The sequence below is a fragment of the Petromyzon marinus genome, chromosome 16 (genome assembly GCF_048934315.1).
Source record: "Petromyzon marinus isolate PM22_M1 ecotype Great Lakes invasive population chromosome 16, UKy_Petmar_22M1.pri1.0, whole genome shotgun sequence".
NCBI classification, from domain to species: Eukaryota; Metazoa; Chordata; class Hyperoartia; order Petromyzontiformes; family Petromyzontidae; genus Petromyzon; species Petromyzon marinus.
The window spans coordinates 18,054,504-18,198,682 of record NC_133682.1 but is presented as its reverse complement, the minus strand read 5'-3'; the positions used below and the strand labels follow the sequence as shown (position 1 = coordinate 18,198,682).

General features: G+C 44.7%; 2 protein-coding genes across 2 annotated transcripts; both read left to right on the top strand.

Moving 5' to 3' along the window:
• Positions 1–46,963: 46,963 nt before the first annotated feature.
• On the top strand, positions 46,964–75,833 carry LOC142924707 (exosome complex exonuclease RRP44-like). The gene is made up of 6 exons (XM_076067362.1): positions 46,964–46,969; positions 58,173–58,328; positions 59,901–60,017; positions 69,488–69,643; positions 71,505–71,627; positions 73,617–75,833. The coding sequence occupies exons 1-6, from the start codon at positions 46,964–46,966 to the stop codon at positions 73,692–73,694; spliced, it is 636 nt and encodes a 211-aa protein (XP_075923477.1). The 3' UTR covers positions 73,695–75,833.
• Positions 75,834–79,157: 3,324 nt separating this feature from the next.
• Positions 79,158–132,168, top strand: LOC142924706 (exosome complex exonuclease RRP44-like). Its single transcript, XM_076067361.1, has 4 exons — positions 79,158–79,175; positions 125,823–125,978; positions 127,839–127,961; positions 129,951–132,168. The coding sequence occupies exons 1-4, from the start codon at positions 79,158–79,160 to the stop codon at positions 130,026–130,028; spliced, it is 375 nt and encodes a 124-aa protein (XP_075923476.1). The 3' UTR covers positions 130,029–132,168.
• Positions 132,169–144,179: the final 12,011 nt, after the last annotated feature.

Sequence of the window (144,179 nt, the reverse complement as noted above, 5' to 3'; positions counted from 1 at the left end):
ACTATTGTCATTGTAGTGCGTGGCGCTGCACTGATGTTGTAGGAGTGTTATAACAATTAGTGTTATAACAATTCTATACTTAAAGTTGCGCATTTTGATGTGACGTCACATTTCTCAAACCCCCCCTCCCCCTCGTCACACATCGTCACAAATGTCTGACCCCCCCCGAGGTGCATGACCACGTTACCGTGTTCATTCTGTGGTGAAGGGATGAGGAAAAGGAAGAGGGAAAAGCATCCAGTGTCGCCGCACGCAGGCAACGTGTTTATCACACAGTGGTCAAAATATAAAAATACACATGTAGTGGGTTCCACGGAGACTGGAGACGTCTTTAGAAGCAACACGGTTTATTTGTAACTATGAACAGAACTCCCCTTAACTCCCACTATCTAGAGAGGTACAGACTCCAGGCTAGCGTGCCCTCGCACTGATCAAACCTGGCTCTCAGCCCTCTGGCTATCTGTGCCCTAGGGGAGGCTAACTGACCCGACCCAGCCAAGGTGCGGGTCCTGACCACTGGTCCGCGCTCGGCCCCGACCCTTATAAGGATGTCGGGTCCCAGGGTCCTAGCTAGGCTGGTCTTCTGTTCTTCGTCTTCGGAGCACTGCCCCGAGCTGTCCCGGAGGTGCCCCTTTAATACACCTCTCGGGGGCTCTCCGCCCCTGGTACCGCCCCTCTCTAGAACCTTCCAGGGGGCTCTGGAAGAACCCCCCAACTCCTCACCTGGGGCCTGGCTCTCTCTGTCCTTCCCCAGCTCTGGGTGGCACCCTCTATGGGCTTGTGCCCGCAACTGCAGGTAAGTATACCGACGGTATAGGATGTGCATTTATTACGCTACATCTATGTGAGAGAGGTTGTGGACAGGAGTCTGCTCTGCGGGAAGCAAGCATTGCCATACGAATGAGATGAGCTCGCGTTCGATGCGGGCAGTCTTGAGGACGACCGTCGACAGGCACGCGTGGAGGCACGCCGTGGTCACAGCGCAGCGCCGACTCGTGTAGGTGGTGATGGCCCAGTTGTAGAGAGGAATGCCGGAGCTTCGAGCAGATGTAGCCGAATGTAGGAGAGAGCATCTTGAGGAGCGTTGCCCTCGACCCCCTCCGGGAGGCCGTATGGTTTACTTGGCACTCCCGTCCCTTAGAGTCCAGTCTGATGTAAGCCTCCTCAGGTTCCAGCAGACATGGCTTCGTAGATCTTCATTGCACCGCTCTGCTCGTCTAGCATAGTCTGAAGGGTCATATGGTGCTGCCTCCTGAATCTTCACCCTCCTGCAAACCTTACTCGACATCTCGTTGAGGACCCGAAGAAGGGCAGTATTCTCTTTGTTTTTTTTTTACAAAAGGGCTTGTAAGAGCTCTCGTTCCTCCCACCGGGATCTCTGGTGTCAACTTGAACGTGGGGGGGGGGGGGGGGGGAGACAAAGCTATGGCTTTTTTCCCAGGGGATCTGTCTTCCATGGAGCACAAAGATACAGGCGGAAGGTCCCCTTGGCCTAGCCATGAGGTCAGGCTCAAGTTGCTTACTGAGGACTCTAGCACCTAAGGAGGCTGTGGATCGCCCTAGGAAGCTCCAAAGTAGAAAACCAGCTTTCCAAGGCCCCCTATAAAGTGCCTGAGGCCAGGTAGAAAAATAAGAAAACTATCAAACAGGAAAGCGAGTGGTTATGTTGGGTCGAAAAAGGTAATGTTCTAATGTAGGGGTGGGAGCGGTCATTGCTGCTTACTCGGCCATGACGTCACTGCAACTCGTTTGATTAACACTTTTAAAATAAAAAATGACGACGCGTACTGAACATATTATTCCGAATCGGTTTTACCACCACTACTACCATGACACAGTGGCAAGGCTGGCACATCGCAGTGCAGCTGCTCGGCTGAATCATATGAATAAATATAATCAAATCTAGAAATATCCTTTATCTACCCAGGTGAGCCACATTGAGTCTCGAGACTCATTATTAGCTCCGTGCTGCATTAAGATGTTTGGACAATTTCAAGCATCAGGGTTCGGCACGTAGGAGGAAACCGGAGAAACGCGCAGATGTTGTGAAGCTGGCTTGGTGGTAGAAGTCAGTCCAGAACATTTGGCCCCACACCTATCACTGTAACGAATCAGTGTTCTACGTGGGCATTCTAAGCGAGGACTGATTGTATTAAAATCTACTTTGATCTACTAATCGTAATGTATCAATAATGTTAACGTGTAACATGCCCCACGGTTTTTCTTAATCTGGAAGGAGAGAACAACGGATGATCTGTGTGCTGATGATGTTGGTGATGATCTCGTAATGGCTGTTCACTTCGAGGAGTGGGAGAGTCTGATGGTGAACCTGGATCGTGCCAATAAGAGGTAGGGCCTTACCATTTGCCCTACCAAATAAATCAAAGCAGTACCTACCTTGATATTTTGTATGTCTTCAAGTACTCCACCCCCTCAACTCCGCATGATAGGTAGTTGTGGAAAGAGTGGAGGTATTCCCATATCTGGGCAGTTGTTTATGACCAGCTCCGATTTCAGAGCGGAGGTCTTACTCTGAATTAGTTCAGTGGCAGATCCTTTTTTTCAGCTGCTTAGCGCTGTATAAAAGTTACATGGCCTATCACTTCATACAAAGCTCTGGTTCTTTTCTGCCAAACTTGTCCTCTCCCTCCCAGCTATAACCTCCCGAAAGCAACATGTGACCTTTGTTTTGGCGTGACAAACACCAGTGAAAGCAAAACACCGAAAGTGTAATGACTACACGTAATGCAAGAATCTCAGTTGTATTTCTCAACGGGTATTGAATATGAAGTCCCAGGAGTGGTGAAGGTGCATCAGCCTGCAGACGCACAGGTGGCAGCGGTGGATTGGCCTGCAGACGTTGGGGTGGTGGTGGATTGGCATGCAGACGCTGGGTGGCAGCGGTGGATTGGCCTGCAGACGTTGGGGTGGTGGTGGATTGGCATGCAGACGCTGGGGTGGTGGCGGTAGATCGGCCTGCAGACGCAGGGGTGTCGGTGGTGGATCGGCCTGCAGATGTAGGGGTAGCGGCGGTGGATCTTCCAGCAGTAGCCGACCAGTGAAGTTCTCGAATACATTTACGCAATTTGCCGAACCTGGTGGCTTTGGCACAGGCGGTGGTGGTGGTGGATCTCCCAGCAAAAGCTGGGGAGGCAGTGGTGCATCTGCCAGCATGAGCTGGGTTGGGATGACAGCGTTGGATCTCCCGGCAGCAGCCGGGGTGGTGGTGGCGGTGTTGGAGATGCCAGCAGCAGCCGGGGTGGCAGCGCTGAATCTGCCAACATCAAGCGCCATAGCGGTGGGGGTGAATAATATGCTAGAAGCAGTCGGGGTGGGGGTGTCGATGCATCTCCCAACAGCATCCCTGGTGGTGGTGGCGGAACTGCATGTGGCTGCCAGGATGGCGTTGGAGGCAGTAGTGGTGTTGGTGGAGACCGTGGCCGTGGCTTTCTCCAGCTCCTTGAGCTATCGACGCATCATTTCCAACTGCAGATGGCGCTCCACATTCTCCCATTTGTATACTTGAGTGCAGGGAAACATTCGACAGTTTGATCAACATTAGCCCCTACACGAGCCTTCTAATCATCGCAACTCTTCAAACTATATTGCTTATATAATGTACATCATTTCAGTCACAGCAAAAATTACATATAACACATCGGGGCTGTGAAAATTACGGCTTCGTATTACCAATATCTTGCCTGTCCAGAGAAGCCCATGAACTAACATTGTACATACAAACTCATAGACTCAGAGGCCCATAGACTGAGTCACAAATAGCAGTGGATAGGGCCCGGAACGGTGTGGTGGTAGTGAAAATATGAACCCAACTGCGTCCTTTTCAATGGAACCAGGGACCCAAGTGTCATCATAGGCTTTCCCTCGCAATCGAGGATTGCCTTCCAGAGAAAATTTGGATTTTCTGTGGGTCCAAAGATGGCTGAAGAGACCAATCTGGGATCGACAGATTCTGCCGCAACTCTGGCACATGTGTCCAGAAATAGTGGTGGGTGGAACTGCATTAGTAAGTCGGGCTGCAGGCTGTTGTTTCCGCCATTCCCACTTTTTCTGTTTCTGCTGTTAAGTTTTAAAATGTTTGGCTTCTTGAAATAGACTCTGCCTCCATCTGAGGTGATCCTGAAAAAGATACTCCCTTGAGTTAGTGTCGATGGAGCACTTCTTCATGTTGGACTTGAGGACATCCTTGAAGCACTTTCTCTGACGAACTACATTCTCCCACTTTTGGTTAATCAAGTTTGATAGTTTTTCATTGAGGCATTGGCGGAAGAGGTCTTGCTTAATGGAGTCCTATAAAGCTTCAATGTTAATCTTCTGTAGACATCTCTTCCGATGAAGCCGTCACTTGGGAGCCACTTTTATGAGCATGGTTGAGCAGATGAGTCGATGATCAGGGATCCTGGGCATGGACAATGACGTAATCGATCAAGTGGCGGTGCTTAGATCACGGATGATGCTATGATGTTTTGTATGTTTTTCTGGCGTAACAGGGTGTTGATGATGATGACTCCATTTTCCGTGCATTTAGTCAAGGGAAGGATGCCGTTGGAATTGACTTTACCCACTCCATCTTTCCCGATGGTTCCATTACAGAGGTTTATGTTTCTTCCAACTCTGGCATGCATATCACCGAGCAGAATAAGTTTGTCTCCCACAGGAACAGTAGAAAGGACCTGATCAAGGTTGATGTAACATTCATAATCGGAGTGAAGAATCAGGGCATATATGCTGATGGCAGTAGAATATTGGCTCCCCACCAGTGTGAGACATAGAGTCATGAGGCGCTCACTCATCAAGTTCATTCTTGATGGAGAAACCAACTCTGTGCAGCCGCCGCTGTTCTTCCTGTCTGCCTTTACAGAAGAGGGTACAGCCAGCTCCTTGTTCCTTGAGCTGCCCCTCCTCTTCTCGTCGAGCATCATTGAGGGCAGCTACGTCAGTGTTGTGTCGTCTGAGTTTCTGGACCACGATTAAGGTGCAGCATTCTGGGCGTTCACTTTTAGTGTTGTCCATAAGGGTCCTGACATTCCAGTTCCCAAAGGTAATTATCTGACTTTTAGTTTTGTTTCCACCACAGTAATGGGGATCCTTCTGAACGTGGTTATCCAGTCGGGAAGGAGTGAGACAGACTATGTTTAGGGCCACTTTCCTAGCTCCTTCCCCACGTGGGGTGAGCAGAGTGGATCATTTGAAAGGACTTCTTAGTCGCAGGTACAGCTGCAGAAACACACTCTTGCTTCTGCTGAGTGTTAGACGACCTTCTTGTAGCTGCCACTAGAAGCTTCCAGACTTCACAATCATGCTCCCGTCGTCACTAGCTGGTCACCAAAAACATTGTATTGAATGGGCCAGAAGATGTTGTTCCTTTAATGAAACACGTCTGTGCATGATTTATTTTATTGTGGAGAAGCTAATAATTGTTTTTTTACCCTGTTATCTGGCAACAAAACTGACACCTTTTTTTTACAAGGAGTCATGTTTGCATTGACCACAATACCTGCGGTCGGAATGCAAACAAAAAACATAACTCTGATAATGTATGCACTGTCCTTGAAATTGATTGGTCCACACCCGAGACAGCTTTCCTTAGAGCCTAGTCTCACATGGTGTTGGACCAGATGACGCCAAAAAGCTGTTGTACAGTAGCTTCCACAGTTCTTGAGAGAATGGGACCATGAATCCAATGGCAAGGAGATCATTACGATTGGCGATAACGTTCTGCTGCAGTCTTGGTCCGCCTTCACAGCTGTTGAGATGTTAACATCTTCCTCCTCCTGCTCTGCCGTTGAGGACTTGTTAACCCATGGCTGGTGGCAGACATGCTTATTATAATGGCGGCCTATACTCGCCATGCGGCAGCATCGTTAAAGGGTATATGTCGCTTTTCAAGAGGAAAACCATTGGCATTTTCAGTCCTAACCACACCCTGGTGGTGCTGTCACTGCTTGGTCCACAACTGCTTATCCGCCAGGGTTGCCGCTACTTATTTTGCAGCTAACGTTCACAGAAGGTCGTTCCACTATCCACCACCTGTGGACGCGCAGGGTCCCTGATATACAATACCCTGGCGTCTACAAACTAAGCCGTGTCTGTGGCAGTAGTTACATTGGGGAAACTAACCGACATGTCTCTGACTGTGTTCATGAGCATAAGGAAGATTTGAAACACGGTAGGACCAACACGGTAGCCTTGGCTGATCATTGTTTTAATGCGGTTGGCTCACACGCCAATTGATTTCTCTAAGACGAAGGTACTTTGTAAGCCCACTGGCTATCAAAAAAATTCATTCATGAAGCCATCCACATATATAGACACAGTCACAATTTCAACCGAAAGGATGGGTACAAACTCAGCAATCATTGGAAGAACGTCATAAACCAGTTTAAGTCATAACTGGTGTTGTTCTCATCCTGCCACCTTCCGATGTTAGTTTTTATTATCCCCGTAGGTTCGGCTCTCCGATCTTACATTAACAGGTGAAACAAATTTCACACCAACATAGCCCCTTCCGCGTGCTGACCTCGACGTGGCGGCAGCTCTGCGATCTTACATTAACATGCCAATCTCTCACATTAACATAGCCACCTCCGCGCCCTCGTCATGGAGGCCGCTCTCCGATCTTACATTAATGTGCTAATTTCTCACATTAACATCACTAACCACGTCGTTTATGACCCTTGGGCTACACCCATTTTCAACCTTTAAAACAGTCTGCCTCAGCAGCTTTCCCCCTCTTTCTTCTTCTTGATGACGATCACTTGTGTTGTGATTAAAACGTCAGAGTTTTTTGTTTATTTTATTTTTATTAATTTGAACCTATCTACGTGACTTTACCGAAAGACCCAAATAATATGAATTCCTGCAGTCACGAAAGCTTTAAGTCAAGATTTATAGTAATGACTCTTCCTCAGATCTAATTAGATTAAATCATTACCAGATGTATTTGCACCATTCCTACAATGCAAGGCTCTCACGAAGGTGATATGTTTTACAGATGGGTTGAGTGTGCCATGGTTTCACATTAAGGGCAATGCTGCTCTGTGGTTTTAACCAATTGGATAATTGGAAAGTATTATTTAAAGTCTGGTAAATTTGGACTGTGGCACTGACGCAAATGGCCGGCTCTTTTTTGAATAACAACCACCATTAGTTTAACAAGCCTAACTGATAAAACCCAAGTGGAAGCCGGTATAATTATATTGCTTAAAACAAATGCTGCTGGGGAATGTTGGTGGGAAAAGCCATTAGGCTGATGTATTTAAACATCGTATTCTGATTTATGTGGAGACACAAAAAGCGAGTTATGCTTCTACAGTATTTGCTTGTGCAAAGCATGGACAATCATTGCCACAGAGACAGAATCAGCTCGGTGGCTAGGAGATGTTAACTACCTCACCTGGTATGGAGGAGGCCGAGGGTTTGATCCCGACCCTGATGCCTTTATAAGGAGTACCTTGGATATCGAGGTGGTTACATTTTTGGAAAGTGCAGCAAAAGCCAAAAGCGTGATATTCAATACTTAAGCTTGACCTAAATAATGAGCTTAAATACACGGCAACCAAAAATAGACACATCACAATAGAAATGTGCTGTACAGATTACCAAATTTACTACTATAATGAGCCAAGAATGTCTGTGTCCCGCGCGTGACGTCACTCCACGTCGAGCAGGCCCCCTCATTAATACTTATGAATAGACTAATCTCTCACAATACAAAGGCCACTGCCACAGCCATTGACATGCTAATCTCACAATACAAAGGCCACTGCCCCAGCCTCTGTGGTTGGACCATCTCTAGCTCCACCCACCTACCTTGATGCACTCATCTCAGGCCTATATAAGACCTTGTCTCAGCAACTTTCGGGTGACGTCACTCCACATGGGGGGGCGAGGTGCCTCCTACCCCCTCCTCAGCGTCAACTTAGAAACTCACTACAAAGGCAGAACCCTCGCGTCACGCGATCTCCCTAACGCTATTGAGACATCGAAGTAGAAAGGACGTCATGATGAACAAGGGATTATAACCTTTAAATGAAATAGGTCTGTCACCGCGGCCTTACAAATTGCACACAAATGGATGCAATGAATATCACTTTGCGGTCTGATTTACTGCAATAGATTTACTGCAATACACCCATCCTTGGACGGGCAAAAGGCTAGTAAACAAATAATCCCCTCGCCCGCTCCCCACCACAATATCACACAATGATATAGTACTTCCTTGTACAGTATACCCGCTAAAGACCAAAACTAATCCCCATGATAGGTAAATTGATATACATAGAGCTTGCCGGCGATAGGTCTAAACCACGAACTATGAACTCGTGATATTCAAGGGTCTCCCGTATTTGGAGTGTGCATGTTCTCCCCATGGTCACGTATCCTTTTCTCCAGGTCCTCCGGTTTTTTTCTCCACATCTAAAAACATGCGTTAAGATAATTACTGCTATAAATATTCACAAAAGCCACTACGTTGAGCAACCATATGTGGCCAGGCTGCTTCTGGAAAAGAGCTATATATCTCAGTGGGCCTTACCTGGTCAAATAAAAATAGGTCGCTTACAGGAGCTGAATGGATTGCCACATCACAGGGACGCAAGGAATCGCAGCATGGAGAGGGCTTCATCCAGCAGTGGATTGATCCTGGTTTATGTTTTGCAAATAGTAAACTTCAGCGTGCACTTCCAAATGAAGGTGTTTAAAGTGTCTGTTTATCTTATTTGGTTCTTTCGGTAAAGTCACGTAGAATGAGAATAAAATAATAAAATAAAAATAAGACAATAAAATTCTCACGACGTTTCGGCCACAACACAAGCGGCCTTCTTCAGGTGAAAGAACAGAACTGTCGGGACGACAGTGCTTCAATGAGTGCTGCTGAGATTCGTGGCGTCTTTTAAGCTCGGTGATAGGTGTGAATGACCTAGAAAGCAGGAGAATTTAGCATTGAAATAGCTACGGATTAGCTTGTGACAAAAAATAGCTGTGTTAAAGTCAAAGTTTACATATCAACAGAGGCATTTAGTATATGGATGCTAAAGGGCCTCCAACTACCCAACTATCATACAGTAAACCAATGTGAGAAAAAACTAAGTCTATATTACCTCAGTATAATAATTGTACTTGATATGTGCTTCAATAAGCTGAGCTATTAATCACAAAGCAACTGGGTATACACTACACTATATAAACAGGTCCCTGCAGGGTGGGCTGGTAGGAACATTGGAATTTTGTCTATTGCAGGCTGGTACACTCAGTTTACAACTTCGTTCCTTCCAGTATTAATACCATATAGTAAAACCAATGAAAACCCAAATATAAACTACCTCAATGTTATCAATAAACTCTATATACTCTCCAATCAGCTGAGCCACCAACAATAAGTCGTTATATATCACAATGCCATATTGCGAAAAATGGCGGTTTTTCTTCCCATCAACGACCAGCACCACGGACAACGAACGAGCTTCGTTCAGACGGACGACTCAATCCATGCTCGGGAACGGAAGAGGGAGAGAGACAGCCATAATGCGTTGTTATACTCCATGTTATAAACCATACCATTAACCGTGGTGTGAGAGGTATTAAGAGGCAATATCAGCGAAAAAGCTGCGGTCTGACGGTAACCGTAAAATACAATAAATTAAGAACCATTGGAAAGATGTTTTAAACCATTTCGGAACTTCATTAAATTTATTGGCTGGTTGGGGAGGCCATATTAAGTTTGCGAGGTCTGAAACTCCAGGCCAAACATAAATAAACTTCCGTTATCTCCGAAAAAGTAAGATGGATTGATGACCAAGCTGTGGAGGTCTGCATAAATTTATAAGATGTCCATTGTTTCACAAGAGATAGCATGAATCGGATAAGAAATACACTATTAATTCTTATACACTGGTCCATTCATACAATTAGTATATTAGTGGGCTACATTAGAGAAGATAAAGGGAGGAGAGGAGAAGAGGAGGGCCAGGGTGCCCGGAGCCCAGAGAGTGCCCAGAGGAGCCAGAGAGCCAGGGGCAACCCTGATGTTTATGTTGGCTGGATAGCATGTGCTCCCATGCATGTGAGGTTGCTCTCAACAGAAGTCGTTCCTTGCACGAGATTGGCTGAAACGCTGAGTAACCACTCAGAGGTATAGTGGTTAAGCAGTGGAGACGGTATAGTGGAAAAACAGTGGAGATTTCTGAAGCAAAGTTTAAGATTTGCAGTTGTCAAATTATATTGAGCCGATCCATATGGCAAGTGAAAGAAAGAAGACTTGAAGTGTGTTGCTAAAACAATATTGGAGGAAAGAGAGGATACATGTGTGCCTCTTGGAGAAGGAAAGGCATTGCTCAAAACTGTGCTGCAAGGTCACGTGCCATGAATCACATGAGTTTAAAAAAACGTGACTGTAAACCACAAGCTTGTGAATAATATTCATGGTGAAGACACCTCTATACGTTGGATGCTGCACTTTGTCTTTTCATGAATGTCATATTGTGCACTGGGTTATGCCTTATTAACATAAATTCTGAATTTAGCTATTCATGTATTTCTATTACAGTATCACATATTCTTTGGACCAAGTGTTAATTGCCTATTTGATGACTGGTACTCTGATTATTGTTTGCAAATAAGGGACTTGTTTTATTTAAAATGTGTCTGTGTGTGTAGTTGAACAGTGTAACAAATCCATGCGTTACATGTGTAGTGTTGCAGCGCCGACCTGGGCAAGGCCTATGATACAATCAGTAGGCCAGGGCTCTGGATTGTTATTCGTGTTTTCAGAGTTCCTTACCCTCTGCTCACAATGATTAAGGACCTTCACGATGGTGGGCAGGCCCGGGTAAAGTTGCGTGCCCGGGAGTCAGAGCAATTTCCTGTTTACAGTGGGGTGTGACAGGGATCTACAGTGAGGGAAAAAAGTATTTGACCCCCTGCTGATTTGTACGTTTGCCCACTGACAAATAAATCATCAGTCTATAATTTTAATGGTACGTTTATTTGAACAGTGAGAGACAGAATAACAACAACAAAATCCAGAAAACGCATGTCAAAAATGTTATAAATTGATTTGCATTTTAATGAGGGAAGTAAGTATTCGACCCCCTCTCAATAAGAAAGATTTCTGGCTCCCAGATGTATTTTATACAGGTAATGAGCTGAGATTTTGAGCACACTCTTAAAGGGAGTGCTCTTAATCTCAGCTTGTTACCTGTATAAAAACACCTGTCCACAGAAGCAATCAATCAATCAGATTCCAAACTCTCCACCATGGCCAAGACCAAAGAGCTCTCCAAGGATGTCAGGGACAAGATTGTAGACCTACACAAGGCTGGAATGGGCTACAAGACCATTGCCAAGCAGCTTGGTGCGAAGGTGACGACAGTTGGTGTGATTATTTGCAAATGGAAGAAACACAAAAGAACTGTCAATCTCCCTCGGCCTGGGGCTCCATGCAAGATCTCACCTCGTGGAGTTGCAATGATCATGAGAACGGTGAGGAATCAGCCCAAAACTACACGGGAGGAGCTTGTCAATGATCTCAAGGCAGCTGGGACCATAGTCACCAAGAAAACAATTGGTAACACACTACGCCGTGAAGGACTGAAATCCTGCAGCGCCCACAAGGTCCCCCTGCTCAAGAAAGCTCATATACATGCCCGTCTGAAGTTTGCCAATGAACATCTGAATGATTCAGAGGACAACTGGGTGAAAGTGTTGTGGTCAGATGAGACCAAAATGGAGCTCTTTGGCATCAACTCAACTTACCGTGTTTGGAGGAGGAGGAATGCTGCCTATGACCCCAAGAACACCATCCCCACCGTCAAACATGGAGGTGGAAACATTATGCTTTGGGGGTGTTTTTCTGCCAAGGGGACAGGACAACTTCACCGCATCAAAGGGACGATGGACGGGACCATGTACCCTCCTTCCCTCAGCCAGGGCATTGAAAATGGGTCGTGGATGGGTATTCCAGCATGACAATGACCCAAAACACACGGCCAAGGCAACAAAGGAGTGGCTCAAGAAGAAGCACATTAAGGTCCCGGAGTGGCCTAGCCAGTCTCCAGACCTTAATCCCATAGAAAATCTGTGGAGGGAGGTGAAGGTTCGAGTTGCCAAACGTCAGCCTCGAAACCTTAATGACTTGGAGAAGATCTGCAAAGAGGAGTGGGACAAAATCCCCCCTGAGATGTGTGTAAACCTGGTGGTCCAACTACAAGAAACGTCTGACCTCTGTGATTTCCAACAAGGCTTTTGCCACCAAGTACTAAGTCATGTTTTGCAGAGGGGTCAAATACTTATTTCCCTGATTAAAATGCAAATCAATTCATAACATTTTTTACATGCGTTTTTCTGGATTTTGTTGTTGTTATTCTCTCTCACTGTTCAAATAAACCTACCATTAAAATTATAAACTGATCATTTCTTCGTCAGTGGGCAAACGTACAAAATCAGCAGGGGATCAAATACTTTTTTCCATCACTTTATGTGAGGAGTCTGTGGGTGGCAACATCACGTACGGCTGGAAGTAGGACATTCCAGACTAAGAGGGTTCATGATGGCAATGTCAACGACACTGAACCAGCCAGCACAACTCACTGCCAATAACACATATCACATAATTCACTCTTAACTAATTGTTCAATCAATGAATTGAATCACTACAATTAAAACCAAAGAATCTCCCAGAACAAACACTTCGCACTCTCCTCCGTCAGCCACCTGCATCGACAATAGAAACGCATCAGTCTAGCAGTGGATAAAACCTGGCGTGGGAGGTATGGGGGGGGCGGCTTACACTTGCGGTGGACAGCAGGGGGGTGGCTGGATGCAGTAGCCATCGCAGATCAAGCGGTAGAACTTGTCATCGACTGCCATGCGCCAGGGTAATGGGCCTCTCCTACACCCACACACATCACACTGAGCGGCACACACGTCACACCGAGGAGCACGCACGTCAAACCAAGGAGCACGCACATCACACATTCAGCGGCACGCACGTCACACACACAGGTTGCACAGGTCTCCTTTATCAAGACAAACGTGGAGCAGATTACAACTACAACTCTACGCCTGTCACAATGCCCCCCTCTCCCCCCCCCCCCCAGTTTATGGGGGGCCGCGGGCCTCACTCCCCCCTTCGCGTCAGCCCCACCTAATAAATGGTCCGGTTGCATTGTGAATGCACCACACGAATGACGTGCAGTCCCGTGGCGCACTGTAACGGGCTCGTGATTTACCCACTAAAATTTAATGTAAAAAAATAAAAACGATCCCAAGACATTATTTAAAATAAAGTATGGCCATCGTGTGTCAGCATCACAGGCGAAAATTGCCATGTAAAAAAAACTTCACTGGGAATTACTCATTTGGGATTGCTCGCAGCAAACAGCACTTGACCTGCTTGCAGGTTAGGTGCTGAATAACCGTGTGTCACACAGAGAACAGTTGCCACTGAGGGTGCCCTTTTCAAATGCTTGAGATGAGATGTGATTATCGCGTGTAAATGTGCACACTAAAATAAAAAAATAATAATTATAAGCGAACTATTATCGTTTCAGGTGGCAGGGTGTTGCAGCGGTGATCTTTGACCCTCGCAACAAGAAGGGCCTTGGTTAATCATCCGACTGGCACTTTGCGGATGTATGGGTTATCCAGTTTGCTCACGTAGCTAGAAAACACACTATCACAATGTAACTGGGTATTGGCCAAGCATCCCAATGCTAAAGTTACCTGCAAATTACTTCACTGGGATGACACTCGGCAGCAGAGCCGGATGATGGCATTGCTGGGGCCCTATGCCATTGTCAAGTTTAAGAGGCCCCTTCTATGAATGCCTGTATATTTTTGTCAGCAGAATGAAAATAACTGCTTTGGAGAGTCTTTATTTCTCACCGATCTTTATTTTTTAAACAATTATGTTAAAACTCGAAACCTCGTATCCATTTCTTGTTTCGTATTTAGAGACCCCCCCCCCCCTCTCTTAATGCGAGGCCCTAAGCTGTAAGTGTAGCCGGTGTGAGCTCGCCTGTGATGAATAACACGAATAATTGTGCACTCTTATTTTCTATGGGTGGCCAGGAGAATGTATTATTATTTAAGTGAATGCAATGGTGATCAGGGGATTGGAACCAGAGCCCCACGTACACAGTAGAGTACAAGGGAACGCCCACAGTACAGATTTGAGCTGACCTCCGGATTGAGAAATTGAACTGTGTTGTGACGTGGAGGGTGTTTCTGAACGCTATTGTGACCGACCCGTCCCGACGGGAGGAGAGAGGACAGGGTGGACCGGCTGCATGAGCTTACTCTCCGGCACTGCACAGCACAACATCGCCTCCCTACTGCAAAAAACTCGGCAGGACCCTCCTGAAAATAAAAGTCTTCGGAATCAGTGAGGCCTGTCCTTGGGAGGACAGGCGTAGTCTTGGTCGTCACAAGCGAACATTTGTTTCTCTATATTAATTTGTATCCCCGGGTTACCATCGGGGCTGGGCGTTGCAAGCTTAGCTTCTGATATCTGATGAGACTGGTAGCCGTTTTTTAAAAGGTAATTTCGGCATCTGGAGCCCAAACATGCAACAACTTTATGCAACTTCTTGGTTCTTTCGGTAAAGTCACGTAGAATGGAAATAAAATAATAAAAATAAAACATAAAAAAAATTCTCACGACGTTTCGGCCACAACACAAGTAGCCTTCTTCAGGTGAAGGAACAGAACTGTCGGGACGACAGCGCTTCAATAACTGCTGCTAAGATTCGCAGCATCTTTTAGGCTAGGTGTGAGAGGTAAAGCGCCTTGACAAAGGAGTTTACATATCAAACAGGAGAATTTAGCATTGAAATAGCTGTGTTAAAGTGTTGGATCAGCAGGGTGTTAAATTCAGAAATTAGCATGTAACTGGGAGATTAGCACGATGTTAATGTGAGGGATTAGCATGTGACTGGTCACGGAAATAGCTATGTTAAAGTCAAAGTTTCCATCTCAACAGAGGCATTTTGTATAAGGACGCTAAAGGACGGCAACTACCCAACTATCATACAATAAACCGATGTGGAAAAAAAACTAAGTATAAACTACATCAATGTCATCAATAAACTCTATATGCTCTCCAATCAGCAGAGCACTTCATTGAACGCTGCTAAGATTCGCAGCGCCTTTTAGGCTAGGTGTGAGAGGTAAAGCGCCTTGACAAAGGAGTTTACATATTAAACAGGATAATTTAGCATTGAAATAGCTGTGTTAAAGTGTTGGATCAGCAGGGTGTTAAAGTCAGAAATTATCATGTAACTGGGAGATTAGCATGATGTTAATGTGAGGGATTAGCATGCGACTGGTCACGGAAATAGCTATGTTAAAGTCAAAGTTTCCATCTCAACAGAGGCATTTAGTATATGGACGCTAAAGGACTGCAACTACCCAACTATTATACAATTAACCGATGTGCAAAAACGAAGTATAAACTACATCAATTTTATAAATGTACTCAATATGTTCTTCAATACGTTGAGCTATAAACATACAGTAACTGGGTATACACTACACTATATAATGAATACCATATAGTAAACGAATTAATGAAACTAAAATATAAACTACATCAATGTTATAGTCTTAGTTTTTTCGGTAAAGTCACGTTGAAGAGAAACAACAAAATAATAAAATATATATAAAACAAAACAAAAAAAATTCTCACGACGTTTCGACCATAACTCAAACGGTCATCTTCAGGTGTGTTGGTTTGCATAAATTATTTTTTAAACGGCACATTTATTTATTTATAAAAAACGTTAGCGCCACGCGCAGCGATTTGGCAGTTTACCCAGGACTAGTTCATCTATATTCTGAAAAGAGGAGGGGGGAGACGAAATTTTTTATAATGTATGCTGTCTGAAAGCCACTGTAAGCGTGAACAATCAATTAAGAACTGAAATGGTTTATCAAATCTTTCCAATGATTGCTAAGATAGAATCCATCTTCTCGGTTGAAATTGTCTCTGTGCTTGTATATGTGGATAAATAAATAAATGAGCCGTTTAAAAAATAATTTATGCAAACCAACACACCTGAAGATGACCGTTTGAGTTATGGTCGAAACGTCGTGAGAATTTTTTTGTTTTATATATATTTTATTATTTTGTTGTTTCTCTTCAACGTGACTTTACCGAAAAAACTAAGAATATGAATTACTGCAGTCACGAAAGCTTTAAATCAAAATTTACATCAATGTTATCAATAAACTCTATATACTCTCCAATCAGCTGAGCCACCAACAATAAGTCGTTATATATCACAATGCCATATTGCGAAAAATGGCGGTTTTTCTTCCCATCAACGACCAGCACCACGGACAACGAACGAGCTTCGTTCAGACGGACGACTCAATCCATGCTCGGGAACGGAAGAGGGAGAGAGACAGCCATAATGCGTTGTTATACTCCATGTTATAAACCATACCATTAACCGTGGTGTGAGAGGTATTAAGAGGCAATATCAGCGAAAAAGCTGCGGTCTGACGGTAACCGTAAAATACAATAAATTAAGAACCATTGGAAAGATGTTTTAAACCATTTCGGAACTTCATTAAATTTATTGGCTGGTTGGGGAGGCCATATTAAGTTTGCGAGGTCTGAAACTCCAGGCCAAACATAAATAAACTTCCGTTATCTCCGAAAAAGTAAGATGGATTGATGACCAAGCTGTGGAGGTCTGCATAAATTTATAAGATGTCCATTGTTTCACAAGAGATAGCATGAATCGGATAAGAAATACACTATTAATTCTTATACACTGGTCCATTCATACAATTAGTATATTAGTGGGCTACATTAGAGAAGATAAAGGGAGGAGAGGAGAAGAGGAGGGCCAGGGTGCCCGGAGCCCAGAGAGTGCCCAGAGGAGCCAGAGAGCCAGGGGCAACCCTGATGTTTATGTTGGCTGGATAGCATGTGCTCCCATGCATGTGAGGTTGCTCTCAACAGAAGTCGTTCCTTGCACGAGATTGGCTGAAACGCTGAGTAACCACTCAGAGGTATAGTGGTTAAGCAGTGGAGACGGTATAGTGGAAAAACAGTGGAGATTTCTGAAGCAAAGTTTAAGATTTGCAGTTGTCAAATTATATTGAGCCGATCCATATGGCAAGTGAAAGAAAGAAGACTTGAAGTGTGTTGCTAAAACAATCTTGGAGGAAAGAGAGGATACATGTGTGCCTCTTGGAGAAGGAAAGGCATTGCTCAAAACTGTGCTGCAAGGTCACGTGCCATGAATCACATGAGTTTAAAAAAACGTGACTGTAAACCACAAGCTTGTGAATAATATTCATGGTGAAGACACCTCTATACGTTGGATGCTGCACTTTGTCTTTTCATGAATGTCATATTGTGCACTGGGTTATGCCTTATTAACATAAATTCTGAATTTAGCTATTCATGTATTTCTATTACAGTATCACATATTCTTTGGACCAAGTGTTAATTGCCTATTTGATGACTGGTACTCTGATTATTGTTTGCAAATAAGGGACTTGTTTTATTTAAAATGTGTCTGTGTGTGTAGTTGAACAGTGTAACAAATCCATGCGTTACATGTGTAGTGTTGCAGCGCCGACCTGGGCAAGGCCTATGATACAATCAGTAGGCCAGGGCTCTGGATTGTTATTCGTGTTTTCAGAGTTCCTTACCCTCTGCTCACAATGATTAAGGACCTTCACGATGGTGGGCAGGCCCGGGTAAAGTTGCGTGCCCGGGAGTCAGAGCAATTTCCTGTTTACAGTGGGGTGTGACAGGGATCTACAGTGAGGGAAAAAAGTATTTGACCCCCTGCTGATTTGTACGTTTGCCCACTGACAAATAAATCATCAGTCTATAATTTTAATGGTACGTTTATTTGAACAGTGAGAGACAGAATAACAACAACAAAATCCAGAAAACGCATGTCAAAAATGTTATAAATTGATTTGCATTTTAATGAGGGAAGTAAGTATTCGACCCCCTCTCAATAAGAAAGATTTCTGGCTCCCAGATGTATTTTATACAGGTAATGAGCTGAGATTTTGAGCACACTCTTAAAGGGAGTGCTCTTAATCTCAGCTTGTTACCTGTATAAAAAAACACCTGTCCACAGAAGCAATCAATCAATCAGATTCCAAACTCTCCACCATGGCCAAGACCAAAGAGCTCTCCAAGGATGTCAGGGACAAGATTGTAGACCTACACAAGGCTGGAATGGGCTACAAGACCATTGCCAAGCAGCTTGGTGCGAAGGTGACGACAGTTGGTGTGATTATTTGCAAATGGAAGAAACACAAAAGAACTGTCAATCTCCCTCGGCCTGGGGCTCCATGCAAGATCTCACCTCGTGGAGTTGCAATGATCATGAGAACGGTGAGGAATCAGCCCAAAACTACACGGGAGGAGCTTGTCAATGATCTCAAGGCAGCTGGGACCATAGTCACCAAGAAAACAATTGGTAACACACTACGCCGTGAAGGACTGAAATCCTGCAGCGCCCACAAGGTCCCCCTGCTCAAGAAAGCTCATATACATGCCCGTCTGAAGTTTGCCAATGAACATCTGAATGATTCAGAGGACAACTGGGTGAAAGTGTTGTGGTCAGATGAGACCAAAATGGAGCTCTTTGGCATCAACTCAACTTACCGTGTTTGGAGGAGGAGGAATGCTGCCTATGACCCCAAGAACACCATCCCCACCGTCAAACATGGAGGTGGAAACATTATGCTTTGGGGGTGTTTTTCTGCCAAGGGGACAGGACAACTTCACCGCATCAAAGGGACGATGGACGGGACCATGTACCCTCCTTCCCTCAGCCAGGGCATTGAAAATGGGTCGTGGATGGGTATTCCAGCATGACAATGACCCAAAACACACGGCCAAGGCAACAAAGGAGTGGCTCAAGAAGAAGCACATTAAGGTCCCGGAGTGGCCTAGCCAGTCTCCAGACCTTAATCCCATAGAAAATCTGTGGAGGGAGGTGAAGGTTCGAGTTGCCAAACGTCAGCCTCGAAACCTTAATGACTTGGAGAAGATCTGCAAAGAGGAGTGGGACAAAATCCCCCCTGAGATGTGTGTAAACCTGGTGGTCCAACTACAAGAAACGTCTGACCTCTGTGATTTCCAACAAGGCTTTTGCCACCAAGTACTAAGTCATGTTTTGCAGAGGGGTCAAATACTTATTTCCCTGATTAAAATGCAAATCAATTCATAACATTTTTTACATGCGTTTTTCTGGATTTTGTTGTTGTTATTCTCTCTCACTGTTCAAATAAACCTACCATTAAAATTATAAACTGATCATTTCTTCGTCAGTGGGCAAACGTACAAAATCAGCAGGGGATCAAATACTTTTTTCCATCACTTTATGTGAGGAGTCTGTGGGTGGCAACATCACGTACGGCTGGAAGTAGGACATTCCAGACTAAGAGGGTTCATGATGGCAATGTCAACGACACTGAACCAGCCAGCACAACTCACTGCCAATAACACATATCACATAATTCACTCTTAACTAATTGTTCAATCAATGAATTGAATCACTACAATTAAAACCAAAGAATCTCCCAGAACAAACACTTCGCACTCTCCTCCGTCAGCCACCTGCATCGACAATAGAAACGCATCAGTCTAGCAGTGGATAAAACCTGGCGTGGGAGGTATGGGGGGGGCGGCTTACACTTGCGGTGGACAGCAGGGGGGTGGCTGGATGCAGTAGCCATCGCAGATCAAGCGGTAGAACTTGTCATCGACTGCCATGCGCCAGGGTAATGGGCCTCTCCTACACCCACACACATCACACTGAGCGGCACACACGTCACACCGAGGAGCACGCACGTCAAACCAAGGAGCACGCACATCACACATTCAGCGGCACGCACGTCACACACACAGGTTGCACAGGTCTCCTTTATCAAGACAAACGTGGAGCAGATTACAACTACAACTCTACGCCTGTCACAATGCCCCCCTCTCCCCCCCCCCCCCCAGTTTATGGGGGGCCGCGGGCCTCACTCCCCCCTTCGCGTCAGCCCCACCTAATAAATGGTCCGGTTGCATTGTGAATGCACCACACGAATGACGTGCAGTCCCGTGGCGCACTGTAACGGGCTCGTGATTTACCCACTAAAATTTAATGTAAAAAAATAAAAACGATCCCAAGACATTATTTAAAATAAAGTATGGCCATCGTGTGTCAGCATCACAGGCGAAAATTGCCATGTAAAAAAAACTTCACTGGGAATTACTCATTTGGGATTGCTCGCAGCAAACAGCACTTGACCTGCTTGCAGGTTAGGTGCTGAATAACCGTGTGTCACACAGAGAACAGTTGCCACTGAGGGTGCCCTTTTCAAATGCTTGAGATGAGATGTGATTATCGCGTGTAAATGTGCACACTAAAATAAAAAAATAATAATTATAAGCGAACTATTATCGTTTCAGGTGGCAGGGTGTTGCAGCGGTGATCTTTGACCCTCGCAACAAGAAGGGCCTTGGTTAATCATCCGACTGGCACTTTGCGGATGTATGGGTTATCCAGTTTGCTCACGTAGCTAGAAAACACACTATCACAATGTAACTGGGTATTGGCCAAGCATCCCAATGCTAAAGTTACCTGCAAATTACTTCACTGGGATGACACTCGGCAGCAGAGCCGGATGATGGCATTGCTGGGGCCCTATGCCATTGTCAAGTTTAAGAGGCCCCTTCTATGAATGCCTGTATATTTTTGTCAGCAGAATGAAAATAACTGCTTTGGAGAGTCTTTATTTCTCACCGATCTTTATTTTTTAAACAATTATGTTAAAACTCGAAACCTCGTATCCATTTCTTGTTTCGTATTTAGAGACCCCCCCCCCTCTCTTAATGCGAGGCCCTAAGCTGTAAGTGTAGCCGGTGTGAGCACGCCTGTGATGAATAACACGAATAATTGTGCACTCTTATTTTCTATGGGTGGCCAGGAGAATGTATTATTATTTAAGTGAATGCAATGGTGATCAGGGGATTGGAACCAGAGCCCCACGTACACAGTAGAGTACAAGGGAACGCCCACAGTACAGATTTGAGCTGACCTCCGGATTGAGAAATTGAACTGTGTTGTGACGTGGAGGGTGTTTCTGAACGCTATTGTGACCGACCCGTCCCGACGGGAGGAGAGAGGACAGGGTGGACCGGCTGCATGAGCTTACTCTCCGGCACTGCACAGCACAACATCGCCTCCCTACTGCAAAAAACTCGGCAGGACCCTCCTGAAAATAAAAGTCTTCGGAATCAGTGAGGCCTGTCCTTGGGAGGACAGGCGTAGTCTTGGTCGTCACAAGCGAACATTTGTTTCTCTATATTAATTTGTATCCCCGGGTTACCATCGGGGCTGGGCGTTGCAAGCTTAGCTTCTGATATCTGATGAGACTGGTAGCCGTTTTTTAAAAGGTAATTTCGGCATCTGGAGCCCAAACATGCAACAACTTTATGCAACTTCTTGGTTCTTTCGGTAAAGTCACGTAGAATGGAAATAAAATAATAAAAATAAAACATAAAAAAAATTCTCACGACGTTTCGGCCACAACACAAGTAGCCTTCTTCAGGTGAAGGAACAGAACTGTCGGGACGACAGCGCTTCAATAACTGCTGCTAAGATTCGCAGCATCTTTTAGGCTAGGTGTGAGAGGTAAAGCGCCTTGACAAAGGAGTTTACATATCAAACAGGAGAATTTAGCATTGAAATAGCTGTGTTAAAGTGTTGGATCAGCAGGGTGTTAAATTCAGAAATTAGCATGTAACTGGGAGATTAGCATGATGTTAATGTGAGGGATTAGCATGTGACTGGTCACGGAAATAGCTATGTTAAAGTCAAAGTTTCCATCTCAACAGAGGCATTTTGTATAAGGACGCTAAAGGACGGCAACTACCCAACTATCATACAATAAACCGATGTGGAAAAAAAACTAAGTATAAACTACATCAATGTCATCAATAAACTCTATATGCTCTCCAATCAGCAGAGCACTTCATTGAACGCTGCTAAGATTCGCAGCGCCTTTTAGGCTAGGTGTGAGAGGTAAAGCGCCTTGACAAAGGAGTTTACATATTAAACAGGATAATTTAGCATTGAAATAGCTGTGTTAAAGTGTTGGATCAGCAGGGTGTTAAAGTCAGAAATTATCATGTAACTGGGAGATTAGCATGATGTTAATGTGAGGGATTAGCATGCGACTGGTCACGGAAATAGCTATGTTAAAGTCAAAGTTTCCATCTCAACAGAGGCATTTAGTATATGGACGCTAAAGGACTGCAACTACCCAACTATTATACAATTAACCGATGTGCAAAAACGAAGTATAAACTACATCAATTTTATAAATGTACTCAATATGTTCTTCAATACGTTGAGCTATAAACATACAGTAACTGGGTATACACTACACTATATAATGAATACCATATAGTAAACGAATTAATGAAACTAAAATATAAACTACATCAATGTTATAGTCTTAGTTTTTTCGGTAAAGTCACGTTGAAGAGAAACAACAAAATAATAAAATATATATAAAACAAAACAAAAAAAATTCTCACGACGTTTCGACCATAACTCAAACGGTCATCTTCAGGTGTGTTGGTTTGCATAAATTATTTTTTAAACGGCACATTTATTTATTTATAAAAAACGTTAGCGCCACGCGCAGCGATTTGGCAGTTTACCCAGGACTAGTTCATCTATATTCTGAAAAGAGGAGGGGGGAGACGAAATTTTTTATAATGTATGCTGTCTGAAAGCCACTGTAAGCGTGAACAATCAATTAAGAACTGAAATGGTTTATCAAATCTTTCCAATGATTGCTAAGATAGAATCCATCTTCTCGGTTGAAATTGTCTCTGTGCTTGTATATGTGGATAAATAAATAAATGAGCCGTTTAAAAAATAATTTATGCAAACCAACACACCTGAAGATGACCGTTTGAGTTATGGTCGAAACGTCGTGAGAATTTTTTTGTTTTATATATATTTTATTATTTTGTTGTTTCTCTTCAACGTGACTTTACCGAAAAAACTAAGAATATGAATTACTGCAGTCACGAAAGCTTTAAATCAAAATTTACATCAATGTTATCAATAAACTCTATATACTCTCCAATCAGCTGAGCTACTAACAATAAGTCATTATACATTACAATGCCATATGGCAAAAAAATGGGTGGCTGTTTTATCCTTCTTTCCAACGTTAGCACCACGGAGAGCGACGAGCCTCGTTCAGACGGACGAGTCCATCCATGCTCGGAACGGAGGAGGGGGGAGAAACAGCCACAATGTGCTGCTCTGTCCTGTGTTGCGTTACAACCATGCCATAAACTAGACTACTATACATTGTAACGTTATACCTTCCAATCTAAACTACATTGTATAATATCGTATACACAGCCCAATGTAAGCTCGAACATTATGCAGTATATTTATATGTCTTCAACTAAACTTTTTCCTACATTACACGACTATACACCGTAATATACACTACCATAGACAAACCCACCCTTGAATTGCACAATGTGTTACTTTACACTACCCTATACTTTAGACTGTAAAATGTTAGACTTGTAATATTACACTATGTATTATTCTACAAACCCTACTGTATACCACACTGCTGTATATTCACAATACAATTACGATACTATATATTGCCTTATGAATTATGTTAAACATTACAATGTTATACAATTATTATATAACATGCTATAAACCATACCATTGACCGTCGTGTGAAGAGGCAGTGCCAGCGAATGGACTGCAGTCTGAATGTCACCATAAAATACAATCAATTAAGAACTGAAATTGCTTATAACGTCTTTCCAATGAAATTTTGATTTAAAGCTTTCGTGACTGCAGTAATTCATATTCTTAGTTCTTTCGGTAAAGTCACGTTGAAGGGAAACAACAAAATAATAAAATATATATAAAACAATAAAAATTCTCACGACGTTTCGACCATAACACAAACCAATTCCTCGACCACATCAATTCCATACACCCAGCCATCAGATTCACCATGGAGGTCGAAAAAGATGGCAAGCTACCCTTTTTGGATGTCCTAATTAAAAGGAGACCTGATGGTTCAATGAGCCACTCTGTCGACAGGAAAGCTACGCATACGAATGCTTACTTAAAACCGGATTCCCACCACCATCCATGCCAGAAGAACTCCCTCATCAAGACTCTATACCATAGAGCCCAATGCATTTCCGACCAGGAACACATTGCCAGTGAACTTAAGCACGTACACCAAGCTCTCAAGGCTAATGGTTACTCCGACTACACAATCCGCAAAGCCATCACTCCAGCCATGAAGAAGGATCCTCTTGAGGAGCCATTCAAAACTATCACCTTACCATACATTGCGGGGGTCACAAAAAAGATCTCCAAAATCCTGAATAAACACAAGATCCAGGTCCGATTCAACACAGTACAGAAAATCCGTGATCTGGTTCCGTCTGTAAAAGATGTGGTTCCAGACATACAGTACCCGGGCGTCTACAAACTAAGTTGCCTCTGTGGTAGCAGTTACATTGGAGAAACCAAACGACATATCTGGGACCGCATCCGTGAACATAAAGCAGACTTGAAACACGGTAGGACGAGCACCTCAGCCGTGGCAGATCACTGTTATAATTCAGTGGGCTCACATGACATTGACTTCTCCAAGACGGATGTTCTCTGCAAGCCATCCGGCTACCATGAGAGATTCGTTCATGAGGCCATCCACATATACAAACACAGAAACAGTTTCAACCGAGAAGATGGATTCTGGCTTAGTAACCATTGGAAAGACGTTATAAACCATTTTGGTACTTAATTGATTGTATTTTATGGTGACTTTCAGATCGCAGTCCATTCGCTGCCACTGCCTCTTAATACCTTTCACACGACGGTCAATGGTATGATTTATAGCAGGGGTGTCCAAACTTTTTTTCCCGAGGGCCACATACAGAAAAATACACGAAGGATTGGGCCACTCACTAGACGTGAGGTATACTGCCTCACTTCTCATGCACTAATATTGTCAAAATCAATCAAATGCAGGTAAATTACGTTTGATTATTGAACATGTTTGAAAAAAAAAGTCTCCATCATAGCTCTTCATTAGTAGATGTTAATTTTATTTTTTACAAAAAGGTTGGCAGGTAATTCTCTCAGTGACAGCCTCAGATTGGTTCTTAGGGTGCTGATCCCCCTTCATTGTCCATATGAAGGGAGAGACAAGAAGACAAATAGGGGATGTGGATATTTCAAGCTTATTACACAAATAAATTATTGGGCTTGTTAACACATCAACTAACGTTTGTTAAAAAAATTGTCATCAACTTTAATTGACTGAATTTATGAAGTAATTGGGCTTATTAACAAATGAAAACGGTGTGTATTTTTAACTCACCTGTAATGGGAATAATGTTACGCTCAGTGGGAGCAGTGATGCTGCGCTTTGGTCTGAAGGATAGCTGGCAGGTCAGGAGTAAGTTTGGTGGTTGAGATGCGAAGGACGTCACGTAGATGGCTGTCGGTCGTTCTGGTTCTCAGCCTGCTTTTGTTCAGCGTTAACAGAGAGAATGTCTGCTCACATATGTATGTTGAGCCGAACAGACTCATCATTCGTTTTGCATGGCGTCTCGTCAGAGGAAACTTGGCCTTTTCCAAACTCTGGTAGAAGTCAGGTAGGGAGAGAAGCTGATGCTGATTCTTCAGAGAATCATCATACTGAATTTCGATCAGTTCTAATTGCAGACTCTCCTCCACTTCTTTTGCATCCATTGAAAACGGAGCCGCAAACAGTGTGATTTCCTTCTCAATGACAGAAAAATCTTGGAAGCGCTGACTGAATTCTGTCATGAGAGATGTGATCACAGACACATATTCTCCCATTTTTGCAGAGAGCTTGGCATTTGGAAATGCGCATTGATTTCGGTCAGCGTGGGGAAGTGCGCTACATTGAAGTTGCGCAGTTGTGACTCGAAGAGACGGAGCTTCGCACGGAATGCTTTCATGTTCAAATACAGCTGTGGTACCAGCTGCTCTTTGCCTTGTAGTCTCTTGTTCGGGGTGTTGAGATGATCAGTGAGATCAACTAAAAAATCCAGGCCTGCCAACCATAAAGGGTCACTGATCTCATGGAGAGGTCTGCCCTTTTCTTTCAAAAACTTGTCGATATTTGATCTCAGGGAATAAAACCACTGCAGCACGGAGCCGCGACTGAGCCAGCGCACTTGAGAATGGTAAAGTAGGTCCCCGTATTCAGCATCGACATCAGAGAGGAACGCTTGCAATTCTCTGGTAAAGCCCTCGTGCCCGAATTATGTTGACAGTTTTCACAACTGTGTTCATCACATCGTCAAGCTGGATTATCTTGGCACAGAGGGCTTCTTGGTAGATGATACAGTGCATTTTAACAGTCTCACCTCCGCTCTCCTGCACCTTGGCACTCACCATAGAAGCCATTCCTTTGCGCTCGCCTGTCATTGCTGGAGCCCCATCCGTTGAAATTCCACACAGCTTGTCCCATTTAAGAACAGCCTGGTTAATTGAATCTGACACAGCTTCAAAACATATCCTTCCCAGTTGTTGCCCCCTTTAGACTCCGAAGATCAAGCAGTTCCTCCGTAATGCAAAAATTCTCATCAACTCCCCGCAAAAAAATTAACAGCCGTGCAGTGTCCGTGGCATCTGTGCTCTCATCACATCCAATCGAGTAAAAATCTAAAGCACAAGCTTTATCTGACACTTGCTGTTTTAAGTTAGCCGACAAGTCTTCAATTCGCCGCACAACCTTATTTCTGGATATACTAACATCGTTAAAATCCTGCATTTTCTCCAGGCACATTCCCACGACTTTAGTGAGGCACTGTTTGATGAAGTCACCGTCTGAGAAAGGTTTCCCATGTTGGGCAATGAGTTGAGCTACTTCATTGCTGGCTATTGTTGCATTTTCTTGAGCTTTGTTAGCACGGAAAAAAACCCTGCTGCTGCGTTAGCAGGCTAGCTTGCCATTTGCTTTACCTTCTCTCTCCGCTCGGCGCCCGTGTAGGACGTGAAGGTCTGATGTTTCGTTTCATAATGCCGTCGTACATTGTACTCTTTCATCACGGCAACACTCTCATTACAAATCAAACAAACACACTTCCCCTTGGTTTCTATGAAAAAAAAAATCATTTTTCCACCGAGTCTGAAATTTTCTGCACTCGCTTGCAATCTTGCGTCTCTTCGGTTCCGGCATTTCTGGTGACCCTGAGCAAATGTTTTCTTCGATTGCTTGCTTTGTGGAGACGCTGCCTTGTTCAAGACAATAGCGCCATCTAGTGCTTAAATTAAGAAATGCAATACAGTGGGCCATAGTCCATTATATTTTTAAACTTTGATACGGGCCAATTAAAAATGGATGGCGGGCCGCAGTTGGCCCGCGGGCCGTAGTTTGGACACCCCTGGTTTATAGCATGTTATATAATAATAAATAGTATAACATTGTAATGTTTAACATAATTCATAAGGCAATATATAGTATTGTAATTTTATAGTGAATATACAGCTGTGTGGTATACAGTAGGGTTGGTAGAATAATACATAGTGTAATATTACAAGTCTAATATTTTACAGTCTAAAGTATAGGGTAGTCTAAAGTAACGCATTGTATAATTCAAGGGTGGGTTTGTCTATGGTAGTGTATATTACGGTGTATAGTTGTGTAATGTAGGAAAAAGTTTAGTTGGAGACATATCAATATACTGCATAATGTTCGAGCTTACATTGGGCTGTGTATACGATATTATACAATGTAGTTTAGATTGGAAGGTATAGCATTACAATGTATAGTAGTCTAGTTTATGGCATGGTTGTAACGCAACACAGGACAGAGCAGCGCATCGTGGCAGTTTCTCCCCCCTCCTCCGTCCCGAGCATGGATGGACTCGTCCGTCTGAACGAGGCTCGTCGCTCTCCGTGGTGCTAACGTTGGAAAGAAGGAAAAAACCGCCACCCATTTTTTTCGCCATATGGCATTGTAATGTATAACGACTTATTGTTAGTAGCTCAGCTGATGGAGAGTATATAGAGTTTATTGATGACATTGATGTAGTTTGTATTTTAGTTTTTTTTATTAGTTTACTATATGGTATTCATTAGATAGTGTAGTGTATACCCAGTTACTTTATGTTTATAGCTCAATTTATTGAAGAATATATTGAGTACATTTATTATATTGATGAAGTTTCTACTTAGTTTTTTTTCACATCGGTTTATTGTATGATAGTTGGGTAGTTGCAGTCCTTTAGCGTCCATATACTAAATGCCTCTGTTGAGATGGAAACTTTGACTTTAACATAGCTATTTCCGTGACCAGTCACATGCTAATCCCTCACATTAACATCATGCTAATCTCCCAGTTACATGCTAATTTCTGACTTTAACACCCTGCTGATCCAACACTTTAACGCAGCTATTTCAATGCTAAATTATCCTGTTTGATATGTAAACTCCTTTGTCAAGGCGCTTTACCTCTCCCACCTAGTTTAAACGACACTGCGAATCTTAGCAGCAGTCATTGCTGTCGTCCCGACAGTTCTGTTCCTTCACCTGAAGAAGGCTACTTGTGTTGTGGCCGAAACGTCGTGAAAATTTTATTTTTTATTACGTTTTTTTAAAATTATTTTATATCCATTCTATGTTACTTTACCGAAAGAACCAAGAAGATGAATCCCTGCAGTCACGAAAGCTTTAAATCTGAACTTTGCGCAATTAAAAATCATAGTGTAAGATAAGACTACAATCGTTGTCTGCTGTGAGGATCTTCTGTACTCAGGGCCCCGAATGTTTGTGGCAAGTGAAAGTTTGTCTCAGCAAAATATAAGATTTCTCACAGTAGCATACCGTATGACCACACGTCGCTCTGCACCTTGTAGAGCCCATGGAACATGCTTTCTGAAGACATCCACTTTACAGGCAGAGGCACCTAATGGACATGACCGCATGGCCGATGCATCGCGATTCGTCATACGTTTTTTGCGTCAGGCCACATTCATCTGGCCAAATTAGCGTCATCTAGCCCTCCACTACCCTGAAGGGTTAAATGTGTAGTGACATCACGGGATGTCACTGTGTAGTGCCGGCCCTAGAGAGGCACGGCGTGCGGTGTATTGACATCGCGGATACCACTCTGGTGTGGGTGTAGTACCGGCCCTAGAGGGGCTCGGTCAGCGCTGATTGATCCCGCTGGATGGCATCACGCTTGGCGTGCAGTGCCAACCCAACAGGATAGGGTGTGGGAGTGCCGGCCGTAGGAAACGGGTTACTAAATGCTATGGCACTCTGGTTGACCCGAGAGGACACGTGACCGGTTAAGTCTACAAAGGGGCCCCAAGTGGGGTCTAGGGGTGGTCACGTGGTCGGGGTCCAGATCCTGCTGCTCGATTATTCTTGAAGGTGGTCGTGGCCAAGGGCGGAGCCAGCCACGCCACAGAGAATATAAGCTGGGTCCCCCAGAGGGACCGGCGTTGTTGTTCATCCTGAAGAACCTTTGTCTACGTCTACGTTCTACCGAGTCTCCAACACATGGACTGGGACCCGAGCTGTGGTCCCGTTCTGTCGTAGCTAGTCATGTTGTAATTAGTGTAGTTAGCCTGGTGGTCACCACCACAGGTTCTTATTCTGGGCCAGTTACCCCGTGTACCACATGGGGTGGGGAGGAGGAAGGGGATTTGTGAAATTGCCCCATATTTTGAACTGTCGGCAGAGCAGGGAGATTGAATCCAATTGCCGACCTCTGGATTGCAAGTCCAGGGTGGGAGAGCCATTGCACCACCGTGTGTGGCAGCACCCCCGCTCTTTTTTTCTTAGGGGCTGTGCAAAATAAAATAAAAACATTGAGTACAATGAAAGTGATGGGCCTTCCATTCCGATGATGGTGATGACATTGGCGATACTGATAATGATGCTGATGATGCTAAGTAAGGTGAAGGACTCACTTTGCCCTTCACCACGTAGTTGGGGTCAGTCTGGACGTTCCGTGCCAGCCCAAAGTCGCAAATCTTTGCGATGTGTCCATGCGTTACCAGCAAATTCCTCGCAGCCAGGTCGCGGTGGATGCACTAAAAAAAAGAAAAAAATTCCCTGTGTGGCCTTCAACAAACTTGGGGCAACTTCTGTGAAGGTCGGCCACGGTACACGACGGGGTGGGTGCCCAGCACCACGCCCGGCCGCCTTTGTCTCCCCAGTGTAGATGTTTATACACCGCACCAGGTACTCATTTGAGACTGAGTCCATCTGGGGAAGCCCATGACCGGTTCAGATAATTGTCACTGGTGTTGGCCGTGAGCGGGAATCGAACTCTGGCCATTGGGTTCGTAGTGCAGTGAACTAACCACTGAGCGACCACTCGCCACCCAGACAGACATATTAAGGGCAACAAAGACGTACACCACAGACACAGTCACATACAAAGACACAGTTAAACACGCACAGTCACAGAGATACAGTTAAACATACTCTTTGGTTATTTCGGTAAAGTAACATAGGTATAAAATAAAACAAATCACGACGTTTCGGGCGCAACACAAGTGTCCCTCATCAGGTGGGAAAGCATGATCTGCTGCTGAGGCAGACTGTTTTAAAAGGTTTGAAATAGGTGTAGCCTAAGGGTCATAAAGAAGTGGGCGGGGCTAGTGATGTTAATGTGAGAAATTAGCATATAAATGTAAGATCGGAGAGCGGCCTCCTCGACGAGGGCTTCAAATCAAGACAGTTAAACACGCGCAGTCACACATGGTCAAATTGAAACACAGAGGTGAATTTCCGGAGGTTCTTAAAGATGGTCATGGCCCTGTAGGGATAGAGACAGACAGGCACGGAGATACATACAGAGAGACACAGAGACAGGTTAAAATCATCACGTATTTTCATCATTATGTTCCACCACTCTTTTAACCGAGGAGAGAGGCTCACTGCTGATTCACTCCTCTCGCGACTCACGTTCTTGTGAGCGAGGAAGGCCATACCGCTCGCGACCTGCTCCGAGAAGCTCGGGAGGTTGTCCACCCCGGATGGAGTAGAGTCGCTCACGATCGCTTCTCTCTCCGACGACGACGCGTCCCAGCCTGCGGCGCACAAGGAAGCCCGGACGATTCAGAAATGCCCTAACTATAGAGTATCTATAGTAGATCATCGATTATTCGGCGGCTACGGGGGGGAAGGGGACGCCAAATTTTTTAACAACGCCGGATATTCACTACATAATAATTTTAAAAAGCTAATTTTTTGCACATTCTTGCATAGCATTGTTTTTAAATGTTGTGAATGTTTTGTTGTCTTTTAAATTAGTTTACTATATGAAATTGGTGTGAATAAACATACAAATACACAGAAATAAATATCCTACTGTAAAATGTAACCTATTTACTGTACCGTACTTACCAATCCAATCTCGAAGACTCTGAATGGAGTGATGTATATACGTGCAGTATTGTCATTTTTTAAAGTTGTATTTAGTGTATAATGTACCGTCCGTAATATTTAACACTGAAATGAAGTCGGTGGCCGCTCTGGTTAATAACGCAGTCTACTTCGCAGTAGACACAGTTAGAGCGAACACGTACATGATTAGAAAAAGAGAGTCGGCCAAGTGTTGTGTGGTGTAATTACCCAAATTTGAGAAATTTACTCGCAAATTATTCCATCGGGGAAGCTGCCTAATAACATCACAAACCCACTTGGCAGGGTAAAGCCCGCTTGCAAGGCTGTGGCTGCACAGGGGCAGCTGCCCCCAGTCCATGGAAACTGGTACTGATGTAGTTTACGAATCGCCATGGGCGGCATGGTGGCACATTGGTAAGTAACCCTTGCGCCTTGCAGCAAGAAAGCTGGGTTTGATTCCCGACTCGGGCGCGTTTCGGCGTGGAGTTGTCATCTTCTCTCCCCCTGTTCGTCAGAGTGTGTAAGTGCAATGAAGTGTTTGAGTGAGTGTGTGAGCGAGTGAGTTAGCGTGAATGTGTGAGTGTGTGAAGATTGTATGTTCTCCCCCTCTTCTGGGTCTCCTCCGTGTTCTCGAGTTTCCTCCCATAGTAAAAAAAATACCCAATACAACGAGTCTGGCATTGGGCAAAACATCCCAATACTGAAAAATCACCTGCAAATTACTCAATTGGGACTACACAGTGACAGCAAAAACTTCGCAGGACCCTCATGAAGAAGTCTTGAGTTTTTGCACAGTAAACAAATGTAATAATAAATCTTGACTTAAAGCTTTTGTAACTGCAGGAAGACATTCTTTGGGTCTTTCGGTAACGTCACGTAAATAGGTTCAAATGAAATAACCAAAAATAACAAAAAACTACGACGTTTCGATCACAACACAAGCTTTTGTCATCAGGAAGAAAAAAAGAGAGGGGGACAGCTGCTAAGGCAGACAGTCTGCCTTATCTCAACCGGTGTTGTCCCTATCCTAGGTAAACTCTGTCTTAAATGAGTACCTGGTGCAGTGTGTAGACATGAGCACTGGGGAGACAGAGGTGGCTGCATGCGCGTAGTGCTGGCCACCCACCTCCTCGTGGGCCACGCCGCCTAACAGCAGCACAGTCTGTTAAGGCTTATTTGGGTGATCTTCATCTTTGTTGTACGCTTGTGCCATCTTGTGTGTCCGCTGTCACAGATTCCAGGCTACAACCCTCCGGAGTCCACCCCATGGGGCTCCCCTTCTCCCCGGCCCAAAAAACCCAGACAGTACTCGTGCATCATGCATGCGGTGTCAGCAAGAGGTAAGAGGTGCATGAGTGGGCACACACTCTGGGTTTTACATCTGCAGAGTTAGTTAAGTGTACAGTGTGCTCGCAAGCAGAGGTGAACAATAAAAAAATCAGTGGCGGTTATGAGAAACGCTACCCTGAAGTAATGGGCGGTTTGCACTCTGAACTTGCAATCCAGAAGTTACTGGTTCGTTTTCCCATCGCAGCGTTTGAAACAGTGGCGCAATTTTCTTAAATTTACAATTTTTACCTTGCCAACCAGTACAAACAGCCAGGTGAGGTGTATAAGCGTCACTATATATGAATAGTTTAGGACATCTTATGCTCACAAACTCACCCGTTCACGCACTCAACCACCAACTCAATCTCACTCAAATCACCAACTCACTCTCACTCAAACCACCAACTCACTCAACCATCAACTCACTCAACCCACCATCTCACTCAAACCACCAACTCACTCAACCATCAACTCACTCAACCCACCATCTCACTCAAACCACCAACTCACTCAAACCACCACCATCTCACTCAAACCACCAACTCACTCAAACCACTATCTCAAACCACCATCTCAAACCACCAACTCACACAAACCACCAACTCACTCAAACCACCATCTCACTCAAACCACCATCTCACTGAAACCACCAACTCACTCAAACCACCAACTCACTCAAACCACCACCATCTCACTCAAACCACCACCATCTCACTCAAACCACCACCATCTCACACAAACCACCAACTCACTCAAACCACCATCTCACTCAAACCACCATCTCACTCAAACCACCATCTCACTCTAAAAGGTTGAAGGTTAAGGTGCAGGCAGCCCTGAAAATATATTGGCTCGTGCCACTGCAAGCTCCCTTCTGGAGGATATGTTGTTGAGCCAGACGTTTGGAAGAGGTGGGAGTAACCCACATTTTACCCCACCACACACGACCTGCCGATGGACTACCCATTGACAGTGCTGAGTGGACAACGGCAGGGCCAGTGAGGGGGGATTTAAGAAACGGTTCAATCACCTGCCGCGCTTGGAGGATGAACCGGCGGCATTTGGGTTGCCAAGCCCAGTGTGATAACCGTCACATTATGGCAGCATCATAATCTGAATATTTTTCCTGGATCAATCCGATGAGCTATAAAGCTCTTTTTCACAGGTGTCCAGCACCACTTCATCATATGGATGAGGGGTTCCTGAATCAGGTGAGAGACAGATTTGTCCTCCTCTACCAGGTGAGGTCAGGCAATTTTACTTCTCACTTCACCTTCCTCACCTCAACTGGTAAGGTAGGAAAATCATTGCTCCTGAACTAGGTGAGAGCCCAATCAGGTGTGACCCGTGGTGCATAAGGGGACCACACCAATGATAAAAAAAAATACTAAACTATTTTTAATTTTCTTGGTTCTTTCGGTAAAGTCTCGTAGAAGATAAATAATAAAAATATAAAACAATACAATTCTCACGACGTTTCGACTGCAACACAAGCAATCATCATTCCTTCTACGTGACTTTACCGAAAGAACCAAGAATATGAATGCCTGCAGTCACGAAAGCTTTAAATCAAAATGTATTTTTTATTTATTTACCAAGGTCACATCTATAACAGCAGCCACTATACCTGACCAGTGTTACTCATTTCTACTGTTACCTATTATTATGATTAGTGTGTGGACCCACCACAAAATTTCATACTTAACTTGCAGTTCATCAATCTTTGTAATAGCGTAATCAACCAGACTATGCGTTAATTGAGTTTTGACCGACCGTCTGTGTTGCTTTATATGGTTTCCAAATTTTGCTAAATACTGTTTGTTTGGTATGCTTCTCTCTCTGTGTCCCCTGTTGTATCTGTGTTAGTTTCCCCCTACTTGTGTGTCTGTATATACATATGGGGTTATGTGTTTCCTCTCTCTCGTAAATTTAGCTCTTCTGTACCTGATGATGGCTGCTTGTGTTGCAACCGAAACGTCGTACGCTATTATGTTATTTTATTATTTCTTATTTATACGTGACTTTACCGAAAAAAAACAAAGAGTAATTCCTGCAGTCACGAAAGCTTTGAATCAAGTCTGTAGTGCCTCTTGTTAAACAGTGCTTCAGTTAAACAGGAAAATTAATAAATCCAGCAGGCATGACTTGAAAAGTAACACATTTACATTTTGGGTGGCACTCTAAATCGTCCGGTAAATCGTGTCGCCAATTATAATTTCTGCATTTATCTGCGCGTGTCTGTGTACCCCCAGTGGAGGAATACGTGCGCAGCTTGCTGGACAACCCTGAGTTGATTGACCGTCTGGCACTGGCCTCGGAGCAGGTGAGACTCCGTATGCGTGCATCAGCTCTGCCCCCCCCCTCATATTTATGGTGCGGGCCTGTACCCTTGTCCGACCCCTCACTTCCGCGTTGCATCCAGCTGCCTCACTGAAGAAAGGGACACTTGCCTTGCGCTGAGTACGACGTTTCGCTGGTTGTAATCGCCAGGGAAACGATACACTCGATTTGTAAGTGTTGTGGGTTTACTCTCCAATACACTGGCGTGCTGCAGTAGTAACTAATTGACACGTTTTGTTTTACGTAACAAACCTTACTAATTGTCTGTGCCGGGTTAACTACGCACATTTACGCGCTCTTACCCAAAAAACCTTTATTATGGATAATATTGGTCGCAAAAGAACACGTGTTAAACAGCTCCCCTTTAGAACGTCTCATCCTCACCATCAATGGTCAATCAATCAAATAAATCCTAGATTTATAACGTGGCATATTTACCAAAAAGCAGAGACGGAAGGGTGAAACTCTAGAGGTAGCTCTATGATATCCGCTTTTGTGGAACGTTCTCTAACACGGATGGCCGTACTGCTCTGAGATAAATCAGACTGGATCCTTCGTCTCGTTACGTGATGGCGGTTGCAAAATTGTTGTTGACGCGTGCATGTGCCGTGTGTGTGCTGTGTACGTGTGCAGGATGTGGTGGAGTCCCGGGTAATCTTCCCCGAACATCTCCCGCTGTCCCAGCTGCAGCAAGGTGTGCGCTCCGGCCGGTTTGTCCAGGGAACCTTCCTTGCGAGTCGTGAGAATTACCTGGAGGGGACTCTGAGGGTGCGAGGGGACGGTGACAGTGATAAAGAGGTACACGTTTCACAAGCCTGCGTCTGGAAGGAACAATACTGTCCGATCGTATCTGTGTGAGTTTTAAAAACAAATTTATAATTAAGCAGTGGCATAGCGTTCTTGGCATGAGCAGTAGCTCTTAACCTTTACTGCAAGGCTGCAGTAAAGGTTAAGAGCTACTGGGCTAAAATATTTGTATTTTGAACGTCTTTTGCACCCTACGTAGGTGTCATAGCCTGGCTCCTGCCCCCCCGGCCTGTGAGTCTTGGTGCAGTTGCACTGCCTGCACACTCGATAGCTACGCCACCACAACTACAGTATATACGTTAATTGTGACTACGTTAATAATAGGGTTTTTCCCTTTTTTTTCTGGCAACAAAACTGAAACCTTTTACAAGGAATCATGTGTGCATTAACCACAATACTTGTGGTCAAAATGCAAACAAAAAACACACTATGATAATATATGCATTGTCCTTGAGACTGATTGGTTCACACCAGGGACGGCTTTCTTTTGAGCCTCGACCCAATTGGTGCGAGACCAGAGGACGCCAAAAGGCATACGCATATATTGCAAATATTATCAGTGTGTTTTTGTTTGCATTTTGACCACAAGTATTGTGGTTAATGCACACCTGATTCCTTGTAAGAGGTTTCAGTTTTGTTGCCAGAAAAAAGGGGAAAAACCCTATTATATTTTGGTACTGGCAAAGGAGGTCTAATGATGGTTGTGACTACTTTGTTAACAAAATGAATGGTCTATTTCCACCTCCAAAATGTAACGTTAAATAACAATTAGGTACATTGGCCCTTTGTTGGAAAAAAAAAAACCCAGTCTAGAAATTGCCCTACTTGAACATATGTTACTGAAAAACATTGGTTTCAGAAGATTCATGGGCTCATAGTCCTACATTTTAAATTGTTTATTCGTGGTATTAAAACTCTTGTACAGTAAAACCTTGGATTGCGAGCATAATTCGTTCCGGAAACGTGTTTGTAATCCAAAGCACTCGTATATCAAAGCACTCGTATATCAGTTGTGATCACGTGACGCTCGGCAGTACAAAGCTGCTCGTATTGCAAGACCCTCGCTCGTTTATCAAATTAATATTTATTAAACATTTTGCTTGTCTTGTAAAACACTCGCAGACCAAGTTACTCGCAATCCAAGGTTTTACTGTATATGCTGCTCTCTAACAGCACTTGGCCCAGCGGTCTGTTAAGACTATACGGGGGATCTTTTTTGTCTGCGTGCAGGTGTTGATCCAGGGGCTGCAGCATTTAAACCGCGCAATGCACGACGACATCGTGTGCGTGGAGATGTTCCCCGAGGAGCGCTGGGTTGCCCCCTCCTCGCTGGTCCTGCACGATGAGGGCGTCGCAGGGGACGTTGCAGAAGAGAATGAGGAGGATGTGGTGAGTGGAGCGTCAACACTGCCGAACCAAAATCAAACCCAGACACCTGCAGTGTGCGTGTCTCTCTCCCCGTGGTCGCATGGATTTTTCTCCAGGTCCTCCGGCTTTTCCCTCCACAGTTACAATCTGACATGCACTTAGAGTATGTGGCTGCTATCAATTTCAAATGTGATAAGATACTTCACTGAACGATCATTTGTGGCCAGGTCACTTAAAAAGAGCTATAGAGCTCTCAGGGTCCTTACCTGGTAAAGTTATTTAGTTTATAGTTTTTAAATAGTTTTAATATAAATTTTGATTTAAAGCTTTCGTGACTGCAGTAATTCATATTCTTAGTTTTTTTTCGGTAAAGTCACGTTGAAGGGAAACAAAAAAATAATAAAATATATAAAACAATATAAAAAAATTCACGACGTTTCGACCATAACTCAAACGGTCGTCTTCAGGTGTGTTGGTTTGCATAAATTTATTTTTAAACGGCGCATTTATTTATTTATAAAAACGTTAGCGCCACGCGCAACGATTTGGCAGTTTATTTAGGACTAGCCCATCTGTATTCTGAAAAGAGGAGGGGGGAGACGAAATTTTTTATAATGTATGCTGTCTGAAAGCCACTGTAAGCGGCGCATTTATTTATTTATAAAAACGTTAGCGCCACGCGCAACGATTTGGCAGTTTATTTAGGACTAGCCCATCTGTATTCTGAAAAGAGGAGGGGGGAGACGAAATTTTTTATAATGTATGCTGTCTGAAAGCCACTGTAAGCGTGAACAATCAATTAAGACCTGAAATGGTTTATCAAATCTTTCCAATGATTGCTAAGATAGAATCCATCTTCTCGGTTGAAATTGTCTCTGTGCTTGTATATGTGGATAGCCTCATGAACGAATCTCTCATGGAAGCCAGATGGCTTACAAAGAACCTCTGTCTTGGAAAAGTCAATGGCATGTGAGCCTACTGAATTAGAACAATGATCTGCCACGGCCGAGGTGTTGGTCCTACCGTGTTTAGGGTCTGCTTTGTGTTCACGAATGCGGTCCGAGACATGGCGTTTGGTTTCTCCAATGTAACTACTACCACAGAGGCAACTTAGTTTGTAGACACCAGGGTATTGTATGTCCGGAATCACATCTTTTACAGACGGAACCAGATCACGGATTTTATGTAATGTGTTGAAACGGACCTGGATCTTGTGTTTATTCAGGATTTTGGAGATCTTTTTTGTGACCCCCGCAATGTAGGGTAAAGTGATGGTTTTGAAAGGCTCCTCAAGAGGGTTCTTCTTCATGGTTTGAGTGATAGCTTTGCGGATTGTATAGTCGGAGTAACCATTAGCCCTAAGAGCTTGGTGTACGTGCTTGAGTTCACTGCTTATGTGTTCCTGGTCGGATATGCATTGGGCTCTATGATACAGAGTCTTGATGAGAGAATTCTTCTGTGATGGATGGTGGTGGGAATCCGGTTTCAGATAAGCATCCGTATGGGTAGCTTTCCTGTAGACAGAGTGGCTCATTGAACCATCAGGTCTCTTTTTAATTAGGACATCCAAAAAAGGTATCTTGCCATCTATTTCGACTTCCATGGTAAATCTGATGGCTGGGTGTATGGAATTGATGTGGTCGAAGAATTGGTCTAGAGCAAGCCGGCCATGTGGCCAGATGACAAAAGTGTCATCCACGTACCTCTTCCATAAGGTTGGGCGCAGAGTGGCAGTCTGGATGTCGTCAGTCTCAAATTTCTCCATGAAAATGTTAGCTATAACTGGAGAAAGGGGGGAGCCCATTGGGGTGCCCTCAGTTTGTTTGTAGAAAGTTCCATTCCAAGTGAAGTATGTATTGGTTAAACAGTGTCTCACCAGGGGGGGTACCTTAGTGTTTAGTCCTTGATGAACCAAGTCTTCAATGATTGCAATGGTGTCAGGTACAGGAACCTTGGTGAATAAGGAAACTACATCAAAACTGATAAGCAGGTCGTCTGGGGACAGGGAAATACCCTTGATTGTCGATACCAGGTGAGTCGAATTTTGTACCACAGAGGTGTTCTTTCCAGTGAAAGGACGCAGGATTTCAGACAAAAAACGAGCTAGTTTGTAGGTGGGGGAGCCGATAGTAGAGACTATGGGACGAAGGGGTGTATCTACTTTATGTATTTTTGGTAAGCCGTATAATCTTGGTGGCCTGGCAGCAGAAGGTTTCAACGAAAACTGTTTAGATTGATCAATTAATGCGGTTGAATCAGAAATTATTTTGTTGGTTTGTGTGACGAGGCTGTTGGTGGGATCTCTTTTTATTTTTGTATAACTACCATCGTCGAGTAATTCTTTAATTTTGTTGTTGTATTCTATTTTATCCATGATGACAGTAGCATTGCCTTTGTCAGCTGAGAGGACTACAATATCATTCCTCTTTTTTAATTTATATAATTCAAAACGCTCATCTTTGCTGAGGTTGCTAGCTGGCATCTTAGCGTTTTTTAGGGTTGCAGCGATTTCAGATCTTGCTACGTCTGCAGCGATGTGACCCAGGCCCCTGAGAGCAACGTCTACTTGGGCAATTATATCATTAACTGGTATGTGTTTAGGTGTGACTGCAAAGTTTAGACCTTTAGCTAAAACGGATTTCAGACTATCGGAAATAGAACTGTTACTGCGATTAATTACGACTTTGTTAACGTCTAACTATAAATGCACCGTTTAAAAATAAATTTATGCAAACCAACACACCTGAAGACGACCGTTTGAGTTATGTTCGAAACGTCGTGAGAATTTTTTATTGTTTTATATATATTTTATTATTTTGTTGTTTCCCTTCAACGTGACTTTACCGAAAAAAAAAACTAAGATTATAGTTTTAATATAGTTTAAACAAAGAATAACAACAAAAACTCAACCACTTCAAGAGAGACCTTAAACATAATGAACACCGAGTAACCAAACAACAATCCACATTAGAGATGCTGTTAGCTTGATTTTGCGTTTATTAAATGACTTTACATTACATTACTTCAAAATCAAGTCAGGATTGCTAATCATTTCATACTATTTTTGTATGTACGTAGGGGTTATTTGACCATACTTCGATGCGGGTTGGTGAACGGGGGGGGGCATAGATCAGGAGCATAGAAGGACAGGACAACAGTTCATTTTGCTGTACTGCGCTCTGCTGCCTGCCATTTTGGCGCAGAGCCTATACCACCTATTATGCATATCCAGGCTCAACACGGTGGCGCTTCCACGGTCTGAGCTCCTTTTTAATGTTTATTTTAATTAACTTAATTAGAACTCAAGAGATCAGGACACGTATCATTTGCGAGAGTGACCTGGGTCACAGGGTGGCCTCTATATTGAAAACTAATTTCTTTAGAACTGCTTTTTGTATTTAGATTGTTGTCCTTTCCGCGCACCTCCGATTAGAATGGTTGGCTGTGTACGGTGCAAAATAAGTTCTACATGCATACATACCACAGTGACAAAATGCAAAACATAATAAAGTACAGCAATGAAGTTAATTGAAATTGGCACGAAAACAACTGTGGTTTATGAAAAGTCGACAATATTGCACAAACATAAACAAGTGTTAGATATTAAATCGCATGTAGTGCAAGTTGGCTTGGGCAGATTATTTATAGGCTGATCATTGCACAGTTATACTTATTAAAACGTTACGTAAACATTAAACACATATAGGGTGGCTGATGTGCTAAGCAGGTAAGAGAAAATGTCAATCAGTGAAATCATAAAGAATCGAGAGATTAAGCATCAAATTGTGAATTAGATGGGAGGGTAACCTTTGTTGTAGATAATATTGGTCGCAAAAGCTTACGCGTTTTTTTTTAAACGTGTGGTATCTGATGGGCGTGTTCCGGTTGATTCTATCAATCGCCAGAACTGTTTTAACTTATAAATATTTACGGAGGACTCCTCACTGTGATCTTTTGTCATTTTAACAAAGCGTCAGTCTCATTATTGACATTGATGAGACACAGCATGAAACCACATCCGCAGGTTAAGCGCTATTGTTTTGGATTGCTCCTTCCCCTTCAAGCCAAATTGTATTGTGTTATGCAGTGAGTTGGTAAAAAAAATAGTTATTTCATTATTTCAGTGTGTGAGAGAGACGCTACTGTGGTGAGTGCTCATTTGAGTTTGTGTTGTCATCTCCCGGTGCTATCCCAGCTGCTGCTGCTGTCGTCGCTCTTGCTTAGATTACGCAACACGATGTTTGTCCTTTGTTTTGGTCTCCAGCTGAAAGCCGAAAGTGGGAAGATGCGTCGGCCCACTGGCAAAGTGGTCGGCATCATCAAGCGGAACTCGAGGCCGCTGTGCGGCATGCTCATGCCCAGCCCAATCAAGGAGGTGGGCTGATCTGCATGTGTGTGTGTACGTGTGGGGAGCGGTAATGTAGCGGTTAGCGCGCTGCGCTACGAATCCTGGGACCCGAGTTGGATTATATTTATCGCTCATAACCAATAAACAGCGCCAAATGTCTGAACCTGTCTTGGGCCCTTCCCTAGGTCGACTCGGCCATAAATGAGTCTCTGATGTGGCATGTAAACATCAGCGCTGTGAAGACAAAGGCGGTCGGGCATGGTGCTGGCCGTACCCACCCCGTCGTTTGCCGTACCAGCTTGAATAGGTGTGTGCTGACGGCACTTGCCCAAACAGTTTGTTGAATGCCTTACTGGGGGCTCTTTGGGCGTGTTGCAGGCCACCCGCCACCTGTTCACGCCCGTGGACCGCCGCATGCCACGAGTGCGGGTGGAGACAAGACAAGCAGCGTTCCTGCAGGCCCACCGCATCGTGGTGGCCATCGATGGCTGGCTGCGACACTCCCGCTACCCGAACGTACGACTGCACCGTGACGCCCCGCACGCCGTGACACCTCATCCGTCCGTCCCGTGGTCGGCATCGTCGGGCTCATCCTTCTGTCTCTTGACGCACGGCCATGCGGCTCTGTATGCAATACAGCCGTCGAACCCAAAACACGAACGGTGACATGGTGAATTGGAAGTCAGGGTGGATGAGCTGGCACCACTGATTTTTTTGTTTGAAAGCATGGCAAACTCACCTGTGATTCAACCTAGGTTATTAAGGTGTTGTAAGTTGATAGTCTCAGCCCAGTCACCAATAACTGCACCAAAAACGATATTAAATTTGGTCGTGCACTTCGATTGTTTAATTTCCATCTCTGAGAAAACTACTGCTTTTGACTGCCATGTGATGAACATTACTTTGATTGGCAGAGTGGTTGGAAAAGCACTGCCCCCCTACAATTTGGACCGCATTTCACTTCATTGGATCTTAGAAGTAGCTCTGTTATGTGTGCTCCTGTGGGTCGTCCTTGACCACGAAGGGTGGTATAGATTGCTTGTCTTGTGTGATACCATTAACACAATGAGAAAAAAAATTGGGGAAAAGCTAAATATATTGTTAAGATGGATTATTTGGGTTGTATCTTTGTTTAAACAGATGCCGGTTAATATTCTACATCATGAACGTTAGGTACAAGGTTGGCATTGTGGTTGTGCTTTTCATACCTATTTGCCACTGCATAACCGAGCGGCACCATGGCTGGCACGGTTTAGTAGGCTGCAGGTTGTTTATTCACTGCAAAAGCGGATCCATGCCATGAACGGTCAATGCTTTGAACAAGTCTAGGCACGTGCAGATGACGCTGTGGTGCCACGTCCCCGTGGTGTACCGACTGCCGTCACCCAATTAACGTGTCGCTAGCCCCGCCCCTGGCCCTGCTCGGCCCCCGGATAGATTTGGATGCCTTGTGGGGCCAGCATATCACGGTTTGGTTCCGGTTCGACACGGCAAAAAGCCAGTGGGTGACCACAGACACCTCGAGAGATCTGCGCCGTCTGGGTTCCAATGTATCATTGGAAAAGGGATACCGGTGACGATTGGCCACGTATGTGCATATGCATGTTGAACTTCTTCCGTACCATACGTAGACAACCGTGCTAATCGTCGGTGTGCTTGTGCAGGGCCATTTTGCGCGCTCTCTGGGCGAATGTGGGGATAAGGAGACGGAGACAGAGGTGCTGCTGCTGGAGCACGACGTGCCACACCAGCCCTTCAGCCAGGCCGTACTTGCATGCCTGTCCCCTCCCACGTTCAGCATCACAGCAGAGGTACGCATGAGACGTGTGACGATATGTCAATTCATCGATTGAGTTCAATTCTTACGCCTGCGGTGTGTTGGTGTGTTTGGTCGTGCATGTGAGAATCCTTTACTTCAATGTTCTTTATTACAAGGCCCACGGGCCACTCGTAGCCTCTGGGTGGCCTTTGGTGTGGCCCATGACGTGTGGCCCCCGACAATAGACAAATGCGAAAACACCCCCCATCATCATCATCGTGCTGTCAAACCTCAATAGTTTCAAGATGTTTGGCCTGCGTAGAATACCTTCTAGAGGGCCTCTCTGGAGCTCTCCCTCCAGTCGAGGTCCTTCCGCTGCACTGGCATGAACGAGAAGCCACGGGGCTCTACACCTTTACCGCAGACCGTATATAGAAAAGCCGTCGACCTGAAAGAAAGTCGATGGCTCGGACACATCATCGTAAGAAGAGAGGAAATTCACATCGGAGGAAGGAAGGCGACGGACTTATGGAAGCACCAGGGCGGAGACCCGAGAGGCAGGCCTCGAGAGATGCGAATCAAAGTGGTGAGCCAGGATGTGGAGGACTCTGCAGTAGCCGTGGAGATGGTCCAGTACAGAAATGAATGGAGCAAGGGGACTACAAACTTTTTTCCTATAACGCTGTACTTGCGTTCCTGAAGAACACCGAATTGTCGAAAAATCGCATAATAAATAATATAGGGTAAAGCACAGTCCGCGATAACACGTGAGATGCGTACGCAGGCTTAACAAAGACTTGGGTACGTGAGTAGCATCTAGAAGCATCCAGAAGCATCCCGCCTTGTGTGATGCTACACCGAGGCAACCGTACAACCGCTTATTCTGCCTCGCACAACGCAGTTCTGTTCACTCGATCGCCTTTTATCCAATTCGCATCCATGTTATGAAAAAAATGTGTTCCCTAATGCATTCATCGCATTATATCTAATTCACGATATGAAAACACGCGGAGTTATAGGAGAATGGACTGTACTTTCAAAATATTCAGTCGCCTATTGAGAAGCTAGAACGCCATTAGAATGAAGTTGGTTTACCCATGTATGGCTCACCCTGTGTTTTGTTTGTTGTAAGGCAGCGTTTTGTTGAACCTGGTGCTGTGTGTGTCCCGTACAAGGACCAGGCTGGCAGGGAGGACCTCCGTGTGTTGTCCATCTGCAGTGTGGATCCTCCAGGCTGCACAGACATCGACGATGCCCAACACTGCAAACCGCTCGACAATGGGAACGCCGAGGTATTCATTTGGTGGTGGTAATCGTGGTCACGGTCGGGGTAATTCGTGCCTATTCCTTTCATGGTTTTGTCAATGCTAGCGGAGGTGACAAGGGGAGTTTAATGACACAATGATAAGTGCACTGCACATTCATCCTGTCAAGCTGGTTTAGTTCCAGTCATGGCTAACACCGGTACAGAGTGATATCTAAAAAAACTGCCCAAGTTCTCCCCTTCTCCACCTGCATTGACCATCGTAATAAAGCAAGGTCAAATGACAATCGCGACCCATTATGGCATGGAGAAGCCCTCATCCTGCAGTGGATTGACAAAGGGGTGGACAATATTCCTGTTTTTAAGTTTCCAAACATTGTTGCCTTAGTGCCCGTATTCTTGGTCTCTGCTCGGCTCAGGACTGACTTCAACATGGCTCGGTTCTGGCTTGATCTGCTCCGTTGCCTCCAAAGAAGCATGAGTGGCTCAGCTGTGCCTTGGCTCACGCTCAGCTCACAGAAATTCTGAGCGTGGCTGGGAGCATGCAGGGATATACGAGGAGGCACAAGGGACACAGAGGCTCAGGGCTGGAACCATGCTTAGAGGCAGCTCGGGTTTTAAGAATTGCTTTGATGTGGCTTATTGAGAATTAGAATCAGAATATTTATACTGGAGGAATCCGATGAGCTATAAAGCTATTTTTCACATGTCCAGTAGAGGCGGGTAAGAACGTTACAACAGCAAACAGTACAAAAACATAATAGTAGTGCAAAGTACAAGAAAGACAAACAAATAACCCAAACACAAACAAATACAACGAAACCATCCCCATCCTACCAGGCAAAGCCCACTGAGGTATTGATTTATTTTTGATTAGTGACCTGGCCACAAATGAATAGCTGAACAAAGTGGCCCATCATTTGGACATTTATAGCAGCCAAAATAATAGAAATAATCTCAATGCATGTTGCGCGAGAGCCAAGCCTGAGCCAAGCCATGGCTAAGACCCCACTGGCCTAAGTGTCCACGTCACTGGCCGAATGCCTGGTTCACAATGAATGCACCAGGTGGTAATGGGTGTGCATTTCATTTCACATTATTGTGCTTTGGTTGGAGTGGCTATGGTGGAGGTTATGCATGCATGTGTAGTGAGCAACTTCCGACAGACGTCTAGTAGAAGGCGTCTTATTTATTAAAAGCACACAGGGCGATACACTTCGTAACGCGGCTACACCTAGGCTGTACAAACACGCAGCCCATCTCCGTCCTGCGTAGCTACGCTGGTTGGTTGACGAGCGTAGCGGCGGAGACAGAGCTGCTCTTGCAGAAGAACCAGCCACGTGGTCGAAGACGAAGAGATGACGACGGTAGCGACGCAACCAGGACCCAGACCCCACGCTAACAGCCCCGAAGTTCTGATTCGGTGCTCTTTATATCTGCCTGGAGTGGCCAAGCTCCACCTCTGGCCACGCCCCCATTCTAGAACCTTCTAGGCCCTTCGGGATGGTTCCCGGAGCTTCTCGACTGACTCCGCCGTTGACCTTTACCCCAGATACGCCCCTTCATAATAAGGTATTATGTAATGCAGCTATAACCTTAATTACCCTTACAGGCCGGCAGGTATCACCCTGTCATTACACATCCATGCATGTGAGGGTGGTGACGGTGTATTAATGTGTGTTCTAGGTTGGGGTACACATCGCCGATGTGAGCTACTTTATCCGGCCGGGGAATGCCTTGGATGAGGAGGCATCTCTGCGTGGTACCACAGTTTACCTGTGTGAGAAGGTGAGATGTGGATTTCTTCTTGCCACAATATCAAGTGTTTTACAACCCGCCGATTTCATCCTTTCATTCTTAACTTTACGACATGATGTAAAATATTATGATGTAATGATCATCGCGGTACCAGTTTCCCCACAACTGTAATTGTAGTTGACATTTTCACCACATTTTTTTGTGTGCTTTTCAGTACTTCCCGTATGAATAACAACAATGCTAAATATCTCTCATGATGTTTTAAACGAGGTGATTTTGTGGATTTCTTATCATATGATGTACCGTCACATCATGAGCGACAGGCTATCGGCGCAGTGTAACACTCGTGCCTTGCAGCAAGGAGACGCTGGGTTTGATTACTCAACTCTTGTGCCTTTTTGCTTGCTGTTTTGTTTGTTCTCCCCCCTGTTAGTGAATGGGTTTCCTCTGGATTAATCAGATTTCCTCTAAATAAAACCCATACAATCTTAACTGGCATTCGCGAAAACATCCCCTTGCTGAACAGTTACATGCAGGTGATTTAATCATGTGTGGGTTTGCTTGCAAAACACTCGTTGAGTTGGTGCATATGTATTTGCCAGATTGTGTTTATTGATAGAGAAGTGGTTGCGTTTATGTGTTTGTGCACCTGCAGAGGATTGATATGGTGCCAGAGTTATTGAGCTCAAACCTGTGTTCCTTGAGATCCAACGTCGACCGGTGAGATGCACCAACAACTGTGAACTCGCGAGTGCGCACATTGCAACCCATACTCAGCAGCTAACGTGCGTTGTTGCCAGGTGCACATGTAATCCCATGATGCGTGGTACTGCAAAGCTTTTGCAGTCGAACAATGGTTGCTACGTATATATTCCAGTTGAGTAATTTGTAACAACCCAAACCGGTATTTGGCCAAACATCCCGCTGCTGAAAGAATGACTCGACTACCAAAAACTTGGCAAGACCCTCCTGAAAAAGAGTCTCGAGACTTTGCGAGGCTTTCCTGAGTGAACACCCTGCACCACTCCAATGTCGACGACTCCGCCACTCGACGGTGAATGGCCACGATGCATGTGCTGTGCGCGTGCAGGCTGGCGTTCTCGTGCATATGGGAGATGACTCCAAAGGCTGAGATCGTGAGCACACGTTTTACCAAGAGCATCATCAATTCCAAGGTGATTCCCTCCCCCCCCCCACAGACGTTCAGTTTTTGTAAAACTCTCGTTTGCTTTCACGTTTATTGTATCAGTGCCTTGCTATGTTAGTGCAGTTGGGGTTTCCGGATGGCTGAGAGGTCAGAGCGTTGAGCTTGCACCTCTGGGTTCACAAGTGGAGCGAGATGAACCGGGTTCACAAGTGGTAGTATGTATGTTGAACTTCTTTTGCACCGTACCTAGCCAACTGTGCTAATCGGAGGTGCGAGGTAGGACATGAAAGTAGTGAGTTGATGGTCTCTGTCCAGTCAACAATCACTGCACAAAACACAGAACATGCCAATTCGTCACGAGTACAGCACACCGGTGTGTTGTACCAGTGACGAATTGGCCACGTTCTGTTTATGTGACAACCCTTACTAGTCGGCTGTGTCGGGTGGTGGCGGGTTTAACGACACATTTATGTATTTACACAATCTAACCCAAAAAACCTGTATTATGGATGATATTGGTCACGAAAGCCTACGTGTTAAACTCACTGCACAAAAGACCACCAAATTACATTGCACTAAATTTGGTTAAATTCCAGCTTTGAGAATTCAAAAAATATAAATTTTACTGTCTTTGGGTGAGCGTAACCCTCAGTGGTCATCGGGCGCCACGTAGACATCTGTTGAGTTCTGGCTTGGGCTTGGATCAGGCGTGGGCATTGTGTAATTGCGAGGACCCCATGGTTCACCCGTGGTGTGTTCATCGTATCCCCGCAGGCGTCTCTGACGTACACAGAGGCTCAGCTAATGATGGACGACGCCGGGCGGAAGGACCCGGTCACCAGCAGCTTGCGTGGCCTCAACTCCCTGGCCAAGATCCTCAAGCAGAGGCGCATTCAAAACGGGTAACTCATTGTCAAGATCCTCATCCCCTCCACCGCCTCTGGAGCGCTGAGCAGTATTAATGGGTGCACCACATTTAGTCGATCGGCAGGTCGCCTGTGGCGCGGTAAAGTGTGGTTACTCCCGTGTCGTCTAAGACATCCGGCCAGCGTGGAAGAGTAGGCTAAAATACATTGAGAGGGACTGTAAAAGGGTGTATCTCTAGAGGGGCCCCCTCTTATGGGAGCCCCCTTCCAGCAGTGGCTTGAGCAAGCAATTGCAAAGCTGCACCTGTAGGTTTTTTTGACCCCATGATGCATGAGGCTTGGGTGAATACCATGCACAAACAAGTGTTTTTTTTTCAGTAAAGTCACATAGGTAAAACTATAAAATAAAATAACAACTAAATTAAATCACGACATTTCGGGCGCAACACAAGCGTCCTTCTTCAGGTGGGACAACCACAGCCAGAAACAATTGCTGAAGTGGGCAAAAAAGGGCTGTTGTAACAGGCTATATAGGTAAGAGAGTGGGGGGGAGCAAGGGGGGAGAGATAGAGAGGGGGGTGTGGGATAGGGGAAGTGGGGTGCTGCTAGAGGGATTAAAGGGGCGAGCACGGCAAAATGCCGGGGGGGGGGGGAGAAGTGAGCGGGGCTGGGAGTGGGAGGCTGAAGAAGCTGGAGATGCGGAAATGAAGGCAACAATAAAGAAGTTAAGGTTTTACCTGGTTAATAACATCCTTCTAGATTGGAGTGTTACAGGCTGCTGCGGGGCTACATTGTGGGCAATAGAGGACAATGCAGTGACATAAATTGTTTTACTCTACTTAATGCTCCCATGTCTGTGCTCCCCCACCTTTGCCAGCGCGTACTGACCACCACGGTTTAGTACGGTAAAACCACCCCACGACTCGCATGACATGGGGGTGGCCCTCATCCAGCAGTGGATTGACTTAACGAGCTCTGCATGTTCAACTCAAATATCTGAGTTTGTGAAGTGTCTTATATTAAGATTCTGTGTTGTTTTGGCTGGACATGATAATCGCTCATGTCCCTTCTCCACCCGTAGGGCATTGACTCTGGCATCCCCTGAGGTCCGATTCCACATGGACAGCGAAACCCATGACCCGATCGACCTGCAGACCAAGGAACTCAAGTGAGTCTCGTCAAGAAGACACCTCCCATGACTGCAATCCGACTGTTGTGCAGACCTCTCTATCAGAATCAAAATATATATTTCTACTGGAAGAATCCGATGAGCTATAAAGCTCTTTTTTCACAGATGTCCAGTTGGGGCAGGTCACAACGTTACAACAACAAACAATATAAGCACACGTTAGGATTGCAAAGTATTGGAAAGGTAAACAAATAACTTAAACAAATATACAAATAAAACTAAACTATTTTTATCTTATTCTTAGTTTTTTCGGTAAAGTCACGTTGAAGAGAAACAACAAAATAACAAATATATATAAAACAATAAAAAATTCTCACGACGTTTCGACCATAACTCAAACGGTCATCATCAGGTGTGTCGGTTTGCATAAATTTATTTTGAAAACGGCATATTTATTTATATATATAAAAATAACGTTTGCGTCACGCGCAACGATGGCAGTTTGCCAGGACTAGTCCATCTATTTTTTTTGAAAAGAGGAGGGGGGAGACGAAATTTGTTTTTATGTAAGCTGTCTGAAAGGCACTGTAAGCGTGAACAATCAATCAAGAAATGAAATGATTTATCAAATCTTTCCAATGATTGCTAAGATAGAATCCATCTTCTCGGTTGAAATTGTCTCTGTGTTTGTATATGTGGATAGCCTCATGAACGAATCTCTCATGGAAGCCAGATGGCTTACAAAGAACCTCCGTCTTGGAAAAGTCAATGGCATGTGAGCCTACTGAATTAGAACAATGATCTGCTACGGCCGAGGTGTTGGTCCTACCGTGTTTAAGGTCTGCTTTATGTTCAAGAATGCGGTCCGAGATATGGCGTTTGGTTTCTCCAATGTAACTACTACCACAGAGGCAACTTAGTTTGTAGACACCAGGGTATTGTATGTCCGGAATCACATCTTTTACAGACGGAACCAGATCACGGATTTTATGTAATGTGTTGAAACGGACCTGGATCTTGTGTTTATTCAAGATTTTGGAGATCTTTTTTGTGATCCCAGCAATGTAGGGTAAAGTGATGGTTTTGAAAGGCTCCTCAAGAGGGTTCTTCTTCATGGTTTGAGTGATAGCTTTGCGGATTGTATAGTCGGAGTAACCATTAGCCCTAAGAGCTTGGTGTACGTGCTTGAGTTCACTGCTTATGTGTTCCTGGTCGGATATGCATTGGGCTCTATGATACAGAGTCTTGATGAGAGAATTCTTCTGTGATGGATGGTGGTGGGAATCCGGTTTCAGATAAGCATCCGTATGGGTAGCTTTCCTGTAGACAGAGTGGCTCATTGAACCATCAGGTCTCTTTTTAATTAGGACATCCAAAAAAGGTATCTTGCCATCTATTTCGACTTCCATGGTAAATCTGATGGCTGGGTGTATGGAATTGATGTGGTCGAAGAATTTGTCTAGAGCAGGCCGGCCATGTGGCCAGATGACAAAAGTGTCATCCACGTACCTCTTCCATAAGGTTGGGCGCAGAGTGGCAGTCTGGATGGCGTCAGTCTCAAATTTCTCCATGAAAATGTTAGCTATAACTGGAGAAAGGGGGGAGCCCATTGGGGTGCCCTCAGTTTGTTTGTAGAAAGTTCCATTCCAAGTGAAGTATGTATTGGTTAAACAGTGTCTCACCAGGCGGGGTACCTCAGTGTTTAGTCCTTGATGAACCAAGTCTTCAATGATTGCAATGGTGTCAGGTACAGGAACCTTGGTGAATAAGGAAACTACATCAAAACTGACAAGCAGGTCGTCTGGGGACAGGGAAATACCCTTGATTGTTGATACCAGGTGAGTAGAATTTTGTACCGCAGAGGTGGTCTTTCCAGTGAAAGGACGCAGGATTTCAGACAAAAAACGAGCTAGTTTGTAGGTGGGGGAGCTGATAGTAGAGACTATGGGACGAAGAGGTGTATCAACTTTATGTATTTTTGGTAAGCCGTATAATCTTGGTGGCCTGGCAGCAGAAGGTTTCAACGAAAACTGTTTAGATTGATCAATTAATGTGGTTGAATCAGAAATTATTTTGTTGGTTTGTGTGACGAGGCTGTTGGTGGGATCTCTTTTTATTTTTGTATAACTACCATCGTCGAGTAATTCTTTAATTTTGTTGTTGTATTCTATTTTATCCATGATAACAGTAGCATTGCCTTTGTCAGCTGAGAGAACTACAATATCATTCCTCTTTTTTAATTTATATAATTCAAAACGCTCATCTTTGCTGAGGTTGCTAGCTGGCATCTTAGCGTTTTTGAGGGTTGCAGCGATTTCAGATCTTGCTACGTCTGCAGCGATGTGACCCAGGCCCCTGAGAGCAACGTCTACTTGGGCAATTATATCATTAACTGGTATGTGTTTAGGTGTGACTGCAAAGTTTAGACCTTTAGCTAAAACGGATTTCAGACCATCGGAAATAGAACTGTTACTGCGATTAATTACGACTTTATTAACGTCTAACTTTTTGGTGTGTGGGTCCGGTCTTTTGTTTAAGAGGAGGTTAAATTTGGAAATCAGGTTTTCCTTACATTTGGTCGACATCGTAGCAGCTGAAGAGGCAGTCATATTGTCTACATGTTCCCAATCCGATGTGGACATTATTGCCGTCAATGATAAGTGTGATTTGTAGAGTGTCTTGTCTAACTGATCTAGTTCTGTGCGTATAAGTCTGATTTTTTCTGAGATAAGAGCTAAACTAGTTTTGAAAAGAATTCGTTTCGCATTAGAAGAAGTTACAGTAGCAGAGGTGAGTGTAAATGCGATTGGTATTACCCCAGAGTCGCGGCATCTCTTCAGGAAGGTGAGAGACTCGATCAGCTGAGCTTTCTTATCCCGGAGTTTGTTGAAAGATCTTAAAGTTATGTGAAAACCCTCCCCGTAGAGGCGATTAAATTTTGATTTAAAGCTTTCGTGACTGCAGTAATTCATATTCTTAGTTTTTTCGGTAAAGTCACGTTGAAGAGAAACAACAAAATAACAAATATATATAAAACAATAAAAAATTCTCACGACGTTTCGACCATAACTCAAACGGTCATCATCAGGTGTGTCGGTTTGCATAAATTTATTTTGAAAACGGCATATTTATTTATATATATAAAAATAACGTTTGCGTCACGCGCAACGATGGCAGTTTGCCAGGACTAGTCCATCTATTTTTTTTTTGAAAAGAGGAGGGGGGAGACGAAATTTGTTTTTATGTAAGCTGTCTGAAAGGCACTGTAAGCGTGAACAATCAATCAAGAAATGAAATGATTTATCAAATCTTTCCAATGATTGCTAAGATAGAATCCATCTTCTCGGTTGAAATTGTCTCTGTGTTTGTATATGTGGATAGCCTCATGAACGAATCTCTCATGGAAGCCAGATGGCTTACAAAGAACCTCCGTCTTGGAAAAGTCAATGGCATGTGAGCCTACTGAATTAGAACAATGATCTGCTACGGCCGAGGTGTTGGTCCTACCGTGTTTAAGGTCTGCTTTATGTTCACGAATGCGGTCCGAGATATGGCGTTTGGTTTCTCCAATGTAACTACTACCACAGAGGCAACTTAGTTTGTAGACACCAGGGTATTGTATGTCCGGAATCACATCTTTTACAGACGGAACCAGATCACGGATTTTATGTAATGTGTTGAAACGGACCTGGATCTTGTGTTTATTCAAGATTTTGGAGATCTTTTTTGTGATCCCAGCAATGTAGGGTAAAGTGATGGTTTTGAAAGGCTCCTCAAGAGGGTTCTTCTTCATGGAAGACTCTGTATCATAGAGCCCAATGCATATCCGACCAGGAACACATAAGCAGTGAACTCAAGCACGTACACCAAGCTCTTAGGGCTAATGGTTACTCCGACTATACAATCCGCAAAGCTATCACTCAAACCATGAAGAAGAACCCTCTTGAGGAGCCTTTCAAAACCATCACTTTACCCTACATTGCTGGGATCACAAAAAAAGATCTCCAAAATCTTGAATAAACACAAGATCCAGGTCCGTTTCAACACATTACATAAAATCCGTGATCTGGTTCCGTCTGTAAAAGATGTGATTCCGGACATACAATACCCTGGTGTCTACAAACTAAGTTGCCTCTGTGGTAGTAGTTACATTGGAGAAACCAAACGCCATATCTCGGACCGCATTCGTGAACATAAAGCAGACCTTAAACACGGTAGGACCAACACCTCGGCCGTAGCAGATCATTGTTCTAATTCAGTAGGCTCACATGCCATTGACTTTTCCAAGACGGAGGTTCTTTGTAAGCCATCTGGCTTCCATGAGAGATTCGTTCATGAGGCTATCCACATATACAAACACAGAGACAATTTCAACCGAGAAGATGGATTCTATCTTAGCAATCATTGGAAAGATTTGATAAATCATTTCATTTCTTGATTGATTGTTCACGCTTACAGTGCCTTTCAGACAGCTTACATAAAAACAAATTTCGTCTCCCCCCTCCTCTTTTCAAAAAAAATAGATGGACTAGTCCTGGCAAACTGCCATCGTTGCGCGTGACGCAAACGTTATTTTATATATATAAATAAATATGCCGTTTTCAAAATAAATTTATGCAAACCGACACACCTGATGATGACCGTTTGAGTTATGGTCGAAACGTCGTGAGAATTTTTTATTGTTTTATATATATTTGTTATTTTGTTGTTTCTCTTCAACGTGACTTTACCGAAAAAACTAAGAATATGAATTACTGCAGTCACGAAAGCTTTAAATCAAAATTTATTTTTATCTTTTTAAAACATCTTACCTGACCACAAATGATAGCTGAACAAAGTGGCTTATCACGTGGGAAATTTATTATCAGCAAAATAATCTAAGATAAAGATTCTTGACCCTTGTGATTGATGTGTTGTGGTGGCGGAAACTGGTGCGTGTACACAGGGAGACCAACTCGATGGTGGAGGAGTTCATGTTGCTCGCCAACATCTCCGTGGCAGAGCGCATCGTAGACGAATTCCCCGAGTGTGCGCTGCTTCGACGCCACCCGGCGCCTCCGCCTTCCAACTACGACATCTTGGTGAAGGCGGCGAAATCAAAGGTAGAGTTAGAACCCCTTTTAACGACCACCCTTGTTAACTAATCGCTTAACAACGGACCTCCATAGAGCTCAATGTGTAGGCTTAACCGACCATTTCCCTGTTAACGACGGGCTGTTGTAGGTACAGTAAATATGAATTAATGCCACGTAGAAGGGAAACAATAAAATAACAAGAATATAAAAAATTAAATTCTCACGACGTTTCGACTGCAACACAAGCAATCATCATCAGGTGTGAAAACCACAACAAGAAAATTTGAAAAAAGTGGCAGTTATTTTTAATGTTAGCACCACGGAGAGAGATTTGACAGTTTGTTCAGATGGACGAGTCCATCTATGTTCGGAAAAGAGGAGGGGGGAGACGAAAAATAATGGATGCGGTCTGAAAGCCACCTTGAGCGTGATCAATCAATTAAGACCCGAAATGGTTTATCAAATCTCTCTCCGTGGTGCTAACGTTAAAATAACCGCCACTTTTTTCAAATTTTCTTGTTGTGGTTTTCACACGTGATGATGATTGCTTGTGTTGCAGTCGAAACGTCGTGAGAATTTTATTGTTTTATATTTTTATTATTTTATTGTTTCCCTTCTACGTGAATTTACTGAAAGAACCAATAATATGAATTCCTGCAGTCATGAAAGCTTTAAATCAAAATGAATTCATGCATTTATTAACAGTGTTTATTTTAATATGATGTGTTTATAATGTTAGTATCTTTATGTATTCATATCCATTGTTTAAATATTATAAAGTACGTGTTTTGGGTGAACAAGGGAAACTTTCGATGCTCGTGTTCGTGGAACCAATTACCGTCTTTAAGAGGGGTTCTATCGTCTCTAGATTGCTGTTAACCTTCCTTCAATATCATCCTCCTCGCAAGGAATTCAGAGGTCGCCGGGTGGCTCAAATTTTTGTTTGAGGTCTTTTGGTTTAACCGGGTGAGAACTCAAGAGACCATAATAGTCTCATTTGCAAGGGTCACCTGGGTCACCCTATGACCCAGAGATTACAGCTGGGACCCTGGCTTCAAAATCCAGCAGCCGCATTGAACACACTGTGTTATCAAGTGTAGGGAGTTGAAGGACTCGGCTCGTTGCCCAGCTACTCCACAGAAATAAGCAACAAAAAACCATCACGATAAATGTAGTACTGTATTTAATTTTAGATAAATTCCAGCACTGAAATGTTGAAATATCAGGTCGACTTATTGTGATGAACATTGTGCTCAAAATGGGTGGGAATGTGCTACCCCCTACTGTGAAGCAGAGGTGCCTTGAAACGATGTCAGTATTGGCCTGAGCGAGCAATTGCAGGGCTGCACCTTTTACCTTTATCTTGAGATGTAGCCGTATAGGTTCCACTCGCCCTTAGAGGCAGAACAACTCAAAAGGTGTGACGAACCACAGACAACGCTGGAAGGCAGCCAGGCACTGTGCCAGATGTAGATTAATCCACTTGCTGTACTGCCTTCTCCTGGCAAGCCAGGTTATGGAAACCTGAATACCCACAGGAAGTGCGCTGAATAACGTTTTCTTTCCAATACACCACAACCCTTGCTGCTTCCCCAGCACTGAACTACAAGCCACGTGCGGGATAGTCACCTCACAAACGCCGGTGTGCCCGATTTTTTTGCGCAGAACATCGAGATCCAGGTGGACTCGGCTAAGGCGTTGGCCGAGTCCCTGGACCGGGCGGCGGTGCCGGGAGCGCCACCATACCTCAACACTCTGCTGCGCATCCTGGCCACGCGCTGCATGATGCAGGCCATCTACTTCTGCTCCGGCATGGAGCCCGACACCCACCACTACGGGCTCGCCACCGCCATCTACACCCACTTCACGTCGCCCATTCGACGGTGACGTGCTCTGGCGTCAGGCACACGCGTGAAATCGACCTTCGCGATTATTGAGGGGACTATGTTGTTGTCTTGGTGTGGTCTGGGACTGTGTTGCCTTTCCCAAGTTTAGGAATTTATTAATTAATTGATGTACTTATGCAATGTTAATTTGTCATTATGGCACACCTCCGATTAGCACGATTGGCTACGTACTTGTATATCTTTTTTCTATTATTTACTTTTAGTGATTTGTTTACCTTTCCTATTCTTAGCACTCCTATCATCTACCTACTGGACATCTGTCAAAAAGAGCTTTTATCGCGAATCGGATTTCTCCAGGATAAAGATTCAGATTTTGACTTATTTTTCTAAAAGGTCCTTTAAACGGGAAGTTTGGCCAATTCCTTAAATGGTTGTTTGGCTTGTGTTGGAGAAAAACTAGAGGATTCGGAGAACACCGACGCCTACAAGGAGGGTGACAGTGTTCCACGTGCAGAATCAAGAATCCATTGCCGTGTTGCAGCGGCGGCCAAAAGTGAATTGCAATTCTGCCATGGATCGCTAACGATTTTGTTGTGGATCTTAAATAAGAACACAGATATGAGCAGGCAGCAATTTGCGTTACATCTGATGACAAATAAAAAGTCCTCAACAAAGAATTAAATTCATACATTAACAAAGATAATTTCCACCAGCAGATGGTGCTAGAACGTGGTATGGCCAGAGTACAGTATTCTTTCAGGGTTAAATCCATCTGAGTCATTGTTTGCGTAGCTTTCTGGTGGATCGTGAAACCCGCTGAGATCCAACAGAATGAATCGCGGTGCTTGGTGGATTAATACCGCTGCTCCGTTGGCATCTCGTGGCCATACCGCAGCCTGTATCTACTGTAAATTTAATCTTCATATTAAATAGAGGCTACAACAAATGTGAATATTGTTGTTGTTGTCTCCCTGTACCGTTACAGATACTCGGATGTGATTGTGCACCGGCTGCTGGCCGTGTGCGTGGGCGCCGACCCACGTACCCGGCGCTCACCGACAAGCAGAAGCAGCAGCAGCTCTGCAACAACCTCAACTACCGCCACAAGATGGCGCAGTACGCCCAACGCTCGTCTGTAGCTTTCCACACGCAGGTGGGAGGCGGAAGTGTGGGCCACGTGGAGCTTGCACGGCGTGTGCTTAGGCACCTGATAATGAGTCCATTCGTCTCTTGAAAACCATTTTTAAGGTCACGAAAGCAGGCATCGTATTGTGCGTGTAGTAAGAATCAATTGTTTTCTATTCACACGCTTACGTGTGGTGGTGCCGTGGCTGTACTGGTTGGCTACACTTGACATTGCTTTTCAGCATTCTTCTGTGTTTGCTGAAAAACCTCGTCACTTGGCACATTTGCCCATGATGTGACAACTTTATTTGATTGGCTCTGTCAGGTGATGGAGGATTATAGTCAATACAATTGACATTGTACCTTCACGATTGAACTCAAAATAATCCCCATGACATGATGCCAATAGCACAACTGGAATAAATTAGCGGGGGGATGCGGAAAATTACCTTAAATTTTGTTAAGTAATTATGGGCTTGGTAAGTGATGCGCGTGTGTCTGCTCTTGGCCACGTAGCGGTGATTAACGGCTGTTGTTGTTGTGGTCTCAGTTGTTCTTCAAGAGCAAGGGAGTGGTGAGCGAAGAGGGCTTCGTGCTGTTTGTGCGCAAGAACGCCGTGGTGGTGCTCATTCCCAAGTACGGCTTGGAGGGGACGGTTTTCTTTGACTCCAAAGATCTCAAGCCCAACGTTACCTTCGACGAGGAGGTAGGGCATGTGTTCACTTAACCGGGAGGCATTGGCATTTCCCGAACGGCTGAATTCTGCATTTAAACCCAGGACTGGCTTAATGCACTGGGACCCAAGCCCCCTGACCATCTCTCTACGATTAGGTTTCTATCAGACACACAGACACTTGGTTTAAGGTGGAAGAATGCAGTGAGATACGAAGCTCCGTTTTTTTTGCCATTTGGCAGTGTGGACTATTACAGAGGAAGTTACACCGGTGGATACATTAGAGCCGGATGGCTCACAGGGCTATACCAAAATAAACTGAAACTGAATTAAATGATGTAAATGCGTTTCAAATATAAAACGGTCACAATTAAATTTGCTTTGGAAATAACTGCCATGACGGAGCCCGTATTGTCACGGAGAGGACATCACATTAAAAATACAGTAAAATCCCTCAGATCCGGAAGAATTATAGAGAAAATCTAATGCTTTCTGTAAACAATGAGAAACTCGAAGGGCAGAAAAGTACTTGTAGAATAAAAACAAATAAGGGAAATAGTAGTTGATGCAAAAAGTGATCTCTAGATGGCAAAAAGCACATTTGTGATCAGTGGATCCGGTCCTTTCCAGCATGCCTTGTATGCCGCATTACATTGTCACTCTGCGTGGATAATGCACACAGCCTAATTTGGACCAGAAGCTCAAAAGGGTCAACATTTGCAGCCATATTTTAGGTATGTTCTTAACTGCAATTGTACACTCCATATAACCTAAGGGGGGTTGCATCTACTCCTTAATGATGGCCAAATAAGGCTTTAAAATTCCTTGGCTGGCCCGCACATCACGATCCCTCGGTTGGTTTGGTCATTGCAGCCATCGGCTTCTCATGCCTGGTTTTCAGCTCGCGGTGAGGTGGCCCAAGCGGTATTGCATTCGCTGTGTGTTGTGGAGGTTTGCGTTTCAAACTCGGTGGCCACTCCGGTTAATACTGTGGTGTGTATTAAGCGTAAAATATTTACAGGCTATCCGCTTTAACAGTGGACGTTAAAATATCCTGTAACGTTATTCGTGTGCCAGCATCATGGTCCAAGGTTGGCAAATTACATACAAATTACTTATTTGGGGAGCACATATTAATCATTCGCCTCCTTTTACAAAAACGTAGCAGTGACCTTGAATGCAAACGTTTTGAGAATCAGTGAGGCTTTTCTGAGTGACCCTTGTAATTGTATGAATAATAACGTTGGGTTCACGTCAATCCGTACTTGTATGCAGGGCACTTGGCAGAGAGCAGTCAGCGGTAGTGTAGCGGTTAGCGTTCTGTGCTACAATCCTGGCGACTTGGGTTCGATTCCTTCGCACGGTCAACACCAGTGATGATTATCTGAACCGGTCCTGGGCCTTCCCTAGGTTGACTCGGAACTCAATTGAATGCCTGGTGCGGTGTGTAAACATCGCCACTGGGGAGACAAAGGCGGCCGGGCATGGCGCTGGCAAACCACCCCCTTGTGTGCCGTGCCGGCCTTCATCTGTGCTCCTCGCCAACAGCACTTGCCCCAACAGTCTGTTAAGGCTACATTAGAGATGTCTTTGTGTTTTGTGTAGGGCCTCACACTGTGCGTGGAGGGCATCGCGCTGAACATGTTCGACCGCGTGCGCGTGTCGCTGGATTCGTCCAACCTGCAGCACCAGCGGATCCGCATGCACCTCGTCCGCCCGGAGGTACTCACCGTGCGGCGCGACGCGCAACCTCGGAATACTACCGATTTGTATTGTGACCATGCTGCTGTTGCTGCTTGCTGCGCCAGCAGTAGTGCACAAAAAACAAACGCTCGCCGCATCGGAACGTCAGCGGGCCGAAAATTAATGGCACAAGCCACAGCATAGTGCCGGTCTTCATCACGTGTTGCGATCGAAACGTCGTGGGTTTTTTGCTTTTATTTTAATTTATTTTTATTTTATTGTTGTTATTTTCTATCTACGTGACTTTACCTGAAAGAACCAAGAATATAGTAAGGATTGTACCCTGGTCGCCACGGATGAAGAGGCCGAGCGGGCTCGGTTCAACTGTTGCCAGGTACCTCCACCACTCAGCTCGCAGCACACACACACAGTGTCCACTATGTAAAAATCAGGCTAAACTAAACCTTTCTAGAAGTTACTAAAATAATGCTATAAAAACAATGCAACAGTGATCATGAGACATGTGATTGAAAGTTAACAATAGCGACATATATAACATATATTACTAAACCTAGCATCCTTCGCTAGCTGCTTGAGTCAATCCATAATAGCAGGAGTAACAATTATGTATGTTGATTAACTGCGAATAACCCAATCAATAACAGATATCCATTGTAATTTACATCAATACATTACCCCCCCTCCCCCCCGTCTTCGTATCGGATCTGCTTACAAGCGACGACGTCACATTTATCCCCCGTCTACGTCTATTAAAGACCGAAACAGGGGAAGGATTTCACCACAACTCTGGCTGTCACCTGACGAGGCGGGTTGTTGTTGTAGTTACAGGCGAAAGGTCACGGTACTTGAATTGTAAATGTTGTGGGTTTACTCTCCAACACACCGATGTGCTGAATTAGTCACTAATTGGCATGTTTTGTTTACGTGACAAACTTGACTAAGATTTACGCGAGCTAACCCAAACAAACAAAAACACCCTCTAATAAGTAAATATTTGTATTAATTCCATGAATGGACCTTGGCCTGGGACTGTGGGGATTGAGAAGTTATGGATGCAGCTTCTGTTTGTGCTGCCATCAGAATGACCAACAAATAAATAAATAATACACACGGATTGGTGACTACAGTACTAGACCCCCAGTGCTTTTATATTTAAAAGTGTATGTGCTTTGTGGTTGCTTTATTGCGCGTGTGTACGTACTGTGTAACACTTGTTTGAACGCAGGTGATGGGGTTGTCCATGTTGGGTGTCATTACAGCCAAAAACAAGCAGCAGTACGAAGACCAGGACGCCGTGGCCGACCATGAGGACGGAAATTGGCCTCGCCCGGTCACAACGTACGACAGCAGTACAGGTTTCCCTCCACACATACACACACCTACGAGTTTCCCACTACAGATTACTTCATTGGGATGACACTCGGCAGCAGAGCCGGATGATGGCATTGCTGGGGCCCTATGCCATTGTCAAGTTTAAGAGGCCCCTTCTATGAATGCCTGTATATTTTTGTCAGCAGAATGAAAATAACTGCTTTGGAGAGTCTTTTTTTCTCACCGATCTTTATTTATTAAGCAATTATGTTAAAACTCGAAACCTCGTGTCCATTTCTTGTTTCGTATTTAGAGATCCCCCCCTCTCTTAATGCGAGGCCCTAAGCTGCAAGTGTGGCCGGTCTGAGCTCGCCTGTGATGAATCACACGTATAATTGTGCACTCTAATTTTCTATGGGTGGCCAGGAGAATTTATTATTATTTAAGTGAATGCAATGGTGATCAGGGGATTGGATCCAGAGCCCCACGTACACAGTAGAGTACAAGGGAACGCCCACAATACAGATTTGAGCTGACCTGCGGATTGAGAAATTGAACTGTTTTGTGACGTGGAGGGTGTTTCTGACCGCTATTATGACCGACCCGTCCCTACGGGAGGAGAGAGGACAGGGTGGACCGGCTGCATGAGCTTACTCTCCGGCACTGCACAGCACAACATCGCCTCCCTACTGCAAAAATACTCGGCAGGACCCTCCTGAAAATGAAAGTCTTCGGAATCAGTGAGGCCTGTCCTTGGGAGGACAGGCGTAGTCTTGGTCGTCACAAGCGAACATTTGTTTCTCCACATGAATTTGTATCCCCGGGTTACCATCAGGGCTGGGCGCTGCAAGCTTAGCTTCTGAGATCTGATGAGACTGGCCGTTTTTTAAAAGGTAATTTCGGCATCTGGAGCCCAAGCATGCAACAACTTTATGCAACTTCTTGGTTATTTTGATAAAGTCACGTAGAATGGAAATAAAATAATAAAAATAAAACATAATAAAAAATAAAATTCTCACGACGTTTCTGCCAAAACACAAGTAGCCTTCTTCAGGTGAAGGAACAGAACTGTCGGGACAACAGCGCTTCAATAACTGCTGCTAAGATTCCCAGCGTCTTTTAAGCTAGGTGGGAGAGGTAAAGCGCCTTGACAAAGGAGTTTACATATCAAACAGGAGAATTTAGCATTGAAATAGCTGTGTTAAAGTGTTGGATCATCAGGGTGTTAAAGTCAGAAATAAGCATGTAACTGGGAGATTAGCATGATGTTAATGTGAGGGATTAGCATGTGACTGGTCACGGAAATAGCTATGTTAAAGTCAAAGTTTACATCTCAACAGAGGCGTTTAGTATATGGACGCTAAAGGACTGCAACTACCCAACTATCATACAATAAACCGATGTGAAAAAAATAAGTATAAACAACATCAATATAATAAATGTACTCAATATGTTCTTCAATACGTTGAGCTATAAACATAAAGTAACTGAGTATACACTACACTATATAATGAATACCATATAGTAAACGAATTAATAAAACTAAAATATAAACTACATCAATGTTATTAATAAACTCTATATACTCTCCAATCAGCTGAGCTACTAACAATAAGTCATTATACATTACAATGCCATATGGCGAAAAAAAGGGTGGCGGTTTTTTCCTTCTTTCCAACGTTAGCACCACGGAGAGCGACGAGCCTCGTTCAGACGGACGAGTCCATCCATGCTCGGAACGGAGGAGGGGGGAGAAACAGCCACGATGTGCTGCTCTGTCCTGTGTTGCGTTACAACCATGCCATAAACTAGACTACTATACATTGTAACGTTATACCTTCCAATCTAAACTACATTGTATAATATCGTATACACAGCCCAATGTAAGCTCGAACATTATGCAGTATATTTATATGTCTTCAACTAAACTTTTTCCTACATTACACGACTATACACCGTAATATACACTACCATAGACAAACCCACCCTTGAATTATAAAATGTGTTACTTTACACTACCCTATACTTTAGACTGTAAAATGTTAGACTTGTAATATTACACTATGTATTATTCTACCAACCCTACTGTATACCACACTGCTGTATATTCACAATACAATTACGATACTATATATTGCCTTATGAATTATGTTAAACATTACAATGTTATACTATTTATTATTATGTAACATGCTATAAACCATACCATTGACCGTCGTGTGAAGAGGCAGTGCCAGCGAATGGACTGCAGTCTGAATGTCACCATAAAATACAATCAATTAAGAACTGAAATTGTTTATAACATCTTTCCAATGAAATTTTGATTTAAAGCTTTCGTGACTGCAGTAATTAATATGCTTAGTTCTTTCGGTAAAGTCACGTTGAAGGGAAACAACAAAATAATAAAATATATATAAAACAATAAAAATTCTCACGACGTTTCGACCATAACACAAACCAATTCCTCAACCACATCAATTCCATACACCCAGCCATCAGATTCACCATGGAGGTCGAAAAAGATGGCAAGCTACCCTTTTTGGATGTCCTAATTAAAAGGAGACCTGATGGTTCAATGAGCCACTCTGTCCACAGGAAAGCTACGCATACGAATGCTTACTTAAAACTGGATTCCCACCACCATCCATGTCAGAAGAACTCCCTCATCAAGACTCTATAGCATAGAGCCCAATGCATTTCCGACCAGGAACACATTGCCAGTGAACTTAAGCACGTACACCAAGCTCTCAAGGCTAATGGTTACTCCGACTACACAATCCGCAAAGCCATCACTCCAGCCATGAAGAAGGATCCTCTTGAGGAGCCATTCAAAACCATCACCTTACCCTACATTGCGGGGGTCACAAAAAAGATCTCCAAAATCCTGAATAAACACAAGATCCAGGTCCGATTCAACACAGTACATACAATCCGTGATCTGGTTCCATCTGTAAAAGATGTGGTTCCAGACATACAGTACCCGGGCGTCTACAAACTAAGTTGCCTCTGTGGTAGCAGTTACATTGGAGAAACCAAACGACATATCTGGGACCGCATCCGTGAATATAAAGCAGACTTGAAACACGGTAGGACGAGCACCTCAGCCGTGGCAGATCACTGTTATAATTCAGTGGGCTCACATGACATTGACTTCTCCAAGACGGACGTTCTCTGCAAGCCATCCGGCTACCATGAGAGATTCGTTCATGAGGCCATCCACATATACAAACACAGAAACAATTTCAACCGAGAAGATGGATTCTGGCTTAGTAACCATTGGAAAGATGTTATAAACCATTTTGGTACTTAATTGATTGTATTTTATGGTGACTTTCAGATCGCAGCCCATTCGCTGCCACTGCCTCTTAATACCTTTCACACGACGGTCAATGGTATGGTTTATAGCAGGGGTGTCCAAACTTTTTTTCCCGAGGGCCACATACAGAAAAATATACGAAGGATTGGGCCACTCACTAGACGTGAGGTATACTGCCTCACTTCTCATGCACTAATATTGTCAAAATCAATCAAATGCAGGTAAATTACGTTTGATTATTGAACATGTTTGAAGAAAAAAAGCCTCCATCATAGCTCTTCATTAGTAGATTTTAATTTTATTTTTTACAAAAAGGTTGGCAGGTAATTCTCTCAGTGACAGCCTCAGATTGGTTCTTAGGGTGCTGATCCCCCTTCATTGTCCATATGAAGGGAGAGACAAGAAGACAAATAGGGGATGTGGATATTTCAAGCTTATTACACAAATAAATTATTGGGCTTGTTAACACATCAACTAACGTTTGTTAAAAAAATTGTCATCAACTTTAATTGACTGAATTTATGAAGTAATTGGGCTTATTAACAAATGAAAACGGTGTGTATATTTTTAACTCACCTGTAATGGGAATAATGTTACGCTCAGTGGGAGCAGTGATGCTGCGCTTTGGTCTGAAGGATAGCTGGCAGGTCAGGAGTAAGTTTGGTGGTTGAGATGCGAAGGACGTCACGGAGATGGCTGTCGGTCGTTCTGGTTCTCAGCCTGCTTTTGTTCAGCGTTAACAGAGAGAATGTCTGCTCACATATGTATGTTGAGCCGAACAGACTCATCATTCGTTTTGCATGGCGTCTCGTCAGAGGAAACTTGGCCTTTTCCAAACTCAGGTAGGGAGAGAAGCTGATGCTGATTCTTCAGAGAATCATCACACTGAATTTCGATCAGTTCTAATTGCAGACTCTCCTCCACTTCTTTTGCATCCATTGAAAACGGAGCCGCAAACAGTGTGATTTCCTTCTCAATGACAGAAAAATCTTGGAAGCGCTGACTGAATTCTGTCATGAGAGATGTGATCACAGACACATATTCTCCCATTTTTGCAGAGAGCTTGGCATTTGGAAATGCGCATTGATTTCGGTCAGCGTGGGGAAGTGCGCTACATTGAAGTTGCGCAGTTGTGACTCGAAGAGACGGAGCTTCGCACGGAATGCTTTCATGTGCACATACAGCTGTGGTACCAGCTGCTCTTTGCCTTGTAGTCTCTTGTTCGGGGTGTTGAGATGATCAGTGAGATCAACTAAAAAAGCCAGGCCTGCCAACCATAAAGGGTCAATGATCTCATGGAGAGGTCTGCCCTTTTCTTTCAAAAATTTGTCGATATTTGATCTCAGGGAATAACACCACTGCAGCACGGAGCCGCGACTGAGCCAGCGCACTTGAGAATGGTAGAGTAGGTCCCCGTATTCAGCATCGACATCAGAGAGGAACGCTTGCAATTCTCTGTGGTAAAGCCCTCGGGCCATACTTTTTTGACATTTTTCACAACTGTGTTCATCACATCGCCAAGCTGGATTATCTTGGCACAGAGGGCTTCTTGGTAGATGATACAGTGCATTTTAACAGTCTCACCTCCGCTCTCCTGCACCTTGGCACTCACTATAGAAGCCATTCCTTTGCGCTCGCCTGTCATTGCTGGAGCCCCATCCGTTGTAATTCCACACAGCTTGTCCCATTTAAATCCAGCCTGGTTAATTGAATCTGACACAGCTTCAAAACATATCCTTCCCAGCTGTTGTCCCCTTTAGACTCCGAAGATCAAGCAGTTCCTCCGTAATGCAAAAATTCTCATCAACTCCCCGCAAAAAAATTAACAGCCGTGCAGTGTCCGTGGCATCTGTGCTCTCATCACATGCAATCGAGTAAAAATCGAAAGCACAAGCTTTATCTGACACTTGCTGTTTTAAGTTAGCCGACAAATCTTCAATTCGCCGCACAACCTTATTTCTGGACAACACTAACATCGTTAAAATCCTGCAATTTCTCCAGGCACATTCCCACGACTTTAGTGAGGCACTGTTTGATGAAGTCACCGTCTGAGAAAGGTTTCCCGTGTAGGGCAATGAGTTGAGTTACTTCATTGCTGGCTATTGTTGCATTTTCTTGAGCTTTGTTAGCACGGAAAAAAAACCCTGCTGCTGCGTTAGCAGGCTAGCTTGCCATTTGCTTTACCTTCTCTCTCCGCTCGGCGCCAGTGTAGGACGTGAAGGTCTGATGTTTCGTTTCATAATGCCGTCGTACATTGTACTCTTTCATCACGGCAACACTCTCATTACAAATCAAACAAACACACTTCCCCTTGGTTTCTATGAAAAAAAAATCATTTTTCCACCGAGTCTGAAATTTTCTGCACTCGCTTGCAATCTTGCGTCTCTTCGGTTCCGGCATTTCTGGTGACCCTGAGCAAATGTTTTCTACGATTGCTTGCTTTGTGGAGACGCTGCCTTGTTCAAGACAATAGCGCTGTCTAGTGTTTAAATTAAGAAATGCAATACAGTGGGCCATAGTCCATTATATTTTTAAACTTTGATACGGGCCAATTAAAAATGGATGGCGGGCCGCAGTTGGCCCGCGGGCCGTAGTTTGGACACCCCTGGTTTATAGCATGTTATATAATAATAAATAGTATAACATTGTAATGTTTAACATAATTCATAAGGCAATATATAGTATTGTAATTTTATAGTGAATATACAGCTGTGTGGTATACAGTAGGGTTGGTAGAATAATACATAGTGTAATATTACAAGTCTAATATTTTACAGTCTAAAGTATAGGGTAGTCTAAAGTAACGCATTGTATAATTCAAGGGTGGGTTTGTCTATGGTAGTGTATATTACGGTGTATAGTTGTGTAATGTAGGAAAACGTTTATTTGGAGACATATCAATATAATGCATAATGTTAGAGCGTACATTGGGCTGTGTATACGATATTATACAATGTAGTTTAGATTGGAAGGTATAACATTACAATGTATAGTAGTCTAGTTTATGGCATGGTTGTAACGCAACAGGACAGAGCAGCACATCGTGGCTGTTTCTCCCCCCTCCTCCGTTCCGAGCATGGATGGACTTGTCCGTCTGAACGAGGCTCGTCGCTCTCCGTGGTGCTAACGTTGGAAAGAAGGAAAAAACCGCCACCCATTTTTTTCGCCATATGGCATTGTAATGTATAACGACTTATTGTTAGTAGCTCAGCTGATGGAGAGAATATAGAGTTTATTGATAACATTGATGTAGTTTGTATTTTAGTTTTTTTATTAGTTTACTATATGGTATTCATTAGATAGTGTAGTGTATACCCAGTTACTTTATGTTTATAGCTCAATTTATTGAAGAATATATTGAGTACATTTATTATATTGATGAAGTTTCTACTTAGTTTTTTTTCACATCGGTTTATTGTATGATAGTTGGGTAGTTGCAGTCCTTTAGCGTCCATATACTAAATGCCTTTGTTGAGATGGAAAATTTGACTTTAACATAGCTATTTCCGTGACCAGTCACATGCTAATCCCTCACATTACCATCATGCTAATCTCCCAGTTACATGCTAATTTCTGACTTTAACACCCTGCTGATCCAACACTTTAACGCAGCTATTTCAATGCTAAATTATCCTGTTTGATATGTAAACTCCTTTGTCAAGGCGCTTTACCTCTCCCACCTAGTTTAAACGACACTGCGAATCTTAGCAGCAGTCATTGAAGTGCTGTCGTCCCGACAGTTCTGTTCCTTCACCTGATGAAGGCCACTTGTGTTGTGGCCGAAACGTCGTGAGAATATTATTGTGTTATTTTATTTTATCAATTTATTATTTTATTCTCATTCTACGTGACTTTACCGAAAGAACCAAAGAAGATTAACAAAGATAATTTCCACCAGCAGATGGTGCTAGAACGTGGTATGTCCAGAGTACAGTATTCTATCACAGCGTTAAATCTATCTGAGTCATTGTTTGCGTAGCTTTCTGGTGGATCGTGAAACCCGCTGAGATCCACCAGAATGAATCGCGGTGCTTGGTGGATTAATACCGCTGCTCCGTTGGCATCTCGTGGCCATACCGCAGCCTGTATCTACTGTAAATTTAATCTTCATATTAAATAGAGGCTACAACAAATGTGAATATTGTTGTTGTCTCCCTGTACCGTTACAGATACTCGGATGTGATTGTGCACCGGCTGCTGGCCGTGTGCGTGGGCGCCGACCCCACGTACCCGGCGCTCACCGACAAGCAGAAGCAGCAGCAGCTCTGCAACAACCTCAACTACCGCCACAAGATGGCGCAGTACGCCCAACGCTCGTCTGTAGCTTTCCACACGCAGGTGGGAGGCGGAAGTGTGGGCCACGTGGAGCTTGCACGGCGTGTGCTTAGGCACCTGATAATGCGTCCATTCGTCTCTTGAAAACCATTTTTAAGGTCACGAAAGCAGGCATCGTATTGTGCGTGTAGTAAGAATCAATTGTTTTCTATTCGCACGCTTACGTGTGGTGGTGCTGTGGCTGTACTGGTTGGCTACACTTGACATTGCTTTTCAGCATTCTTCTGTGTTTGCTGAAAAACCTCGTCACTTGGCACATTTGCCCATGATGTGACAACTTTATTTGATTGGCTCTGTCAGGTGATGGAGGATTATAGTCAATACAATTGACATTGTACCTTCACGATTGAACTCAAAATAATCCCCATGACATGATGCCAATAGCACAACTGGAATAAATTAGCAGGGGGATGCAGGAAAATTACCTTAAATTTTGTTAAATAATTATGGGCTTGGTAAGTGATGCGCGTGTGTCTGCTCTTTGCCACGTAGCAGTGATTAACGGCTGTTGTTGTTGTGGTCTCAGTTGTTCTTCAAGACTAAGAGAGTGGTGAGCGAAGAGGGCTTCGTGCTGTTTGCGTGCAAAAACGCCGTGGTGGTGCTCATTCCCAAGTACGGCTTGGAGGGGACGGTTTTCTTTGACTCCAAAGATCTCAAGCTCAACGTTACCTTCGACGAGGAGGTAGGGCATGTGTTCACTTAACCGGGAGACATTGGCATTTCCTGAACGGCTGAATTCTGCATTTAAACCCAGGACTGGCTTAATGCACTGGGACCCAAGCCCCCTGACCATCTCTCTACGATTAGGTTTCTATCAGACACACAGACACTTGGTTTAAGGTGGAAGAACGCAGTGAGATACGAAGCTCCGTTTTTTTTGCCATTTGGCAGTGTGGACTATTACAGAGGAAGTTACACCGGTGGATACATTAGAGCCGGATGGCTCACAGGGCTATACCAAAATAAACTGAAACTGAATTCAATGATGTAAATGCGTTTCAAATATAAAACTGTCACAATTAAATTTGCTTTGGAAATAACTGCCATGACGGAGCCCGTATTGTCACGGAGAGGACATCACATTAAAAATACAGTAAAATCCTTCAGATCCGGAAGAATTATAGAGAAAATCTAATGCTTTCTGTAAACAATGAGAAACTCGAAGGGCAGAAAAGTACTTGTAGAATAAAAACAAATGAGGGAAATAGTAGTTGATGCAAAAAGTGATCTCTAGATGGCAAAAAGCACATTTGTCATCAGTGGATCCGGTCCTTTCCAGCATGCCTTGCATGCCGCATTACATTGTCACTCTGCGTGGATAATGCACACAGCCTAATTTGGACCAGAAGCTCAAAAGGGTCAACATTTGCAGCCATATTTTAGGTATGTTCTTAACTGCAATTGTGCACTCCATATAACCTAAGGGGGGTTGCATCTACTCCTTAATGATGGCCAAATAAGGCTTTAAAATTCCTTGGCTGGCCCGCACATCACGATCCCTCGGTTGGTTTGGTCATTGCAGCCATCGGCTTCTCATGCCTGATTTTCAGCTCGCGGTGAGGTGGCCCAAGCGGTATTGCATTCGCTGTGTGTTGTGGAGATTTGTGTTTCAAACTCGGTGGCCACTCCGGTTAATACTGTGGTGTGTCTTCTTTGGTTCTTTCGGTAAAGTCACGTAGAATGAGAATAAAATAATAAATTGATAAAATAAAATAGCACAATAATATTCTCACGACGTTTCGGCCACAACACAAGCGGCCTTCATCAGGTGAAGGGACGAGACTGTGTTGTGGCCGAAACGTCGTGAGAATATTATTGTGTTATTTTATTTTATCAATTTATTATTTTATTCTCATTCTACGTGACTTTACCGAAAGAACCAAAGAAGATGAATCCTTGCAGTCACGAAATCTTTAAATCGAAACTGTGGTGTGTATTAAGCGTAAAATATTTACAGGCTATCCGCTTTAACAGTGGACGTTAAAAGATCCTGTAACGTTATTCGTGTGCCAGCCTCATGGTCCAAGGTTGGCAAATTACATGCAAATTACTTATTTGGGGAGCACATATCAATCGTTCGCCTCCTTTTACAAAGACGTAGCAGTGACCTTGAATGCAAACGTTTTGAGAATCAGTGAGGCTTTTCTGAGTGACCCATGTAATAGTATGAATAATAACGTTGGGTTTACGTCAATCCGTGCTTGTGTGCAGGGCACTTGGCAGAGAGCAGTCAGCGGTAGTGTAGCGGTTAGCGCTCTGCGCTACGATCCCGGCGACTTGGGTTCGATTCCTTCGCACGGTCAACACCAGTGATGATTATCTGAACCGGTCCTGGGCCTCGCCTAGGTTGACTCGGAACTCAATTGAATACCTGCTGCGGTGTGTAAACATCGCCACTGGGGAGACAAAGGCGGCCGGGCATGGCGCTGGCAACCCACCCCCTTGTGTGCCGTGCCGGCCTTCATCTGTGCTCCTCGCCAACAGCACTTGCCCCAACAGTCTGTTAAGGCTACATTGGAGATATGTCTTTGTGTTTTGTGTAGGGCCCCACGCTGTGCGTGGAGGGCATCGCGCTGAACATGTTCGACCGCGTGTGCATGCGCGTGTCGCTGGATTCGTCCAACCTGCAGCACCAGCGGATCCGCATGCACCTCGTCCGCCCGGAGGTACTCACCGTGCGGCGCGACGCGCAACCTCGGAATACCACCGATTTGTATTGTGACCATGCTGCTGTTGCTGCTTGCTGCGCCAGCAGTAGTGCACAAAAAACAAACGCTCGCCGCATCGGAACGTCAGCGGGCCGAAAATTAATGGCACAAGCCACAGCATAGTGCTTGTTGCCATGCAACCCAAACTGTGGGACCGTATAGTAAACCCATAGAGACACAGAGATACATAGGAGATACAGAGAGACCCATTATGATTTTTAGAGATTCATAGAGACTCATACAGATACATAGCAGTGCATTAAAAACAAGCTCCTGTACGATTGTGGCCATGCAACCCAAACTATGGACTACATTTTACACCACTGTAGTCTGCGCTCCTTGAATGGAGGGGGTGGCAAGATGACACAAACTCTCTCCTGAGGCTCTCCCGTAGCTATCAGACCCATACATTGGCATTTAGCCCCTGAACGTAATACCCTTATAACACAGGAATAAAATATAAACTCCGGTCTTGGATGGAAAAAATATATGTATAGCTAGCATTTTGAGCTGCAGTCTGTTGTCCTATACCTCCTGTAACTGGCAAATTGGATATAACGCGATGATGAATGTATGAAGGAACGCATTTTTTGTATAACGCGGATCCAAACTGGATATAACTCGGTTGAATGAATGGAACTACGTCGCGCGAGTAGGAATAAGCGGTCGTAACGGCTGCCTCGGCGTAGCATCACACAAGGCGGGATGCTGCTGGATGCTTCTAGATGCTACCCACGTTCCTTAGTCTTTGTTCAGCCTGTGTTACGCATCTCACGCGTTATTGCGGACTGCGCTTTACCCCATATAATATATTATTTATTATAACACGATTTTTCCAAAACGCGGTGTTCTTGAGGTACGCAACTACCGTATTATAGAACAGACTGTATATCCAAAGACTATGGGACACTATCCCTACCTATATCAGTTGTGACTGTCCGTGTGTTTAAATCCAGCTTGAAAACATCGTTATTAATTGGCTTTTCCTGGATTCTGATTGGTTATTACTGTGAGAGGAATCATTATGATTAGCTTTTATTGCATTTTGCATGCTGTGTAAAGTGTCAGTATCACTGTCATTATTGTTATTATCGGCTTTTACTTTATTTCTATTGGCTTGTATCTATACTTGAGTAGTTTTTTAATGTCCAGTGCTTTTTTGAGATATTTCGATATGCAAGGTGCTGTATAAAATAGATTTTTATTATGGCCCTAGTTCATTGCACAAGAAGGACCATTATCTGAAACGTGACCTATTTAAATGATGAATGCGAGTTCTCAAGATACCAAGCTAAGTCAAGGTGTGGGAGCCTTGGTAGATATCAGATTTCTTAACAAAACTCCATGAGTCTGTTCTGCATGGGTTTCCTCCGGGTTCTCTGGTTTCCTCCCATATCTAAAAATAAGCATGCGTTGAAACTGGTATTAAGGTAGTTTACGTATCGCCATGGGCGGCAGGGTGGCACATTGGTAAACCCTTGTGTCTTGCAGCAAGAAAACTGGGTTTGATTCCCAACTAGAGTGTGTTACTGTGTGGAGTTGTCATCTTCTCTCCCCGTGTTCCTCAAAAGTCTTCAGACTTGGCGAAGTTTTTCAGTGTTAATAAGTGTAATGATAACGTATCACATTTGTTGGAAATACTCGCATATGTGTGTGTGAGAGCATTGGTGTAGTGGTTAGCACGCTGCGCTATGAACCCGGCAACCCAATTCCCACTCACCGCCAACACCAATGAGGATTATCTGAACTGCTGTTTTGCCTACCCAAGGTCAACTCTTTCTTAAATGAGTACCTGGTGCAGTGTGTAAACATCAGCACTGGGGAGAGGTGTTGGCCACTTACCCCCTCGTGGGCCATGCCGCCTAACAGCAGCACAGTCTGTTAAAGGCTTATTTGGGTGACTATCTTTGTTGTACGTTTGTGCCATTTGTGTGTCCGCTGTCACAGATTCCAGGCTACAACCCTGCGGAGTCCACCCCATGGGGCTCGCCTTCTCCCCGGCCTAAGAAACCCAGACAGCACTAGTGTATCGTGGATGCGGTGTCAACAAGATGTCGGAGGAGGTGCATGAGTGGGCACACACTCTGGGTTTTACATCTGTAGAGTTAATTAAGTGTACATTGTGCTCGCAAGCAGAGGTGAACAATTTAAAAAAAAAGCAGTGGCGGTTATGAGAAATGTTTCCCTGAAGTAACAGACGGTTTGCACTCTGAACTTGCAATCCAGAGTTCACCGGTTCTTCGTTCTCCTGGCGCAGCGGTTCAAATGGTAGCGCATTTTTTTTTTAGAATGTTTACCTTGCCAACCAGTACAATCAGCCAATTAAGGTGTATACGCGTCAAGATGTATGAAAGGTTTAGGATATCTTATGCCCCACTTCTTTGCCAGCCAAGACACTGACCCCCTTGTGATGAAGGTGATTTCACAAAAATATTGGTTACTGAATCGGTGGTGTGTATTGACTAACGCAGCAGTGTCCAACCCACAAAGCACTGTGATCCATTCTGGTATATCTCAACATGTTCCGTGATCTACCAGCAATATATGACCAACAGTTACCTGGATGGATTTAACCGACTAATAGAACACTGTAGACATGCCAAGTGCTAGTGCGATCTATTGGTTTAAAATATATATTATTAATCCATTAATTCTTAGTCGGGGATTTTGTTTTGCCATCTGCTATAACAAGAATTGCTTTATATTAGAGGTGTTTATTCCTATTTGTCCTGAGATCCACAATCAAAATCTTTTGCGATCATCCACCCATGGATCGCGATTCACATATCGGCTACCACTGATCTAACAGTTGAAAACCAGTTTAACACGTAGGCTTTCGCGACCAATATCCATAACACTGGTTTTTTGGGTTATATCGCGTAATAAATATTTAAATGTGTCAGTAAACCCGCCACCACCCGACACAGCCAATTCGAAAGGTTTGTCACATTAACAGAACATGCCAATTCGTTACTAGTAACATCACACCGGTGTCTTGGAGAGCAAAGCCCCAACATTTACAATCTGAGTACAATGTTTCACCAGTAATTACAACCAGCTTCATCAGGCGACAGCCAGATTCGTGGAGAATCCTCGTTCCTTAATGCGCATGCATAATGTGTGTTGATTAACATATAAATAACCCAATCGGCAATGGATACCCATAGTCATATGCATTCATTGATTCCCCTCCCAATTCGCGAAAGAAGTGCTCACAAGTGATGGCTGTCGCCTGATGAAGCTAGTTAGTGCTGGCGAAATGTTGTACTTAGATTGTAAATGGTGTGGCTTTGCTCTCCAACACACTGGTGGACTGTACTAGTAACGAATTGACATGTTCTGTTTACGTGACAAACCTTACTAATTGGCTGTCGGGTGGTGGTGGGTTTAACAACACATTTATATATTTAAACGATCTAACACATAAAACGTGTATTATAGTTAAAAACCTACAATTGTGCCAGGTTTGGCCTGTCGCAGTGGGCCATTAGGGTGGCCACTCGGAGGGCAAAGCTCTGGGGAATCCGAGCAAGAGCTTCGAAGTATGATTGTGCACGGTGACACCCGCAGGGGTCTCGTGATGGATGGCAAATGGAAGATTTTTTATCGCGAGAGGATTCCCTGCAAGGGATGTTAGGTTACTTATTCTTGTGAGGATGCCATTTACTGTATGAAGGGGCAGCGGTCAGCTGCATAGAACAGAGTATAAAATTCCCCGAGCTGTTGCTGTTTAAATCGTCCGTTTAACGGAGAATTTCACCTCAGGTTTTTTTACACAGCTGCCCCACCCCTCATCGGACTCTGTGCAATCACACAAGGAATGTTTTTGGAAAAAATGTCGGTGTCAGAAAATTTTAAGGTTTAATCGTTTACAAATGCGCATTTCGTTACAGCTTCTCTTGTCCTTTAGACGTGCAAAGATAATTTCTGACAAAATATTGACACGTTTTCAAATTTTTTCGTAAATGGTCGTAACTTTACTCACGTATATACAGTACTTGGGCAATAATTCTGAGCTCCTGGAGTAATGGTAAAGATTTAAGCGAGTTGATGTCTTTGCGACTTTGTGTAAATGTGTTTAACATTTTTTAGCTGAATCGTATATTTACAAGCATGTACACATGAGTTATACGCGTTTATATACAAAATTAAACCGATTTATTTTCCATGCATCTTCTGTTATTTTGGTTACTTTAAGTTACGTTTTCCACTGCTGGATGAACATCTCGCCACGTGATGTTGGATGTCAGGTTTAGTTTGACCATACTTCACCATGCTGGTCACTGTTGGATGATAATAATGTCCACTTGCAATGCACCACTGCGCAGTATTCACTTGCCTTCGAATCGAGTCCTGCACCGCCGTTTCACATGCAAATTTGATTCTCAATCCCTGGGCCACCTTGCTCCTGATTAGCATGCGATTTGCCACATTTCGATCTCGGAGGTGATTAAATGCGCCGGCTTCCAGGCTTGTTGAGCCGCTTGGAGCCCAATTAACGAAAATTGTTGCCAAAGCAAAAGCGTGAGCTCGAATGTTTGTCCGTGTTCTTTTCAAACCACCAGTCGAACGCCGGCCTCTGCCCACTCCGACCATGCGGAGGCCCTGGCCGTCGGGGAGGCCCTCATGGTGCCTCACGGCAAACGTGGGGCCCGGGTGGGCGCGTCGACGGTTGATCGCGTACAGGCGGTGCAACTCCCACAAATTAAACATCACACCTTGCTGATCTCGTGTCCAGGAGCATAAACGATCATCACGCAAACTCCGGTCATCCTCGCAGCAGCAGCTCTTGGCCATCGAACAAAGACGATCACCGCTTCCTTCCGATATTAGAAGCCACGAGCTATGAACGACTCGGAGGTTCGAGCAACCACAGCCGGGTGGGAAGGCAGCAGCAGCCCAGGCGGTGAGCCAGCTCCAAAATCCCCCAAGCACTGAAGTTCTCGATTTAGTACATTGAAAAACACGACGGTAAGTGAAACAACGTAAATCGAAACCAATTTTGCCATTCACTTGAGGGGCCGTCCATAAATGACGTCACGTAATTTTTGACCTCTCGTCACTCGGCGTCACAAAAAGTCAGACTCCCCCCTCAAATATGACGTCACAAAGCTCTGCCCCCCCCCCCAAAACCATATTTCCATCTTGAAAATAAAACATGCTTCAACTATTGTCATTGTCGTGCGTGGTGCTGCACTGATGTAGGAGTGTTATAACAATTAGTGTTATAACAATTCTATACTTAAAGTTGCGCATTTTGATGTGACGTCACATTTCTCAAACCCCCCCCTCCCCCTCGTCACACATCGTCACAAATGTCTGACCCCCCCCCCAAGGTGCATGACCGCGTTACCGTGTTCATTCTGTGGTGAAGGGATGAGGAAAAGGAAGAGGGAAAAGCATCCAGCGTCGCCGCACGCAGACAACGTGTTTATCACACAGTGGTCAAAATATAAAAATACATATATATGTAGTGGGTTCCACGGAGACTGGAGACGTCTTTAGAGGCAACACGGTTTATTTGTAACTATGAACAGAACTCCCCTTAACTCCCACTATCTAGGGAGGTACAGCCTCCGGGCTAGCGTGCCCTCGCACTGATCAAACCTGGCTCTCAGCCCTCTGGCTATCTGTGCCCTAGGGGAGGCTAACTGACCCGACCCAGCCAAGGTGCGGGTCCTGACCACTGGTCCGAGCTCGGCCCGGTCCTTACAAGGACGTCGGGCTCGAGGTCCCAGGGTCCTAGCTAGGGAGGCTACTCTGACCCGACCCAGCCAAGGTGCGGGTCCTGACCACTGGTCCGCGCTCGGCCCCGACCCTTATAAGGATGTCGGGTCCCAGGGTCCTAGCTAGGCTGGTCTTCTGTTCTTCGTCTTCGGAGCACTGCCCCGAGCTGTCCAAGAGGTGCCCCTTTAATACACCTCTCGGGGGCTCTCCGCCCCCGGTACCGCTCCCTCTCTAGAACCTTCCAGGGGGCTCTGGAAGAACCCCCCAACCCCTCACCTGGGGCCTGGCTCTCTCTGTCCTTCCCCAGCTCAGGGTGGCACCCCCTATAGGCCTGTGCCCGCAACTGCAGGTAAGTATACCGACGGTATAGGATGTGCATTTATTACGCTACATCTATGCGGAAGTAGAGAGGAGTGCAACTGCTAGGCTGAATCATATGAATAAACAATCAAATCTAGAAATATCCTTTATGTACCCAGGAGAGCCACATTGAGTCTCGAGACTCATTATTAGCTCCGAGCTGCATTAAGATGTTTGGACAATTTCAAGCATCAGGGTTCGGCACGTAGAAGGAAACCGGAGAAACGAGCAAATGTTGTGAAGCTGGCTTGGTGGTAGAAGTCAGTCCAGAACATTTGGCCCCACACCTATCACTGTAACGAATCAGTGTTCTACGGGGGCATTCTAAGCGAGGACTGATTGTATTAAAATCTACTTTGATCTACGAATCGTAATGTATCAATAATGTTAACGTGTAACATGCCCCACGGTTTTTTTTTATCTGGAAGGAGAGAACAACGGATGATCTGTGTGCTGATGATGTTGGTGATGATCTCGTAATGGCTGTTCACTTTGAGGAGTGGGAGAGTCTGATGGTGAACCTGGATCGTGCCAATAAGAGGTAGGGCCTTACCATTCGTCCTACCAAATAAATCAAAGCAGTACCTGCCTTGATATTTTGTATGTCTTCAAGGACTCCACCCCCTCAACTCCGCATGATAGGTAGTTGTGGAAAGAGTGGAGGTATTCCCATATCTGGGCAGTTGTTTATGACCAGCTCCGATTTCAGAGCGGAGGTCTTACTCTGAATTAGTTCAGTGGCATATCCTTTTTTTCATCTGCATAGCGCTGTATAAAAGTTACATGGCCTATCACTTCATACAAAACTCTGGTTCTTTTCTGCCAAACTTGTCCTCTCCCTCCCAGCTATAACCTCCCGAAAGCAACATGTGACCTTTGTTTTGGCGTGACAAACACCATTGAAAGCAAAATACCGAAAGTGTAATGACTACACGTAATGCAAGAATCTCAGTTGTATTTCTCAACGGGTATTGAATATGAAGTCCCAGGAGTGGTGAAGGTGCATCAGCCTGCAGACCCACAGGTGGCAGCGGTGGATTGGCCTGCAGACGTTGGGGTGGTGGTGGATTGGCCTGCAGACGTTGGGGTGGTGGTGGATTGGCCTGCAGACGCTGGGGTGGCGGTGGTAGATCGGCCTGCAGACGCAGGGGTGTCGGTGGTGGATCGGCCTACAGATGTAGGGGTAGCGGCGGTGGATCTTCCAGCAGTAGCCGACCAGTGAAGTTCTCGAATAAATTTACACAATTTTCCGAACCTGGTGGCTTTGGCACAGGCGGTGGTGGTGGTGGATCTCCCAGCAAAAGCTGGGGAGGCAGTGGTGCATCTGCCAGCATGAGCTGGGTTGGGATGACAACGTTGGATCTCCCGGCAGCAGCCGGGGTGGTGGTGGCGGTGTTGGAGATGCCAGCTGCAGTCCGGGTGGGGGTGTCGATGCATCTCCCAACAGCATCCCTGGTGGTGGCGGCGGAACTGCATGTGGCTGCCAGGATGGCGTTGGAGGCAGTGGTGGTGTTGGTGGAGACCGTGGCCGTGGCTTTCTCCAGCTCCTTGAGCTATCGACGCATCATTTCCAACTGCAGATGGCGCTCCACATTCTCCCGTTTGTATACTTGAGTGCAGGGAAATCATCGACAGTTTGGTCAACATTAGCCCCTACACGAGCCTTCTAATCATCGCAACTCTTAAAAGTATATCGCTCATATAATGCACATCATTTCAGTCACAACAAAAATTACATATAACACATCGGGCTGTGAAAATTACGGCTTCGTATTACCAATATCTTGCCTGTCCAGAGAAGCCCATGAACTAACGTTGTACATACAACTCATAGACTCAGAGGCCCATAGACTGAGTTACAAATAGCAGTGGATAGGGCCCGGAACGGTGTGGTGGTAGTGAAAATATGAACCCAACTGCGTCCTTTTCAATGGAACCAGGGACCCAAGTGTCATCATAGGCTTTCCCTCGCAATCGAGGATTGCCTTCCAGAGAAAGTTTTGATTTTCTGTGGGTCCAAAGATGGCCAATCTGGGATCGACAGATTCTGCCGCAACTCTGGCACATGTGTCCAGAAATAGTGGTGGGTGGAACTGCATTAGTCGGGCTGCAGGTTGTTGTTTCCGCCATTCCCACTTTTTCTGTTTCTGCTGTTAAGTTTTAAAATGTTTGGCTTCTTGAAATAGACTGTCTCCATCTGAGGTGATCCTGGGAAAGATACTCCCTTGAGTTAGTGTCGATGGAGCACTTCTTCATGTTGGACTTGAGGACATCCTTGAAACACTTTCTCTGACGAACTACATTCTCCCACTTCTGGTTAATCAAGTTTGACAGTTTTTCATTGAGGCATTGGCAGAAGAGGTATTGCTTAATGGAGTCCTATAAAGCTTTAATGTTAATCTTCTGTAGACATCTCTTCCGATGAAGCCGTCACTTGGGAGCCAGTTTTATGAGCATGGTTGAGCAGATGAGTCGATGATCAGTCCAGCCACCAGCAGCTACTAGAACAGCCTGGATGATGCAGACATCTTTGGGATCCTGGGCATGGACAATGATGTAATCGATCAAGTGGCAGTGCTTAGATCACGGATGATGCTATGATGTTTTGTATTTGTTATTCTGGCGTAACAGGGTGTTGATGATGATGACTCCATTTTCCGTGCATTTAGTCAAGGGAAGGATGCCGTTGGAATTTACTTTACCCACTCCTTCTTTCCCGATGGTTCCATTACAGAGGTTTATGTTTCTTCCAACTTTGGCATGCATATCACCGAGCAGAATAAGTGTGTCTCCCACAGGAACAGTAGAAAGGACCTGATCAAGGTTGACATAACATTCATAATCGGAGTGAAGAATCAGGGCATATACGCTGATGACAGTAGAATATTGGCTCCCCACCAATTTGAGACATAGAGTCATGAGGCGCTCAATCATCAAGTTAATTCTTGATGGAGAAACCAACTCTATGCAGCCGCCGCTGTTCTTCCTGTCTGCCTTTCCAGAAGAGGGTACAGCCAGCTCCTTGTTCCTTGAGCTGCCCCTCCTCTTCTCGTCGAGTATCATTGAGGGCAGCTACGTCAGTGTTGTGTCGTCTGAGTTTCCGGGCCACGATTAAGGTGCAGCATTCTGGGCGTTCACTTTTAATGTTGTCCATAAGGGTCCTGACATTCCAGTTCCCAAAGGTAATTATCTGACTTTTAGTTTTTTTTTCCACCACAGTAATGGGGATCCTTCTGAACGTGGTTATCCAGTCGGGAAGGAGTGAGACAGACTATGTTTAGGGCCACTTTCCTAGCTCCTTCCCCACGTGGGGTGAGCAGAGTGGATCATTGGAAAGGACTTCTTAGTCGCAGGTACAGCTGCAGAAACACACTCTTGTTTTTGCTGAGTGTTAGACGACCTTCTTGTAGCTGCCACTAGAAGCTTCCAGACTTCACAATCATGCTCCCGTCGTCACTAGCTGGTCACCAAAAACATTGTTTCGAATGGGCCACAAGATGTTGTTCCTTTAATGAAACACGCCTGTGCATGATTTATTTATTGTGGAGAAGCTGATAATTGTTTTTTTACCCTGTTATCTGGCAACAAAACTGACAGCTTTTTTTACAAGGAGTCATGTTTGCATTGACCACAATACCTGCGGTCAGAATGCAAACAAAAAACATAACTCTGATAATGTATGCACTGTCCTTGAAATTGATTGGTCCACACCCAAGACAGCTTTCCTTAGAGCCTAGTCTCACATGGTGTTGGACCAGATGACGCCAAAAAGCTGTTGTACAGTAGCTTCCACAGTTCTTTAGAGAATGGGACCATGAATCCAATGGCAAGGAGACCAGTACGATTGGAGATATCGTTCTGCTACAGTCTTGGTCCGCCTTCACAGCTGTTGAGATGCTAACATCTTCTTCCTCCTGCTCTGCCGTTGAGGACTTGTTAACCCATGGCTGGTGGCAGACATGCTTATTATAATGGCGGCCTATACTCGCCATGTGGCAGCATCGTTAAAGGGTATATGTCGCTTTTCAAGAGGAAAACCATTGGCATTTTCAGTCCTAACCACACCCTGGTGGTGCTGTCACTGCTTGGTCCACAACTGCTTATCCGCCAGGGTTGCCGCTGCTTATTTTGCAGCTAACGTTCACAGAAGGTCGTTCCACTATCCACAACCTGCGGACGCGCTGGGTCCATGATATACAATACCCTGGCGTCTACAAACTAAGCCGTGTCTGTGGCAGTAGTTACATTGGGGAAACTAACCGGCATGTCTCGGACTGTGTTCATGAGCATAAGGAGGATTTGAAACACGGTAGGACCAACACGGTAGCCTTGGCTGATCATTGTTTTAATGCGGTTGGCTCACACGCCAATTGATTTCTCTAAGACGAAGGTACTTTGTAAGCCCACTGGCTATCAAAAAAATTCGTTCATGAAGCCATCCACATATACAGACACTGTCACAATTTCAACCGAGAGGATGGGTACAAACTCAGCAATCATTGGAAGAACGTTATCAACCAGTTTAAGTCATAACTGGTGTTGTTCTCATCCTGCCACCTTCCGATGTTAGTTTTTATTTTCCCCGTAGGTTCGGCTCTCCGATCTTACATTAACAGGTGAAACAAATTTCACACCAACATAGCCCCTTCCGCGTGCTGACCTCGACGTGGCGGCAGCTCTGCGATCTTACATTAACATGCCAATCTCTCACATTAACATAGCCACCTCCGCGCCCTCATCATGGAGGCCGCTCTATGATCTTACATTAACGTGCTAATTTCTCGCATTAACATCACTAGCCACGTCGTTTATGACCCTTGGGCTACACCCATTTTCAACCTTTAAAACAGTCTGCCTCAGCAGCTTTCCCCCTCTTTCTTCTTCCTGATGACGATCACTTGTGTTGTGATTAAAACGTCAGAGTTTTTTTGTTTATTTTATTTTTATTAATTTGAACCTATCTACGTGACTTTACCGAAAGACCCAAATAATATGAATTCCTGCAGTCACGAAAGCTTTAAGTCAAGATTTATAGTAATGACTCTTCCTCAGATCTAATTAGATGAAATCATTACCAGATGTATTTGCACCATTCCTACAATGCAAGGCTCTCACGAAGGTGATATGTTTTACAGACGGGTAGAGTGTGCCATGGTTTCACATTAAGGGCAATGCTGCTCTGTGGTTTTAACCAATTGGATAATTGGAAAGTATTATTTAAAGTCTGGTAAATTTGGACTGTGGCACTGACGCAAATGGCCGGCTCTTTTTTGAATAACAACCACCATTAGTTTAACAAGCCTAACTGATGAAACCTAAATGGAAGCTGGTATAATTATATTGCTTAAAACAAATGCTGCTGGGGAATGTTGGTGGGAAAAGCCATTAGGCTGATGTATTTAAACATCGTATTCTGATTTATGTGGAAACACAAAAAGCGAGTTATGCTTCTACAGTATTTGCTTGTGCAAAGCATGGACAATCATTGCCACAGTGAAAGAATCAGCTCGGTGGCTAGGAGATGTTAACTACCTCACCTGGTATGGAGGAGGCCGAGGGTTTGATCCCGACCCTGATGCCTTTATAAGGAGTATCTTGGATATCGAGGTGGTAAAATTTTTGGAAAGTGCAGCAAAAGCCAAAATCGTGATATTCAATACATAAGCTTGACCTAAATAATGAGCTTACATACATGGCAACCAAAAATAGACATCACAATAGAAATGTGCTGTACTGAATGCCAAATTTACTACTATAATGAGCCAAGAATGTCTGGTTCCTGCGCGTGACGTCACTCCACGTCGAGCAGGCCCCCTCATTAATACTCATGAATAGACTAATCTCTCACAATACAAAGGCCACTGCCACAGCCATTGACATGCTAATCTCACAATACAAAGGCCACTGCCCCAGCCTCTGTGGTTGGACCATCTCTAGCTCCACCCACCTACCTTGATGCACTCATCTCAGGCCTATATAAGACCTTGTCTCAGCAACTTTCGGGGGACGTCACTCCACATGGGGGGGGGGGGGGGGGGGAGGTGCCTCCTCCCCCCTCCTCAGCGTCAACTTAGAAACTCACTACAAAGGCAGAACCCTCACGTCACGCGATCTCCCTAACGCTATTGAGACATCGAAGTAAAAAGGACGTCATGATGAACAAGGAATTATAACTTTAAATGAAATAGGTCTGTCACCGTGGCCTTACAAATTGCACACAAATGGATGCAATGAATATCACTTCGCTGTCTGATTTACTGCAATAGATTTACTGCAATACACCCATCCTTGGACGGGCAAAAGGCTAGTAAACAAATAATCCCCTCGCTCGCTCCCCACCACGATATCACAATGATATAGTACTTCCTTGTACAGTATACCCGCTAAAGACCAAAACTAATCCCCATGATAGGTAAATTGATATGCATAGAGCTTGCCGGCGATAGGTCTAAACCACGAACTATGACCTCGTGATATTCAAGGGTCTCCCGTATTTGGAGTGTGCATGTTCTCCCCATGGTCACGTATCCTTTTCTCCAGGTCCTCTGTTTTTTTCTCCACATCTAAAAACATGCGTTAAGATAATTACTGCTATAAATATTCACAAAAGCCACTACGTTGAGCAACCATATGTGGCCAGGCTGCTTCTGGAAAAGAGCTATATATCTCAGTGGGCCTTACCTGGTCAAATAAAAATAGGTCGCTAACAGGAGCTGAATGGATTGCCACATCACAGGGATGCAAGGAATCGCAGCATGGAGAGGGCTTCATCCAGCAGTGGATTGATTCTGGTATATGTTTTGCAAATAGTAAACTTCAGCGTGCACTTCCAAATGAAGGTGTTTAAAGTGTCTATTTATCTTATTTGGTTCTTTCGGTAAAGTCGCGTAGAATGAGAATAAAATAAAAATAAGACAATAACATTCTCACGACGTTTCGGCCACAACACAAGCGGCCTTCTTCAGGTGAAAGAACAGAACTGTCGGGACGACAGTGCTTAATGAATGCTGCTGAGATTCGTGGCGTCTTTTAAACTCGGTGATAGGTGTGAATGACCTAGAAAGCAGGATAATTTAGCATTGAAATAGCTAGGGATTAGCTTGTGACAAAAAATAGCTGTGTTAAAGTCAAAGTTTACATATCAACAGAGGCATTTAGTATATGGACGCTAAAGGGCCTCCAACTACCCAACTATCATACAGTAAACCAATGTGAGAAAAAAAATAAGTCTATATTACATCAGTATAATAATTGTACTTGATATGTTCTTCAATAAGCTGAGCTATTAATCACAAAGCAACTGGGTATACACTACACTATATAAACAGGTCCCTGCAGGGTGGGCTGGTAGGAACATTGGAATTTTGTCTATTGCAGGCTGGTACACTCAGTTTACAACTTCGTTCCTTCCAGTATTAATACCATATAGTAAAACCAATGAAAACCCAAATATAAACTACCTCAATGTTATCAATAAACTCTATATACTCTCCAATCAGCTGAGCCACCAACAATAAGTCGTTATATATCACAATGCCATATTGCGAAAAATGGCGTTTTTTCTTCCCATCAACGACCAGCACCACGGACAACGAACGAGCTTCGTTCAGACGGACGACTCAATCCATGCTCGGGAACGGAAGAGGGAGAGAGACAGCCATAATGCTTTGTTATACTCCATGTTATAACCCATACCATTAACCGTGGTGTGAGAGGTATTAAGAGGCAATATCAGCGAAAGAGCTGCGGTCTGACGGTAACTGTAAAATACAATTAATTAAGAACCATTGGAAAGATGTTTTAAACCATTTTGGAACTTCATTAAATTTATTGGCTGGTTGGGGAGGCCATATTAAGTTTGCGAGGTCTGAAACTCCAGGCCAAACATAAATAAACTTCCGTTATCTCCAAAAAAGTAAGATGGATTGATGACCAAGCTGTGGAGGTCTGCCTAAATTTATAAGATGTCCATTGTTTCACAAGAGATAGCATGAATCGGATAAGAAATACACTATTAATTCTTATACACTGGTCCATTCATACAATTAATATATTAGTGGGCTACATTAGAGAAGATGAAGGGAGGAGAGGAGAAGAGGAGGGCCGGGGTGCCCGGAGCCCAGAGAGTGCCCAGAGGGGCCAGAGAGCCAGGGGCAACCCTGATGTTTATGTTGGCTGGATAGCATGTGCTCCCGTGCATGTGAGGTTGCTCTCAACAGAAGTCGTTCCTTGCACGAGATTGGCTGAAACGCTGAGTAACCACTCAGAGGTATAGTGGTTAAGCAGTGGAGACGGTATAGTGGAAAAACAGTGGAGATTTCTGAAGCAAAGTTTAAGATTTGCAGTTGTCAAATTATATTGAGCCGATCCATATGGCAAGTGAAAGAAAGAAGACTTAAAGTGTGTTGCTAAAAAAATCTTGGAGGAAAGAGAGGATACATGTGTGCCTCTTGGAGAAGGAAAGGCATTGCTCAAAACTGTGCTGCAAGGTCACGTGCCATGAATCACATGAGTTTAAAAAACGTGACTGTAAACCAACAAGCTTGTGAATAATATTCATGGTGAAGACACCTCTATACGTTGGATGCTGCACTTTGTCTTTTCATAAATGTCATATTGTGCACTGGGTTATGCCTTATTAACCTAAATTCTGAATTTAGCTATTCATGTATTTCTATTACAGTATCACATATTCTTTGGACCAAGTGTCAATTGCCAATTTGATGACTGGTACTCTGATTATTTTTTGCAAATAAGGGACTTGTTTTATTTAAAATGTGTCTGTGTGTGTAGTTGAACAGTGTAACAAATCCATGTGTTACATGTGTAGTGTTGCAGTGCCGACCTGGGCAAGGCCTATGATACAATTAGTAGGCCAGGGTTCTGGATTGTTATTCGTGTTTTCAGAGTTCCTTACCCTCTGCTCACAATGATTAAGGACCTTCACGATGGTCGGCAGGCCCGGATAAAGTTGCGTGCCCGGGAGTCAGAGCAATTTCCTGTTTACAGTGGGGTGTGACAGGAATCTACAGTGAGGGAAAAAAGTATTTGACCCCCTGCTGATTTGTACGTTTGCCCACTGACAAATAAATCATCAGTCTATAATTTTAATGGTACGTTTATTTGAACAGTGAGAGACAGAATAACAACAAAATCCAGAAAAACGCATGTCAAAAATGTTATAAATTGATTTGCATTTTAATGAGGGAAGTAAGTATTCGACCCCCTCTCAATAAGAAAGATTTCTGGCTCCCAGATGTATTTTATACAGGTAATGAGCTGAGATTTTGAGCACACTCTTAAAGGGAGTGCTCTTAATCTCAGCTTGTTACCTGTATAAAAAAACACCTGTCCACAGAAGCATTCAATCAATCAGATTCCAAACTCTCCACCATGGCCAAGACCAACGAGCTCTCCAAGGATGTCAGGGACAAGATTGTAAACCTACACAAGGCTGGAATGGGCTACAAGACCATTGCCAAGCAGCTTGGTGCGAAGGTGACAACAGTTAGTGTGATTATTCGCAAATGGAAGAAACACAAAAGAACTGTCAATCTCCCTCGGCCTGGGGCTCCATGCAAGATCTCACCTCGTGGAGTTGCAATGATCATGAGAACGGTGAGGAATCAGCCCAGAACTACACGGGAGGACCTTGTCAATGATCTCAAGGCAGCTGGGACCATAGTCACCAAGAAAACAATTGGTAACACACTACGCCGTGAAGGAATGAAATCCTGCAGCGCCCGCAAGGTCCCCCTGCTCAAGAAAGCTCATATACATGCCCGCCTGAAGTTTGCCAATGAACATCTGAATGATTCAGAGGACAACTGGGTGAAAGTGTTGTGGTCAGATGAGACCAAAATGGAGCTCTTTGGCATCAACTCAACTCACCGTGTTTGGAGGAGGAATGCTGCCTATGACCCCAAGAACACCATCCCCACCGTCAAACATGGAGGTGGAAACATTATGCTTTGGGGGTGTTTTTCTGCCAAGGGGACAGGACAACTTCACCGCATCAAAAGGACGATGGACGGGGCCATGTACCATCAAATCTTGGGTGAGAACGTCCTTCCCTCAGCCAGGGCATTGAAAATGGGTCGTGGATGGGTATTCCAGCATGACAATGACCCAAAACACACGGCCAAGGCAACAAGGGAGTGGCTCAAGAAGAAGCACATTAAGGTCCTGGAGTGGCCTAGCCAATCTCCAGACCTTAATCCCATAGAAAATCTGTGGAGGGAGCTGAAGGTTCGAGTTGCCAAACGTCAGCCTCGAAACCTTAATGACTTGGAGAAGATCTGCAAGGAGGAGTGGGACAAAATCCCTCCTGAGATGTGTGCAAACCTGGTGGTCCAACTACAAGAAACGTCTGACCTCTGTGATTGCCAACAAGGCTTTTGCCACCAAGTACTAAGTCATGTTTTGCAGAGGGATCAAATACTTATTTCCCTGATTAAAATGCAACTCAATTTATAACATTTTTGACATGCGTTTTTCTGGATTTTGTTCTTATTCTGTCTCTCACTTTTCAAATAAACCTACCATTAAAATTATAGACTGATCATTTCTTCGTCAGTGGGCAAACGTACAAAATCAGCAGGGGATCAAATACTTTTTTCCCTCACTGTATGTGAGAAGTCTGTGGGTCGCAACATCACGTACGGCTGGAAGTAGGACATTCCAGACTAAGAGGGTTCATGATGGCAATGTCAACGACACTGAACCAGCCAGCACAACTCACTGCCAATAACACATTTCCACATAATTCACTCTTAAGCAATTGTTCAATCAATTAATTGAATCACTACAACTAAAACCAAAGAATCTACCAGAACAAACACTTCGCACTCTCCTCCGTCAGCCACCTGCATCGACAATAGAAACGCATCAGTCCAGCAGTGGATAAAACCTGGCGTGGAAGGTATGGGGGGGGGGGGGCGGCTTACACTTGCGGTGGACAGCAGGGGGGTGGCTGGATGCAGTAGCCATCACAGATCAAGCGGTAGAACTTGTCATCGACTGCCATGCGCCAGGGTAATGGGCCTCTCCTACACCCACACACATCACACTGAGCGGCACACACGTCACACCGAGGAGCACGCACGTCAAACCAAGGAGCACGCACATCACACATCCAGCGGCACGCACGTCACACACCGAGGAGCACGCACGTCACACACCGAGCAGGTTGCACAGATCTCCTTTATCAAGACAAACGTGGAGCAGATTACAACTACAACTCTTCTACGCCTGTCACAATGCCCCCCTCTCCCCCCCACCAGTTTATGGGGGGCCGCGGGCCTCACTCCCCCCTTCGCGTCAGCCCCCCCTAATAAATGGTCCGGTTGCATTGTGAATGCACCACTCGAATGACGTGCAGTCCCGTGGTGCACTGTAACGGGCTCGTGATTTACTCACTAAAATTCAACGTAAAAAAATAAAAACGATCCCAAGACATTATTTAAAATAAAGTATGGCCATCGTGTGTCAGCATCACAGGCGAAAATTGGCATGTAAAAAAAAACTTCACTCCGAATCACTCAATTGGGATTGCTCGCAGCAAACAGCACCTGACCTGCTTACAGGTTAGGTGCTGAACAACCGTGTGTCACACAGAGAACAGTTGCCACTGAGGGTGCCCTTTTCAAATGCTTGAGATGAGATGTGATTATCGCGTGTAAATGTACACACTAAAATAACGAAAAAATTATAAGCGAACTATTATCGTTTCAGGTGGCAGGGTGGTGCAGCGGTGATCTTTGACCCTCGCAACAAGAAGGGCCTTGGTTAATTATCCGACTGCCACTTTGCGGAGTTTTCTACGTTCTCCCCTTTGTTCTGTATGGGTTATCCAGTTTGCTCACGTAGCTAGAAAACACACAATCACAATGTAACTGGGTATTGGCCAAGCATCCCAATGCTAAAGTTACCTGCAAATTACTTCACTGGGATAACACTCGGCAGCAGAGCCAGATGATGGCATTGCTGGGGCCCTATGCCATTGTCAAGCTTAAGAGGCCCCTTCTATGAATGCCTGTATGTTTTTGTCAGCAGCTCGCCTGAGATGAATCACGTATAATTGTGCACTCTTATTTTCTATGGGTGGCCAGGAGAATTTATTATTATTCAAGTGAATGCAATCGTGATCAGGGGATTGGACCCAGAGCCCCACGTACACAGTAGAGTACAAGGGAACGCCCACAGTACAGATTTGAGCTGACCTCCAGATTGAGAAATTGAACTGTGTTATGACTTGGAGGGTGTTTCTGAACGCGATTGTGACCGACCCGTCCCGAAGGGAGGAGAGGGGACAGGGTGGACCGGCTGCATGAGCTTACTCTTTGGCACTGCACAGCACAACATCGCATCCCTACTGCAAAAAACTCGGCAGGACCCTCCTGAAAATAAAAGTCTTCGGAATCAGTGAGGCCTGTCCTTGGGAGGACAGGCGTAGTCTTGGTCGTCACTAGCGAACATTTGTTTCTCCACATTAATTTGTATCCCCGGGTTACCATCAGGGCTGGGCGCTGCAAGCTTAGCTTCTGAGATCTGATGAGACTGGTAGCCGTTTTTTAAAAGGTAATTTCGGCATCTGGAGCCCAAGCATGCAACAACTTTATGCAACTTCTTGGTTCTTTCAGTAAAGTCACGTAGAATGGAAATAAAATAATAAAAATAAAACATAATAAAAAATAAAATTCTCACGACGTTTCGGCCACAACACAAGTAGCCTTCTTCAGGTGAAGGAACAGAACTGTCGGGACAACAGCGCTTCAATAACTGCTGCTAATATTCGCAGCGTCTTTTAAGCTAGGTGGGAGAGGTAAAGCGCCTTGACAAAGGAGTTTACATATCAAACAGGATAATTTAGCATTGAAATAGCTGTGTTAAAGTGTTGGATCAGCAGGGTGGTAAAGTCAGAAATTAGCATGTAACTGGGAGATTAGCATGATGTTAATGTGAGGGATTAGCATGCGACTGGTCACGGAAATAGCTATGTTATAGTCAAAGTTTACATATCAACAGAGGCATTTAGTATATGGACGCTAATGGACTGCAACAACCCAACTATTATACAATGAAACCGATGTGAAAAAAAACTAAGTATAAACTACATCAATATAATAAATGTACTCAATATATTCTTCAATAAGTTGAGCTATAAACATAAAGTAACTGGGTATACACTACACTATATAATGAATACCATATAGTAAACGAATTAATACAACTAAAATATAAACTACATCAATGTTATCAATAAACTCTATATACTCTCCAATCAGCTGAGCTACTAACAATAAGTCATTATACATTACAATGCCATATGGCGAAAAAATGGGTGGCGGTTTTTTTCCTTCTTTCCAACGTTAGCACCACGGAGAGCGACGAGCCTCGTTCAGACGGACGAGTCCATCAATGCTCAGAACGGAGGAGGGGGGAGAAACAGCCACGATGCGCTGCTCTGTCCTGTGTTGCGTTACAACCATGCCATAAACTAGACTACTATACATTGTAATGTTATACCTTCCAATCTAAACTACATTTTATTATATCGTATACACAGCCCAATGTAAGCTCTAACATTATGCATGATATTGATATGTCTCCAACTAAAATTTTCCAACATTACACGACTATTCACCATAATATACACTACCATAGACAAACCCACCCTTGAATTATAAAATGCGTTACTTTACACTACCCTATACTTTAGACTGTAAAATGTTAGACTTGTAATATTACACTATGTATTATTCTACCAACCCTACTGTATACCACACTGCTGTATATTCACTATACAATTACGATACTATATATTGCCTTATGAATTATGTTAAACATTACAATGTTATACTATTTATTATTATATAACATGCTATAAACCATACCATTGACCGTCGTGTGAAAGGTATTAAGAGGCAGTGCCAGTGAATGGACTGCGGTCTGAAAGTCACCATAAAATACAATCAATTAAGAACCGAAATGGTTTATAACATCTTTCCAATGGTTACTAAGCCAGAATCCATCTTCTCGGTTTAAATTGTCTCTGTGTTTGTATATGTGGATGGCCTCATGAACGAATCTCTCATGGTAGCCGGATGGCTTGCAGAGAACGTCCGTCTTGGAGAAGTCAATGTCATGTGAGCCCACTGAATTATAACAGTGATCTGCCACGGCTGAGGTGTTCGTCCTACCATGTTTCAAGTCTGCTTTATGTTCACGGATGCGGTCCGAGATATGTCGTTTGTTTTCTCCAATGTAACTGCTACCACAGAGGCAACTTAGTTTGTAGACGCCCGGGTACTGTATGTCTGGAACCACATCTTTTACAGACGGAACCAGATCACGGATTTTATGTACTGTGTTGAATCGGACCTGGATCTAGTGTTTATTCAGGATTGTGGAGATCTTTTTTGTGACCCCCGCAATGTAGGGTAAGGTGATGGTTTTGAACGGCTCCTCAAGAGGATTCTTCTTCATGGCTGGAGTGATGGCTTTGCGGATTGTGTAGTCGGAGTAACCATTAGCCTTGAGAGCTTGGTGTACTTGCTTGAGTTCACTGGCAATGTGTTCCTGGTCGGAAATGCATTGGGCACTATGGTATAGAGTCTTGATGAAGGAGTTCTTCTGGGATGGATGGTGGTGTGAATCCAGTTTTAAGTAAGCATCCGTATGGGTAGCTTTCCTGTAGACAGAGTGGCTCATTGAACCATCAGGTCTCCTTTTAATAAGGACATACACAAAGGGTAGCTTGCCATCTTTTTCGACTTCCATGGTAAATCTGATGGCTGGGTGTATGGAATTGATGTGGTCGAGGAATTGGTCTAGAGCAGGCCGGCCATGTGGCCAGATGATAAAAGTGTCATCCACGTACCTCTTCCATAACGTCGGGCGTAGAGTGGCAGTCTGGATGGCATCAGTTTCAAATTTCTCCATGAAAACGTTGGCCCCCGTGGTGCCTCACCACAAACGTGGGGCCCGGTCAGCCGCGTCGACTGTCGTGATCGCGTACAGGTGGTGAAACTGCCACACATGAACCATGATACCTTGCTGATCTCGTGTCAAGGAGAATAAACCAGCAGCCCGTCGTTAGCAATGGGAATGATCGGTAAGGGAACACATTGGGCTCTACAGAGGCACTCCACTATTATACACCACTACTATACAGTAAACATTGGGCTCTATGGAGGCCTATCGTTAAGGGATTACCCGTTAACATGGGATGGTCGTTAAGAGGGGTTCTATTGTATATAACAAGTTTAAATATTTAATAAGTTAATAGAGAGTACTCAACTGAGATGGCGGAGGAGTTTGCTAAACTCACAATACAAAGGCCACTGTCCCAGCCTCTGTGGTTGGACCATCTCTAGCTCCACCCACCTACCTTGATGCACCTATCTCAGGCCTATATAAGACCTTGTCTCAGCAACTTTCTCTCTCACCTGACCTGAAGACGATTGCTTGTGTTGCGATCGAAACGTCGTGATATTTTTATTATTTTTTATCTACGTGGCTTTACCAAAGGACCCATAGAATATAATCATAAACAGGTTACGTCCTCTACATGGACCCCCCCCCCCTCATTATTAATCATGAGCAGGTGACGTCCTCCAAATGGACACCCCCCTCCATTGATAATAATTAGCGGGTGTCATCACTCCACATGGGGGGGGGGGGGGGCGAGGTGCCTCCTCTCCCCTCCTAAGCGTCAACTTATAAACTCACTACAAAGGCAGAACCCTCACGTAACGCGATCTCCATAACGCTATTGAGACATCTAAGTAAAAAGAACGTCATGATGAACAAGGGATTATAACCTTTAAATGAAATAGGTCTGTCACCGCGGCCTTACAAATTGCACACAAATGGATGCAATGAATATCACTTTGCGGTCTGCTTTGCGCTTGCAAGTTTCAGATTTACTGCAATACACCCATGCTTGGACGGGCAAAAGGCTAGTAAACAAATAATCCCCTCGCCCGCTCCCCACCACGATATCACACGATGATATAGTACTTCCTTGTACAGTATACCCAATAAAGACCAAATCTAATCCCCATGATAGGTAAATTGATATACATAGAGCTTGCCGGCGATAGGTCTAAACCACGAACTATGAACTCGTGATATTCAAGGTTCTCCCGTATTTGGAGTTTGGATGTTCTCCCCATGGTCACGTTGAGATAATGACTATGAATTTTCACATAAGCCACCTCGTTGAGCAATCATATGTGGCCAGGCTGCTTCTGGAAAAGAGCTATATATCTCAGTGGGCCTTACCTGGTCAAATAAAAATAGGTTGCTTACAGGAGTTGAATGGATTGCCACATCACAGGTATGTGAGGAATCGCAGCATGGAGAGGGCTTCATCCAGCAGTGGATTGAGTGTTCTTGTTGAAACGTGTGTATTTAATATTTCTCTGATGTTCTTTTAGTCTCGTGCTGATCATTTGTCCTGTTTGCCCAACATAACATTTGCCACAAGTGCAGTTAATCCTGTACAAACCTTCTGTTGATAGCTTAGGTAATACATATTTTATACCAGAAGTCGAGTTCAAGAAACATAAGTACGTTTTTATTTCAACTGAAATGTATATATACATATATAAATATACATGTCCATACAACCACGTCTCAATGTCTATGTCTGGGAGAACACGCTAGTTTCTCCCTCTGTGGAGTCTCCACCACTTTTCTTTCTTCTTGTTTCCCAGCTCCTCGTCTTGGTGCTCCTTCCCTCTGTCTCCTCCTCGTTCATTCTCCTCTTCATCTTTCTCCAGCTGCCGTGTGCAGCACATGAAGCTCCAAATTGCCCAACGCCAGAAACTGTTCTTTCTCTCTCCCTTAGAAGATGGGATGTTCTTAATCTCTTTCTTCTCTTCCTGAACACTCTCTGCCCTCCAAGGTTGCTCACATCTTCCTTCCTCATTCACCACTTCCTGCTTTGTATCGTCTTCAATCGTTTCGACCTCCTTCAGCTCTACCTCATTTGCCTCTAACTCAATAGCTCCTACTTCTTTTGCGTCTACCTCTATTGCCTCTACATCATTCGCCTCTATCAAAATCGCCTCACTCTCCTCCACCTCAAAATCCCCTACCTCCACTTCTACCTCAATCACCTCTATGTCATTCGCCTCTAACTCATTCGGCTCTACCTCCATAACCACCTCCTGCTTGGCCTCTCCCTCAATCTCCTCTACCTCTTTTGCCACTTCCTGGATGGCATCTACTTCATATGCCTCGACCTCATTTGCCCCTTCCTGCTTTATTTCCTCCACCACGTTCTCATCTTTTTTTGCCATTTCCTGTTTGGCCTTTAGCTCATTCGTGTCTACCTCATTGATCAAGACCTGCATGGCCTTTTCTTCGATCGTGTCGACCTGAATTGCCTCGACCTGTTTCACCAATTCCTGCTTTGTATCTCTCTCAATCCCTTCTACGACATTGGCCACAACCTCTTTCACCACTTCCTGCTTGGCCACTGCATCTACCTCAATCACCGCTACCTCTACCTCACTCGCCACTTCCTTCTTGGGCTCTACATCATTCCCCTCTCCCTCAATCTCGTTTTCGTTCATCTCTTCTACTTCCCGAAATTTCATCTCAGCCCTTCGTAGCTTCCTATTCCTACGTTTCCTCTGAACACCATCCTCTCCTTCTTTATTTGTCTCCACAACATTATCAACTTTCTTAGCCACTTCCTGTTTGGCAATTCCCTCATTCCCATCTACCTCACTTGCCTCTACCTCTTTCCCAAAGTCCTCTTTGGCATCTCTCTCAATCCCTTCTACGACATTGGCCACTACCTCTTTCACAAATTCCTGTGTGGCCACTGCATCTACCTCAATCACCGCTACCTCTACCTCATTTGCCTCTACCTCACTCGCCACTTCCTTTTTGGGTTCTCCATCATTCCCCTCTCTCTCAATCTCGTTTTCCTTCATCTCTTCTACTTCCCGAACTTTCATCTCAATCCTTCGTAGGTTCCTATTCCTACGTTTCCTCTGAACACAATCCTCTCCCTCTTTCTTTGTCTCCACAATATTCTCAACTTTCTCCGCCACTTCCTGTTTGGCCATTCCCTCATTCCGATCGACCTCATTTGGCTCTACCTCTTCCGCTAATACCTGTTTTGCATCTCTCTCAATCCCCTCTATGACATTGGCTGCTATATCTTTCACCACTTCCTGCTTGGCCACTGCTTCTACCTCAATCACCGCTACCTCTGCCTCATTCGCTAATTCCCGCTTGTCATCTCCTTCTAATACCTCTACCTTATTCAACTCTACCTCATTCATCACATCCTCCAAAGCCACTGCCTCAATCATCTCTACCTCAATCGTCCCAACCTCCACCACTTCCTGCATGGGCTCTCCCTCACTCCCCTCTCTCTCAGCCACCTCTTCTTTCACTGTCTCCAGAACTTTCTCCTTGTTATTGTGTTTATTCCTATTCCTACGTTTCCTCTGAACACCATCCTCTCCCTCTTTCTTTGTCTCCACAACATTATCAACTTTCTTAGCCACTTCCTGTTTGGCTATTCCCTCATTCCCATCTACCTCACTTGCCTCTACCTCTTTCCCTAAGTCCTCCTTGGCATCTCTCTCAATCCCTTCTATGACATTGGCCACTACCTCTTTCACAAATTCCTGTGTGGCCACTGCATCTACCTCAATCACCGCTACCTCTACCTCATTTGCCTCTACCTCACTCGCCACTTCCTTCTTGGGTTCTACATCATTCCCCTCTCTCTCAATCTCGTTTTCCTTCATCTCTTCTACTTCCCGAACTTTCATCTCAATCCTTCGTAGCTTCCTATTCCTACATTTCCTCTGAACACAATCCTCTCCCTCTTTCTTTGTCTCCACAATATTCTCAACTTTCTCCGCCACTTCCTGTTTGGCCATTCCCTCATTCCGATCGACCTCATTTGGCTCTACCTCTTCTGCTAATACCTGTTTTGCATCTCTCTCAATCCCCTCTATGACATTGTCTGCTATATCTTTTACCACTTCCTGCTTGGCCACTGCTTCTACCTCAATCCCCGCTACCTCTGCCTCATTCGCTAATTCCCGCTTGCCATCTCCTTCTAATACCTCTACCTTATTCAACTCTACCTCATTCATCACATCCTCCAAAGCCACTGCCTCAATCATCTCTACCTCAATCGTCTCAACCTCCACCACTTCCTGCATGGGCTCTCCCTCACTCCCCTCTCTCTCAGCCACCTCTTCTTTCACTGTCTCCAGAACTTTCTCCTTGTTCTTGTGTTTATTCCTATTCCTACGTTTCCTCTGAACACCATCCTCTCCCTCTTTCTTTGTCTCCACAACATTATCAACTTTCTTAGCCACTTCCTGTTTGGCTATTCCCTTATTCCCATTTACCTCACTTGCCTCTACCTCTTTCCCTAAGTTCTCCTTGGCATCTCTCTCAATCACTTCTCCGACATTGGCCACTACCTCTTTCACAAATTCCTGTGTGGCCACTGCATCTACCTCAATCACCGCTACCTCTAACTCATTTGCCTCTACCTCACTCGCCACTTCGTTCTTGGGTTCTCCATCATTCCCCTCTCTCTCAATCTCGTTTTCCTTCATCTCTTCTACTTCCCGAACTTTCATCTCAATCCTTCGTAGCTTCCTATTCCTACGTTTCCTCTGAACACAATCCTCTCCCTCTTTCTTTGTTTCCACAATATTCTCAACTTTCTCCGCCACTTCCTGTTTGGCCATTCCCTCATTCCGATCGACCTCATTTGGCTCTACCTCTTCTGCTAATACCTGTTTTGCATATCTCTCAATCCCCTCTATGACATTGGCTGCTATATCTTTCACCACTTCCTGCTTGGCCACTGCTTCTACCTCAATCACCGCTACCTCTGCCTCATTCGCTAATTCCCGCTTGTCATCTCCTTCTAATACCTCTACCTTATTCAACTCTACCTCATTCATCACATCCTCCAAAGCCACTGCCTCAATCATCTCTACCTCAATCGTCCCAACCTCCACCACTTCCTGCATGGGCTCTCCCTCACTCCCCTCTCTCTCAGCCACCTCTTCTTTCACTGTCTCCAGAACTTTCTCCTTGTTCTTGTGTTTATTCCTATTCCTACGTTTCCTCTGAACACCATCCTCTCCCTCTTTCTTTGTCTCCACAACATTATCAACTTTCTTAGCCACTTCCTGTTTGGCTATTCCCTTATTCCCATTTACCTCACTTGCCTCTACCTCTTTCCCTAAGTTCTCCTTGGCATCTCTCTCAATCACTTCTCCGACATTGGCCACTACCTCTTTCACAAATTCCTGTGTGGCCACTGCATCTACCTCAATCACCGCTACCTCTAACTCATTTGCCTCTACCTCACTCGCCACTTCCTTCTTGGGTTCTCCATCATTCCCCTCTCCCTCAATCTCCTTTTCCTTCATCTCTTCTACTTCCCGAACTTTCATCTCAATCCTTCGTAGCTTCCTATTCCTACGTTTCCTCTGAACACAATCCTCTCCCTCTTTCTTTGTCTCCACAATATTCTCAACTTTCTCCGCCACTTCCTGTTTGGCCATTCCCTCATTCCGATCGATCTCATTTGGCTCTACCTCTTCTGCTAATACCTGTTTTGCATCTCTCTCAATCCCCTCTATGACATTGGCTGCTATATCTTTCACCATTTCCTGCTTGGCCACTGCTTCTACCTCAATCACTGCTACCTCTGCCTCATTCGCTAATTCCCGCTTGTCATCTCCTTCTAATACCTCTACCTTATTCAACTCTACCTCATTCATCACATCCTCCAAAGCCACTGCCTCAATCATCTCTACCTCAATCGTCCCAACCTCCACCACTTCCTGCATGGGCTCTCCCTCACTCCCCTCTCTCTCAGCCACCTCTTCTTTCACTGTCTCCAGGACTTTCTTCTTGTTCTTGTGTTTCTTCCTATTCCTACGTTTCCTCTGAACACCATCCTCTCCCTCTTTTTTTGTCTCCACAACATTATCAACTTTCTTAGCCACTTCCTGTTTGGCTATTCCCTCATTCCCATTTACCTCACTTGCCTCTACCTCTTTCCCTAAGTTCTCCTTGGCATCTCTCTCAATCACTTCTACGACATTGGACACTACCTCTTTCACAAATTCCTGTGTGGCCACTGCATCTACCTCAATCACCGCTACCTCTACCTCATTTGCCTCTACCTCACTCGCCACTTCCTTCTTGGGTTCTCCATCATTCCCCTCTCTCTCAATCTCGTTTTCCTTCATCTCTTCTACTTCCCGAACTTTCATCTCAATCCTTCGTAGCTTCCTATTCCTACGTTTCCTCTGAACACAATCCTCTCCCTCTTTCTTTGTCTCCACAATATTCTCAACTTTCTCCGCCACTTCCTGTTTGGCCATTCCCTCATTCCGATCGACCTCATTTGGCTCTACCTCTTCTGCTAATACCTGTTTTGCATCTCTCTCAATCCCCTCTATGACATTGGCTGCTATATCTTTCACCACTTCCTGCTTGGCCACTGCTTCTACCTCAATCACCACTACCTCTGCCTCATTCGCTAATTCCCGCTTGTCATCTCCTTCTAATACCTCTACCTTATTCAACTCTACCTCATTCATCACATCCTCCAAAGCCACTGCCTCAATCATCTCTACCTCAATCGTCCCAACCTCGACCACTTCCTGCATGGGCTCTCCCTCACTCCCCTCTCTCTCAGCCACCTCTTCTTTCACTGTCTCCAGAACTTTCTTCTTGTTCTTGTGTTTATTCCTATTCCTACGTTTCCTCTGAACACCATCCTCTCCCTCTTTCTTTGTCTCCACAACATTATCAACTTTCTTAACCACTTCCTGTTTGGCTATTCCCTTATTCCCATTTACCTCACTTGCCTCTACCTCTTTCCCTAAGTTCTCCTTGGCATCTCTCTCAATCCCTTCTACGACATTGGCCACTACCTCTTTCACAAATTCCTGTGTGGCCACTGCATCTACCTCAATCACCGCTACCTCTACCTCATTTGCCTCTACCTCACTCGCCACTTCCTTCTTGGGTTCTCCATCATTCCCCTCTCTCTCAATCTCGTTTTCCTTCATCTCTTCAACTTCCCCAACTTTCATCTCAATCCTTCGTAGCTTCCTATTCCTACGTTTCCTCTGAACACAATCCTCTCCCTCTTTCTTTGTCTCCACAATATTCTCAACTTTCTCCGCCACTTCCTGTTTGGCCATTCCCTCATTCCGATCGACCTCATTTGGCTCTACCTCTTCTGCTAATACCTGTTTTGCATCTCTCTCAATCCCCTCTATGACATTGGCTGCTATATCTTTCACCACTTCCTGCTTGGCCACTGCTTCTACCTCAATCACTGCTACCTCTGCCTCATTTGCTAATTCCCACTTGTCATCTCCTTCTAATACCTCTACCTTATTCAACTCTACCGCATTCATCACATCCTCCAAAGCCACTGCCTCAATCATCTCTACCTCAATCGTCCCAACCTCCACCACTTCCTGCATGGGCTCTCCCTCACTCCCCTCTCTCTCAGCCACCTCTTCTTTCACTGTCTCCAGGACTTTCTTCTTGTTCTTGTGTTTCTTCCTATTCCTACGTTTCCTCTGAACACCATCCTCTCCCTCTTTCTTTGTCTCCACAACATTATCAACTTTCTTAGCCACTTCCTGTTTGGCTATTCCCTCATTCCCATTTACCTCACTTGCCTCTACCTCTTTCCCTAAGTTCTCCTTGGCATCTCTCTCAATCACTTCTACGACATTGGCCACTACCTCTTTCACAAATTCCTGTGTGGCCACTGCATCTACCTCAATCACCGCTACCTCTACCTCATTTGCCTCTACCTCACTCGCCACTTCCTTCTTGGGTTCTCCATCATTCCCCTCTCTCTCAATCTCGTTTTCCTTCATCTCTTCTACTTCCCGAACTTTCATCTCAATCCTTCGTAGCTTCCTATTCCTACGTTTCCTCTGAACACAATCCTCTCCCTCTTTCTTTGTCTCCACAATATTCTCAACTTTCTCCGCCACTTCCTGTTTGGCCATTCCCTCATTCCGATCGACCTCATTTGGCTCTACCTCTTCTGCTAATACCTGTTTTGCATCTCTCTCAATCCCCTCTATGACATTGGCTGCTATATCTTTCACCACTTCCTGCTTGGCCACTGCTTCTACCTCAATCACCACTACCTCTGCCTCATTCGCTAATTCCCGCTTGTCATCTCCTTCTAATACCTCTACCTTATTCAACTCTACCTCATTCATCACATCCTCCAAAGCCACTGCCTCAATCATCTCTACCTCAATCGTCCCAACCTCGACCACTTCCTGCATGGGCTCTCCCTCACTCCCCTCTCTCTCAGCCACCTCTTCTTTCACTGTCTCCAGAACTTTCTTCTTGTTCTTGTGTTTATTCCTATTCCTACGTTTCCTCTGAACACCATCCTCTCCCTCTTTCTTTGTCTCCACAACATTATCAACTTTCTTAACCACTTCCTGTTTGGCTATTCCCTTATTCCCATTTACCTCACTTGCCTCTACCTCTTTCCCTAAGTTCTCCTTGGCATCTCTCTCAATCCCTTCTACGACATTGGCCACTACCTCTTTCACAAATTCCTGTGTGGCCACTGCATCTACCTCAATCACCGCTACCTCTACCTCATTTGCCTCTACCTCACTCGCCACTTCCTTCTTGGGTTCTCCATCATTCCCCTCTCTCTCAATCTCGTTTTCCTTCATCTCTTCTACTTCCCGCACTTTCATCTCAGTCCTTCGTAGCTTCCTATTCCTACGTTTCCTCTGAACACCATCCTCTCCCTCTTTTTTTGTCTCCACAACATTATCAACTTTCTTAGCCACTTCCTGTTTGGCTATTCCCTCATTCCCATCTACCTCACTTGCCTCTACCTCTTTCCCTAAGTCCTCCTTGGCATCTCTCTCAATCCCTTCTATGACATTGGCCACTACCTCTTTCACAAATTCCTGTGTGGCCACTGCATCTACCTCAATCACCGCTACCTCTACCTCATTTGCCTCTACCTCACTCGCCACTTGCTTCTTGGGTTCTACATCATTCCCCTCTCTCTCAATCTCGTTTTCCTTCATCTCTTCTACTTCCCGAACTTTCATCTCAATCCTTCGTAGCTTCCTATTCCTACGTTTCCTCTGAACACAATCCTCTCCCTCTTTCTTTGTCTCCACAATATTCTCAACTTTCTCCGCCACTTCCTGTTTGGCCATTCCCTCATTCCGATCGACCTCATTTGGCTCTACCTCTTCTGCTAATACCTGTTTTGCATCTCTCTCAATCCACTCTATGACATTGTCTGCTATATCTTTTACCACTTCCTGCTTGGCCACTGCTTCTACCTCAATCCCCGCTACCTCTGCCTCATTCGCTAATTCCCGCTTGCCATCTCCTTCTAATACCTCTACCTTATTCAACTCTACCTCATTCATCACATCCTCCAAAGCCACTGCCTCAATCATCTCTACCTCAATCGTCTCAACCTCCACCACTTCCTGCATGGGCTCTCCCTCACTCCCCTCTCTCTCAGCCACCTCTTCTTTCACTGTCTCCAGAACTTTCTTCTTGTTCTTGTGTTTCTTCCTATTCCTACGTTTCCTCTGAACACCATCCTCTCCCTCTTTCTTTGTCTCCACAACATTATCAACTTTCTTAGCCACTTCCTGTTTGGCTATTCCCTCATTCCCATTTACCTCACTTGCCTCTACCTCTTTCCCTAAGTTCTCCTTGGCATCTCTCTCAATCCCTTCTACGACATTGGCCACTACCTCTTTCACAAATTCCTGTGTGGCCACTGCATCTACCTCAATCACCGCTGCCTCTACCTCACTTGCCACTTCCTTCTTGGGCTCTCCATCATTCCCCTCTCCCTCAATCTCGTTTACCTTCATCTCTTCTACTTCCCGAACATTCATCTCAGTCCTTCGTAGCTTCCCATTCCTATGTTTCCTCTTAACACAATCCTGTCCCTCTTTCTTTGTCTCCACAACATTCTCAACTTTCTCCGCCACTTCCTGTTTGACCATTCCCTCATTCCCATCGACCTCATTTGGCTCTACCTCTTCTGCTAATACCTGTTTTGCATCTCTCTCAATCCCCTCTATGACATTGGCCACTATATCTTTCACCACTTCCTGCTTGGCCACTGCTTCTACCTCAATCACCGCTACTTCTGCCTCATTCGCTAATTCCCGCTTGCCATCTCCTTCTAACACCTCTACCTTATTCAATTCTACCTCATTCATCATATCCTCCAAAGCCACTGCCTCAATCATCTCTACCTCAATCGTCCCAACCTCCACCACTTCCTGTATGGGCTTTCCCTCACTCCCCTCTCTCTCAGCCACCTCTTCTTTCACTGTCTCCTCCAGAACTTTCTTCTTGTTCTTATGTTTCTTCCTATTCCCACGTTTTCTCTTCATACCATTTCTCTCCCCCACTTTCTCCATCTCTTCAATCTCGTTCTCAACCTTGTTGCTATTCTGACATGTCTGCTTCACATCCTCATTATTGGTGCTGACTCCTGCCTGCTGCTGCTCTTCTGCCTTTTGCTGCTGCTGCTGCTGGTGGTGGATGATGAAGCGCTTCAGCTCGGTGCTGTTCTGGAATTGCAGCAGCTCCCGCTGATATTTGGCCTGCTGCTGTGCACAATGATCCAGCAGGATCATCTCAAGCTCCAGAATCTGGCGCTTAGCTTCTAGTCTTGTGTCAACGAGGAACCTCTTTCGCTGCCCCTTCGAGCGACGGTCTGGGGAGTCACATGGGGAGGAGAGAGCAGCACCACAATTGATTCGTTAATGGGTATTTGAGTATTTCCTGTATGATAATAGGTTTTTCCCGTTTTTACTGGCAACAAAACAGGTGTTAAGATGTTAAAACACCAAACTGAAACCTTTTACAAGGAATCATGTCTGCATTAACCATGATGCTTGTGGTCAGAATGCAAACAAAAAACATACTCTGATAATATATGCATTGTCCTTGAAACTGATTGGTCCACACCAGGGACAGCTTTCTTTTGAGCCTCGTCTCAAACGGTGTTAGACCAGAGGACGCCAAAAGGCGTATTTACTGTATGTTATTTTGGTAAAGAAACTTGGCACCATTGACAGGAATCTAACTTAACTTGAGACCGATGTAACAATGATAACACTGTAGGGAGGTCTGGAGGTTGACTCATGTGCCGGAGACACCTCCTCCTCCAAATAACTTCATTAGGATTATGGGCTGGTTGGGGAGGCCATATTAAGTTTGCGAGGTCTGGAAACTCCAGGCCAAACATAGATAAACTTCCGTTATCTCAGAAAAAGTAAGATGGATTGATGGGCAAGCTGTGGAGGTCTGGCTAAATTTATAAGATGTCCATTGTTTCACAAGAGAGAACATGAATTGGATAAGAAATACACTATTAATTCTTATACACTGGTCCATTCATACAATTAGTATATTAGTGGGCTACGTTAGAGAAGATAAAGGGAGGAGAGGAGAAGAGCAGGGTGCCCAAAGGGGCCAGAGAGCCAGGGGCAACCCTAATGTTTATGTTGGCTGGATAGCATGTGCTCCCGTGCATGTGAGGTTGCTCTCAACAGAAGTCATTCCTTGCACGAGAATGGCTGAAACGCTGAGTAACCACTCAGAGGTATAGTGGTTAAGCAGTGGAGACGGTATAGTGGTAAAACAGTGGAGATTTTAAAAGCAAAGTTTAAGATTTGCATTTGTCAATTTATATTGAGCCGATACATATGGCAAGTGAAATTAAGAAGACTTAAAGTGAGTTTTGCAGAAAGAGAGGACACATGTGTGTCTCTTGGAGAAGGAAAGGCATTGCTCAAAACTGTGCTGCAAGGTCACGTGCCATGAATCACATGAGTTTAGAAAAAACTTGACTGTAAACCAACAAGCCTGTGAATAATTATCATGGTGAAGACACCTCTATACGTTGGATACTGAAGGAAATCCATCGTGCTACACATCGTCAAAGCCCGACAACACCTGACATTTGAGAAAGAAGTACAATTGCATCGTTCTACACATCGTCAATACCCCACCACATCTGGAAAGTCACCAGCTGCATCAAGCACCTGACTGTTGTATTGTTCAAAAGACACTGTGTGTAACGACTTTACATCCGCCGGCACTGCGGGTTTCTAAACGCCTGCCATGTCACCTTCTCAACACTAGCGTCTGAGACCGTCTGATACAGACTGAAAGCTTATTTCCTTTGTTGCACTGTTTGTCTTTTCATGAATGTCATATTGTGCACTGGGTTATGCCTTATTAACCTAAATTCTGAATTTAGCTATTCATGTATTTCTATTACAGTATCACATATTCTTTGGACCAAGTGTCAATTGCCTATTTGATGACTGGTACTCTGATTCTTTTTTTTTACAAATCAGGGACTTGTTTTAATTAAAATGTGTCTGTGTGTGTGGTTGAACGGTGTAACAAATCCATGCGTTACATGTGTAGTGTTGCAGCGCCGACTTGGTCAAGGCCTATGATACAATCAGTAGGCCAGGGCTCTGGATTGTTACTCGCATTTCCGGAGTCCCTAACCCTCTGCTCACAATCATTAAGGACCTTCACGATGGTGGGCAGGCCCGGATAAAGTTGCGTGCCCGGGAGTCAGAGCAATTTCCTGTTTACAGTGGGGTGCGACAGGGATCTACTCTGGCTGACACATTATTTAGCGTCATCTTCGACCACATAGTTCGAGAAGTTTTTTTATGGCTGTACCGGTGGATTTTTTAATATTTGCTACAGATACAATGGGAGGCTGATTGATGCCTGGGTGAGGTCAAGGGATGGCTCCCTACTGGTCAACCATGTTATGTACACTGATCATTTGGAAGTTGATGCTCACACTGAAAAATAGTTGGAGGTTCTGCTGCTAAGCCTGGAGCGTGTGACAAAGAGGTGGTGCCTTACCATCAGCCCCACCAAAACTAAGCACCCGCCTGAGTATTTTGTGTAATTTAATACTCCGCCCCCTCAACTACTCTTGAGTGATGGGGTAATTGTAGAGAGAAGTTTACGTACCTGGATAGTGTGCTTATGCAAAAATTCTGGTTTGGCAGCAGAGGTCTCACTCCGAATAGGTCAAGTGGCATATTTTCATCAGCTTCGTAACACTTTGGGGTATCTACCTGGTCTGTCACTCGACACAAAACGCTGGGTCTTCTTGGCCAATGATAGAATAAATAAAAAATCTGAACCAGCTTTACACTTTCAGACTGGCCTGCCTACGATCCACCCTGGGTTTAACTAGGCTGGAATGTGTGAAGAGCTCACAGTGAGCTCCACTGGTGGGCAGGGCTGCATTGCCTGGGTCATGTAGCCTGCTTGCTCAGCCACCGCATGCCCAAGCAGCCTCTGTTTTTCCAGATAGAGGGGGCTAAATGGGCGTGGCACGGCCTGGAGAAGAGATGGACTGATGCAGTACAGGAGGATACAGAACTAAGTGGACTTGCCAAAGACTGGTACCACTGGTGTCAAGATCTGCCTCTATGGAGGAAGCTCGTGAAGGATGCTTATGGGAAGTTGGTGGCAGTTGCCCTCAAGCAAAAAAGGAGGGTGAGAGGAGCGACGCTCACAACAACAGACGGTGCACTGGATGACTAAAACGCAGCAAGTTGGCACAGTAGGATGCAAAGGTGGTGCGTCTGCCAGTCATCTCAGTCAGTCAACCCATCGCACTGGGGTCTGTCCCCTGATCTCCTGTCGGCAAGCCTTCGACACTTCAACTGGCCTCGGAGTGCACCAGGCCTGGCACAAGCGCCATGGTGACGTCTCCGTCACTTAGTGGCGAATGAGGGCTGTTGTTGTTATCTGAGTCGGTTAGGGGCCTCTCCTAGGTCCACTCAGCCTCAAATAAGTATCTGATACGGTGTGTAAACATCGCCACTTGGGAGACAAAGACGGACAAGTGTGGTGCTGGCAACCCACCCCTCGTGTGCGGTGCCGGCCGTCATAGGTGCTCACTAACAGCACTTGCTCCTACAGTGTTTCAAGGCTATACACAAGATTTCTGTCTTTGTTTGTGTCTATGTGCAGTGTCTGTATGAGTGGTTGGGAGCAGTTGTGTCTGTGGGGATCGACCTGAGTTCGATTCCCATTCACAACCATCAGTGACTAATAAATAAAACCGGTCGTGTGCCTCCCCTACATCTACTCAAACTTAAAATAGTACCTCGTGCAACGTATAAACATCAACACTGGGGAGACAAAGGCATCCGGATGCGGTGCTGACCACCCACCCCATCATAGGTGCTAACTCGCTAACAGCACTTGACTCAATAGTCTGTTAAGGCTATACGGGGATCTGTCTTTGTATACAGGTGCATGTGTCTGTGTGTATGTCTGTGTGTGGAATTACAGTACTCACTTCCCGTCGGCTTGCTCATCTCTCCACCCTGCAACAAAATCACAGCAGCGCACGTGAGACTCTAATCATATCATAGCTTACAACCACCACCACCATCATCATTACCGTCCTCATCATTAAACATTTCGAACAGACACACATTCACATATAGATGTTCTCTCAGATTAATGTTATCCTGATACAGCGCGCGTGTGGATGTACTCACGGAAGACATCGCCTTGAAGGCAGAACGAGAAGTCACGGATGGTCACGTTTTGTCAATAGATTTCGTTAACTGTGTTAATGAAGTGTTCAACCTCACGGATGTTTGTCAATGAGGTTTACCAAGTAATTTAACCGCGTTATCGATGTTCACTGACGACGTTGTCGAAGTGTGCTCCCGAATGCGATCTTTAAGCACACAGAGCGCGCGTCCACCTCCGTCTGTAACGATCGACCGTTGCTAAGGAAGTGACGTCACTTGTTAAGGTAGCAAAACCCGGAAACCACGTGGTCCACTGTATCCTCCAGGCCTGATTAGTTATACGACTGTCAAATTTTTACTTTAAACTTTCGTAACTTGCAGGAATTCATAATTTTTGGTTCTTTCGGTAAAGTCACGTAGATAGAAAATAAAATTTTAAGTGAAGGCAAAAAACCCACGAGGTTTCGGTGGCAACACAAGCGGTCTTCATCACGTGTTGCGATCGAAACGTCGTGGGTTTTTTGCTTTTATTTTAATTTATTTTATTGTTATTATTTTCTATCTACGTGACTTTACCTGAAAGAACCAAGAATATAGTAACGATTGTACCCTGGTCGCCACGGATGAAGAGGCCGAGCGGGCTCGGTTCAACTGTTGCCAGGTACCTCCACCACTCAGCTCGCAGCACACACACACACAGTGTCCACTATGTAAAAATCAGGCTAAACTAAACCTTTCTAGAAGTTACTAAAATAATGCTATAAAAACAATGCAACAGTGATCATAAGAAATGTGATTGAAAGTTAACAATAGCGACATATATAACATTACTAAACCTAGCATCCTTCGCTAGCTGCTTGAGTCAATCCATAATAGCAGGAGTAACAATTATGTATGTTGATTAACTGCGAATAACCCAATCAATAACAGATATCCATTGTAATTTACATCAATACATTACCCCCCCCCGTCTTCGTATCGGATCTGCTTACAAGTGACGACGTCACATTTATCCCCCGTCTACGTCTATTAAAGACCGAAACAGGGGAAGGATTTCACCACAACTCTGGCTGTCACCTGACGAGGCGGGTTGTTGTTGTAGTTACAGGCGAAACGTCACGGTACTTGAATTGTAAATGTTGTGGGTTTACTCTCCAACACACCGATGTGCTGAAATAGTCACTAATTGGCATGTTTTGTTTACGTGACAAACTTGACTAAGATTTACGCGATCTAACCCAAACAAACAAAAACACCCTCTAATAAGTAAATATTTGTATTAATTCCATGAATGGACCTTGGCCTGGGACTGTGCGGATTGAGAAGTTATGGATGCAGCTTCTGTTTGTGCTGCCATCAGAATGACCAACAAATAAATAAATAATACACACGGATTGGTGACTACAGTACTAGACTCCCAGTGCTTTTATATTTAAAAGTGTATGTGCTTTGTGGTTGCTTTATTGCGCGTGTGTACGTACTGTGTAACACTTGTTTGAACGCAGGTGATGGTGTTGTCCATGTTGGGTGTCATTACAGCCAAAAACAAGCAGCAGTACGAAGACCAGGACGCCGTGGCCGACCATGAGGACGGAAATTGGCCTCGCCCGGTCACAACGTACGACAGCAGTACAGGTTTCCCTCCACACATGCACACACCTACGAGTTTCCCACTACAGAGACGAAGGTCCCCCATATAGCCTTAACAGACTGTTGTGGCAAGTGCTGTTCGCAAGCACCAATGAAGGTCGGCATGGTATATCAGGGGGTAGGTGGCCAACACCACACCCGGCCGCCTTTGTCTCCCAAGTGGTGACGTATACACACACCGCTCCAGGTATTTATTTGAGGTTGAGTCGACCCAGGACCGGTTCAGATAAATAATCGTCACTGGCGTTGGCCATGAGCGGGACTCCAACTCGCATGTTTGCGGGGTTTGGAGCGTAGCATACTATCCACTGCGCCACTGCTACCTTCACATAACGCACACAGAAACAACACACAGGGACCCACACGCACGGACACACAGGGACCTGCTCAACATTGAAATGTGCAGCCCTTGTGTGGCGGCCTGCGTTGAATTTGGGCGTTCATCTCGTCACCCATACAAAAGGTCTCGACAATCAATGGCAGTCCCCCTTGCCCTGCCTGGCTCGCACATCGGGCCAGTCACCCCACGCACAGCGTACACAACGTGCGCGTCGCGTATGCCAAATCAAGAGTCGTCCCCGAGTGTCCGGCAAATTGGACCGACTATCCCGGGCCCCGCGCTTCGGGGGAGGCCCCACGTGTAGACATCAGTGTCACATGTAATGCTTCCGGTTTAGTTTGAAGGCATCGGGGGGGGGCCCACGCACCCCCTATGGACGGCCCTGGTCAAAGCACACGGCAGCGCGGAGCACGCGCGTCACGCGCACGGGCCACGTGCGTCACGGGTACGTGACATCTACAAGGCAAGCACCTGCATCGCGTGGTCATCACTTGTAAGGCATGCCCTTTGTGCATGGGACGTGCGTAGTGTGTGCAACACGTGGCACATGTATGTCACACATGCGCATCGCAATGTGATGTCATGTGTACGTGGACATTTGAATCGCATGTAGCTGTCTGGTGGGCAGGACGGATCTACGCGTGGGCAAGTAAAGGGGTGGCTGAGTAAGACTGATACGGAGACACGTCAAGCCACACACTCACCACACACTCACCGGTACACTCACACACACCACATTCACCGCACACTCACTTACCGGCACACTCGCACACTGGCACTCACTGCACACTCACACACCGCACACTCACCACGCACTCGCTTACCGGCACACTGACTGCACATTCACACACACTCACCGCTCTCACCACGCACTCACTTACCGGCACACTGACTGCACATTCACACTCACACACCGCACACTCACCACGCACTCACCGGCACACTGACTGCACATTCACACACACTCAGCGCTCTCACCATGCACTCACTTACCGGCACACTGACTGCACATTCACACACACTCACCGCACACTCACTTACCAACACTCTGACTGCACATTCACACACACCGCACTCACACCGCATTCACACACACTCACACACACTCACACCGCACTCATTCACTCACACACACTCACTCACACACACTCACACAAATTTACACACACTCACCACACACTCACACACACTCACACTCACCGGCACACTTGTGTGCAAGCACACTAGTGAGCTTCCACAAGATGTGCTGCACATTAGTGAGGCCACACACCAGCAGGTTTACACATCAGTGAGCTTACACACTAGTGTGCACACACACAGTCGTAAGCTTACAGATTAGATAGCGTACACACCAGCTCACCGGTGAGGTGAGCTACACACTGGTGAGTTAACACACCCACCTGTTCACGTGCGCAAAGCTCTTAACCCTAAACCTAACATATCCCAAATGCCATGGCTAAAGTTATTTTACACACGCACGTTCATACACGCATGCGCATATGAAGGCACGCATGCACACATACGTGCACACAAACACACATGCACGCACATGTTTAAACATATACAATTCCATGGCGTTGGACTTGAGACTCCCAGAAGTGGAATCAGGACTCCTGAGTGTGCGATATAGCTCAGTGGGCCTTACTTGGTAAAATTTAAATAATTAATTTAGTTTCAGGATGTAGGGTTCTGAAGATATTTCATCTTTCAGTCCTTTCTGACCGTTTGAGTGTGGGTGAGTGAGTGACAACTACTTATGCATTTTTTGTTATTACAAATACAAGCATTTCCAGCTGTTGACATGAAATGTATTAACTCTGGAAGATGATGGTGATACAGGTGGTGGGTAGCGGTAGTGTAGCGTTTAGCACGCTGCGCTACGAACCCGGCGACCCGAGTTAAATTCTCGCTCATGCGCAACGCAGGTAACGACTCTCTGAACCGGTCATGGGCCTCCCCTAGGTCGACTCAGCCTCAAATGAGTACTTGGTGGGGTGTAAACATCACTACTGGGGAGACAAAGGCGGCCGGGCGTGGTGTTGGCCACCCACCCCTCGTGGGCCATGCTGGCCTTCACAGGTACTTGCTTACAGGACTTGCCCCAATAGTCTATTCGGGCTATACGGGGAGTCTTTGCTTTGGTGGTGATAATACAGATGGTGATTGATTATACAGATGGTTAGGATGATGATAATGATACATTTGGTGATGATGGTGGTGATGATGGGACTGTAAGAGTGGTCCTTGAAAATATTTACTGTGTAATATTAAGACACACTAATATAAATGTAATCATTAAAGCACAATATATAACACTTGTAATTTCTGTTGAAAGCATGTGCTTTTAATGGTCACGTGTATTTGTACGTGGTTGTGCATGAATGCACGTGTTTTTATTTTCTGTATTAGGTGCTTGACGACAGCCCTTGGCCCAACAGTCTATATTGGTTGTACAGGAAATCTTTGTATTTTGATTTACGAATGTTCCATTCACGAAATGTAGTGAAAACGAAATTGACAAATTAAGGATACTTTTCGACTTACAAAATAGAATTTCAGCGGAAACAATATATCACATGGCACGCGCCATGAGATCATCAAGCAAGAAGCTGTCATCCATTCACGACAGTGTCACGGTATCCCCATAGTGCAAAAGTAACGCCTCGTCACCTCTCCAGTCATTCCAACATGCAGATCTTTTGGTGAGTTCCTTGAAGATGTTAATTATTTTTGTTTTAAATTGATTATTATTCAACCGTTGTAATATTTGTTCTCTATTATTTTTTGCATTGTGAAATATTGGTGTTTATTTTGGGTTTATAGTAGAAATGACTGTCTGAAACACATCGCAAGTTTTTCCTATTCAATTAATGGGAAAAGCCATTCCGATTTGCGATATTTTGTTTTACGGGCGTTTTTAGAAGAACGCATCCCTTTCGTAAGTAGAGGCATACATGTACAGGAATCCATTGCCAACCGCTAATTTACCAACCACGAAATTTTAGTAAACACGGATTGACTACTGGACACCTTTGATTTAAAGCTTTCGTGACTGCAGTAATTCATATTCTTAGTTTTTTCGGTAAAGTCACGTTGAAGAGAAACAACAAACCGACACACCTGATGATGACCGTTTGAGTTATGGTCGAAACGTCGTGAGAATTTTTTATTGTTTTATATATATTTTGTTATTTTGTTGTTTCTCTTCAACGTGACTTTACCGAAAAAACTAAGAATACTGGACACCTGTTTACTAACCACGAGCATCTCGCTTTGAGTATTCGCGAGTCGCGCCGAGTAGTGAAATCAAAACAACACGATGTACCTTATGGGGGGGGGGGGGGGGTTCTTGTATTTGTTCTTGTATTTGTACGAGCTGTTGTTTGTTTATGTTACCGATGTTTACGGGGAGTGTTAGTGCAGCGGGTTAGCGAGCTGTACTATAAAGCCATAAATCCTGGTATAATTTCTGCTCATGGCCAACACCAGTGGCAATTATCTGAACCATTCCTGGACCTACCCTCGGCCTCAAATTAGTACTTGGTGCATTGTGAAAACATCAGCACTGGCAGAGACAAACCCCATATGCTGTGCTGGCCTGTATAAGTGCTCATAACGGCACTTACCCAACAGTCTGTTACATGGGGGGATCTTAGTCTTGGCGTGTAAGTGAGAGTTTGTGGACTTTGCATGTTCTTCCCCTGTTGTGCACGCGTTTTCTCAGGGTTCTCAGCTTTCAAAAAAGAACAACCAATTCTAACTGTAAGATATTACCTGCAAATTACTTAAACAAGGATTACACACCGTGGCAACATCGCCCCCTTCTGTGAAAGCTGGACAGGACCCTCCTGCAAAAGAGTGAGACTTCTCTGAATAAACAAATGTAGCACGGCAATCTTTGAGATAATAAAAAAAAACTATTCACCCCTAGAGTGGACAAGGTAGCGAGGGCGATCCTAGCAAGCGAGGGAGCTGTACTCAGACGGAACGGACGACGGCTCCCAGCCTACCTCTTCGCCTTTGTCGATCTTGTCATCGTTGGAGGCCGGTCTCAGCTCTGCGAGGATCGCCTCAAACTTGGGGCGCTCTAACGGCGCGTGGCTCCAGCAGCGGTGCATCACCTTGTGGCTGTGGGGCGAGGGGAGGGTGCAGTGAGGGTGCGAGGAAGGCGAATCGCGCACATGCTCGGACTGCGCTTTCACCTCTTCCAGTGTGCGTTCGTTCTCAGAATGGTTGAATGAGTGCCGATGATGTTAATGACGTCACAGAGGGGGATGAAGGGGGTCAGGTGGCGAGGGGGGTGAGGGGGGGGTGAGTAGGTAGAGGGTCATGAAGGCATAAAATATCTACAGAATGGATTCACACAGCGGCGTCTAAATGCCACTGCATCTCCATACGTAGTGCAGAAACACTGATCATGTTTATCTTGTAGAGAGAGAAGCAGTCTGTGGGTCTCTACAGTGAGGGAAAAAAGTATTTAATCCCCTGCTGATTTTGTACGTTTGCCCACTGACAAAGAAATGATCAGTCTATCATTTTAATTGTAGGTTTATTTGAACAGTGAGAGACAGAATAACAACAAAAAATCCAGAAAAACGCATGTCAAAAATGTTATGAATTTATTTGCATTTTAATGAGGGAAATAAGTATTTGACCCCTCTGCAAAACATGACTTAGTACTTGGTGGCTAAACCCTTGTTGGAAATCACAGAGGTCAGACGTTTCTTGTAGTTGGCCACCAGGTTTGCACACATCTCAGGAGGGATTTTGTCCCACTCCTCTTTGCAGATCTTCTCCAAGTCATTAAGGTTTCGAGGCTGACGTTTGGCAACGCGAACCTTCAGCTCCCTCCACAGATTTTCTATGGGATTAAGGTCTGGAGACTGGCTAGGCCACTCCAGGACCTTAATGTGTTTCTTCTTGAGCCACTCCTTTGTTGCCTTGGCCGTGTGTTTTTGGTTATTGTCATGCTGGAATACCCATCCACGACCCATTTTCAATGCCCTGGCTGAGGGAAGGAGGTTCTCACCCAAGATTTGATGGTACATGGCCCCGTCCATCGTCCCTTTGATGCGGTGAAGTTGTCCTGGCCCCTTAGCAGAAAAACACCCCCAAAGCATAATGTTTCCACCTCCATGCTTGACGGTGGGGATTGTGTTCTTGGGGTCATAGGCTGCATTCCTCCTCCTCCAAACACGGCGAGTTGAGTTGATGCCAAAGAGCTCCATTTTGGTCTCATCTGACCACAACACTTTCACCCAGTTGTCCTCTGAATCATTCAGATGTTCATTGGCAGGGAAAAAAGTATTTGATCCCCTGCTGATTTTGTACGTTTGCCCACTGACAAAGAAATGATGAGTCTATATTTTTAATGGTAGGTTTATTTGAACAGTGAGAGACAGAATAACAACAAAAAAATCCAGAAAAATGCATGTCAAAAATGTTATAAATTAATTTGCATTTTAATGAGGGAAATAAGTATTTGACCCCCTCTCAATCAGAAAGATTTCTGGCTCCCAGGTGTCTTTTATACAGGTAACGAGCCGAGGTTAGGAGCACACTCTTAAAGGGAGTGCTCCTAATCTCAGCTTGTTACCTGTATAAAAGACACCTGTCCACAGAAGCAATCAATCAATCAGATTCCAAACTCTCCACCATGGCCAAGACCAAAGAGCTCTTCAAGGATGTCGGACAAGATTGTAGACCTACACAAGGCTGGAATGGGCTACAAGACCATTGCCAAGCAGCTTGGTGAGAGGTGAGAAGAGTTAAAGCGATTATTCGCAAATGGAAGAAACACAAAAGAACGGTCAATCTCCCTTGGTCTGGGGCTCCATGCAAGATCTCACCTCGTGGAGTTGCAATGATCATGAGAACGGTGAGGTCGTGGATGGGTATTCCAGCATGACAATGACCCAAAACACACGGCCAAGGCAACAAAGGAGGGGCTCAAGAAGAAGCACATTAAGGTCCTGGAGTAGCCTAGCCAGTCTCCAGACCTTAATCCCATGGAAAATCTGTGGAGGGAGCGGAAGGTTCGAGTTGCCAAACGTCAGCCTCGAAACCTTAATGACTTGGAGAAGATCTGCAAAGAGGAGTGGGACAAAATCCCTCCTGAGATGTGTGCAAACCTGGTGGCCAACTACAAGAAACGTCTGACCTCTGTGATTGCCAACAAGGGTTTTGCCACCAAGTGCAGAGGGGTCAAATACTTATTTCCCTCATAATGCAAATCAATTCATAACATTTTTGACATGCATTTTTCTGGATTTTGTTGTTATTCTGTCTCTCACTGTTCAAATAAACCTACCATTAAAATATAGACTGATCATTTATTTGTCAGTGGGCAAACGTACAAAATCAGCAGGGGATCAAATACTTTTTCCCTCAATGTATATGTGCTTTCTTGAGCAGGGGGACCTTGCGTGCGCTGCAGGATTTCAGTCCTTAACGGCGTAGTGTGTTACCAATTGTTTTCTTGGTGACTATGGTCCCAGCTGCCTTGAGATCATTGACAAGATCCTCCCGTGTAGTTCTGGGCTGATTCCTCACCGTTCTCATGATCATTGCAATTCCACGAGGTGAGATCTTGCATGGAGCCCCAGGCCGAGGGAGATTGACAGTTCTTTTGTGTTTCTTCTATGATGCGCACCAACTGTTGTCACCTTCTCACCAAGCTGCTTGGCAATGGTCTTGTAGCCCATTCCAGCCTTGTGTAGGTCTATAATCTTGTCCCTGACATCCTTGGAGAGCTCTTTGGTCTTGGCCATGGTGGAGAGTTTGGAATCTGATTGATTGATTGCGTCTGTGGACAGGTGTCTTTTATACAGGTAGCAAGCTGAGATTAGGAGCACTCCATTTAAGAGTGTGCTCCTAATCTCAGCTCGTTACCTGTATAAAAGACACCTGGGAGCCGCTTTCTGATTGAGAGGGGGTCAAATACTTATTTCCCTCATTAAAATGCAAATCAACATTTTTGACATGCGTTTTTCCGGATTTTTTTGTTGTTTTTCTGTCTCTCACTGTTCAAATAAACCTACCATTAAAATTATAGACTGATAATTTCTTTGTCAGTGGGCAAACGTACAAAATCAGCAGGGGATCGAATACTTTTTTCCCTCATTGTATGTGAGGAGTCTGTGGGTCGCAACAGCACGTACGTCTGGAAGTAGGACATTCCAGACTAAGAGGGTTCATAATGGCCGTGTCAACGAGACTGAACCAGCCAGCACAACTCACTGCTAATAACACATCACATAATTCACCCTTAAGCAATTGTTCAATCAATTAATTAAATCACTACAATTAAAATCAAAGAATATCCCAGAACAAACACTTCGCACTCTCCTCCGTCAGCCACCTGCATCGACAATAGAAACGCATCAGTCCAGCAGTGGATAAAACCTGGTGTGGGAGGTATGGGGGGGCGGCTTACACTTGTGGTGGACAGCAGGGGGGTGGCTGCATGCAGTAGCCATCGCAGATCAAGCGGTAGAACTTGTCATCGACTGCCATGCACCAGGGTAAGGGGCCTCTCCTACACCCACACACATCACACACCGAGCGGTACACACGTCACACCGAGGAGCACGCACGTCACACACCGAGCAGGTTGCACAGGTCTCCTTTATCAAGACAAACGTGGAGCAGATTACAACTACAACTCTTCTACGCCTGTCACAATGCCCCCCTCTCCCCCCCCCCCCCAGTTTATGGGGGGGCGCGGGCCTCACTCCCCCCTTCGCGTCAGCCCCCCCTAATAAATGGTCCGGTTGCATTGTGAATGCACCACTCGAATGACGTGCAGTCCCGTGGCGCACTGTAACGGGCTCGTGATTTACTCAATAAAATTCAACGTAAAAAAATAAAAACGATCCCAAGACATTATTTAAAATAATGTATGGCCATCGTGTGTCAGCATCACAGGCGAAAATTGGCATGTAAAAAAAAACTTCACTGCGACTCACTCAATTGGGATTGCTCGCAGCAAACAGCACTTGACCTGCTTACAGGTTAGGTGCTGAATAACCGTGTGTCACACAGAGAACAGTTGCCACTGAGGCTGCCCTTTTCAAATGCTTGAGATGAGATGTGATTATCGCGTGTAAATGTACACACTAAAATAACGAAAAAATTATAAGCGAACTATTATCGTTTCAGGTGGCAGGGTGGTGCAGCGGTGATCTTTGACCCTCGCAACAAGAAGGGCCTTGGTTAATGATCCGACTGGCACTTTGCGGAGTTTTCTACGTTCTCACCTTTGTTCTGTATGGGTTATCCAGTTTGCTCACATAGCTAGAAAACACACAATCACAATGTAACTGGGTATTGGCCAAGCATCCCAATGCTAAAGTTACCTGCAAATTACTTTATTGGGATGACACTCGGCAGCAGAGCCGGATGATGGCATTGCTGGGGCCCTATGCCATTGTCAAGTTTAAGAGGCCCCTTCTATGAATGCCTGTATATTTTTGTCAGCAGAATGAAAATAACTGCTTTGGAGAGTCTTTTTTTCTCACCGATCTTTATTTATTAAGCAATTATGTTAAAACTCGAAACCTCGTGTCCATTTCTTGTTTCGTATTTAGAGATCCCCCCCCTCTCTTAATGCGAGGCCCTGAGCTGCAAGTGTGGCCGGTCTGAGCTCGCCTGTGATGAATCACACGTATAATTGTGCACTCTAATTTTCTATGGGTGGCCAGGAGAATTTATTATTATTTAAGTGAATGCAATGGTGATCAGGGGATTGGATCCAGAGCCCCACGTACACAGTAGAGTACAAGGGAACGCCCACAATACAGATTTGAGCTGACCTGCGGATTGAGAAATTGAACTGTTTTGTGACGTGGAGGGTGTTTCTGACCGCTATTATGACCGACCCGTCCCGACGGGAGGAGAGAGGACAGGGTGGACCGGCTGCATGAGCTTACTCTCCGGCACTGCACAGCACAACATCGCCTCCCTACTGCAAAAATACTCGGCAGGACCCTCCTGAAAATGAAAGTCTTCGGAATCAGTGAGGCCTGTCCTTGGGAGGACAGGCGTAGTCTTGGTCGTCACAAGCGAACATTTGTTTCTCCACATGAATTTGTATCCCCGGGTTACCATCAGGGCTGGGCGCTGCAAGCTTAGCTTCTGAGATCTGATGAGACTGGCCGTTTTTTAAAAGGTAATTTCGGCATCTGGAGCCCAAGCATGCAACAACTTTATGCAACTTCTTGGTTATTTTGATAAAGTCACGTAGAATGGAAATAAAATAATAAAAATAAAACATAATAAAAAATAAAATTCTCACGACGTTTCTGCCAAAACACAAGTAGCCTTCTTCAGGTGAAGGAACAGAACTGTCGGGACAACAGTGCTTCAATAACTGCTGCTAAGATTCCCAGCGTCTTTTAAGCTAGGTGGGAGAGGTAAAGCGCCTTGACAAAGGAGTTTACATATCAAACAGGAGAATTTAGCATTGAAATAGCTGTGTTAAAGTGTTGGATCATCAGGGTGTTAAAGTCAGAAATAAGCATGTAACTGGGAGATTAGCATGATGTTAATGTGAGGGATTAGCATGTGACTGGTCACGGAAATAGCTATGTTAAAGTCAAAGTTTACATCTCAACAGAGGCGTTTAGTATATGGACGCTAAAGGACTGCAACTACCAAACTATCATACAATAAACCGATGTGAAAAAAATAAGTATAAACAACATCAATATAATAAATGTACTCAATATGTTCTTCAATACGTTGAGCTATAAACATAAAGTAACTGAGTATACACTACACTATATAATGAATACCATATAGTAAACGAATTAATAAAACTAAAATATAAACTACATCAATGTTATTAATAAACTCTATATACTCTCCAATCAGCTGAGCTACTAACAATAAGTCATTATACATTACAATGCCATATGGCGAAAAAAAGGGTGGCGGTTTTTTCCTTCTTTCCAACGTTAGCACCACGGAGAGCGACGAGCCTCGTTCAGACGGACGAGTCCCTCCATGCTCGGAACGGAGGAGGGGGGAGAAACAGCCACGATGTGCTGCTCTGTCCTGTGTTGCGTTACAACCATGCCATAAACTAGACTACTATACATTGTAACGTTATACCTTCCAATCTAAACTACATTGTATAATATCGTATACACAGCCCAATGTAAGCTCGAACATTATGCAGTATATTTATATGTCTTCAACTAAACTTTTTCCTACATTACACGACTATACACCGTAATATACACTACCATAGACAAACCCACCCTTGAATTATAAAATGCGTTACTTTACACTACCCTATACTTTAGACTGTAAAATGTTAGACTTGTAATATTACACTATGTATTATTCTACCAACCCTACTGTATACCACACTGCTGTATATTCACAATAAAATTACGATACTATATATTGCCTTATGAATTATGTTAAACATTACAATGTTATACTATTTATTATTATGTAACATGCTATAAACCATACCATTGACCGGCGTGTGAAGAGGCAGTGCCAGCGAATGGACTGCAGTCTGAATGTCACCATAAAATACAATCAATTAAGAACTGAAATTGTTTATAACGTCTTTCCAATGAAATTTTGATTTAAAGCTTTCGTGACTGCAGTAATTAATATGCTTAGTTCTTTCGGTAAAGTCACGTTGAAGGGAAACAACAAAATAATAAAATATGTATAAAACAATAAAAATTCTCACGACGTTTCGACCATAACACAAACCAATTCCTCAACCACATCAATTCCATACACCCAGCCATCAGATTCACCATGGAGGTCGAAAAAGATGGCAAGCTACCCTTTTTGGATGTCCTAATTAAAAGGAGACCTGATGGTTCAATGAGCCACTCTGTCCACAGGAAAGCTACGCATACGAATGCTTACTTAAAACTGGATTCCCACCACCATCCATGTCAGAAGAACTCCCTCATCAAGACTCTATAGCATAGAGCCCAATGCATTTCCGACCAGGAACACATTGCCAGTGAACTTAAGCACGTACACCAAGCTCTCAAGGCTAATGGTTACTCCGACTACACAATCCGCAAAGCCATCACTCCAGCCATGAAGAAGGATCCTCTTGAGGAGCCATTCAAAACCATCACCTTACCCTACATTGCGGGGGTCACAAAAAAGATCTCCAAAATCCTGAATAAACACAAGATCCAGGTCCGATTCAACACAGTACATAAAATCCGTGATCTGGTTCCGTCTGTAAAAGATGTGGTTCCAGACATACAGTACCCGGGCGTCTACAAACTAAGTTGCCTCTGTGGTAGCAGTTACATTGGAGAAACCAAACGACATATCTGGGACCGCATCCGTGAATATAAAGCAGACTTGAAACACGGTAGGACGAGCACCTCAGCCGTGGCAGATCACTGTTATAATTCAGTGGGCTCACATGACATTGACTTCTCCAAGACGGACGTTCTCTGCAAGCCATCCGGCTACCATGAGAGATTCGTTCATGAGGCCATCCACATATACAAACACAGAAACAATTTCAACCGAGAAGATGGATTCTGGCTTAGTAACCATTGGAAAGATGTTATAAACCATTTTGGTACTTAATTGATTGTATTTTATGGTGACTTTCAGATCGCAGCCCATTCACTGCCACTGCCTCTTAATACCTTTCACACGACGGTCAATGGTATGGTTTATAGCAGGGGTGTCCAAACTTTTGTTTCCCGAGGGCCACATACAGAAAAATATACGAAGGATTGGGCCACTCACTAGACGTGAGGTATACTGCCTCACTTCTCATGCACTAATATTGTCAAAATCAATCAAATGCAGGTAAATTACGTTTGATTATTGAACATGTTTGAAGAAAAAAAGCCTCCATCATAGCTCTTCATTAGTAGATTTTAATTTTATTTTTTACAAAAAGGTTGGCAGGTAATTCTCTGAGTGACAGCCTCAGATTGGTTCTTAGGGTGTTGATCCCCCTTCATTGTCCATATGAAGGGAGAGACAAGAAGACAAATAGGGGATGTGGATATTTCAAGCTTATTACACAAATAAATTATTGGGCTTGTTAACACATCAACTAACGTTTGTTAAAAAAATTGTCATCAACTTTAATTGACTGAATTTATGAAGTAATTGGGCTTATTAACAAATGAAAACGGTGTGTATATTTTTAACTCACCTGTAATGGGAATAATGTTACGCTCAGTGGGAGCAGTGATGCTGCGCTTTGGTCTGAAGGATAGCTGGCAGGTCAGGAGTAAGTTTGGTGGTTGAGATGCGAAGGACGTCACGGAGATGGCTGTCGGTCATTCTGGTTCTCAGCCTGCTTTTGTTCAGCGTTAACAGAGAGAATGTCTGCTCACATATGTATGTTGAGCCGAACAGACTCATCATTCGTTTTGCATGGCGTCTCGTCAGAGGAAACTTGGCCTTTTCCAAACTCCGGTAGAAGTCAGGTAGGGAGAGAAGCTGATGCTGATTCTTCAGAGAATCATCACACTGAATTTCGATCAGTTCTAATTGCAGACTCTCCTCCACTTCTTTTGCATCCATTGAAAACGGAGCCGCAAACAGTGTGATTTCCTTCTCAATGACAGAAAAATCTTGGAAGCGCTGACTGAATTCTGTCATGAGAGATGTGATCACACACACATATTCTCCCATTTTTGCAGAGAGCTTGGCATTTGGAAATGCGCATTGATTTCGGTCAGCGTGGGGAAGTGTGCTACATTGAAGTTGCGCAGTTGTGACTCGAAGAGACGGAGCTTCGCACGGAATGCTTTCATGTGCACATACAGCTGTGGTACCAGCTGCTCTTTGCTTTGTAGTCTCTTGTTCGGGGTGTTGAGATGATCAGTGAGATCAACTAAAAAAGCCAGGCCTGCCAACCATAAAGGGTCACTGATCTCATGGAGAGGTCTGCCCTTTTCTTTCAAAAACTTGTCGATATTTGATCTCAGGGAATAAAACCACTGCAGCACGGAGCCGCGACTGAGCCAGCGCACTTGAGAATGGTAGAGTAGGTCCCCGTATTCAGCATCGACATCAGAGAGGAACGCTTGCAATTCTCTGTGGTAAAGCCCTCGGGCCATATATTTTTTTGACATTTTTCACAACTGTGTTCATCACATCGCCAAGCTGGATTATCTTGGCACAGAGGGCTTCTTGGTAGATGATACAGTGCATTTTAACAGTCTCACCTCCGCTCTCCTGCACCTTGGCACTCACCATAGAAGCCATTCCTTTGCGCTCGCCTGTCATTGCTGGAGCCCCATCCGTTGTAATTCCACACAGCTTGTCCCATTTAAGTCCAGCCTGGTTAATTGAATCTGACACAGCTTCAAACATGTCCTTCCCAGATGTTGTCCCCTTTAGACTCTGAAGATCAAGCAGTTCCTCCATAATGCAAAAATTCTCATCAACTCCCTGCAAAAAAATTAACAGCCGTGCAGTGTCCGTGGCATCTGTGCTCTCATCACATGCAATCGAGTAAAAATCGAAAGCACAAGCTTTATCTGACACTTGCTGTTTTAAGTTAGCCGACAAGTCTTCAATTCGCCGCACAACCTTATTTCTGGACAACACTAACATCGTTAAAATCCTGCAATTTCTCCAGGCACATTCCCACGACTTTAGTGAGGCACTGTTTGATGAAGTCACCGTCTGAGAAAGGTTTCCCGTGTAGGGCAATGAGTTGAGTTACTTCATTGCTGGCTATTGTTGCATTTTCTTGAGCTTTGTTAGCACGGAAAAAAAAACCCTGCTGCTGCGTTAGCAGGCTAGCTTGCCATTTGCTTTACCTTCTCTCTCCGCTCGGCACCAGTGTAGGACGTGAAGGTCTGATGTTTCGTTTCATAATGCCGTCGTACATTGTACTCTTTCATCACGGCAACACTCTCATTACAAATCAAACAAACACACTTCCCCTTGGTTTCAATGAAAAAAAATTCATTTTTCCACCGAGTCTGAAATTTTCTGCACTCGCTTGCAATCTTGCGTCTCTTCGGTTCCGGCATTTCTGGTGACCCTGAGCAAATGTTTTCTTCGATTGCTTGCTTTGTGGAGACGCTGCCTTGTTCAAGACAATAGCGCCATCTAGTGTTTAAATTAAGAAATGCAATACAGTGGGCCATAGTCCATTATATTTTTAAACTTTGATACGGGCCAATTAAAAATGGATGGCGGGCCGCAGTTGGCCCGCGGGCCGTAGTTTGGACACCCCTGGTTTATAGCATGTTATATAATAATAAATAGTATAACATTGTAATGTTTAACAATTCATAAGGCAATATATAGTATTGTAATTTTATAGTGAATATACAGCTGTGTGGTATACAGTAGGGTTGGTAGAATAATACATAGTGTAATATTACAAGTCTAATATTTTACAGTCTAAAGTATAGGGTAGTCTAAAGTAACGCATTGTATAATTCAAGGGTGGGTTTGTCTATGGTAGTGTATATTACGGTGTATAGTTGTGTAATGTAGGAAAAAGTTTATTTGGAGACATCAATATAATGCATAATGTTAGAGCTTACATTGGGCTGTGTATACGATATTATACAATGTAGTTTAGATTGGAAGGTATAACATTACAATGTATAGTAGTCTAGTTTATGGCATGGTTGTAACGCAACAGGACAGAGCAGCACATCGTGGCTGTTTTTCCCCCCTCCTCCGTTCCGAGCATGGATGGACTCGTCCGTCTGAACGAGGCTCGTCGCTCTCCGTGGTGCTAACGTTGGAAAGAAGGAAAAAACCGCCACCCATTTTTTTCGCCATATGGCATTGTAATGTATAACGACTTATTGTTAGTAGCTCAGCTGATGGAGAGTATATAGAGTTTATTGATAACATTGATGTAGTTTGTATTTTAGTTTTTTTATTAGTTTACTATATGGTATTCATTAGATAGTGTAGTGTATACCCAGTTACTTTATGTTTATAGCTCAATTTATTGAAGAATATATTGAGTACATTTATTATATTGATGAAGTTTCTACTTAGTTTTTTTTTCACATCGGTTTATTGTATGATAGTTGGGTAGTTGCAGTCCTTTAGCGTCCATATACTAAATGCCTTTGTTGAGATGGAAAATTTGACTTTAACATAGCTATTTCCGTGACCAGTCACATGCTAATCCCTCACATTAACATCATGCTAATCTCCCAGTTACATGCTAATTTCTGACTTTAACACCCTGCTGATCCAACACTTTAACGCAGCTATTTCAATGCTAAATTATCCTGTTTGATATGTAAACTCCTTTGTCAAGGCGCTTTACCTCTCCCACCTAGTTTAAACGACACTGCGAATCTTAGCAGCATTCATTGAAGTGCTGTCGTCCTGACAGTTCTGTTCCTTCACCTGATGAAGGCCACTTGTGTTGTGGCCGAAACGTCATGAGAATATTATTGTGTTATTTTATTTTATCAATTTATTATTTTATTCTCATTCTACGTGACTTTACCGAAAGAACCAAAGAAGATTAACAAAGATAATTTCCACCAGCAGATGGTGCTAGAACGTGGTATGTCCAGAGTACAGTATTCTATCACAGCGTTAAATCCATCTGAGTCATTGATTGCGTAGCTTTCTGGTGGATCGTGAAACCCGCTGAGATCCACCAGAATGAATCGCGGTGCTTGGTGGATTAATACCGCTGCTCCGTTGGCATCTCGTGGCCATACCGCAGCCTGTATCTACTGTAAATTTAATCTTCATATTAAATAGAGGCTACAACAAATGTGAATATTGTTGTTGTTGTTGTCTCCCTGTACCGTTACAGATACTCGGATGTGATTGTGCACCGGCTGCTGGCCGTGTGCGTGGGCGCCGACCCCACGTACCCGGCGCTCACCGACAAGCAGAAGCAGCAGCAGCTCTGCAACAATCTCAACTACCGCCACAAGATGGCGCAGTACGCCCAACGCTCGTCTGTAGCTTTCCACACGCAGGTGGGAGGCGGAAGTGTGGGCCACGTGGAGCTTGCACGGCGTGTGCTTAGGCACCTGATAATGCGTCCATTCGTCTCTTGAAAACCATTTTTAAGGTCACGAAAGCAGGCATCGTATTGTGCGTGTAGTAAGAATCAATTGTTTTCTATTCGCACGCTTACGTGTGGTGGTGCCGTGGCTGTACTGGTTGGCTACACTTGACATTGCTTTTCAGCATTCTTCTGTGTTTGCTGAAAAACCTAGTCACTTGGCACATTTGCCCATGATGTGACAACTTTATTTGATTGGCTCTGTCAGGTGATGGAGGATTATAGTCAATACAATTGACATTGTACCTTCACGATTGAACTCAAAATAATCCCCATGACATGATGCCAATAGCACAACTGGAATAAATTAGCGGGGGGATGCAGGAAAATTACCTTAAATTTTGTTAAATAATTATGGGCTTGGTAAGTGATGCGCGTGTGTCTGCTCTTTGCCACGTAGTGGTGATTAACGGCTGTTGTTGTTGTGGTCTCAGTTGTTCTTCAAGACTAAGAGAGTGGTGAGCGAAGAGGGCTTCGTGCTGTTTGCGCGCAAAAACGCCGTGGTGGTGCTCATTCCCAAGTACGGCTTGGAGGGGACGGTTTTCTTTGACTCCAAAGATCTCAAGCTCAACGTTACCTTCGACGAGGAGGTAGGGCATGTGTTCACTTAACCGGGAGACATTGGCATTTCCTGAACGGCTGAATTCTGCATTTAAACCCAGGACTGGCTTAATGCACTGGGACCCAAGCCCCCTGACCATCTCTCTACGATTAGGTTTCTATCAGACACACAGACACTTGGTTTAAGGTGGAAGAACGCAGTGAGATACGAAGCTCCGTTTTTTTTGCCATTTGGCAGTGTGGACTATTACAGAGGAAGTTACACCAGTGGATACATTAGAGCCGGATGGCTCACAGGGCTATACCAAAATAAACTGAAACTGAATTAAATGATGTAAATGCGTTTCAAATATAAAACTGTCACAATTAAATTTGCTTTGGAAATAACTGCCATGACGGAGCCCGTATTGTCACGGAGAGGACATCACATTAAAAATACAGTAAAATCCTTCAGATCCGGAAGAATTATAGAGAAAATCTAATGCTTTCTGTAAACAATGAGAAACTCGAAGGGCAGAAAAGTACTTGTAGAATAAAATAAATGAGGGAAATAGTAGTTGATGCAAAAAGTGATCTCTAGATGGCAAAAAGCACATTTGTCATCAGTGGATCCGGTCCTTTCCAGCATGCCTTGCATGCCGCATTACATTGTCACTCTGCGTGGATAATGCACACAGCCTAATTTGGACCAGAAGCTCAAAAGGGTCAACATTTGCAGCCATATTTTAGGTATGTTCTTAACTGCAATTGTGCACTCCATATAACCTAAGGGGGGTTGCATCTACTCCTTAATGATGGCCAAATAAGGCTTTAAAATTCCTTGGCTGGCCCGCACATCACGATCCCTCGGTTGGTTTGGTCATTGCAGCCATCGGCTTCTCATGCCTGATTTTCAGCTCGCGGTGAGGTGGCCCAAGCGGTATTGCATTCGCTGTGTGTTGTGGAGATTTGTGTTTCAAACTCGGTGGCCACTCCGGTTAATACTGTGGTGTGTCTTCTTTGGTTCTTTCGGTAAAGTCACGTAGAATGAGAATAAAATAATAAATTGATAAAATAAAATAGCACAATAATATTCTCACGACGTTTCGGCCACAACACAAGCGGCCTTCATCAGGTGAAGGGACGAGACTGTGTTGTGGCCGAAACGTCGTGAGAATATTATTGTGTTATTTTATTTTATCAATTTATTATTTTATTCTCATTCTACGTGACTTTACCGAAAGAACCAAAGAAGATGAATCCTTGCAGTCACGAAATCTTTAAATCGAAACTGTGGTGTGTATTAAGCGTAAAATATTTACAGGCTATCCGCTTTAACAGTGGACGTTAAAAGATCCTGTAACGTTATTCGTGTGCCAGCATCATGGTCCAAGGTTGGCAAATTACATGCAAATGACTTATTTGGGGAGCACATATCAATCGTTCGCCTCCTTTTACAAAGACGTAGCAGTGACCTTGAATGCAAACGTTTTGAGAATCAGTGAGGCTTTTCTGAGTGACCCATGTAATAGTATGAATAATAACGTTGGGTTTACGTCAATCCGTGCTTGTGTGCAGGGCACTTGGCAGAGAGCAGTCAGCGGTAGTGTAGCGGTTAGCGCTCTGCGCTACGATCCCGGCGACTTGGGTTCGATTCCTTCGCACGGTCAACACCAGTGATGATTATCTGAACCGGTCCTGGGCCTCGCCTAGGTTGACTCGGAACTCAATTGAATGCCTGGTGCGGTGTGTAAACATCGCCACTGGGGAGACAAAGGCGGCCGGGCATGGCGCTGGCAACCCACCCCCTTGTGTGCCGTGCCGGCCTTCATCTGTGCTCCTCGCCAACAGCACTTGCCCCAACAGTCTGTTAAGGCTACATTGGAGATATGTCTTTGTGTTTTGTGTAGGGCCCCACGCTGTGCGTGGAGGGCATCGCGCTGAACATGTTCGACCGCGTGTGCGTGCGCGTGTCGCTGGATTCGTCCAACCTGCAGCACCAGCGGATCCGCATGCACCTCGTCCGCCCGGAGGTACTCACCGTGCGGCGCGATGCGCAACCTCGGAATACCACCGATTTGTATTGTGACCATGCTGCTGTTGCTGCTTGCTGCGCCAGCAGTAGTGCACAAAAAACAAACGCTCGCCGCATCGGAACGTCAGCGGGCCGAAAATTAATGGCACAAGCCACAGCATAGCGCTTGTTGCCATGCAACCCAAACTGTGGGATCGTATAGTAAACCCATAGAGACACAGAGATACATAGGAGATACAGAGAGACCCATTATGATTCCTAGAGATTCATAGAGACTCATACAGATACATAGCAGTGCATTAAAAACAAGCTCCTGTACGATTGTGGCCATGCAACCCAAACTATGGACTACATTTTACACCACTGTAGTCTGCGCTCCTTGAATGGAGGGGGTGGCAAGATGACACAAACTCTCTCCTGAGGCTCTCCCGTAGCTATCAGACCCATACATTGGCATTTAGCCCCTGAACGTAATACCCTTATAACACAGGAATAAAATATAAACTCCGGTCTTGGATGGAAAAAATATATGTATAGCTAGCATTTTGAGCTGCAGTCTGTTGTCCTATACCTCCTGTAACTGGCAAATTGGATTTAACGCGATGATGAATGTATGAAGGAACGCATTTTTTGTATAACGCGGATCCAAACTGGATATAACTCGGTTGAATGAATGGAACTACGTCGCGCGAGTAGGAATAAGCGGTCGTAACGGCTGCCTCGGCGTAGCATCACACAAGGCGGGATGCTGCTGGATGCTTCTAGATGCTACCCACGTTCCTTAGTCTTTGTTCAGCCTGTGTTACGCATCTCACGCGTTATTGCGGACTGCGCTTTACCCCATATAATATATTATTTATTATAACACGATTTTTCCAAAACGCGGTGTTCTTGAGGTACGCAACTACCGTATTATAGAACAGACTGTATATCCAAAGACTATGGGACACTATCCCTACCTATATCAGTTGTGACTGTCCGTGTGTTTAAATCCAGCTTGAAAACATCGTTATTAATTGGCTTTTCCTGGATTCTGATTGGTTATTACTGTGAGAGGAATCATTATGATTAGCTTTTATTGCATTTTGCATGCTGTGTAAAGTGTCAGTATCACTGTCATTATTGTTATTATCGGCTTTTACTTTATTTCTATTGGCTTGTATCTATACTTGAGTAGTTTTTTAATGTCCAGTGCTTTTTTGAGATATTTCGATATGCAAGGTGCTGTATAAAATAGATTTTTATTATGGCCCTAGTTCATTGCACAAGAAGGGCCATTATCTGAAACGTGACCTATTTAAATGATGAATGCGAGTTCTCAAGATACCAAGCTAAGTCAGGGTGTGGGAGCCTTGGTAGATATCAGATTTCTTAACAAAACTCCATGAGTCTGTTCTGCATGGGTTTCCTCCGGGTTCTCTGGTTTCCTCCCATATCTAAAAATAAGCATGCGTTGAAACTGGTATTAAGGTAGTTTACGTATCGCCATGGGCGGCAGGGTGGCACATTGGTAAACCCTTGTGTCTTGCAGCAAGAAAACTGGGTTTGATTCCCAACTAGAGTGTGTTACTGTGTGGAGTTGTCATCTTCTCTCCCCGTGTTCCTCAAAAGTCTTCAGACTTGGCGAAGTTTTTCAGTGTTAATAAGTGTAATGATAACGTATCACATTTGTTGGAAATACTCGCATATGTGTGTGTGAGAGCATTGGTGTAGTGGTTAGCACGCTGCGCTATGAACCCGGCAACCCAATTCCCACTCACCGCCAACACCAATGAGGATTATCTGAACTGCTGTTTTGCCTACCCAAGGTCAACTCTTTCTTAAATGAGTACCTGGTGCAGTGTGTAAACATCAGCACTGGGGAGAGGTGTTGGCCACTTACCCCCTCGTGGGCCATGCCGCCTAACAGCAGCACAGTCTGTTAAAGGCTTATTTGGGTGACTATCTTTGTTGTACGTTTGTGCCATTTGTGTGTCCGCTGTCACAGATTCCAGGCTACAACCCTGCGGAGTCCACCCCATGGGGCTCGCCTTCTCCCCGGCCTAAGAAACCCAGACAGCACTAGTGTATCGTGGATGCGGTGTCAACAAGATGTCGGAGGAGGTGCATGAGTGGGCACACACTCTGGGTTTTACATCTGCAGAGTTAATTAAGTGTACATTGTGCTCGCAAGCAGAGGTGAACAATTGAAAAAAAAAGCAGTGGCGGTTATGAGAAATGTTTCCCAGAAGTAACAGACGGTTTGCACTCTGAACTTGCAATCCAGAGTTCACCGGTTCTTCGTTCTCCTGGCGCAGCGGTTCAAATGGTAGCGCATTTTTTTTTTTAGAATTTTTACCTTGCCAACCAGTACAATCAGCCAATTAAGGTGTATACGCGTCAAGATGTATGAAAGGTTTAGGATATCTTATGCCCCACTTCTTTGCCAGCCAAGACACTGACCCCCTTGTGATGAAGGTGATTTCACAAAAATATTGGTTACTGAATCGGTGGTGTGTATTGACTAACGCAGCAGTGTCCAACCCACAAAGCACTGTGATCCATTCTGGTATATCTCAACATGTTCCGTGATCTACCAGCAATATATGACCAACAGTTACCCGGATGGATTTAACCGACTAATAGAACACTGTAGACATGCCAAGTGCTAGTGCGATCTATTGGTTTAAAATATATATTATTAATCCATTAATTCTTAGTCGGGGATTTTGTTTTGCCATCTGCTATAACAAGAATTGCTTTATATTAGAGGTGTTTATTCCTATTTGTCCTGAGATCCACAATCAAAATCGTTTGCGATCATCCACCCATGGATCGCGATTCACATATCGGCTACCACTGATCTAACAGTTGAAAACCAGTTTAACACGTAGGCTTTCGCGACCAATATCCATAACACTGGTTTTTTGGGTTAGATCGCGTAATAAATATTTAAATGTGTCAGTAAACCCGCCACCACCCGACACAGCCAATTCGAAAGGTTTGTCACATTAACAGAACATGCCAATTCGTTACTAGTAACATCACACCGGTGTCTTGGAGAGCAAAGCCACAACATTTACAATCTGAGTACAATGTTTCACCAGTAATTACAACCAGCTTCATCAGGCGACAGCCAGATTCGTGGAGAATCCTCGTTCCTTAATGCGCATGCATAATGTGTGTTGATTAACATATAAATAACCCAATCGGCAATGGATACCCATAGTCATATGCATTCATTGATTCCCCTCCCAATTCGCGAAAGAAGTGCTCACAAGTGATGGCTGTCGCCTGATGAAGCTAGTTAGTGCTGGCGAAATGTTGTACTTAGATTGTAAATGGTGTGGCTTTGCTCTCCAACACACTGGTGGACTGTACTAGTAACGAATTGACATGTTCTGTTTACGTGACAAACCTTACTAATTGGCTGTCGGGTGGTGGTGGGTTTAACAACACATTTATATATTTAAACGATCTAACACATAAAACGTGTATTATAGTTAAAAACCTACAATTGTGCCAGGTTTGGCCTGTCGCAGTGGGCCATTAGGGTGGCCACTCGGAGGGCAAAGCTCTGGGGAATCCGAGCAAGAGCTTCGAAGTATGATTGTGCACGGTGACACCCGCAGGGGTCTCGTGATGGATGGCAAATGGAAGATTTTTTATCGCGAGAGGATTCCCTGCAAGGGATGTTAGGTTACTTATTCTTGTGAGGATGCCATTTACTGTATGAAGGGGCAGCGGTCAGCTGCATAGAACAGAGTATAAAATTCCCCGAGCTGTTGCTGTTTAAATCGTCGGTTTAACGGAGAATTTCACCTCAGGTTTTTTTACACAGCTGCCCCACCCCTCATCGGACTCTGTGCAATCACACAAGGAATGTTTTTGGAAAAAATGTCGGTGTCAGAAAATTGTAAGGTTTAATCGTTTACAAATGCGCATTTCGTTACAGCTTCTCTTGTCCTTTAGACGTGCAAAGATAATTTCTGACAAAATATTGACACGTTTTCAAATTTTTTCGTAAATGGTCGTAACTTTGCTCACGTATATACAGTACTTGGGCAATAATTCTGAGCTCCTGGAGTAATGGTAAAGATTTAAGCGAGTTGATGTCTTTGCGACTTTGTGTAAATGTGTTTAACATTTTTTAGCTGAATCGTATATTTACAAGCATGTACACATGAGTTATACGCGTTTATATACAAAATTAAACCGATTTATTTTCCATGCATCTTCTGTTATTTTGGTTACTTTAAGTTACGTTTTCCACTGCTGGATGAACATCTCGCCACGTGATGTTGGATGTCAGGTTTAGTTTGACCATACTTCACCATGCTGGTCACTGTTGGATGATAATAATGTCCACTTGCAATGCACCACTGCGCAGTATTCACTTGCCTTCGAATCGAGTCCTGCACCGCCGTTTCACATGCAAATTTGATTCTCAATCCCTGGGCCAACTTGCTCCTGATTAGCATGCGATTTGCCACATTTCGATCTCGGAGGTGATTAAATGCGCCGGCTTCCAGGCTTGTTGAGCCGCTCGGAGCCCAATTAACGAAAATTGTTGCCAAAGCAAAAGCGTGAGCTCGAATGTTTGTCCGTGTTCTTTTCAAACCACCAGTCGAACGCCGGCCTCTGCCCACTCCGACCGTGCGGAGGCCCTGGCCGTAGGGGAGGCCCTCATGGTGCCTCACGGCAAACGTGGGGCCCGGGTGGGCGCGTCGACGGTTGATCGCGTACAAGCGGTGCAACTCCCACAAATGAAACATCACACCTTGCTGATCTCGTGTCCAGGAGCATAAACGATCATCACGCAAACTCCGGTCATCCTCGCAGCAGCAGCTCTTGGCCATCGAACAAAGACGATCACCGCTTCCTTCCGATATTAGAAGCCACGAGCTATGAACGACTCGGAGGTTCGAGCAACCACAGCCGAGTGGGAAGGCAGCAGCAGCCCAGGCGGTGAGCCAGCTCCAAAATCCCCCAAGCACTGAAGTTCTCGATTTAGTACATTGAAAAACACGACGGTAAGTGAAACAACGTAAATCGAAACCAATTTTGCCATTCACTTGAGGGGCCGTTCATGAATGACGTCACGCAATTTTTGACCTCTCGTCACTCGGCGTCACAAAAAGTCAGACCCCCCCCTCAAATATGACGTCACACAGGTCTGCCCCCCCCCCCAAAACCATATTTCCATTTTGAAAATAAAACATGCTTCAACTATTGTCATTGTAGTGCGTGGCGCTGCACTGATGTTGTAGGAGTGTTATAACAATTAGTGTTATAACAATTCTATACTTAAAGTTGCGCATTTTGATGTGACGTCACATTTCTCAAACCCCCCCCCCCTCCCCCTCGTCACACATCGTCACAAATGTCTGACCCCCCCCCCCCCCAAGGTGCATGACCGCGTTACCGTGTTCATTCTGTGAAGGGATGAGGAAAAGGAAGAGGGAAAAGCATCCAGCGTCGCCGCACGCAGGCAAGGTGTTTATCACACAGTGGTCAAAATATAAAAATACATATATGTAGTGGGTTCCACGGAGACTGGAGACGTCTTTAGAGGCAACGCAGTTTATTGGTAACTATGAACAGAACTCCCCTTAACTCCCACTATCTAGGGAGGTACAGCCTCCGGGCTAGCGTGCCCTCGCACTGATCAAACCTGGCTCTCAGCCCTCTGGCTATCTGTGCCCTAGGGGAGGATAACTGACCCGACCCAGCCAAGGTACGGGTCCTGACCACTGGTCCGCGCTCGGCCCCGACCCTTATAAGGATGTCGGGTCCTAGGGTCCTAGCTAGGCTGGTCTTCTGTTCTTCCTCTTCGGAACACTGCCCCGAGCTGTCCCAGAGGTGCCCCTTTAATACACCTCTCGGGGGCTCTCCGCCCCCGGTACCGCCCCCTCTCTAGAACCTTCCAGGGGGCTCTGGAAGAACCCCCCAACCCCTCACCTGGGGCCTGCCTCTCTCTGTCCTTCCCCAGCTCAGGGTGGCACCCCCTATGGGCTTGTGCCCGCAACTGCAGGTAAGTATACCGACGGTATAGGATGTGCATTTATTACGCTACATCTATGCGAGAGAGGTTGTGGACAAGAGTCTGCTCTGCGGGAAGCAAGCATTGCCATACGAATGAGATGAGCTCGCGTTCGATGCGGGCAGTCTTGAGGACGACCGTCGACAGGCACGCGTGGAGGCACGCCGTGGTCACAGCGCAGCGCCGACTCGTGTAGGTGGTGATGGCTCAGTTGTAGAGAGGAATGCCGGAGCTTCGAGCAGATGTAGCCGAATGTAGGATAGAGCATCTTGAGGAGCGTTGCCCTCGACCCCCTCCGGGAGGCCGTATGGTTTACTTGGCACTCCCGTCCCTTAGAGTCCAGTCTGATGTAAGCCTCCTCAGGTTCCAGCAGCCTGGCTTCGTAGGTCTTCATTGCACCGCTCTGCTCGTCTAGCATAGTCTGAAGGGTCATATGTGGCTGCCTCCTGAATCTTCACCCTCCTGCAAACCTTACTCGACATCTCGTTGAGGACCCGAAGAAGGGCAGTATTCTCTTCGTTTTTTTTTTTACAAAAGGGCTTGTAAGGGCTCTCGTTCCTCCCACCGGGATCTCTGGTGTCAACTTGAACGGGGGGGGGGGGGGAGACAAAGCTATGGCTTTTTTCCCAGGGGATCTGTCTTCCATGGAGCACAAAGATACAGGCGGAAGGTCCCTTTGGCCTAGCCATGAGGTCAGGCTCGAGTTGCTTACTGAGGACCCTACACCTAAGGAGGCTGTGGATCGCCCTAGGAAGCTCCAAAGTAGAAAACCAGCTTTCCAAGGCCCCCTATAAAGTGCCTGAGGCCAGGTAGAAAAATAAGAAAACTATCAAACAGGAAAGCGAGTGGTTATGTTGGGTCGAAAAAGGTAATGTTCTAATGTAGGGGTTGGAGCGGTCATTGCTGCTTACTCGGCCATGACGTCACTGCAACTCGTTTGATTTACACTTTTAAAATACAAAAATCACGACGTGTACTGAACATATTATTCCGAATCGGTTTTACCACCACTACCACCATGACACAGTGGCAAGGCTGGCACATCGCAGTGCAGCTGCTAGGCTGAATCATATGAATAAATATAATAAAATCTATGAATATCCTTTATGTACCCAGGAGAGCCACATTGAGTCTCGAGACTCATTATTAGCTCCGTGCTGCATTAAGATGTTTGGACAATTTCAAGCATCAGGGTTCGGCACGTAGGAGGAAACCGGAGAAACGCGCAGATGTTGTGAAGCTGGCTTGGTGGTAGAAGTCAGTCCAGAACATTTGGCCCCACACCTATCACTGTAACGAATCAGTGTTCTACGGTGGCATTCTAAGCGAGGACTGATTGTATTAAAATCTACTTTGATCTACTAATCGTAATGTATCAATAATGTTAACGTGTAACATGCCCCACGGTTTTTCTTAATCTGGAAGGAGAGAACAACGGATGATCTGTGTGCTGATGATGTTGGTAATGATCTCGTAATGGCTGTTCACTTCGAGGAGTAAGAGAGTCTGATGGTGAACCTGGATCGTGCCAATAAGAGGTAGGGCCTTACCATTCGCCCTACCAAATAAATCAAAGCAGTACCTGCCTTGATATTTTGTATGTCTTCAAGGACTCCACCCCCTCAACTCCGCATGATAGGTAGTTGTGGAAAGAGTGGAGGTATTCCCATATCTGGGCAGTTGTTCATGACCAGCTCCAATTTCAGAGCGAAGGTCTTACTCTGAATTAGTTCAATGGCATATCCTTTTTTCAGCTGCATAGCGCTGTATAAAAGTTACATGGCCTATCACTTCATAAAAAGCTCTGGTTCTTTTCTGCCAAACTTGTCCTCTCCCTCCCAGCTATAACCTCCCGAAAGCAACATGTGACCTTTGTTTTGGCGTGACAAACACCAGTGAAAGCAAAACACCGAAAGTGTAATGACTACACGTAATGCAAGAATCTCAGTTGTATTTCTCAACGGGTATTGAATATGAAGTCCCAGGAGGGGGTGTCGATGCATCTCCCAACAGCATCCCTGGTGGTGCTGGGGAATGTTGGTGGGAAAAGCCATTAGGCTGATGTATTTAAACATCGTATTCTGATTTATGTGGAGACACAAAAAGCGAGTTATGCTTCTACAGTATTTGCTTGTGCAAAGCATGGACAATCATTGCCACAGAGAAAGAATCAGCTCGGTGGCTAGGAGATGTTAACTACCTCACCTGGTATGGAGGAGGCCGAGGGTTTGATCCCGACTCTGATGCCTTTATAAGGAATACCTTGGATATCGAGGTGGTTACATTTTTGGAAAGTGCAGCAAAAGCCAAAAGCGTGATATTCAATACTTAAGCTTGACCTAAATAATGAGCTTACATACACGGCAACCAAAAATAGACACATCACAATAGAAATGTGCTGTACTGAATGCCAAATTTACTACTATAATGAGCCAAGAATGTCTGTGTCCCGCGCGTGACGTCACTCCACGTCGAGCAGGCCCCCTCATTAATACTCATGAATAGACTAATCTCTCACAATACAAAGGCCACTGCCACAGCCATTGACATGCTAATCTCACAATACAAAGGCCACTGCCCCAGCCTCTGTGGTTGGACCATCTCTAGCTCCACCCACCTACCTTGATGCACTCATCTCAGGCCTATATAAGACCTTGTCTCAGCAACTTTCGGGTGACGTCACTCCACATGGGGGGGGGGCGAGGTGCCTCCTCCCCCCTCCTCAGCGTCAACTTAGAAACTCACTACAAAGGCAGAACCCTCACGTCACGCGATCTCCCTAACGCTATTGAGACATCGAAGTAAAAAGGACGTCATGATGAACAAGGGATTATAACCTTTAAATGAAATAGGTCTGTCACCGCGGCCTTACAAATTGCACACAAATGGATGCAATGAATATCACTTCGCGGTCTGATTTACTGCAATAGATTTACTGCAATACACCCATCCTTGGACGGGCAAAAGGCTAGTAAACAAATAATCCCCTTGCCCGCTCCCCACAACGATATCACACAATGATACAGTATCTCCTTGTACAGTATACCCGCTAAAGACCAAAACTAATCCCCATGATAGGTAAATTGATATACATAGAGCTTGCCGGCGATAGGTCTAAACCACGAACTATGAATTCGTGATATTCAAGGGTCTCCCGTATTTGGAGTGTGCATGTTCTCCCCATGGTCACGTATCCTTTTCTCCAGGTCCTCTGTTTTTTTTCTCCACATCTAAAAACATGCGTTAAGATAATTACTGCTATAAATATTCACAAAAGCCACTACGTTGAGCAACCATATGTGGCCAGGCTGCTTCTGGAAAAGAGCTATATATCTCAGTGGGCCTTACCTGGTCAAATAAAAATAGGTCGCTTACAGGAGCTGAATGGATTGCCACATCACAGGGACGCAAGGAATCGCAGCATGGAGAGGGCTTCATCCAGCAGTGGATTGATCCTGGTTTATGTTTTGCAAATAGTAAACTTCAGCGTGCACTTCCAAATGAAGGTGTTTAAAGTGTCTGTTTATCTTATTTGGTTCTTTCGGTAAAGTCACGTAGAATGAGAATAAAATAATAAAATAAAAATAAGACAATAACATTCTCACGACGTTTCGGCCACAACACAAGCGGCCTTCTTCAGGTGAAAGAACAGAACTGTCGGGACGACAGTGCTTCAATGAATGCTGCTGAGATTCGTGGCGTCTTTTAAACTCGGTGATAGGTGTGAATGACCTAGAAAGCAGGATAATTTAGCATTGAAATAGCTAGGGATTAGCTTGTGACAAAAAATAGCTGTGTTAAAGTCAAAGTTTACATATCAACAGAGGCATTTAGTATATGGACGCTAAAGGGCCTCCAACTACCCAACTATCATACAGTAAACCAATGTGAGAAAAAAAAGAAGTCTGTATTACATCAGTATAATTATTGTACTTGATATGTTCTTCAATAAGCTGAGCGATTAATCACAAAGCAACTGGGTATACACTACACTATATAAACAGGTCCCTGCAGGGTGGGCTGGTAGGAACATTGGAATTTTGTCTATTGCAGGCTGGTACACTCAGTTTACAACTTCGTTCCTTCCAGTATTAATACCATATAGTAAAACCAATGAAAACCCAAATATAAACTACCTCAATGTTATCAATAAACTCTATATACTCTCCAATCAGCTGAGCCACCAACAATAAGTCGTTATATATCACAATGCCATATTGCGAAAAATGGCGGTTTTTCTTCCCATCAACGACCAGCACCACGGACAACGAACGAGCTTCGTTCAGACGGACGACTCAATCCATGCTCGGGAACGGAAGAGGGAGAGAGACAGCCATAATGCGTTGTTATACTCCATGTTATAACCCATACCATTAACCGTGGTGTGAGAGGTATTAAGAGGCAATATCAGCGAAAGAGCTGCGGTCTGACGGTAACCGTGAAATACAATTAATGAAGAACCATTGGAAAGATGTTTTAAACCATTTTGGAACTTCATTAAATGTATTGGCTGGTTGGGGAGGCCATATTAAGTTTGCGAGGTCTGAAACTCCAGGCCAAACATAAATAAACTTCCGTTATCTACGAAAAAGTAAGATGGATTGATGACCAAGCTGTGGAGGTCTGCCTAAATTTATAAGATGTCCATTGTTTCACAAGAGATAGCATGAATCGGATAAGAAATACACTATTAATTCTTATACACTGGTCCATTCATACAATTAGTATATTAGTGGGCTACATTAGAGAAGATGAAGGGAGGAGAGGAGAAGAGGAGGGCCGGGGTGCCCGGAGCCCAGAGAGTGCCCAGAGGGGCCAGAGAGCCAGGGGCAACCCTGATGTTTATGTTGGCTGGATAGCATGTGCTCCCGTGCATGTGAGGTTGCTCTCAACAGAAGTCGTTCCTTGCACGAGATTGGCTGAAACGCTGAGTAACCACTCAGAGGTATAGTGGTTAAGCAGTGGAGACAGTATAGTGGAAAAACAGTGGAGATTTCTGAAGCAAAGTTTAAGATTTGCAGTTGTCAAATTATATTGAGCCGATCCATATGGCAACTGAAAGAAAGAAGACTTAAAGTGTGTTGCTAAAAAAATCTTGGAGGAAAGAGAGGATACATGTGTGCCTCTTGGAGAAGGAAAGGCATTGCTCAAAACTGTGCTGCAAGGTCACGTGCCATGAATCACATGAGTTTAAAAAACGTGACTGTAAACCAACAAGCTTGTGAATAATATTCATGGTGAAGACACCTCTATACGTTGGATGCTGCACTTTGTCTTTTCATAAATGTCATATTGTGCACTGGGTTATGCCTTATTAACCTAAATTCTGAATTTAGCTATTCATTGCCAATTTGATGACTGGTACTCTGATTATTTTTTGCAAATAAGGGACTTGTTTTATTTAAAATGTGTGTGTAGTTGAACAGTGTAACAAATCCATGCGTTACATGTGTAGTGTTGCAGCGCCGACCTGGGCAGGGCCTATGATACAATCAGTAGGCCAGGGCTCTGGATTGTTATTCGTGTTTTCAGAGTTCCTTACCCTCTGCTCACAATGATTAAGGACCTTCACGATGGTCGGCAGGCCCGGATAAAGTTGCGTGCCCGGGAGTCAGAGCAATTTCCTGTTTACAGTGGGGTGTGACAGGGATCTACAGTGAGGGAAAAAAGTATTTGACCCCCTGCTGATTTGTACGTTTGCCCACTGACAAATAAATCATCAGTCTATAATTTTAATGGTACGTTTATTTGAACAGTGCGAGACAGAATAACAACAACAAAATACAGAAAAACGCATGTCAAAAATGTTATAAATTGATTTGCATTTTAATGAGGGAAGTAAGTTTTCGACCCCCTCTCAATAAGAAAGATTTCTGGCTCCCAGATGTATTTTATACAGGTAATGAGCTGAGATTTTGAGCACACTCTTAAAGGGAGTGCTCTTAATCTCAGCTTGTTACCTGTATAAAAAAACACCTGTCCACAGAAGCAATCAATCAATCAGATTCCAAACTCTCCACCATGGCCAAGACCAAAGAGCTCTCCAAGGATGTCAGGGACAAGATTGTAGACCTACACAAGGCTGGAATGGGCTGCAAGACCATTGCCAAGCAGCTTGGTGCGAAGGTGACAACAGTTAGTGTGATTATTCGCAAATGGAAGAAACACAAAAGAACTGTCAATCTCCCTCGGCCTGGGGCTCCATGCAAGATCTCACCTCGTGGAGTTGCAATGATCATGAGAACGGTGAGGAATCAGCCCAGAACTACACGGGAGGACCTTGTCAATGATCTCAAGGCAGCTGGGACCATAGTCACCAAGAAAATAATTGGTAACACACTACGCCGTGAAGGACTGAAATCCTGCAGCGCCCGCAAGATCCCCTGCTCAAGAAAGCTCATATACATGCCCGCCTGAAGTTTGCCAATGAACATCTGAATGATTCAGAGGACAACTGGGTAAAAGTGTTGTGGTCAGATGAGACCAAAATGGAGCTCTTTGGCATCAACTCAACTCACCGTGTTTGGAGGAGGAGGAGGAGGAATGCTGCCTATGACCCCAAGAACACCATCCCCACCGTCAAACATGGAGGTGGAAACATTATGTTTTGGGGGTGTTTTTCTGCCAAGGGGACAGGACAACTTCACCGCATCAAAAGGACGATGGGCGGGGCCATGTACCATCAAATCTTGGGTGAGAACCTCCTTCCCTCAGCCAGGGCATTGAAAATGGGTCGTGGATGGGTATTCCAGCATGACAATGACCCAAAACACACGGCCAAGGCAACAAGGGAGTGGCTCAAGAAGAAGCACATTAAGGTCCTGGAGTGGCCTAGCCAATCTCCAGACCTTAATCCCATAGAAAATCTGTGGAGGGAGCTGAAGGTTCGAGTTGCCAAACGTCAGCCTCGAAACCTTAATGACTTGGAGAAGATCTGCAAAGAGGAGTGGGACAAAATCCCTCCTGAGATGTGTGCAAACCTGGTGGTCCAACTACAAGAAACGTCTGACCTCTGTGATTGCCAACAAGGCTTTTGCCACCAAGTACTAAGTCATGTTTTGCAGAGGGATCAAATACTTATTTCCCTGATTAAAATGCAACTCAATTTATAACATTTTTGACATGCGTTTTTCTGGATTTTGTTCTTATTCTGTCTCTCACTGTTCAAATAAACCTACCATTAAAATTATAGACTGATCATTTCTTCGTCAGTGGGCAAACGTACAAAATCAGCAGGGGATCAAATACTTTTTTCCCTCACTGTATGTGAGAAGTCTGTGGGTCGCAACATCACGTACGGCTGGAAGTGGGACATTCCAGACTAAGAGGGTTCATGATGGCAATGTCAACGACACTGAACCAGCCAGCACAACTCACTGCCAATAACACATATCCACATAATTCACTCTTAAGCAATTGTTCAATCAATTAATTGAATCACTACAATTAAAACCAAAGAATCTACCAGAACAAACACTTCGCACTCTCCTCCGTCAGCCACCTGCATCGACAATAGAAACGCATCAGTCCAGCAGTGGATAAAACCTGGCGTGGGAGGTATGGGGGGGGGGGCGGCTTACACTTGCGGTGGACAGCAGGAGGGTGGCTGGATGCAGTAGCCATCGCAGATCAAGCGGTAGAACTTGTCATCGACTGCCATGCGCCAGGGTAAGGGGCCTCTCCTACACCCACACACATCACACTGAGCGGCACACACGTCACACCGAGGAGCACGCACTTCAAACCAAGGAGCACGCACATCACACATCCAGCGGCACGCACGTCACACACCGAGGAGCACGCACGTCACACACCGAGCAGGTTGCACAGGTCTCCTTTATCAAGACAAACGTGGAGCAGATTACAACTACAACTCTTCTACGCCTGTCACAATGCCCCCCTCTCCCCCCCACCAGTTTATGGGGGGCCGCGGGCCTCACTCCCCCCTTCGCGTCAGCCCCCCCTAATAAATGATCCGGTTGCATTGTGAATGCACCACTCGAATGACGTGCAGTCCCGTGGTGCACTGTAATGGGCTCGTGATTTACTCACTAAAATTCAATGTAAAAAAATAAAAACGATCCCAAGACATTATTTAAAATAAAGTATGGCCATCGTGTGTCAGCATCACAGGCGAAAATTGGCATGTAAAAAAAAACTTCACTCCGAATCACTCAATTGGGATTGCTCGCAGCAAACAGCACTTGACCTGCTTACAGGTTAGGTGCTGAACAACCGTGTGTCACACAGAGAACAGTTGCCACTGAGGGTGCCCTTTTAAAATGCTTGAGATGTGATTATCGCGTGTAAATGTACACACTAAAATAACGAAAAAATTATAAGCGAACTATTATCGTTTCAGGTGGCAGGGTGGTGCAGCGGTGATCTTTGACCCTCGCAACAAGAAGGGCCTTGGATAATTATCCGACTGGCACTTTGCGGAGTTTTCTACGTTCTCCCCTTTGTTCTGTATGGGTTATCCAGTTTGCTCACATAGCTAGAAAACACACAATCACAATGTAACTGGGTATTGGCCAAGCATCCCAATGCTAAAGTTACCTGCAAATTACTTCATTGGGATGACACTCGGCAGCAGAGCCGGATGATGCCATTGCTGGGGCCCTATGCCATTGTCAAGTTTAAGAGGCCCCTTCTATGAATGCCTGTATATTTTTGTCAGCAGAATGAAAATAACTGCTTTGGAGAGTTTTTTTTTTCTCACCGATCTTTATTTATTAAGCAATTATGTTAAAACTCGAAACCTCGTGTCCATTTCTTGTTTCGTATTTAGAGATCCCCCCCCTCTCTTAATGCGAGGCCCTAAGCTGCAAGTGTGGCCGGTGTGAGCTCGCCTGTGATGAATCACACGTATAATTGTGCACTCTAATTTTCTATGGGTGGCCAGGATAATTTATTATTATTTAAGTGAATGCAATGGTGATCAGGGGATTGGATCCAGAGCCCCACGTACACAGTAGAGTACAAGGGAACGCCCACAATACAGATTTGAGCTGACCTGCGGATTGAGAAATTGAACGGTTTTGTGACGTGGAGGGTGTTTCTGATCGCTATTATGACCGTCCTGTCCCGACGGGAGGAGAGAGGACAGGGTGGACCGGCTGCATGAGCTTACTCTCCGGCACTGCACAGCACAACATCGCCTCCCTACTGCAAAAATACTTGGCAGGACCCTCCTGAAAATGAAAGTCTTCGGAATCAGTGAGGCCTGTCCTTGGGAGGACAGGCGTAGTCTTGGTCGTAACAAGCGAACATTTGTTTCTCCACATGAATTTGTATCCCCGGGTTACCATCAGGGCTGGGCGCTGCAAGCTTAGCTTCTGAGATCTGATGAGACTGGCCGTTTTTTTAAAAGGTAATTTCGGCATCTGGAGCCCAAGCATGCAACAACTTTATGCAACTTCTTGGTTATTTTGGTAAAGTCACGTAGAATGGAAATAAAATAATAAAAATAAAACATAATAAAAAATAAAATTCTCACGACGTTTCTGCCAAAACTCAAGTAGCCTTCTTCAGGTGAAGGAACAGAACTGTCGGGACGACAGCGCTTCAATAACTGCTGCTAAGATTCGCAGCGTCTTTTAAGCTAGGTGGGAGAGGTAAAGTGCCTTGACAAAGGAGTTTACATATCAAACAGGAGAATTTAGCATTGAAATCGCTGTGTTAAAGTGTTGGATCAGCAGCGTGTTAAAGTCAGAAATAAGCATGTAACTGGGAGATTAGCATGATAATGTGAGGGATTAGCATGTGACTGGTCACGGAAATAGCTATGTTAAAGTCAAAGTTTACATCTCAACACAGGCGTTTAGTATATGGACGCTAAAGGACTGCAACTACCCAACTATCATACAATAAACCGATGTGAAAAAACTAAGTATAAACTACATCAATGTTATCAATAAACTCTATAGGCTCTCCAATCAGCAGAGTGCTTCAATGAACGCTGCTAAGATTCGCAGCGTCTTTTAGGCTAGGTGGGAGAGGTAAAGCGCCTTGACAAAGGCGTTTACATATCAAACAGGATAATTTAGCATTGAAATAGCTGTGTTAAAGTGTTGGATCAGCAGGGTGTTAAAGTCAGAAATTAGCATGTAACTGGGAGATTAGCATGATGTTAATGTGAGGGATTAGCATGCGACTGGTCACGGAAATAGCTATGTTAAAGTCAAAGTTTCC

Excerpts from the sequence above, each read along its gene's own strand:
- LOC142924707 (XM_076067362.1), top strand. Across the intron at positions 58,329-59,900 it reads ACGTTACCTTCGACGAGGAG|GGCCTCACACTGTGCGTGGA; the intron begins GTAGGGCATGTG and ends TGTTTTGTGTAG. Across the intron at positions 69,644-71,504 it reads ACGTTACCTTCGACGAGGAG|GGCCCCACGCTGTGCGTGGA; the intron begins GTAGGGCATGTG and ends TGTTTTGTGTAG.
- LOC142924706 (XM_076067361.1), top strand. Across the intron at positions 125,979-127,838 it reads ACGTTACCTTCGACGAGGAG|GGCCCCACGCTGTGCGTGGA; the intron begins GTAGGGCATGTG and ends TGTTTTGTGTAG. Across the intron at positions 127,962-129,950 it reads TGCACCTCGTCCGCCCGGAG|ATTCCAGGCTACAACCCTGC; the intron begins GTACTCACCGTG and ends CCGCTGTCACAG.